Source organism: Primulina eburnea, chromosome 3 (genome assembly GCF_022965805.1).
Source record: "Primulina eburnea isolate SZY01 chromosome 3, ASM2296580v1, whole genome shotgun sequence".
In the NCBI taxonomy this organism is placed as follows: Eukaryota; Viridiplantae; Streptophyta; class Magnoliopsida; order Lamiales; family Gesneriaceae; genus Primulina; species Primulina eburnea.
Genome location: NC_133103.1, coordinates 16,262,817 through 16,404,913, shown reverse-complemented (window position 1 = coordinate 16,404,913; position 142,097 = coordinate 16,262,817). Strand labels below are relative to the sequence as shown.

The 142,097-nt window shown below is 36.0% G+C and overlaps 3 protein-coding genes and 2 long non-coding RNA genes across 5 annotated transcripts; 3 read left to right on the top strand and 2 right to left on the bottom strand.

Moving 5' to 3' along the window:
* Positions 1–27,456: 27,456 nt before the first annotated feature.
* Positions 27,457–30,516, bottom strand: LOC140827006 (purple acid phosphatase 2-like). Its single transcript, XM_073189573.1, has 8 exons — positions 30,205–30,516; positions 29,922–30,125; positions 29,691–29,802; positions 29,060–29,289; positions 28,850–28,988; positions 28,479–28,699; positions 28,254–28,375; positions 27,457–28,150 (listed from the first exon to the last, which is right to left on the bottom strand). The coding sequence occupies exons 1-8, from the start codon at positions 30,385–30,387 to the stop codon at positions 27,937–27,939; spliced, it is 1,425 nt and encodes a 474-aa protein (XP_073045674.1). The 5' UTR covers positions 30,388–30,516; the 3' UTR covers positions 27,457–27,936.
* A 31,362-nt stretch (positions 30,517–61,878) lies between these two features.
* LOC140828337 (uncharacterized) lies at positions 61,879–63,295 on the top strand. Its single transcript, XR_012117158.1, has 3 exons — positions 61,879–62,004; positions 62,230–62,416; positions 62,569–63,295. It is a non-coding gene; the product is annotated as an uncharacterized lncRNA (long non-coding RNA).
* Positions 63,296–63,754: 459 nt separating this feature from the next.
* LOC140827004 (protein RER1A-like) lies at positions 63,755–66,459 on the bottom strand. The gene is made up of 4 exons (XM_073189572.1): positions 66,272–66,459; positions 65,169–65,541; positions 64,232–64,412; positions 63,755–64,059 (listed from the first exon to the last, which is right to left on the bottom strand). The coding sequence occupies exons 2-4, from the start codon at positions 65,519–65,521 to the stop codon at positions 64,006–64,008; spliced, it is 588 nt and encodes a 195-aa protein (XP_073045673.1). The 5' UTR covers positions 65,522–65,541; positions 66,272–66,459; the 3' UTR covers positions 63,755–64,005.
* A 962-nt stretch (positions 66,460–67,421) lies between these two features.
* LOC140826889 (uncharacterized) lies at positions 67,422–135,783 on the top strand. Its single transcript, XM_073189423.1, has 7 exons — positions 67,422–67,850; positions 67,968–68,048; positions 93,451–93,546; positions 111,208–111,267; positions 121,340–121,477; positions 124,496–124,681; positions 135,422–135,783. Exons 1-7 carry the CDS (start codon positions 67,772–67,774, stop codon positions 135,781–135,783), a joined length of 1,002 nt encoding a protein of 333 aa, XP_073045524.1. The 5' UTR covers positions 67,422–67,771.
* LOC140827003 (uncharacterized) lies at positions 79,413–79,952 on the top strand. Its single transcript, XR_012116903.1, has 2 exons — positions 79,413–79,783; positions 79,823–79,952. It is a non-coding gene; the product is annotated as an uncharacterized lncRNA (long non-coding RNA).
* Positions 135,784–142,097: the final 6,314 nt, after the last annotated feature.

Below are 142,097 nucleotides of genomic sequence, written 5' to 3'. Positions count from 1 at the left end.
CATGTAGAAGGAAATCTAGAGGTTGACTAGAAAAATTGATGGTCGACCCCCATTATTGGACAAGGAGAGACCACTATCCCGAGAAATACTAAATGAAAACTTCCAACTCAATTTTCTTTAGCCGACCTCTAAGGATTACAACGGTAGTACGATTTAGAGGAACATTTGGGAGGTTCAACAATTTTTCCTTGATGAAAAGATACTCAGATAGGGTGAAGTGCCGAGTATTCGTCACCACCCTGGTGGGTCTGGCCCATAGTTGGTTCGATCTATTGCCACCCCACTCTAATAAAAACTTTTGGAATTCAACGCCGTCTTTATGAACTAATATGCCACGAGTAAAAGAAATTTTAAGACCTCTCTAGGCTTGTTCAATGTGAAGCATAGTAAGGCAGTCATTAAGGGATTTCATCAGATGATTTAACGGAACGGCCTTGGAGGTGCAGGCTGTCGCTATCAAGACGCTAGTAAATGATTTCATGCATGGCCTCTAAGGAGGTCAGTTTTTCAATTCTTTGGTACAAAAAAACCCTTCACACTTGTGATGAGCTCCTGAGCTGAACTGAGAAAAACGTGAACCTTGAAGATGCACAGAAACAGAGGAAGACAAATGTAAGGTCAAGAGCTAAGGATAAGAGGATAAAGAAAGTAGAGCTAAGTAGGAAGATGACAATAGAGAGAGTTGAGGAACGTTATGACAATCTGTGAGGAAAGAAGGAAGTTGAAGCATCCAAGACCAGTCGAGAGAGGTCTGCGTTTACCCACCTAAGATAAATTCTACGAATTTCATCAAGAATATGGTCACATCACTAATGATTGCCAAAGACTCGAAGAAGAAGTGCAAAGAATCATGCATAGATGTCAGCATATAAAGGACCTCCTGACACGAGCTGAGGGACAATATGAAGCTAACAAGAGAGGTTGGGACATCCGTCGACAAATCAGAGGGAACCACCTTGGAAAAACCGACCTGATCAGGGGGGTTAGGCTGATCATCCAAATCATAAGGTAATAAAGGACCTCGGGTCGAAAAATTAGACAATGATCCAACTCAAGGTATAACACATATGATATATGGAAGGGCAACCGATGGAGATTCGGGCAGAGCTAGGGAGGCTCATGGGAGGAGAGTGAAATTTTTTGGATGAGATCTTGTTCCTAAGTCTGATCCAACTATTAGCTTCAAACCAGAAGACATAAAAGATGTTGTGGCACCCCACAACAATGCTTTGTGAATAACCCTCACTATCGTCAATTATGATGTGGCGAGAATTTTTATTGATATGAGAAGTTCAATTACTGTTTTCTTCAAGAAGACCCTTGATCATATTAAGGTAGAAGACTTTGGGTTTGACCTCATCTCTACGGCCTTATCCGGGTTCACGGGACATGTTGTACAACCGTTAGGATAGATAATGTTCCCCTTATCTTTGGGGACGGGGGCATGTCATTTTACCAAAATGACATGTTTTACGTTGGTAGATGCACCTTCTTCATACAACAGAATATTGGTCAGACGTGCCCTAGCTGAGTTCTGAGCTGTGCGATCCACATATCATCAGAAGTTGAAGTTTCCTGTAGGAAATGAGATGGGAGTCATCTGTGGAGACCAGAAGTCAGCCCTACGCTATTATGTTGATGAGGTGAAAGTGGAAGTGAAGAGGCCCCGTATGGAAGAATTGATGGTGGGAACGGGTCAGTGGAGGATGTTTCCCAAAGAGGAGGTTCAGCTCGGCACCGAAGAAGAACCGGAGACAGTTGAGATAGCCATCCAACAGAACATTAAGGTTGCGGCCGACCTGAATCTCCAACTATTCGGCCTTACCCTAATTAGCTTCATTATTTTCATCAACTTACTGATAAAAAACGCAGGAACTCAACTCTAATTGCACCCATCGGATCATGGTGGAGTGTCTAGTAGAATCGCCTCAGGATTCCATAGGTAACACTGATAGTGCCTGCAAGAATCTTAAGTCATGATTAGCTTACAGTACGGTCTCTGCAACTCATATATCCCGATCGAATCTGCAACCATTGGTATGTCGAGAATTGCAAATTAATTTGATAAAGACGTGATATATTTTTGAGTAATAACAGTGAAATGGTATGTGAAACTAAGGAAACACCTTAAAAAAATGCACATGTCTTACTAAGGAGAGATTCCTTGCATTATTAACTTATCAGATCACACATGATATTCACATCTGTAAATGAACGGTGAATCCCCGACTACAATGCATTGGCTCCAACGTATTAAAAAAATACACCCAATCTCGCCACCAGGTTACAAGATTTGGTAAACGGATCAAAATGCATGCTAGTACGTATAGCCTCCAGGTTGCAATGGGTTAAAATACTAATGATGTACACGTATAATAGTTGATTATTCCACTTGATAAGTGATAATCACTTGAAAAGTGCGATGGAGGATTCAGTACATCATCAATGATTGCTCATCTGTATGAATGAGCATCCACATGTCCTTATCAATGAAACATGGTCTTTACATCACATATGCTAGTCTCAAGCTAAAGCAAACGTTATCCTTATTTTAGGCAGCTGAATCGACTAAGAACCTGTTTAGAATATACGATATACTTTTTAATGAGTTTCATGATCTTACGTTGCGAGACAGACCTCATGGTACCTTTTGTATCCAAAAGTACAAAACACGAAGGTCTTCTCTTAGTTTCCCACTTTTTATTCTGTTCGGTCTGGAGGATCTTATTGCATAAGTATTGATATATATATATATATATATATATATATATATATATATATATATATATATATATATATATATATATATATATATAGTTTTGATATCCTGCACACCTACCGTGCACACCTTGGTGAGCACCAATGAGGTGTCACTCACCTATTGGATGTGATGAAATATAGAAAAATTGTGCATCCAATGGGTGAGTGACACCTCATCGGTGCTCACCAAGGTGTGCACGGTAGGTGTGCATGATATCAAAACTATATATATATATAATATCTACAATTTCCTTCTTTTATCTCATATACCATCTTCTTGGCATATTCAATCTGGGAAAATAACTCTTGCCCAATGGCCTCTGAGCCAAGGGGTCGGCCCAAGGATCTGGCCATCTTGGCCAACTGATCATCTCTCCCATTGTTCCCGAGCTAGATTGAAAGTTTCAGCATACTTGATCATCTTGCCATTCTTTATTTCAAATTTCTCGTAGCTTTGCTGAGTCACAAGCTGTGAGTCCGAGTAGATGACAGCTCGAGTGTCTCTCATGTTTCGGGCGACTTTGATCCCCAACATGAGGGATTCATACTCTGCTTCATTATTAGATGCTCGGAAGTCCAATTTCATAGCCAGACTGGTTTCTTTTCCCCAGGGGGAGATCATGATGATACCGACCCCACTTCCAGCTTTGCAAGAAAGCCCGTACACGATACTTTCCATTGCACTTCCTCACAATCTGAACTGTTTCATCCAGAAAATATGCTAGTGCCTGAGTCTTTATAGTGGTGGGACTCAAATCGAACGTCCTATTGACTGAGCTTTGTTACCCATTTAACAAGTCTTCTGGAGGCGTTTGTGCGAGAGACAATTCTTTTAAGGTACTGTTGATTAACACGACAATGAGGTGTGATAAGAAAAATGACCTCAACTTCTGAGATGTGATTATCAAAGCTAGAGCTAACTTTTCTTTTGTGGTAAGTAGATTGGTTGGTGAACTAAGCCTTTTCTGGACTAGTACCTAGCTTGGTAGACTGGTTTGTTTAGGATGGGTATATGGTTTAGGTAAGATTTCAGCTCCTGAAAAACTTTTTCACTTTCTAGTCCATTCAAAATTCGATGACTTGCAGAGTTTTGAAGAAAGGGAGGGACTGGTCCACAGCTCGTGCGATCAATCGAGCCAGAGCTGCAATTTTCCCAATTAGTTTTTGTACCACGTGAATATTTCTTGGCGACCCTATAGTAGCTAGAACCTGTTTTTTTTCGGGGTTTCTTCAATACCCATATGAATTATCTCGAATCCCAAAAGCTTGCCAGTTTTTACCCCAAAAGTGCACTTACTCGGATTTAGCTTCAATCTGTAATGACGAAGAGTGGAGAAGGCTTCCTCTATATCATTGATAAGTTGCATCCGCCACTTTTTTTTTTTTGCCCAAAATATCATTGATAATATTTTTATTGGCACTTTCAAAGTGAAAGTCAATGTGTAGGAGAGAAACCACATGACAAGTTTCAATGATATAAATTATATATTATCGAATACGATAATTGTCAATGTTGGATAAAACAATCTTATGTGGTTATGAGCCGCTTTGCAATTTAAAAGATTTGAATAGTCAAAATGTCCCGATGGACCGGCTTATGTGCTATATAAACTATATGGTATATCTCAACTCTTAATTAGTTATGACTAGGGTAATTTATTTTAATTTTTTTCTCAGGAGAAGGTATTGAACTTACTAATGATGAAATATGAATTTATTCCACATTGTCTTCGACTTATTTCTCAGGCCAAGGCTATTGGAACATCTGGCTATGTTGGTAACTTCTCTAGGTATGATGTGTATGTTCCCATGGACAAGGCCGTTCATGTCGGATGGGAAAAGCAAATACCCCCTTCAAAGCCTCATGTTCTGAAAAGGTTGAGCGAGGTTGAAGAGAAATTAATACTCTTCGAGCTAAGCCGTCTCAGACATCCTACGAGAAAGAGCTGCTAAATGCTGCTGTTTGTCGAGTGGACGCCCTTGAAGCAGAGTTGATTGCTACCAAAGAGGATTTTTTTTAAAAAAAAAACCATTAATTCATTTCAACTACTATGAAAGTTGTGTAAATGTGAGAATACTTTGATTTTACTTTATTCAGTTTCTGAAATAGATTCCTCGTTATAACTTGGAGGATAAACTTGGGGTAAGGTTGGTTTTGTTCGGGAATATCTTCAGAAAATAAAAAGGGAAATGCGATTTTTTTTTTGTTTTATCGAGGACGCCTTTTTTTATTATGGATGTCTCGATATGTAGACTATATTGAGTTATCTAGTTTATGGTTAATTCTCCGAAATTGAAAGTAAGATGAAAATGATTTTTAAATTTTTTTTTATATTGGAAAATCAAATGTTTGAAAAACTATAAACAATAATTGCTCTATAATTTTTATATATTTGGGATTGTAAGAAATTAAATGAGAATCACTTTTTCTTTGGAGTGGAGACCGTCTCACGGATCCTAATATGTGAGACTGTCTCACGAATCCGGCCAACCCTAAAAAAGTAATACTCTTAGCATAAAAAGTTGATCTAAATAAGAGATCAGTCTCACAAATACGACCTATGAGACTTTTTCACACAAGTTTTTGTCATTTATTTGAACAGGCTCTGCACGAAGCTTTGATGAGGCAAGAGGAACTAGTTGCTTATATAGACCATCAAAGAGAAGCTCGTTTCCGGTTCGACCTGAACCACTAAGAGAGACAATCACTCTGCATATCTTTTTCATTCATAAGATTGAAATTCGAGATCTTGCTCGAGGAGAAACTGAAATTTTTACCATTTGAGTCAACAGCTATGGGTTGTTTTTAGAAAGCAAGTGATTTTAATATAAAAATAATAATTTTAAAAATCATCATACAAGTATATAGTTTTTTTTTTTTTTACAATTTTAAATAGAAATTGAAGTAGAAATAGTAAATCTTGTATTTGGTTTCATTCTTTTCAAGTACTAATAAAAGTTGAAAAAGGTCACGATTGTTAAATCTAAGAGTGTAATTATTTTGTGGAAAAAAAAATGATTTCTGTTAGTTATCTCACATTGGTTGGATAAATAATCTCAGAGTTGAATATATGGACTTGAACAATCTTCTCCGTTGAGCTAATTTTTGGAGTTGAGTTAGGTCCACAATCTCAACAATTTCCTCGTTACAAAATCTTGAAGACTTCGCAGATTATCCCAAATACTGTTGACAAAGTCAAAAGTGGCAGGCATTAAATGAGTTAACACGTTTCTTGCAGGTTTTGAAAGTTGGCAAAATAATATTCGTGGCCGAAACAAATTTTGAAACGGAAATTTTTTGTTCAAACGAGGAATTGCATCTATAAATAGATGCATTCCTTCATCAGTTGGAGCATCCCATTCTCAAGCAAAATCTTGAGTTGTCTTTCTTCTCTCCTATTAGTTCTATAATATTTGTGAAGTGTTTGTTCTCCTGTATTAAGAGAGTGTGTGTTCTCTTTGGAAACACAATGAGTGAGTTGTACACAACAAAATATTATAGTTGAAATTCTTTTCATCTTTCCCGTGGTTTTTACCCTAATAATTTTTAGGGGTTTTCCACGTAAATCTCGGTGTCCAGTTTATTCTTTATTTTTGGCTTTTATTATCTCAAATTCCGCACGTGGGACCAACAAGTGGTATCAGAGCCTAGGTTCAAAATTTCTTAAAATTCTGAGTATGCTCTGTGTTGCAGCCTAGACTGATCTTCCACATCAGAAAAGATTTTTTGAGATTTTTTATTTAAGGCGGGATTATTTTTTCCAGTCTACTAAAATTGTTGTAGACATAATGGCGGGAAGGTACAAGATAGCAAAATTCAATGGAAGCAATTTTATGCTGTGGAAAATAAAGATACAAGCAGTTTTAAGATAGGAGAATTGCTTGGCGGCTATTGGAGATAGACCAGTGGAGATTACGGAGATGGAAAGTGGAATGAGATGAATGATAATGATGTTGCCAATTTGCACTTGGCTATAGCTGATGAAGTTTTGTCAAGTATCTCTGAGATAAAAATAACCAAAGTTATCTGGGATACTCTGACAAAGATGTACGAGGTCAAGTCATTACACAACATGATTTTCCTAAAGAGAAGGCTTTATACTCTTCGGATGGCGGAATCCTCATCGATGACCGACCATATCAATACACTAAATACTCTATTTGCCCAACTCACTTCCATGGGCCATAAAATAGAGGAAAATGAACGTGCGGAGCTTCTACTTCAAAGTTTACCAGATTTATATGATCAACTTATCATCAACATTACCAACAATATTCTTATGGGCTTTCTAAGATTCGACGATGTCTTAACTGCGGTTCTCGGAGAAGAAAGTCGGCGCAAGAATAAAGAAGATAGGTTGGTATCCTCGAAGCAGGCAGAGGCATTACCGATGATAAGAGGAAGATTTATGGACCGTGACTCCAGTGGGATCCAAAGGCGAGGTAGATCAAAGTCGAGAAGTAAGAAGAAAAATATTTACTGCTTTAAATGTGGCGGTAAAGGGAACTTCAAGAAAGAGTGTACGAGTATCGGGAAGAGTTCTCAAGGAAAAGTGGTCAGTACTTCAGGCAGTGGTGAAATATTATTCAGCGAAGCGGCAAGAGTTGCAGAAGGCAGACACAAATTTTGTGACACATGGATAATGGATTCAGGAGCGACGTGGCACATGACGTCTCGAAGAGAATGGTTTGATCATTATGAACCAGTCTCAAGAGGATCTGTATTCATGGGAAATGATCATGTCTTGGAAATCGCTGGGGTCGGTACTATCAAAATAAAAATGTTTGATGGAACCATTGCACCATACAGGAGGTACGACATGTGAAAGGACTGACGAAAAATCTTTTGTCCTTGGGGCAATTGGATGACATCGGGTTCAAAACTCGGATCGAGAACGGGATCATGAAAATTGTGAGAGGCGCACTTGTGGTTATGAAGGCGGTAAAGGTTGCTGCAAATCTGTATGTACTTTTGGGAGAAACACACAAGGAGGCGGAACTAGCTGTCGCATCAATTGGTTCAGGAGAAGAATTAACAGTGTTATGGCATAGAAAGCTCGGGCATATGTCAGAACGAGGGTTGAAAATTTTCTCAGAACGGAAGCTGCTGCCGGGACTTACAAAAGTGTCACTACCCTTTTGTGAGCATTGTGTTACCAGTAAACAACACAGATTAAAGTTTGACACTTCTACTGCCAGGAGCAAAAGCATATTGGAGCTGATTCATTCGGATGTTTGGCAAGCACCGGTTGTGTCCCTAGGAGGACCGAGATACTTTGTCTCGTTCATTGATGATTTCTCTAGGAGATGTTGGGTGTATCCAATCAAGAAGAAATCAGATGTTTTTCAAGTCTTCAAAGATTTCAAAGCGCGGGTTGAACTTGATTCAGAAAAGAAAATCAAGTGTCTGATGACTGACAATGGATGAGAATATACCAGTGATGAATTTGATGCATATTGTCAACATGAAGGCATCAAAAGACAATTCACGACGGCTTACACACCTCAACAGAATGGAGTGGCGGAGCGGATGAACAGGACCTTGTTGGACAGAACAAGAGCTATGTTGAGGACTGCGGGTCTAGAAAAGTCATTTTAGGCGGAAACAGTCAAAACCGCTTGTTATATTATCAATCGTTCTCCTTCAGTGGCGATTGATCTGAAGACTCCGATGGAGATGTGGACTGGGAAGCCGACAGATTATTCTCATTTAAATACATTTGGAAGTCCGGTGTATGTTCTGTACAATGAGCAAGAAATATCAAAGTTGGATTCGAAATCCAGAAAATGTATCTTCTTGGGTTATGCTGATGGAGTAAAGGGGTTTCGCTTGTGGGATCCTACTGTTCACAAGCTTGTCATCAGCAGGGATGTTATCTTTGAGGAATATAAAGTAAAGAGAGACAAAGGCACACCGAATTCAGAAACTACTATTTTTCATGTGGAAAATAAGACGGACGAAGGTCGAGTTTCTTATGAAGAAGTACCAGAGCACGAAGAACAAGAACATGTTGAGTCTGAGGTTTCCAATGTGAGGCACTCAGCTCGAGACAGAAGATCACCAAGTTGGCTTTCAGATTATGTCACTGAAAGCAACGTTGCATATTGTCTATTATCAGAGGATGGTGAGCCATCGAGTTTCCACGAGGCTACTCAAAGCTCGGATGTATCCTTGTGGATGATAGCAATGCAAGAAGAGTTGGAGGCATTAGATAGAAATAAAACTTGGGATCTTGTTACACTACCACGAGGGAGGAAAGCCATTGGAAACAGATGGGTCTATAAGATCGAGCGTGATGGCAATAACCAAGTGGAGCGGTATCGTGCTAGATTGGTGGTAAAAGGGTATGCTCAGAAAGAAGGCATTGACTTCAATGAGATATTTTCTCCTGTGGTTCGGCTTACAACAGTCAGAGTGGTGCTAGCATTGTGTGCGGTGTTTGACCTACATCTAGAACAGCTAGATTTGAAAACAGCATTTCTTCATGGAGATCTTGAAGAAGAAATCTATATGCTCCAGCCAGAAGGTTTTGCGGAAAAAGGCAAAGAGAACTTGGTTTGCAGGGTTTGCAGGTTGAACAAATCTTTGTATGGTCTCAAACAGGCGCCGAGGTGTTGGTACAAGAGATTTGATTCCTATATCACGAGCCTTGGATACAACAGACTGAGTGCAGACCCTTGTACGTATTTCAAGAGGTCTGGTGATGATTATATCATTTTGCTGTTGTATGTGGACGATATGTTGGTAGCAGGCCCCAACAAAGATCAGGTCCAAGGATTGAAGGCACAGTTGGCTAGGGAATTTGATATGAAGGACTTAGGACCAGCAAACAAGATTCTAGGGATGCAAGTTCACCGAGACAGAAGTAACAGAAAGATTTGGCTTTCCCAGAAAAATTATTTGAAGAAAATCTTGCAACGCTTCAACATGCAAGAAAGTAAGCCAATTTCGACCTCTCTTCCTGTTAACTTCAAGTTATCCTCCGAGATGTGTCCTAGCATTGAAGCAGAGAGGATGGAGATGTCTCAAGTACCATATGCATCAACAGTGGGAAGTTTGATGTTCGCCATGATATGTACAAGACCGGACATTGCTCAAGCAGTGGGAGCAGTTAGTCGGTATATGGCGAATCCTGGAAGAGAGCATTGGAGCACTGTTAAGAGGATCCTTAGATACATTAAGGGTACCTCGAATGTTGCATTATGTTATGGAGGATCAGATTTTACACTTAGGGGCTATGTCGATTCAGATTATGCAGGTGATCCTGATAAGAGAAAATCTACTACTGGTTATGTGTTTACACTTGCGAGGGGAGCAGTAAGCTGGGTTCCAAAACTGCAGACAGTTGTGGAGTTATCTACAACATAGACATAATACATGGCAGCTACTCAAGGTTGCAAAGAGGCAATATGGATTAAATGGTTATTGGAGGAGATCGGACACAAACAAGATAATGTTCCTTTGTTTTGTGACAGTCAGAGTGCCTTGCACATCGCAAGGAATCTAGCCTTTCATTCCAGGACGAAACACATTGGAGTAAAATTTCACTTTGTGCGGGAAGTAGTAGAAGAAGTAAGTGTGGATATGCAGAAGATCCATACAAAGGATAACATAGCTGATTTTTTGACCAAACCAGTGAACACTGATAAGTTTAAGTGGTGTAGATCCTCAAGTGGCCTAGAGGAAACGTAAGCAGCAGAAAATGGCAAGATTGAAAGGATGTATGGAGATGTGTTTGATTATCAATCAAATCTCCAAGTGGGAGAAATGTTGACAAAGTCAAAAGTGGCAGGAATTAAATGAGTTAACACGTTTCTTGCGGGTTTTGAAAGTTGGCAAAATAATTGTCATGGCCGAAACAAATTTTGAAATGAAATTTTTTGTTCAGACGAGGAATTGCATCTATAAATAGATGCATTCTTTCATCAGTTGGAGCATCTCATTCTCAAGAAAAATCTTGAGTTGTCTCTCTTCTCTCCTATTAGTTCTATAATATTTGTGAGGTGTTTGTTCTCTTGTATTAAGAGAGTGTGTGTTCTATTTGGAAACACAGTGAGTGAGTTGTACACCACAAAATATTATAGTGGAAATTCTTTTCATCTTGCCCGTGGTTTTTAACCTAATAATTTTTAGGGGTTTTTCACGTAAATCTCGGTGTCCAGTTTATTTTTTATTTTCGGCTTTTATTATCTCAAATTCCGCACGTGGGACCAACAAATATTAGGTGGCTTGGACTTTTATCAACATTAAAAATTTTCCACCAAATATTTTTTATGCCCGCAAAGAATTCTCCATAAACTATGACCCTTGTGGACCTTGAAGTTCGATTCACAGAACATGCATACAGATTTCTAGGTGGTGGCGGCTCACTTTAAGCTTATTTTTCATCCTTTGTGAGAATACAGAAATGAGGAACGTATACAGGCTAACAACAAAGATGTTGTAGACCGCTCTTTTCTCGAGTGAGAGCGTGCTTTGATCTAATTCTAATTGAAGATTTTATGAGTTTGTGTACGTCGTGGTCATGTTTTCGCGACCTAAGAAAAAACTGCAGTTAATGAACTGTTGAAGCAAAATAACGTATGGAACCTCTAAAAAAATTGGATTATGTATTTTTCCTTCACAAAAACACTACCTTAGTTCTGTTTGGTTTTACTGAATGAATTCCTCAAAGCATCAAATCCGAAATAAAGGTATAGAATGCATATAAAGTTGTTGCTTCTCTGAGGATGGATTTACTCGTTAATGCCACTTTAAAATCATATGTCATTTGTCCTTCTGAACCTTAACCTCGTCCTTTTTCTTGGATTTTAGCATGATCATTGCACCAGAAGATTGAACAACCGAATCAGAATATTTTATGTATTCAAGTCCTCCTTTTTCCCCTCCAACTATTCCCATTAACTTCTTCAAAGCCCTCATAGCCTCATATATTTTCAGCACTCGTTCCCTTGCGTCTCGTGGAGATGCCTTTTCATCTGTAGCTCACTCACATCTTCCTTCTCCTTCACTTTTTTAACTTCTTTGTTAGGCAAGTCAAGTTTAATCTTCATAACTTCTAATTGAGGTGCTTCAAATATTTCCTTTTCAAGTCTTTCTTTTTCACTCAATTTCTTGTTCTCTAGGAACAAGTTCAGGCCTTGAAGGGTATGCTAAGGATTGTCGTTCTTCAACAGTTGCTCGAGCAACTTCAGCAGAAGTTACATTAGTTTCCTCTATCATTTCTTCCGCCTTCAATGCTACGGGATGATTCTCAATCCTAAGATGGTTTGAATATGTACAACAAAAAGATGAGTTTTTCCAAATAATCTGGAAGAAGAATTGCCAAAGATTGCTGAAAGAGAGTTTTCCAGAAGAATCTTAATCTTATGTAAGGGGATTAAGATGACAGAGATCGTAATTGGCGGTGCTGGACAAACACTTTGGTACAAGGTAAAAACACCACCAATTTATTTTCATGATACATGAGCTGACATTTTGTAAGGAAATAATTTCCTACAAATGTTCAAGTCCTATACTCAAGAAAATGAGACTAGACGGTTAGTGTTCACAACACCCTGTCATCACAAAATCATAGGCCAGAGACTAAGAGAGAAATTTTACAGAAAATTGTCAATCCAGTTTGGCAGCAAGCGTAGTGATGAAGGAAAACTTCTAAAACCAAAAATGAAAGATTCTAGACATTTTGGAGAAACAATGCTCCAGTTAAGAGCAGATAAAGAACTCCAACCTGAAGAAACAGAATGCCTTAAGATAGCTTTATATAAGAATGATGTAGAGTTTGAATCTAAGGTATCCTTAGAAGATGTCAAGAAAAGGATCAAAGAAAATTGTAATGAAGATCTCTTGGCATGGTGGGACAGAAATCAACTCAAAGCTTGTCTTAAAATTAAGGAGGGCAAAGAGTATGAATTGTTCGTTGCAAACCTATCCCAATGAACATAATTGATTAAAAGGATATGCAGATTATAATCAAGGAACATTTGGACCTTGGTTTGATCAAAGCAAGAATTTCACCATATAGCAGTCCAGGTTTTCTGGTAAGAAATCATGGTGAGATAAAACGAGGAAAACTCAGATTGGTTATTAATTATCAAGAAATTAATAACATTCTGGAGTTTGATGGGTATTTTATACCTAGTAGAGAACACTTGATTAGTTGCACACGCAACGCCAAGTTATTCTCTAAGTTTGACTCTAAGTCCGGATTTTATCAAATCGGATGTAGGAAGAAATCAAGAAATTCACAGCTCTCTCCACACTCTAAGGACATTATATTTGGGAGGTATTACCGATGAGATTGGCTAATTCACCTCAAATATTTCAAAGAAAAATGGATAATCTTTTTAAAGATTATTTCAAATTTATGTTTGTTTATATTGACGATGTTTTAATATCATCTAAGAATATTGATGAACATGTAAAACACTTGGAGATTTTCTCCAATGTTTTAAAAAAAGAAGGACTGGTTTTATCTAAAAAGAAAACAGTCATTGCAACAAGAAAGATTTAATTCCTCGGAATTGAAATCGGTGAGTCAAAAATAATTTTGCAAGAACACATAGTCGAAAAGGTGCAGAATTTTCCAGAAAGTCTCAAAGACAATAATCAACTTCAAAGTTTCTTAGGAGTTGTTACTTTTGCTGGGATGTTTATTAAAAACCTAGCAAAACATAGAAAGGTGTTTAGTCCATTATTGAAAAATGATACTAGATTTATATGGACAGAAGAATACACAAAGGGACTGAGCCAATTAAAAGAGATTTGTAAGAATCTTCCAAAAATAGCTATTCCCCAAGATGAAGATGATCTGGTATTATATACTGATGCCATTGATCATTGGTGGGCAGCAGTTCTTACTAAGATCACAACCGACGGAGAACAACCATGCAGGTATTGTAGTGCTTTATTCTCAGATGCAGAAGCCATAAGATATCATATCAACGAGAAGAAATTTTATGCAGTAAAAAGGGCTTTTGAAAAATGTCCATTATTTTTACCTGCAAAGAAATTTATTTTGAAAGTTGATAATACATATGTGAAAGCTTTTATTAGAAACAAGATTGAATCCAAACCAGAAAAAGCTAGACTTTTGAGTTGACAAACTTTATGTCAAAATTATATTTTTGATATAATTATCATTAAATCTCACGAAAATATTCTTGCAGATTTTTTAACAAGAGATGAACAATATTGATATTGATGTTATCATCAAAATGAAGAGACATTTGAGGGAACACCTAGAAATGCTTCAAACTGAGTTTAACAAGTTAGCACTAAACGCAGAAATTGCGGGAAGGCTTCAACAAGCGGTTAAGAGAATTGTATCTGATCGAATCACATGATGTTTACAGGCATACACTCAGTTATGGTCTGTAACGCAAAGACCTATCCTCCAAGGCATCGAGAAGCCATTGGTTTTCCGAATGGAGAGTATTCGAGTACATGACTCTATACCTGGAGCAAGAGATTCAAGTACCGCTTGCACAAGTGTTATCCAGGATCATCTTCCGATGAGTCGGCCAAAACAAGAATTGAAACTCCAGATTCTAATCTTGAGTCTTCAAGTCAACCTTTCACCTCAGGGATTGAAGTGGGAGAGGTCAACCTTAGACCTAATACTGACAAAGGCAAATCTAAGGTTGGTACTAATGAAGCTGCAATTTCTCCATTTCAGGTTTACCAACAGACTTGGGAGAAATTAAATACAAGAATTGGAATCAACCCATCTATGGTTCGGGTTGATGTTGCAAGAAAATATCCTAGGGTATGGATGAAACAAAATTCATATCCGAAAGAGTTGGTATGAAATTGGGGCTCTTGTCTTAGTTTATACTACTTAACCTAACTTCTTTGAGATTTCAGCATTACCAAAGTGGATACTGGAAGCGGTGCATGAAACTTGGACAAACAATCATTTCTCCAGAGGAGATATTCTGGAGTTGTATTTTTTCAGTGCAGCACAAGAACTAGCAGGGAGAGGCTCACGCGAAGCCTTTCATTTCATCAAGCTAAGGAGGCCAGATATGAACGCCCAAAAATTCATCAAGGATCCTCCTACAAATGAAACACCCCCGGTTTCTTCATTCAATGAAGATGACATCTCTATCAGAAGAGCATGGAGAGTTTGGGTCTGTCTAACAGAGATGGACAAAGTCGAGTATCCATTTAAATTTTATCAAAATTCTGTAAATGGATCTTTCCTGTTGAATATAATGACAGGAAAAACAATGAGTTTTGCAAAAGATCAATTCAAAAAGAAAAGAAATCTTTTGTGGAACAGCAAGCTGCCGACATGTAAAGAGACTCGTCGAAAATTCTGTAATATGGCACATGTGGGAAGATGGTCGGAGAACATCTGCCCAGAATGCCAGAACTAGAAAGAACTGGAGTTTGGTAAATTATTCAATTCGAGATCTGATCGGAAACACTTTACCGACACCAGTACAAGTGGTGAAGGACCACAATCACGAATTCCTCGGGGATACAGAAAGCCAAAGATTCTCCGAGAAAGTTAAAGTGGACATGTGATCAGCCCACTAACAAAAAGAAAGACCACCATGTGAGTGGAATGCAAGGACCACAAATAATCGGTGGTAAAGGATAAAGGATCATTGGATTCCTTATCTTTAAAGATAACGGAAATCCAATAAAAAGACAAGGAACTTTAACTCGAAAATCGTCTATAAAGAGAAGTTAAAACGGGGTAAAAGAAACACACAAAAAACAATACGAAAACTTGAAAAATGGCAATATTCTTTGAATATCTTAAGGTAGTCACGAGACGTATTAAAATAAAAAGAGAAGAGCTGATATTTTTCCGAGCCTATCATAAAAGATTAAAAGATGAAGGCAAAGAAATTTGTGCAGACATAGTTCAAATCAACATCGACCGGGCATGCCGGAAGATAAGACGAGAAGAGAAAGCTCTATCTAGATTCATACTCTAGACAAAACCAGGGACCACCACGATGGTAAAGAAAAGGGACCACTCAACCACTACAGAAAGTGGTCCACATGAAAGCTGTAAAGGTTCATCAAGATTTGAAATCCGAATTTCAAATCCGAGAGCGAGCCTTCTAGAAATAAGGCAGTAAGAAGAAAGTTGAGATCATCGAATATTTCCTCAATTTCATTAAAAAATAAGTTGTAATATTTTCTTTCAAGTTTATGTATTTTGTAAGTTCAGCTACTATCAGTAGCTAAACAAGTTTCTCCTCCTCTACAGGAGATTACTATGTAATAATAGTTTGTATGTTTGAATAAAAGAACCAAGGCTTTTGCCCCTCTCATGTATGGTTTCAAATTGACTTTTTACTATACAACCTGAGGTAGGAAGCGAAACAGGGTTGTGCCAAATATTGTTGAAGGAATCTGCGTCAGGAACCATCTGTTGCAACTGCGTGGTTAGGCTGTGAGGAGCAGTCTGTAAAACCCGGTGGATATAACCCGACGATACTCCGGTCAAAGAGGTAAACAGTTCAATTCATTATATAGAAGCATGATGGGCCGGGCTTTTTATTAAAAAAAATCGATCATTTGAGAATGATATATTGGCTGAAAACCTTGCGTAGTCGAATGTCTTGAGGCTATATGCCTTCAAGAACATGTTCGATAGGTAAATCAATGCCACGTGCCAAATCAAAGGAAGAAAGGATGTTTTTGAAATTTTTTTAGAAATTGGGGAGTTAAAACAAATATTTACAGGGGTAAGAAGTAAAGAGAAAGTTGAGTTTGGAAAAATGGAGTAATTTCAAATTTCCCCATTAATTAATACAAAGGATAAAAACATAGAGATGTACTAATTTCTTAAGAGGAAATTTGATTTTACTCTCCATTTCCATTCTCAACTTTCTCCTTACTCCCTACCCCTTTATTTCTTTGTTTTAACTCCCCATTTTTCTAAAATTTTCAAAAACATCATTTTTTTTTATAATTTTGGTAGGTGACATTGTTACACTTATCGAGCATGTTTTCTTAAAAGCATATAGCTTTAATACATACAATTACACAAGGTTTCTAGCCTATATACCATTTTCAAATAATCGATTTTTTTTTATTAAAGGTCAATCATGCTTCCGTATAATAAATTAAATCTTTTACCTCTTTGATCGGAGTACCACCGGGTTGTATCCCCCATATTTTACAGACTGATCCTCACAATCCAACCACGCAGTCGCAACAGATGATTACTGTTGCGTATTTTCACTACCGCAAGTATACGGTGTCAAGTTTAGTAGTACTGTATGAGTACAGATATCGATCCCATGAGGAGTAATTAATTAAACTTTATATTAAATACCGTAATTGACATAGGTAAACTTTATTTAGAACAATCAATAAGATGGTTTATACTTAATTCAAATAAAATAACAAATTATAGAAATCTTATCAAGCGGTTGAAATTCGGTGAGTAAAGCAATCTAGAGATATGATTTCGTCGAGTCTCCCCTATGCTAAATTAAAAGTGACTAACATATTACTAATTTGCATCACGCTTATTAACCAAGAACTCGCAGATGTTCTACCTCCTTTTTCAAGTGAGAAATAAAACTGTATTACCTATCACTAATTTTAATATTTCTATTCAAAATCACGTAACACATAATAAAAGCAAACAAGGTTCTTTTCAAAGATTCGCAAGGGTTATACGTCTTTTGCACGTTATAAACAACTAGCGATGTAATTTCCCTTTTCCTAATTTCGATCACCTCTCTCGAGTGTTAGATCTCAATTATTTTATCAGTCGAATTATGGCCAATAATCCAAAAGCATTAAATATAGGAAATCACAAATAAACGCGATGAAACAATTCAATGCAATATCAAAACGTCAATAACATAGGTTCGACATCGACTACGTCAATCTCTAGAAAATGGAATTAGTTCATCACGAAAGCCAAGGGAAAACAAGACATGTTCGTAGAACTAAACATCGTTACACACGCAAACAAAGAAACAAGAGAAAGAATAACAAATCCGAAGTGTCGTCTCTGTGTCCAGATGCGTCGTCTTCGTATTTGCAATCGTTCTTCGTATTTGAGTAATCGTCTCGTGCAGGCGCTCCGTTCTCGCTTCTTTTTCTCTCCAAGATGGTATAATTTCGTGTGTTGTAACTCCCCGACGGCTGAATCCCCCTGTTATGACCTAACTCGCGCAATTTATAGTGTGGCGCGCGCGGGGGCGCGCGACTTGGCGCTGGGGCACGCGACTTGGCGCTGGGGCGCGCTGTGTTCTGCCGGGTGAGAAGGTGAGTGCGCGCGCGGAGGCGCGAGGTGTCGCGCTGGGGCGCGATGGTCTCGGGTCAATGTTGTGTAGCTGAGCGCGCGGTGGCGCGATAGTTCGCGCGACGGCGCGCGACCCTCTGTCGATTCTTTCCCTTCCAGCGTGCGCGATGGCGCGAGATTACGCGCGAGGACGCGTGCCTCTCGGGGTGCACACTTGCATGGATGAGCACGCGGTTGCGCGTAATGTCGCGCTGGGGCGCGAGAGCTACTGTCCGAGGTTATGGCAATTCATTGTTTTCTTGGTTCAATTGGCTTCGTGATCGCTATTTTCTCCATTCCTGAAATGACAACATAAACACACCAAAAACGCGTAATCCTGTTCGAAACACACATAATTCATAATGGATTCTAATGTAAATTAAGTGCAAAAATTGCACTTATCAAACCTCCCAAACTTGAATTTTTGCTAGTCCCGAGCAAAATAAAATAAAACTAATAAACAATAAGGAAATGCAACTACTACAGTCATGGATATGCGAAAAGTGATATTGGCCTCCGACTTATCTGATAAAATGTAGTTCATGATTTCCCAAGAGTCACGTGTGTGTGTGATATGTCAATGTTCGTTTACCCCATCGAATACTCAAATAGAGTTGTTATACCCATCCGCCTTACAGACTCAAGAGATCATCAACTCAGTGCAACTCACAATTCATTAAAATACAATTTCACATTCATAGATCACAAAGGACTTTATCGGTGATTAATTTGCTCAAAAGATATTCAACAAACATGTAAACCAAAGAGGAAATCACACATTGAGATGCCCGCATGCAAGTGACTAAAATTTAACTTGATGACAATGTTTTTCAGGTATCCATAAGCTTGACTTGAGCAGCTTTTCTCCACTAGTATATTGGGTAAATGTGACAAGGTTAATAGGTCTTGTAAGCTTGTAATGTTAGGCTACGGCTCATGGCTACAATAAAGGAATGTAATTCAAAATTTGAGAGAAGTAATCATTTTCATATCATTTCATTCACTATCTCTTTATTGTTTTCCTCTCAATCATATCACTCATGTTCTACATTTTTTTCTTTTTCTTTTTCACCACTTGATTGATTCTTTTCATTGTTTTTCATTCTCTTTTCTTCGCCAACTCCTTTTTGCACACTTCAACTTTTCTTTTTCTTTTCAAGGAGTATTCGAATCATTACAACACCGATGAATTTATTTCTCTCAAAATCAGGTAGGAAAATAAGTGTATAAGCTTCATTTGGTAGTTGTTGTGGGATTGTAGAATAGATACAAGTAGGGGCTATTGTGTGTCATTGACACACACCACTTGATTTTTAGCAAGCTCAAAATGGGTCACTAGTGATATTTCATGTTCATTTGGTAGGCTCGAAGGCTCAACGGTTCCAAAGATCGCCTAAATCATTCCTATGTCACATAATATCCGTATTTCGCCTCGAAAAGTGCTCAACCAAGTTCTAGATTACCGTCAATCCATTAATCATCTCATATAAACTAATCACATGCATTTGTTCAAAAATGATATACGAGGTAAGTACAAAAGGAATTTTAAACATCTCAATTTCTTCGAAGCTCAACGGGCTACAATTGACAGTAACAAAGAACACAGGCCCAAAGATGTTGTGAAGAAATGCCTAGATCGTTTCTATGTCTGCAAAAGTGTCAATCAATGTCATGCAAGATTACCACGATTCAGATCTCCATCGTCTATTTGGCATCAAAGACATACAACTTGTCTCTAAGCAACAATAGTATCAACAAACACGACAGTGCAAAAGAAAAAAAAATTTGTGACTCTCAAGGCATTATGAACACATATATATTTAAGGACCGCAATTCAATTTTCATCATCGGCCACACATTTTACTTATCCATGACTTTTCCTAACAAAACTAGCATGCAGAATTGAACTTAAAGCTAAAGAAACAAATCAAAACTTAACTACTGAGCAAAAATAAAACAAAAACTAACAAGCAGAAAATTCACCCCTCCCAAACTTAAGATATGCATTGTCCTCAATGTATAGAAATAAAGAATATGACAACACATACCTCGCGCCCGAGTGTCAGAACTTGAGGCTCGAATCATCATTCCTCGTCCATGGGCTGCGGCGGTGATAGATCTGGTGGTGGGTAAAATTAACAACTAAGGACGTAAGATAGAATAAAATAATAAAAACAAAATGAATGCTAAAGAAATTAAATTGTGGGTTGCCTCCCACACAGCGCTTGGTTTAACGTCATCAGCCCGACTATACCCATCTTGTTCATGGTGGATCGTATGATATCTTGGAAGGCTTGAGTTCTATGTTTTGACCATCAACCTCCATGGTCAGTTTTCCTTGTCTCAAATCAATGACGGCTCCAGCAGTAGCCAAGAATGGTCGTCCAAAAATGGTACGAACATTCTGACTGTCTCTCATGTCAAGTACAAAAAAATCGACTGGAAGCTTCAATTTATCAATTTTGAGCTCAACATCTTCTACAATGCCCAACGGTGTCCTGATCGATTTGTCTGCCATTTGTAAACTTAATCCCGTGGGCTTCATGTTGCTCAATCCAAGTTTATCGTAGAGAGAACTTGGCATTATATTCACACTTGCTCCTGAATCACATATAGCTTTTTCCACTAACTGACCCCCTATTTCACATGGTACGACGAATTCCCCGGGATCTTGCAGCTTCCGAGGAAGATTTCTTCGTGTTCCTTCAGTAACTTCACCTTCCACCTGATCTACAAACTCATTATTAGTGTGTAGGTTCTTGAGATCTTCAAGACCTTTTTTCTTTCGAAATTCAGCTTGTAATTGAAAAAATCGCTGGGGGTAGGGAAGTAAAGAAATATCAATGCATTTATTTAAATCATACCTCTCAGATTTCTTACCTCGGGCTCCTTTGGTTGGACTTAGTTTTTCATCCTGAACAGGTGTGAGTTCAACCCTCTTCTCTTCTCTGCCTACCACGCAAGTCTCTTCATGATGTATAAAAATGGCATTCACCTCTCTCAGATTTGGGTCGACAGTCTTCTGAACTGCGCCTGACGGTTGAGACGTGAGTTGCTTCGTTATCTGCCCCACTTGCGATTCAAGGATTTTCAAAGTAGCACCAATACTCGCCATATGTGTTTCAAGGTTGTCAAGTCTAGACTCAGTTCTAGACATCCTCTTACCAGATTCAACAACAAATGTCCCCACTAGATCCTCAAATGATGGCTTCCCTTCCCCATTTGATGTATTGAACCCCGGTGGAGGGTTCAACACATTCTTATTGTTTGCATAAGAAAAATTTTCATGGTTTCTCAACCCAGGATGATAAGTATTAGGGGGAGGGTTACCTCGATATCCGCCAAAACCTCCAAAGTTCTTGTTGTTGATGTATTGGACTTCTTCAGGAAAATGTGATTCTTCAACAACAACCGGTGGTCCTTCAGTGTTTGATGTACCCACCTTATTCATAGTCGCTATCTGTGTAGTCAATGCTGATACTTGTGCAGTGAGTGATGTGATAGGATCCACATCATAAACCCCAGCAGTCCTTTGTACTCCTGACCTTTCAGACGGCCATTGGTAGCTATTAATAGTCATCTGCTCAAGCAAGTCATAGGCTTGAGCAGGTGACTTGGCAAAGATCGTGCCACCTGCCGCTGCGTCCACTGTAGTCCGTGTCTGACCATTCAACCCATTATAAAACAACTCAATCTGCACCCAGTCTTCAAAACCATGATTAGGGCACTTCCGCAACAACTCCTTGTACCTCTCCCATGCTTCATAAAGCTGCTCAAAGTCAGTTTGCCTGAAGGTACTGATCTCAATCTTCAATTGCGCAGACTTCGCTGGGGGAAAGTATTTAGAAAGAAATTTCATCGCCAGCTCTTGCCACGTAGTGACACTCCCCAGCGGCAATGATTGGAGACATCCTCTTGCTTGGTCCTTGAGAGAAAATGGAAACAAACGCAGTCTAATAATATCATCAGAAACATTATTAATTTTTACTGTGTCAGTGATCTCCAGGAAGGTCCTTAAATGAACGTGAGGATCAGTAGTGGCAGTTCCTGCAAATTGGTTCTGTTGAACCATATTTATCAGAGCAGGCTTCAACTCGAAATTGTTGGCGTTTATGGTCCCTCGAGCAATGCCAGAATAATGTGCGTTGATTACTGGTCTGAAGTGGTCTCTAATAGGTATGGCGTCTGGCGGGTTATATCTCGCATCCTCTCTGTTTTCAGCCATTGTTTGGATTTCTTCCCTTCTCGCTTTTCTTAGTCTCCTCGCAGTTCTTTCGATCTCCGGATCAAAGATAAGCAAATCAGGGTTGTGCGATCTTAGCATGCACTGCAAAACAGAAAAAAAATTATAACGTAACAAAATAAATAAATTAAATAGAATCTAAATTAAAGTCAAGACTACTCAGTAACGATATTAATATGCAATTAAATAGTTTACTCCCCGGCAACGGCGCCAAAAACTTGGGCGTATTTTCACTACCGCAAGTATACGGTGTCAAGTTTAGTAGTACTGTATGAGTACAGATATCGATCCCACGAGGAGTAATTAATTAAACTTTATATTAAATACCGTAATTGACATAGATAAACTTTATTTAGAACAATCAATAAGATGGTTTATACTTAATTCAAATAAAATAACAAATTATAGAAATCTTATCAAGCGGTTGAAATTCGGTGAGTAAAGCAATCTAGAGATATGATTTCGTCGAGTCTCCCCTATGCTAAATTAAAAGTGACTAACATATTACTAATTTGCATCACGCTTATTAACCAAGAACTCGCAGATGTTCTACCTCCTTTTTCAAGTGAGAAATAAAACTGTATTACCTATCACTGATTTTAATATTTCTATTCAAAATCACGTAACACATAATAAAAGCAAACAAGGTTCTTTTCAAAGATTCGCAAGGGTTATACGTCTTTTGCACGTTATAAACAACTAGCGATGTAATTTCCCTTTTCCTAATTTCGATCACCTCTCTCGAGTGTTAGATCTCAATTATTTTATCAGTCGAATTATGGCCAATAATCCAAAAGCATTAAATACAGGAAATCACAAATAAACGCGATGAAACAATTCAATGCAATATCAAAACGTCAATAACATAGGTTCGACATCGACTACGTCAATCTCTAGAAAATGGAATTAGTTCATCACGAAAGCCAAGGGAAAACAAGACATGTTCGTAGAACTAAACATCGTTACACACGCAAACAAAGAAACAAGAGAAAGAATAACAAATCCGAAGTGTCGTCTCTGTGTCCAGATGCGTCGTCTTCGTATTTGCAATCGTTCTTCGTATTTGAGTAATCGTCTCGTGCAGGCGCTCCGTTCTCGCTTCTTTTTCTCTCCAAGATGGTATAATTTCGTGTGTTGTAACTCCCCGACGGCTGAATCCCCCTGTTATGACCTAACTCGCGCAATTTATAGTGCGGCGCGCGTGGGGGCGCGCGACTTGGCGCCGGGTGAGAAGGTGAGTGCGCGCGCGGAGGCGCGAGGTGTCGCGCTGGGGCGCGATGGTCTCGGGTCAATGTTGTGTAGCTGAGCGCGCGGTGGCACGATAGTTCGCGCGATGGCGCGCGACCTTCTGTTGATTCTTTCCCTTCCAGCGTGCGCGATGGCGCGAGATTACGCGCGAGGGCGCGTGCCTCTCGGGGTGCACACTTGCATGGATGAGCGCGCGGTTGCGCGTAATGTCGCGCTGGGGCGCGAGAGCTACTGTCCGAGGTTATGGCAATTCATTGTTTTCTTGGTTCACTTGGCTTCGTGATCGCTATTTTCTCCATTCCTGAAATGACAACATAAACATACCAAAAACGCGTAATCCTGTTCGAAACACGCATAATTCATAATGGATTCTAATGTAAATTAAGTGCAAAAATTGCACTTATCAATTACTGATGCAGATTCCTTCAGCAGCACTTGGCACAACCTTAATTCGTTTCCTATCTTAATGTGTACAATAAAAGATAAAATTTTGAAAATAATACATGAGAGAGGCTTATAACAAAGGATTCATTTATTCAAACAAAAACATTTATTATTACATTGTAACCTCCTGTAGAAGAGAAACTTGTTTAGCTACTGATAGTAGCTCAACTTACAAAAGACATAAAATTGAAAATATTACAACTTATTGTTGAAAGAAATTGAGGAAATGTTTCGATAATCTCAACTGCCTTCTTCCTGCCTTATTTATAGAAGGCTCGCTCTCGCATTTGAAATTCGAATTTCAAATCTTGATGAACCTTTACAGCTTGCATATGGACCGCTTTCTGTAGTGGTTTGAGTTGTCCCTTTTCTTTACCATCGTGGTGCTCCCTGGTTTTGTCTAGAGTATGAATCTAGACAAAACTTTCCCTTCTCGTCTTATCTTCCAGCATACTCGGTCGATGTTGATTTTAACTATGTCTGCACAAATTTCTTTGCCTTCATCTTTTAATCTTTTATGGTAGGCTCAGAAAAATATCAGCTCTTCTCTTTTTCTTTTAATACGTCTCTTTACTGCCTTAAGATATCTGAAGAATATTGGCATTTTCCAAGTTTTCGTATTGTTTCTTGTGTGTTTCTTTTACCCCGTTTTAACTTCTTTTTATAAATGATTTTGGGGTTAAAGCTCCTTGTCTTTTTATTGGATTTTCTTTATCTTTAAAGATAAGAAATACAATGATCCTTTGTCATTTACCACCGATTATTGATGGTCCTTGCATTCCACTCATATGGTGGTCCTTCTTTTTGTTAAAGGGCTGATCACATGTCCACTTTAACTTTGTCGGAGAATCTTTGGCATTCTGTGTCCTCGAGGAAATCGTGATTGTGGTCCTTCACCACTTGTACTGGTGACGGTAAAGTATTTCCGATCAGATCTCGACTTGAATCATTTACCAAAGAAGATGTTCTCCAACCATCTTCCCCCATGTGCCATATTACGGAATTTTCGACGAGTCTCTTTACTTGCCGGAAGCTTGCTGTTCCACAGAAGATTTCTTTTCTTTTAGAATTGATCTTCTGCAAAACTCGTTGTTTTTCCTGTTATTGTATTCAACATGAAAGATCCATTTACAGATTTTTTATAAAATTTGAACGGATACTTTACTTTGTCCATCTCTGTTAGATAGACCCAAACTCTCCATGCTCTTCTGGTAGAGATGTCATCTTCATTGAATGAAGAAACCAGGGGTATTTCATTTGTAGGAGGATCCTTGATAAATTTCCGGGCATTCATATCTGGCTTCCTTAGTTTGATGAAATGAAAGGTTTCGTCTGAGTCTTTCCCTGCTGGTTCTTGTGTTGCACTGAAAAAATACAACTCCATAATATCTCCTCTGGAGAAATGATTGTTTGTCCAAGTTTCATGCACCGCTTCCTGTATCCACTTTGGTACTGCTGAAATCTCAGGGAAGCTGGGTGAAGTAGTATAAACTGAGGCAAGAGCCCCAAATTCATACCAAACTTTGACCTCCTTCGGATATGAATTTTGTTTCATCCATACCCTAGAATATTTTCTTGCAACATCAACCCGAACCATAGATGGGTTGATGCCAATTTTTGTATTTAATTTCTCCCAAGTCTGTTGTTAAACCTGGAATGGACAAATTGCAGCTTCATTAGTATCAACCTTAGATTTGCTCTTGTCAGTATTAGGTCTAATGTTGATCTCTCCCTCTTCATTCTCCGAGGTGAAGGGTTGACTTGAAGACTCGAGATTAGAATCTGGAGTTTCAATTTTTGTTTTGAATTATGTGTATCAAGTTACATTTGTATTTCAATTATCTTTTTCAATTTATTTATGAATTGTATTATTATATTAATTTTTTGTATTTATATTAAATTATATTAATTATAAATCATTAAATCAAATTAGTCTTTAATTATTAATAATTAACATAAATAAATAAATATTTTGAAAATCAACCATTATTATTTTTTAATTTTTATGATTAAATATCTAATTATTAAATTAATAAAATAAATATTATACTATTATTTAAATAATTTTTATAATTTTTAATACAAATATTTATAATAAATACAAATTAAAAAAATTTAAAACTTGAAAACAAAAATGGGAGCTCTACGCCAAATTTGATGCAGATGGGATTGCGCTATTTTGCTTGGAGGAAGATTCGCTGCATAAATGGCCAACTTTCGTGTCTTTTTTTACCGAGTAGACGGCCAAATGAGGTGGTCCCTTCCCTAGCTTGTACATTACAGAGTAAATGTCCAACTTTCAGCTGATTTTTACAGAGCAGTAAATTCACACGAGAATTCTTATTTGACGGTCTTACGGATCAATTTTGTGTGTCAAATCTCTTATTTGAGTCTTCCATGAAAAAATATTATTTTTTATTGTGAATATCGGTAGGGTTGACCCGTCTCACAGATAAAAATTTATGAGACCGTCTCACAAGAGATTTACTCCAAAAAAAATATGTAATTTTTGTATGATTTTTTTTAATGGATGCATATTTTATTTGATTTTTAGTTCGTATTAAAATATCAAAAGAGTTTTCTAACAACCTAATTACATTGAGATTTTATTTATTACAGATTTTAGACCAAATAAACTACAACCCCTAAAGTTTAAATTTTTTATAAGTTAAAAAATTATGTAATCTACGTAAGTATTTAATATACTTTTTATTTCAAATCATTCTAGTTCATTATCAAATAAATAATTTATTCAATTTGTATAAAATTTCAATTTTTACTTTTCCAAATTACAATACTTATGCACTGATTTACTATAAACTTAAAATTGTTATCCAAATTAGACCAAATCAAAATTTATAGTTTTGGTTGATTGGTTTGGTCACAAAAAATTAATAGTTACTTTGAAATCTTATAAAACTGATAAAATATGATTTGATTCGAATTTTTTTATATCTAAAATTGAATTCATACCAACTTCACTTGATGGCGGGTTCATTTTAACCATACAACTTCATATTCCAAATTTCTATTTCCATAATTTTTTGGAATTAATTGACTAAGATGTTGAACAACTTGCAGAACCCTTGTCTCTATGATTGTGATGTCACACGCAGAAAAAAAAAAAGCAAGTTATTCAACATCTTTTATCTAATTGTAATTAGACCCAAATAAAAATGTAACATGGTTTTTGATCAATTTTTTTAATTATAAAATTATCTTTATTTTAATATAAATAAAATTGAACTCTAACAAAATTTAAAAAAAAAATAAAAACATGCGTCCAGATACTTGTATGTATGACAAGTCATTGTTTAGTATAAAACACGAGATCTTAGTTGATTACACATTTATTTCATCTAATGTTTAAATCAAGTTTTACGAAAAATTATAATTATAAATTATTATGTTCTCTATACGTTGATTTTATCATTTCTGTATCATACAACATCTATCATAACTCTAACGAATGAAACGGTATCTAAAAATATATAATGATGGTTAGAATGGACATATGTTTTATTTAATAATAATGCTGAATTATTTGTAATATTTACTTTATTAAAAACAAACTCACTCTGAACATAAAGATACAGATAAAAGGAGGTTATTAAATAGTAACTTAATTCAACACACACACACATATAAAGGGTGAAGCCCACCCTCGAGGGTTCTACACAGAGCCGCCCCAAGCTCCGGCATGAAGAGAAGTAAATCAGGGTTATGCATCGACAGCAGGTACTCAGAGGAGAGGTTGGCTGGAGCAATTCACTATAAAGGGAGAGCCGAGACTCGAACTCTTACCAACATGGATTAACAGTCCTTCTCTCCAGACTCTTACCACACGTCCTATGCCCTAGGGGCACACACAAACACATACACACACATTTATATATACATTTATATATATATATATATATATATATATATATATATATATATAGAGGAGAGAGAGTACTGAATTGGAGAAAAGAGTTAAATTCCGGTGAATCGAGATTCTGAGCTGGTAGAGTCGTCGACAGGATGCCAGTATCTATTGTAAAACCACATGGAATCAGATTGTACGGCATATCCGTCCTGATTCCGGTGCCAACTGTAGTAAGCATGGGTTCTGTTCTTGATATCGAAAGCGGCGTGGCCAAAGCTCGCCTCCCTAAAAGCTGAGTACTCAGGCTGTGGTTCTGTCATGCTGCAATATAAACATCAAGAATATGTTAGCCTTTTCATTTCATCTGGTCTTGAACGTGAATTAAAGCATGCAGGATTGAATCTTGGTAAACTGGTAGTCATACTTTACGGCCAAGCCTTCAATATTCCCTCCATCTCCAATGGTTATGTACACAGGGGCGGACAAATCGTGCACGGGCGTGCACAACCCATTGACAACGTTGTATGCAATATTAGAAATACGTTCCTGCAAATACACGATAAGAACTTGTTTATTATAAGCACCGGCGATGTTGAAAATGAGAGAAAAAATCCATGAAAGATAATAATGAAAAGGAAAATGTGCATACCGATCTTTCGTACGCATGAACGTGACCGGCAAAAACCACGTCGACTTTGTACTTAACAAACCATGCCTCAAACATGACTCTCATGGATTCCCCTTCCAAGAAATGGTAGATATAGCTGTTGTACCATGGAGAGTGTGTCATAACAATCAGCCATGGTGTTTCACTTCTGTTAACTTTTGGTAGCTCGGCTTTAAGCCATTGGTACTGAGGAGTATATTTTCCTTAAAGAGGGCAAAAACCAACGACATATGATGCATTAGATCACATGTCAAATAAAATTTGAGCTAGGATAATTCTTTTTGCCAGTTCAATATTCATATCACCTCATTTTCTGCACCGAATGATTACTAGCTCATATCCTACATGCTTACCGTATGCAGAATACGAGGACAAAACGATAATGTATGCCGAAGCCCTCTTGATAGAATACCACAAGGGAGCTGAACTATCAGATGCTTCGTAAGGGACATGGTACCGACGAGTAAAAGGCTTGAAGGGCTTCGTCTCGCCCTGCAAAAGCATATCAAATTCCAATGAATTTGAATATTTTCAAGTGTTATAAACTGATGAAGCAAACTTACAATGTCTGGAGCGAAATCAATCTCGTGATTTCCGGCGGTCCAAATCCAAGGTTGATAAGCAACACTTCTCTCAACAAATCGTGCCCACGTATCCCATCTCACATTATCATGAAAAGGGTAGTGGTCAGCGTAAGACAAATCCCCGACAAACAATACAGTCTGTCCCTTCTGCGGATTATTCTCATAATGTGTAAGTGTAATGTTGGAGTCATATGTCTGGCCAAGATCACCTGCAATAAAAAAAACCAAGTAGTTGAATCTGGAAAACTTGCAAAAACAGAACACAAAAAATATTCAATGAGACCCTCTTGTCCAAGTCAAGAGGGGCAAAAAAAACAAAAACAAAACTTATTCACAACTATAAAATCTCATAATGCCAGGATAGACTCGTGACCTTCAAGTTCTGTTGGCAGGGAGTTGTATTTCATTCGCGAGATTACAAATTATAAAAAATTTAGCCTTTTCGAAATTCACAAGTGGTGTGGATTTATCAAAGTATACTACATGAATATCTCAAATCACATTTTCCCCCAGCTCTGATCGTAGAGCAATCATTTCGACCTTTCTGATAAAGAACTATTGATCTATACAACCAACTATTTATACGTACAACTTAGAAAGAATGTCATACCAATGAGTCCAAAAGTGTATGGCACATCGGGGCCAACTTCAGGCGGCGTAACAAACCAAAACCTCCTTGTAACCGGATCAACTCCAAGCTCATAGTAATATTTGGTGTCATACTGCCCCACAAAAAAGTGAATACATCATTTTTACTATATATATATATATATATATATTCCTCTAGAGCTAGATATAGTACTACTGACAACTCAAAGAAACAATAAATCAGTTAATTCACCTCTAGTTTCTGGATAACGCAATGATGAATATAACCAGAGGTATAATTGTAATATCTGTATTTGGTCACATTTCCTTCAGCTTTGTTCTTGAGCTGCTTATTGTTTTCGGTCCAATACCAAACTGTACTCGAACCAGCCTCATCCATTGTAACCCACGATATAATCACTCCTTTTCCCTCATGATCACCTTGTGTTATATGTACCTTCAAACACAATAATCAATATCGGATGTATATTGAAAAAAAGCTTGGAGGGAAGGCAAAAATGGTGGGATAAGTAAACCTGTTGGGGCGCATTGTAGCCCGGCGGCACACGGAAGACATCACTATCAAGAGGCATATCAATTGTTTTCTCCACTTTCCGCACGAACCCGCTGGTTGATCCTCCATTGCACAGAACCGCAGCATTCATAACAACACCCAGAAAAGCCAGCACAAACGTGGTCGTTCCCGGCGCACCACCCATTTCGTTATCTTGTGCACCAAGAACAAGAGCCTGTGCACCTCTAGCTTCCTCTCCCTCTGTCTTTACCCTCCTCAACAAAAGCTGCAAACGTTTTTCTAAGGTTCAAGCATACAATTGGCGAGGAGCTGTGCGCGCTATATGTACAATTGTGGGAAAGGAATGTGGGCTAAATGAATTAAATGCATGTCGGGAATTGAATTGAATGATTGGTGGCAAGTAAAACGTGAGTTTTGTTGAAAATAAGAATATACCTGATGATGCCCCGATATATCCCGGGCCATTGATGGATACCGGGTGTTCTCGGGTCATGGGTCAGGCCCATGAGCGATGCCCTGATCAGGACAGCTCATCCCCCGGGTTGTCAATTCAAGACATAGCACCCGAGTTCTGGCGCAATTATCTCCTCTGACACCTCGATGCGAGGGAAGCATTTAATGACGTTGACTTAATAGAATGCACGCTGCCGATCTGTTTTTCTTTGGTTAACATTAATGGGTGACTAGACAGATGTGATATGACTAGTGTACGATTTGACATGTCAGAATAAATAGGGTATAATCAGCCGCCCTAGTATATTTAATGCTCACATCCCAAAAAACGAGGTCATCATTATTGCTTCTACTATAAATACCAGGTTTTGCATTTTATTCATTCATTCAGATATTAATGAACATTTAATACTCTCATTTATTACACACCAATATCACAGCCATCACTTGGCTACATTGGTTTTCTTGCTTGAGTAATCCACTGACTTAAGCATCGGAGTGGCCACGCCGGAGACCCCTCCGGCGCCCATTCACGTAGTTGTTTTTCTTATCCGCAGATCTTTCAAGACAGATGAAGAATCTTCCTCCCGATCCAACGTTTGGCTCATATTTCCTTCCATATTCTTGATAGTTTACCCGGTAGAGTTCTCGACCCGACTCCACCGTTCGACCCGGGTTGCATCATTGGCGCCGTCTGTGGGAAATCTGAGTCCTAAGACGTTGATATGGCTCCTACTAGGAGAGCAAACCAGGACGTCTCTCGAGCCCCAGAGGAAAACAATACACGTCTCTCTGGCGCAGGTGGTCCCCCCCTAATGGCCCTCAGCCCACCATTCATTTGACTCCCGAAGAATTGCAGAAAATCATAACCGATGCTGTCAACATGGCTAACGCAAAAAAGGCTGCTTCTCACCAGGCTAGTCAGCACGAACAGCAGCGTAAGCAAGCACAAGAAGAAGAAAGAAGGGAAGAAGAGAGGGAAAGCGCAGGTTCTAAATCTCCCACTGTTGCTGGAGAATTGGAAGAATTAAGAAAAAAAGTGAAAGCATTGGAAGGGCAGGCTGGCTCTAAGGGCAGTATTTCTGTGATCAAAGGCTGCCCATTCTCTGACATCATCATCCGGGAACCACTTCCCGGGCATTTCAAGTCGGCAAAAATCAAAGATTACGATGGGAGCTCTGATCCTGAGGAACACCTCGCGCGTTTCGAAAATATGGCCATGTTGCACTGTTATGAAGACCCAATCAAATGCAAAGTATTTCTCACTACTCTGGTCGATTCCGCACAAAGATGGTTTGAAGGGTTGGCACCACAAAGCATCTGTTGCTTTGATGACTTTCAAAAAGTGTTCTTGCATCAATTTAGCAGCAGTAAGAAGTACAAGAAGACCGCTTTCAGTTTATTCGAAGTGAAGCAAAGGCAAGATGAAACCCTGATGTAAGGCTCGAGAATTATCGGTTGTTATTGATGCTAGACTTGAAGTCGTAAGAATGCATGACATTTAAATGAGAATTTTGAAGGAATGGTCGAAGCTACACTGCACCTGCGGTGTTAGAGATACAGCACCCGCGGTGCATTGAGAAGAAATTGGTGAGTTTGTGCGAAGCCACACCGCACCCGCGGTGCTAACAGGACCGCACCCGCGGTGATGAGACCGCACCCGCGGTCATGCAGGGACCGCACCCGCGGTCATGGAATTTCAGAAAATGCAAGGGCTGCCGTGAACACAGCGCACCCGCGCTCTTGAGCTGCCGCACCCGCGGTGCTGCGTGTCATGCAAAGACGTTCCCATATGTTGAGTTTCATGCAATATACTTAGGTGTCTTTCTTTCCTTCATTTCATTCAGCTGATAACCGAAGCACCTCCAAGAGAATTCAACAAATTCCTTCAAGCTTTCTTTGCTAGTTTTACAAGATTCGATTACCCAAATTTAGTTCCGAGTTAAGATTTGGGCTCCTTGCATCGACGGCTATAAGGTGATGTAAGTTTTATAGAATTCCAGCATGTTTCGAAATATATATGTTGGGGAAATTCAGATTTGAGTTAGAATATGTGTTCTTGATATCTTGAGCTTGGTATATTCGTTACCGGATTGATTTTCGGAAACCGTATGCTATTATTCGAACTTTCAGCATGTATTATTGAAGAGTATATCGATTTTCAGAGTTTGAGAAGATTATGTCATTGATATGATGATGTTGATGAGATTATGGTATTGTTATGTGAGTTGTGAATTGACCGGTATCAAAGAAATACGCCGTTATGCCGTCGATTGTTACCGAGACGGAGTATGATTAAGTATTGACTTGTGCAAGATTTTGATATGAGTTATGTCTTGATAGAGTGCATTGTTACATTGCCATTTCAGATTTGAAGTGACAGGTTTGACATTTGATTCGAGATCTCGACAGACAGTGCGACACGAAAGGTATAATTCATGTGGTCTTGGGATTGCACAACTCGATTCAGATTTGATACGAGTTTCCCTAAATCACATACTAGATTGTTATTACATTTGATTATGTAATGTTTTGTTTATTGATTTATATTCGAGTCCTGAGATAGGAGATATTGGCAGATTGGCCAACACTAGACGATTCGGTGTATTGACGCATAGGAGTAGATTTACTCTATGTGCAGACCCTCGATACAGAGTTGACCGAAGTCTAGGAATAAGACGTACCGTTGCCCCGAGTGGTTGGGTAGGTGACAGACCGTCTTATTCACACCGGAATCCCTAGATTAGAAATGAGTCGAGTCAAGATTTAAATGTTGAATACAGATTTGTATTCTTCTACTTGTTTAGATTTGCATTCATGTTAATTGATTTATGCTATGCTCTTGTACATGATTATTACATTGCATGCATCCATGTTTTATACTGGGATATGTTCTCACCGGAGTTATCCGGCTGTTGTCGTGTCTGTATGTGTGCATGGCAACAGGTGGGGCAGGATCTGGGTCACGAGCTAGATGAGAGGTTGATGATAGCGTGGAGATCTCGGGCATGGAAGATTTCTAGTGTTTTCTATTTAGACTTGTATCACCTATGTTTGTAGTTGGTATGTAAACACTAGTGTATGGTTGTACTCGACAGACATGTATGTACATTATGTTGGTTATTTCTTATAAAGATAATGTTATGTTTTAATTATACATTTGAATTAATGTTAAAAGCAAATTTTTGACCCACATTTCCGAACAAAGATCCAATTAAATCCCAAAAGAATTGAGTTAGAGCCCGGGTCCCCACAACAGGTGGTATCAGAGCTGTAGGTTTTGTAGACTGAGATAGAATAGAATGAGCGGGGTAGATCGAGTCATCTTACTTGCTTTTGAGATGCTAGCATGATTATTGCTTTCCCTATTATATGTTGTTGTATTATCTGAATTGATTTACAGCATTGCAAGCCTGAATCAGAACCGATTCTCGATCAGAGTTTATGATCAGAGGAGGGCTGAGACAGATGATATTGATTGTGTACTAATCAGTTTGGTAATCAGATTTATGCCGCCTAGACGTATACCACAGCCAGAGCAGGGTAGCACATCAGGTGCACAGATGGATGTCACCGCTACTCCGATGGAGACCTTATTGAAGAGATTTCAGTCTTTCCATCCGCCTACCCTGAAGGGCACAGAGAGTGCAGTAGAGTGCGAGAGCTGGCTGGATGATATCGAGATGTTGTTTGAGTCTTTGGCATATACTGATGAGCGACGTGTGAAGCTGATAGGGCATCAGATGCAAGAGGTTGCAAAGAGCTGGTGGTTGACTACGAAGAGAGCCTTGGAGCACCGAGGCATTGATATCACGTGGAAAGTCTTCAAAGATGAGTTCTATCAGCGATTCTTCCCCGTTTCTTACCGAAAAGATAAAGGAGCTGAATTTGCGAATCTGAAGCAGGGACAGTGGAACATCGAGGAGTATGTTGCTAAATTTTCTGCATTGCTACGATTTGCACCGCATGTGGCAGGGAACGAAGAGGCAGTGGCCGATCAGTTCATCAACGGGCTGAACCCCGATGTCTTTACCTTGGTGAACACGGGCCGGCCTAGTACTTTTTCAGAGGCACTGAACCGAGCGAAGGGAGCAGAGGCTGGCTTGATCAGGCAGCGAGGGGCTTCCTACGGTGTTCAGGGGCAGAGACCGCCACAGCCTACTATCGTACAGTTTCCACCACCTCCTCCTCGTTTCGATAGTGGATCTAGTGGTAGTGGCAAGAAGGAATTTCTGAAGGCTAAGGGCAAGCAGTTTAAGAAATCCGGAAGCAGTTCATCGAGTTCGAGTAGATCTCGACAGAGAGGTCAGGGGTCAGATTACAGTGGCGCATACTGTAGTTCGTGCGGAGGACGACATGCCACGGAGCAGTGTCAAGGAGTTATGGAACGCTGTAACATCTGTAGGCAACAGGGACATTTCGCTAGAGTTTGTCCCCAGAGAGGTGCACCACGATTCCAGAGTGCAGGGTCATCAGCACCAGTGCCACAGATGGAGAGACAGGCATCCTCTGTACACTCCTTTCAGCCACCCTCTACACAGACCCAGCAGAGACCAGGAGGTAGTCAGACTGTGAGTCAGCCTCCCAGACAGCAGGCACATGTTTTTGCCCTGACAGAGGAGCAGGCGCAGGAGGCGCCAGATGACGTCATTGCAGGTAACTGTTTTCTTTGCGGTTATCCTGCATATGTGTTGATAGACACAGGGGCATCTCATACATTCATATCTGAACATTTTGCATTGAGACATTCATTGCCTGTTGAGTCGATGTCTACAGTAGTGTCTATAGCTTCTCCGTTGGGAAGTGGTTTGATATCTGTGACTACTGTTAGACACTGTATACTTCAGTTTGAGGGGCATGAGATTGATCTTGATTGTGTAGTACTTGGTTTAGCTGATTTTGATTGTATAGTTGGTATAGACATGTTGACCAAGTACAGGGCCACTGTAGATTGTTTCCACAAAATTGTCAGATTCAGACCCGATATGACAGATGAGTGGAAATTCTACGGCAAGGGTTCCAGATCTCGGATTCCCTTAGTATCTGCTCTGACTATGAGTAGATTGCTTCAGAGAGGAGCAGAGGGCTTTCTTGTATATTCAGTAGATCTACTGAAGTCGAGCCCAGCATTGACAGATCTGCCAGTGGTTTGCGAGTTTGCAGATGTATTCCCAGACGAGATTCCAGGGTTGCCTCCAGTTCGAGAGGTTGATTTCAGCATTGATCTTGTGCCAGGCAGTGTTCCTATCTCGAGAGCTCCATATAGGATGGCACCGATAGAGCTGAAAGAGTTGAAAGCACAGTTGGAGGATCTTCTATCCAAGGGATATATCAGACCTAGTGTATCTCCTTGGGGTGCACCGGTGCTATTTGTTCGAAAGAAAGATGGTTCGATGCGATTGTGTATTGATTATAGGCAACTGAACAAGGCGACAGTGAAGAACAAGTATCCTTTGCCGCGCATCGACGACTTGTTTGATCAGTTACAGGGATCTTCTGTATACTCGAAGATTGATTTGAGATCGGGGTATCATCAGCTCCGAGTTAGAGACATTGATATTCCGAAGACTGCATTCCAAACCAGGTATGGACATTACGAGTTTGTTGTTATGCCTTTTGGTTTGACGAATGCACCAGCGGTATTTATGAGTTTGATGAACCGCATTTTTCAGAGATATTTAGATGATTTTGTGATTGTATTCATTGATGATATTTTGGTATATTCGAAGAGTTTGACTGAGCATGCAGATCACCTGAGGATTGTATTGAAGACTTTGAGAAATGAGCAGTTGTATGCTAAACTGTCCAAGTGCGAATTCTGGCTGAGACAGGTTGTCTTCTTGGGGCACATTATATCTGGAGATGGTATTGCTGTAGATCCGAGTAAAGTTGAGGCTGTTATCAGTTGGCAGAGACCGACTTCTGTGCCTGAGATACGCAGTTTCATGGGTCTAGCCGGGTATTATCGTCGTTTTATTCGAGATTTCTCCAGTATAGCGAAGCCTATCACCCAGTTGACACAGAAGAACATGCCATTTGTGTGGTCAGAAGAGTGTGAGAGCAGTTTTGTAGAGCTGAAGAAGAGGCTGACTAGTACACCTGTCTTGACTATTCCCTCAGGTACAGGTGAGTTCGTGGTATATTGTGACGCATCTCATAGAGGGCTAGGATGTGTTCTTATGCAGCGAGGGCACGTGATAGCATACGCCTCTAGACAGCTGAAGCCGCACGAGACCCGTTATCCGATTCATGATCTTGAATTGGCGGCGATTGTTTTTGCACTCAAGATCTGGCGTCATTATCTGTATGGCGAGAAATTTGAGATCTATTCCGATCATAAGAGCCTGAAGTATCTCTTTTCTCAGTCAGAGTTGAACATGAGGCAGCGACGATGGCTTGATCTGCTGAAAGATTTTGATTGCGAGATCAAATACCATCCAGGAAAGTCGAATGCAGCGGCAGACGCCTTGAGTCGAAAGGTATGTGCTCTTTCCTTATCGACAATAGGTGTATCGAATTTAGTAGAGGAGTGTTGTTTGTCTGGATTGACATTTGATACAGAGAGTAGACCGTTGCGACTTGCTGCGATTCAGATTGAGCCAGATCTGATTTTGAGGGTCAAAGAAGCGCAGAGAACTGATCCGAGCGTTCAGAGATCGATTGATATGGTCAGAGCTGGTCATATCTCAGAATATCAGGTTAGAGATTCTATTCTGTATGTGAATAACCGTCTAGTAGTGCCAGAAGTTTCAGATTTGAGACGACAGATCATGTCAGAGGCACACCGTAGTCGGTTCAGCATTCATCCTGGAGGCAGGAAGATGTACAATGATTTGAAGACGCAATTCTGGTGGAAGCAGATGAAGACAGATATCGCAGAATTTGTGTCTAAGTGCCTGAATTGCCAACAGGTGAAGGCGGAAAGAAAGAAGCCCGGAGGTTTACTTCAGAGTTTGTCTGTTCCTGAATGGAAATGGGACCACATTTCCATGGACTTCGTGACGAAGTTACCTCGATCTTCGCGGGGCTGTGACGCGATTTGGGTGGTGATAGACAGACTGACCAAATCAACGTGCTTTATTCCGTACAGAATGACCTACCGACACGATCAGATGGCAGAGTTGTATGTCAGAGAGGTCGTCCGGTTACACGGTGTGCCGAAGTCGATCGTATCAGATCGGGATCCACGATTCACTTCTCACTTTTGGCACAGCCTGCAGCAGGCTTTGGGTACGACTTTACACCTGAGCACTGCTTATCATCCTCAGACAGACGGACAGTCAGAGCGGACTATCCAGACTTTAGAGGACATGCTGAGAGCTGTAGTACTAGATTTTGGTACTAGCTGGCAAGATTCATTGCCGTTGTGTGAGTTTTCATACAACAACAGCTATCAGACTAGCATTGAGATGGCACCGTTCGAAGCTTTATACGGAAAGAAGTGCAGATCTCCGTTGTACTGGGATGATATCTCTGAGGTACCAGAGTTGGGGCCTGATATGATTCGTGAGTTGACTGCTCAGAAGCGAATGAAGACAGCGCAGGATAGACAAGCGAAGTACGCCAATGTCAGACGCAGACCGTTGGTATTCGAGCAGGGAGATAGAGTATTTTTGAAGATTTCACCTTTCAGAGGCGTTGTCAGATTTGGCAAGCGAGGAAAGTTGTCTCCTAGATACGTCGGTCCGTATGAGATTCTTGAGAAGATTGGCGATCGAGCTTACAGACTTGCTCTTCCTCCTTCACTATCCGGTATACATGACGTTTTTCATGTATCGATGTTGCGCAGATACATGCCAGATGATTCCCATGTCATTCAACCTGACGAGGCCGAGCTAGATCAGACTCTGAGCTATGTTGAAACACCTATACAGATTCTTGATTGGAAGGAGAAACAGCTTAGAACCAAGACCATTCCGCTTGTGAAAGTTCAATGGAGTCGTCATGGCATCGAGGAAGCAACATGGGAAACAGAGTCTGAGATGAGACAGAGGCATCCCGAACTATTCAGTTGATGTAAGTATTTTAATAGTTTGATTTTACTGCTTTTGTATATACTTGCATGATTACTGATTTACAAGTTCGAGGACGAACTCCGATCTAAGAGGGGGAGAAATGTAAGGCTCGAGAATTATCGGTTGTTATTGATGCTAGACTTGAAGCCGTAAGAATGCATGACATTTAAATGAGAATTTTGAAGGAATGGTCGAAGCTACACTGCACCTGCGGTGTTAGAGATACAGCACCCGCGGTGCATTGAGAAGAAATTGGTGAATTTGTGCGAAGCCACACCGCATCCGCGGTGCTAACAGGACCGTACCCGCGGTGATGAGACCGCACCCGCGAACATGCAGGGACCGCACCCGCGGTCATGGAATTTCAGAAAATGCAAGGGCTGCCGTGAACACAGCGCACCCGCGCTCTTGAGCTGCCGCACCCGCGGTGCTGCGTGTCATGCAAAGACGTTCCCATATGTTGAGTTTCATGCAATATACTTAGGTGTCTTTCTTTCCTTCATTTCATTCAGCTGATAACCGAAGCACCTCCAAGAGAATTCAACAAATTCCTTCAAGCTTTCTTTGCTAGTTTTACAAGATTCGATTACCCAAATTTAGTTCCGAGTTAAGATTTGGGCTCCTTGCATCGACGGCTATAAGGTGATGTAAGTTTTATAGAATTCCAGCATGTTTCGAAATATATATGTTGGGGAAATTCAGATTTGAGTTAGAATATGTGTTCTTGATATCTTGAGCTTGGTATATTCGTTACCGGATTGATTTTCGGAAACCGTATGCTATTATTCGAACTTTCAGCATGTATTATTGAAGAGTATATCGATTTTCAGAGTTTGAGAAGATTATGTCATTGATATGATGATGTTGATGAGATTATGGTATTGTTATGTGAGTTGTGAATTGACCGGTATCAAAGAAATACGCCGTTATGCCGTCGATTGTTACCGAGACGGAGTATGATTAAGTATTGACTTGTGCAAGATTTTGATATGAGTTATGTCTTGATAGAGTGCATTGTTACATTGCCATTTCAGATTTGAAGTGACAGGTTTGACATTTGATTCGAGATCTCGACAGACAGTGCGACATGAAAGGTATAATTCATGTGGTCTTGGGATTGCACAACTCGATTCAGATTTGATACGAGTTTCCCTAAATCACATACTAGATTGTTATTACATTTGATTATGTAATGTTTTGTTTATTGATTTATATTCGAGTCCTGAGATAGGAGATATTGGCAGATTGGCCAACACTAGACGATTCGGTGTATCGACGCATAGGAGTAGATTTACTCTATGTGCAGACCCTCGATACAGAGTTGACCGAAGTCTAGGAATAAGACGTACCGTTGCCCCGAGTGGTTGGGTAGGTGACAGACCGTCCTATTCACACCGGGATCCCTAGACTAGAAATGAGTCGAGTCAAGATTTAAATGTTAAATACAGATTTGTATTCTTCTACTTGTTTAGATTTGCATTCATGTTAATTGATTTATGCTATGCTCTTGTACATGATTATTACATTGCATGCATCCATGTTTTATAATGGGATATGTTCTCACCGGAGTTATCCGGCTGTTGTCGTGTCTGTATGTGTGCATGGCAACAGGTGGGGCAGGATCTGGGTCACGAGCTAGATGAGAGGTTGATGATAGCGTGGAGATCTCGGGCATGGAAGATTTCTAGTGTTTTAATAATTTAGACTTGTATCACCTATGTTTGTAGTTGGTATGTAAACACTAGTGTATGGTTGTACTCGACAGACATGTATGTACATTATGTTGGTTATTTCTTATAAAGATAATGTTATGTTTTAATTATACATTTGAATTAATGTTAAAAGCAAATTTTTGACCCACATTTCCGAACAAAGATCCAATTAAATCCCAAAAGAATTGAGTTAGAGCCCGGGTCCCCACACCTGAGGGCCTATCTCAAAAGATTCAATCGGGTGGCCCTTGATGTGCCGACTTGTGCACCCGAGACAAAAACCACCGCATTTATGCAAGGGTTATGGGAAGGGGATTTCTTCCGGTCCTTAACCAAAAAACTGCCTGAGAATTTTGAGGATCTCCTGTCACGAGCGGAGAAATATATCAATATGGAAGAAGCGCAAAACCAAAAAAGAGAGGCCTTGAAAAGAGCAAGAGGAGATCGGACTTACAAAACCGAAGATAGAGCTCCTAAGAAAAGTGGTGGGGGTCATTTTCCCCATGTGCCTTTAAAGATAGCTCGGGACAGAGAGATTCAAGAGTGCAGGTCGAATGAAGCCCTTCCTCCCCGTTCCGAAGCCAGAATCGCCAAGCCAGAACAAAAGGGGTACTGTACCCTTCATAAAAATTGTGCTCACGATACTAATCAGTGCCGAGTCCTGGGAAGAAATGTCAATAGACGTCCCATGTCCGCGCCTCACCCGCCACGAGAGCGATCTAGACAACCACCCTGGTTGTCCAGACGTTCATCGCTGAATATTCCCCAAAGAACGATGAGCACTCCCAGTGGAGGACAAGGGGGAGAAACGAGTACCCGGGAGGAGAGAATCAAGCCAACGGGAGGAAAGGATCCTTCTCCGAGTCGAGGAGTAATCAAAATGATTTCGGGAGGATCTACTGATGGCGACTCTAATCGGGCCAGGAAGGCGAGGGGTAGGAGGGAGTGTCTAGAAGTTGATGGTAAAAGAAGAGACGAGCCGATTATAAGTTTTGGACCAGAAGATCTCCAAGGAGTGAGTTTACCTCACAATGATGCTCTGGTCATTCAGGCCCGCATCGCCAACTATGATGTATTAAGAGTTTTCGTGGATAATGGGAGCTCTGTCAACGTTATTTTCAAAGATGCCCTCATTCAAATGGACCTGCATGAATACCATCTGGAAACCGTGGAAACCGCCCTGTTCGGGTTTGCTGGCCACGTCGTGTATCCAGAAGGGGAAATTGCTCTACCCCTGACCCTGGGCACCGGAGACTTGAGAAAAACTGTAATAACTACTTTCACGGTAGTGGACGCCTCATCCTCATATAATGTCATCATAGGGAGACCAGCCATGAATGAAATGAGAGCAGTGGCCTCGACGTATCACCAAAAGATCAAATTCCCAGTGAGAGGACAGGTCGGAGAAGTTAAGGGCGATCAGCCCTCTTCTCGAAGATGTTATGGAGAAACAGTCCGGATTGATCAGAAGAAGGCAAGAAGGGAAGGGAAGGGAAAAGAGCATCAGGAGGAGGCCCGGGAAAGGGAAGTGCACTTTGTGGCGGAAGAAGAGCAGGAAGCGGTGGAGATTGAGTCGGGAAAGAACATTCGGATAGCCCGGGACATCTGCGCGACTACCCGGGTAAAACTCTTGCAATGTTTGAAAACTAATGCCGATATCTTTGCTTGGTCTCAACAGGAACTGTCCGGGATCTCGCCCCAAGTGGCCGAGCATAAATTAAATATCCTCCCGGGGTTCCGGCCAGTTAAGCAGAAAAAACGACATTTCGGCCCGGAGAAAGATAAAATAATTGAAAAACAGGTGGAGGAATTGCTGAGGGCTGGGCACATTAGGGAAGTCCATTTCCCTTCTTGGCTATCGAACGTAGTTCTCGTCCCAAAGTCTACTGGGAAATGGAGAATGTGCGTAGATTTCAGAGATTTGAATAAAGCTTGCCTGAAGGATTGTTACCCGCTCCCTCGGATCGATCAGCTAGTCGATTCCACCTCTGGGTGTGAACTCTTAAGCTTTCTGGATGCATATCAGGGATATCATCAGATCCCTTTAGCTGCAGAAGATCAAGACAAAGCTAGTTTCATTACTTCCGGAGGAACTTTTTGTTATGTCGTGATGCCTTTTGGATTAAAGAATGCAGGAGCCACGTACCAACGGTTGATGAATCTGGTTTTTCACAAACAGATAGGTCGCAACATCGAGGTGTATGTGGATGACATTCTCATCAAAACTCGAGAAGTTGCTCATTTTATTGATGACTTGTCAGAAACTTTCGCCACTCTGAAACAGTACCAAATAAAACTTAACCCGGCCAAATGTGTGTTTGGGGTTAAGAGCGGGAAATTCTTGGGGTTCATGGTCACGGATCGAGGAATAGAGGTTAACCCAGAAAAAATCCAGGCTATCGTGGACATGCCCTCTCCTCAGTCCGTTCGAGACGTGCAAAAACTGACAGGAAGAATTGCGGCCTTATCACGCTTCATTTCCCGATCTGCACACCGTAGCTACCCTTTCTTTCAAGTTCTGAGGAAAGCATAGAAATTCGGCTGGGATGACAACTGCGAGCAGGCCTTTCAAAATTTGAAAAAACACCTGGCTGAACTGCCCGTCTTGGCAAAACCCAAGCCCGGAGAAAAATTGTGGGTCTATCTCTCAGCCACCGAAATTGCTGTTAGCTCCGTACTCATCAAGGAAGAAGGGACCGATCAGAAGCCTGTCTACTATGTCAGTCACGCCCTTCGAGGAGCTGAGTTGAGATACAGTGAATTAGAAAAGATTGCTTTGGCTTTGGTGATGACTGCTCGAAAGTTAAGACCATAATTCCTCTCACATCCCATTGTGGTCCTCACTAATTCTCCTCTCGGAAGAATTATGACTCATACAGAGGTCTCGGGGAGGATGATCAAATGGACTGTAGAACTCGGGGAGTATGATATTGAATACAAACCACGGGCTGCGATAAAAGCACAAGCGTTATCAGATTTCTTAACAGAAATGATTCAGCCTGAAGAAGAAGGAGTGTGGAGGGTATTTGTTGATGGCGCCTCAAACATAACAGGGTGCGGAGTGGGGGTTGTCTTGGTCTCCCCACTGGAAGAGAAAGTTAAATTGGCTCTGAAGATTGACTTTAGGGTCACGAATAATGAAGCGGAATACGAAGCTGTTTTGGCAGGGTTGCGTGCTGCCCAAGAGATTGGGGCCTCCCGAATCATCATTTATTCCGACTCCCAGCTGGTTACCCAACAAATTAAAGGAGCTTACGAAGTTAAGAATGAAAAGATGCTCAAGTACTTGAATCTTATCACTTCTCAAGCTTCATCCTTCACAGACTGGAGTATCGAACAAATTCCTCGGGAAGAAAACACCGAAGCCGACATGTTAGCCAAATTGGCGGCTTCCTTTACAGAAGTAAGTACCTGGGAGATTCGTTGTTGTTCACAGCTAGTATCATCACTTGAAGAAGAAGCACCCCCAATGAAAGAGGACTCTTGGATGACTCCTGTCATAGAGTATATGAAGGAAGGGAAACTTCCAGAGAACCGGGCCCAAGCTATAAAGATCAGGAAACTGGTACCCAGGTTTGCCCTTTTGAATGATGTTTTGTATAGGCGATCCTTTCAGGGCCCCTTACTCAAGTGCCTATCGGGGGAAGAAACAGAGTATGTTCTTCGGGAAGTACATGAGGGATGCTGTGGGGAACATCTCGGAGGAACAGCTCTATCGCGGAAGGTTATTTTAGCAGGATTTTGGTGGCCTCAAGTAAACCAAGATGCTGCCCGGCTCGTCCAGAAATGTCAAGGTTGTCGACATCACTCTAATTTCCATCATCGCCCGACTGCCAACATGCAACCAATCTCCGCATCATGCCCTTTCGACCAATGGGGATTAGACATCGTGGGTCCCTTTCCGCCAGCGCCCGCCCAGAAGAAGTTCCTCCTAGTAGCTGTGGATTATTTTTCTAAATAGGTAGAAGCCGAGCCGTTGGCAAGAATTACTGAGGATGAAATCATGAAATTCTTATGGAGAAACATTGTTTGCCGATATGGCATCCCAAGAAAATTAATTTCAGACAATGGCAGACAATTCCAAGGAAAAAAGATCACTTCTTGGTGTCAGGAAATGAAGATTGTGCAATCTTTTACCTCAGTAGCCTACCCTCAGGCCAATGGCCAGACGGAGGTAACCAACAGGATCATTGTGCAAGCTTTGAAAGCACGGCTTCAGGGGAAAGGAAAAGATTGGGTAGAAGAATTACCCAGCGTCTTATGGGCTTATCGGACTACACCTCGATCATCCACTCGGGAGACCCCATATGGTCTGGTTTATGGATCTGAAGCAGTCTTGCCAGTAGAAATCGGGCAATCTTCCACTCGAGTGGAATCTTACTCAAGCAACAATGACTTGTCTCGGGCCCTGGAGCTTGACCTGGTGGAAGAAAAAAGAGATCGAGCAGTCATCCAGATGGAAGCTTATCGCAGCAGGGTCATGAAATCCTATAACAAGCACGTTCGAAAAAGGGACTTTCAGATAGGAGATTTGGTTATGAAAAAAGTCAAACCAGTGGGTGATGTGGGGAAGCTAGAGCCCAAATGTGAAGGGCCTCTCAAAGTAATCAGAAAAGTCAGCTCTGGTACAGCCTATTACCTCGAAGATCCTCAAGGACATGTTCTTAAGAGGCCATGGAACGCTTTCATTTAAAGAAATATTACGTTTAAGAAACATTTGTATCTGTTATTTCTACATTGAATGAAGGAAGTTACTTGAAAGATTATCTTTTAAGTCCAGGGACCCGTACCCTGGCCCGGTGGACCCGTACCCCGGATTATCTTTTAAGTCCAGGGACCCGTACCCTGGCCCGGTGGACCCGTACCCCGGATTATCTTTTAAGTCCAGGGACCCGTACCCTGGCCCGGTGGACCCGTACCCCGGCCCGGTGGACCCGTACCCCGGATTATATTTTAAGTCCAGGGACCCGTACCCTGGCCCGGTGGACCCGTACCCCGGATTATTTTTTAAATCCAGGGTCCCGTACCCTGGCACGAAGGACCTGCACCCCGACCCGGAGAAACCATATCCCATTTAGCAATCGAAATTACGAAATTTTACTTTAACATGAAAGGAAGCAAAATTGGAGGAAATAAGCATGCATAGCTCAAAGAAAAATAAGGTTACAAGAAAGTAAAAGGGTTTCTTTATTCTGCGGGGGGGTCCTGCCTATCTGTATCTTCCTTATCATCATCTGGGAGGGATGCAGCAGCCTTCTCCAAATCCGGGAATTCTTCCATATCTGCTGGGACCAGGCCGGCTTCCTCGAATTGCTCCAAACACTTGTTGAAACCTTGTTCGAAGTACGGGAAGGCTTTTCTGGCCAGCATTTGCTTAAAATCAGAAGACTTCAGGAAGTGTGACATTTGTTCTGCTTGGGTTTTCTTCAAAAGAGTCACAGCTGTCTGAAAGTCCTCGGCCCGGACCCGGTGGTACTCTGCATCTTCTATGGCCGCCAGCACCCCTTCCCTAGCCTCAGCGGCTAGCGCCTCGAAATCCCCAGCACGAGCCCGGGAGGATTCTGCCTCTGCTCTGGCCTTCTGCGCCTCTGCGCGGGCCTCGGATAACTCAGCCCGGAGCAGATCCATCTGTTGCTGCCATACGGCCTTCTCCCGGGCAAGAACATTCTCGTGGATTTCCCTTATTCGGCCAATCTCCTCTTGGAGTTTGCCATGTATCTCCTGAGCAGCCTTGGTCTGGGCATGAGCTCCTTTGGCTATCTTCGCCACCCGTTCATGCCCATGCAGTAACATTTGTAAGCCCTGGGAATAAAAGAGGTCAAGAGTTTATACTAAGGAAAGAATCTAAAATGATGTACTTACCGAGAAAGTCCGGACTGCTCCTTCGCTCAGAAGCATATTAGGGTGCATCCCCTGAAGATGTGCCACCTCATCAGGACGAAGGAAACTCCCAATCACCCTCAACAAGTCTGAACTGATGGTATCCCCAAAAATATTGGGGAGAACCAGAGGCCTCTCCACTGGAGTACCTACAGAGGAACCCGCCAAAGAAGGAGAACGAGTCATCTCCCCGGGCTCATCTTCCACTACTATCGTTTCCACCCTTGGCTCCCTCATGGCTTTCCTCTTGCCACGATTCAGAGGAGCCGGATCTTCCTCTTGACCCAAGGAGATAGGCTCTTCCCGGGGAGGGACGGCCTCCGCTTGGTTGATAGTCTCTGTTTCCCGGGCCAAATCTGCCTCCCTGGCTCGACCTTCTTCCGATTTTTGAGCCTCAGCTGCCTCCTTGGCTGGACGTGCTTCTGCTTCACCGGCTTCGGCCGCTTCCTTGGCCCGGCGCTCCTCCTGTTCTTGGGCCTCCCTGGCCCTTTTCTCTGCTCTGATTTTCTTTTGCTCCGCTTTCCTTTTAGCGGCAGCCTCTTGGAAGCTTGCTCTGATCATATCTTCTTCGGCTACATCAAAAACATGATGGGTCAGGGAAGTAAAGGCACGAAGAAATAAGAAAGCTGAGAAAAGCAATTTACCCGCCTGTAACCCGGGTTGATCAAACTCATCGATAATCTGATCTACGGGGTCTTCGGGCCGGGACCCGATCCCGTAAAAAATCAGATTTTTCGTCCCGATCAGTACCGAGGATAAGAAGGACTGATTCCCTAAGGTATCCTAGGCATGTGTAAAAGGGGGGAGAAGTTTGAAATCTCGGGGAAGTTCAGGTTGTTTGGGCAAGGAAGACAGAAAACCCAAAGTGCAGGACGGGGGAGTCGGGAATTGAAGGAAGAAAAATTTTGTTTTCCATCCCTTTAAAGAGGAAGGGATATCGGTTAAAAACCGATAATGCATCCGAGCCATAAAAGAGAAAACCCCATCGTTAAACCGACAAGAGTAGAAGTAATGGAAGATGGAGGAATCAATTGGAATAAGCTTCATACGAAACAAAACAAAAGTAGCTGCCATAATACGAAAGGCATTGGGATGGAGATGATTAAGAGGAAGATTAAAAAACCGAGCAATTTCTTCAAAGAAATGGTGAACGGGGAAACGAAGACCACTCCTAAGCTGTTCAAGGAAGAAAGCATGGTATCCGGGGGGAGGGGTGTCAGGATGGTCGTTTGGTCCAGGAATTCTAATGTTATAAGCAGAGGGAATAGCTCCCAGAGATCGGATGTCCCCTAAACTGCCCGGACAGAGTGGAAGTCACAGTGGAAAACCAAAAGGGCCATGTTATTTTATCTTTCCCTTTACTTGGGGAACCCAGGAGTCGGGAAGAAGACGCTTTGGCAGTCTTCTTGGATAAGGCTCTAACGGGAACAGTAGGGATGTCCCTTGGAATCTGAACAGATTGTTCAGAAGAGGTGGGGGAGTTGTCCTCCGATCGACCCCTAGCATTTTTGCCAGAAGTAGAAGAAGTGGAATTGGACATGGTGGAAAAGAAGTAAATGAAACGCGGAAAAGAAAGACTTACTGAAAGGAGGTGAAAATGATGGTTGGTAGCCGGAGAAATCGCCGGAGAAATCTACAGAGAGACCAAAAAAGGGAACAGACAGGGCTTCGCCGGAGAATAAATTTGCAAAGTAGTTTTTGACAAATCAATGTACTACTATATATAGGGGAGAAATGGAATCTGTGCCATTGATCTAGCATAGATTGGACGGACTAGATTAGCCTTGGAAATTGAGCGGCATCATTCGGCGGGAAAATTGAAAAGACATGTGCTAAAATCGAGGCGCCATGATAGCTAAGAATATGTACAGAATCTGACAACACGTCAGCAGAATTTTATCATTATGACGACACGATGATTGACTGGAAAAGCGAAGGGGAGGATTGAGATAATACAATATCTCGGTCTCGGTCTTGACCCGGGGGAAATGGAGTCGAAAGAGCGGACGTCCACCACACTTAGAGACCGGGACTTTCAGATTTATCGAAGGACTATTCTTCTATATCCATGCGTGGAAAAATAAAGAGATAATATGCGCCAATGGAATATTCTTATCGGGATCGCAAATGAAAGCAGCGTACAGTTATCCATTATTAAAAATACAAGGTCCCGGCCTCATAAGAGATGACTCGGGAATAAGGGACCCGACATTTGTTGATGTTTTAAGCCGACCTTTTTGATGTTCTGGGTGATAATTAGTTTATGATAAGACATTTGTAGAAAATTAGAAGAAGATGCAAGGAATAATCATTAAAATTTTCATTAAGGGAATGGTCGGCGTCGTATTACAGAAATTTCCGAGGCTACCCAACCTTTCCACTCATCCATCCAGTCAGCAACTTCTTGGATGCCAAGATTGGCAAAGGAGTTAGTGCTCGAAACCTTATTTAGGTGACGCCACTCTTTCCACAACATGGCATGCAGCAGGTTCTGGTCAGTCAACAACTCTTCAATGCGGTATATCCCTAGCTTCTGCCTGTATTTCCTTATCACCATCCTTTGAGAACGAGTGAGGACCGTGCCATTCAAATATAGAAGGCCGATGAATTGAAGCTTGTGCCAAGTACATATGACCTTGGCCAGAATGTACTCGTCAACATTCTTTTTGAAAAGCTTTACGTGTGGACGTAATTCCGTCGGGATTTGACTTTGCATACCATCGGAGGAGATGACACTGCTGTAGATACTTGAATCGCTGGAGCTTGACATTGTTCCGCTAATGATAATGCCTCTTGTCCTCCGGTTTATTTATAGAAGAAGGGGGAGGGGCAAAGACGTTTGAAATAAAGGAATGCGAAGGGCCCAAGGCTAATTAAAGCACACTGTCATTCATTGGGAAAGAGAATGTATCAAAGCCATTAAAACCCGCGCACGTGGACGATCGATAAAGGCCTCAAAAATCACGTGGATAGGCCAAAGGGCGTGCGTGATTATCGAAGTGACTCAGAATATGAAAGGTTTCCTGAGAGTGTTTAATGACAATCCATGCATCATTATGATTACCAGGATATAACCAAGTCCTGAGGCTTCGTCCCCCTCTCAGGAGAGGGCAAAGGCCCGGTACAATGTTTTAAACCCCGTATATTAAAGCCGATAATTAATCATTCCGATTATTAATAGGATATCTTTAAGTGATTTGCTAGCAAGCATTCAGTAACAAAGAGCAAGACAAGATTCTAAAGGTAAAGAGCAAGAGTGAAATGAAGGGATAATTTCATTCATTTAAGGGCATTCCAACTAATTACAACCGAACATTCTTCTTCTACAAAGAGTACCCACATGGTCTTCCATCTTCTTAGTTCATTTGTGGAAGACTTCAGGAAGCTATCGGTGCTCGTAATGCCTGACAGGATTTTCACCTCTTTATGCAACATCAGTTGATATATGTAGTCGCCCTCAAAGATGTTTACCCCCTCGGTAACGTTCAGACGCTCCCGATATTTCTCCATCTTTACCACCAGTCTAGAAGCATTAGCTTCCCCGGCCTCGTAAAGAAATTGCAATATCTGGAGTTTCTCCCAATAATGAATAATCTTATTGAATACTTCATCCTCTATCTCGATTTTCCTCTTCTCAGCTAACCGCCGTGAGATTTCCTCCATATCTGAATTCGCCATCTGACTCTTATAGCAAACTAGTTAATGGCGATGTGGAAGAAAAATGTTGCTATATTTATAATAGCGAGGGGCTAATCACAATCGTCGAATCTTTGGGTACGCAGACGATTCAGATGGACATTGGAAATTGCATCAGAAAGTTGAAAAGACGTACACGCATATCGAAATATTGCGATAAATCATCCTCAAAGATATAAAAACGTGGGGGGTATGATTGATGTGTATCACGAGTCTTCGCCACGTGCTAACATCTGTGTAACTGTGATCAGTCCAGAAAGTGTACCGAAGTGGCTTTCCTGATCGGGCATGAGGGACCAATCGGGACAGCGAGTAGACTCTAGCCCGACTATTTAAGGAGGGAGTGATGATGCCCCGATATATCCCGGGCCATTGATGGATCCCGGGTGTTCTCGGGTCATGGGTCAGGCCCATGAGCGATGTCCGGATCAGGACAGCTCATCCCTCGGGTTGTCAATTCAAGACATAGCACCCGAGTTCTGGCGCAATTATCTCCTCTGACACCTCGATGCGAGGGAAGCATTTAATGACGTTGACTTAATAGAATGCACGCTGCCGACCTGTTTTTCTTTGGTTAACATTAATGGGTGACTAGACAGATGGGATATGACTAGTGTATGATTTGACATGTCAGAATAAATAGGGTATAATCAGCCGTCCTAGTATATTTAATGCTCACATCCCAAAAAACGAGGTCATCATTATTGCTTCTACTATAAATACCAGGTTTTGCATTTTATTCATTCATTCAGATATTAATGAACATTTAATACTCTCATTTATTACACACCAATATCACAGCCATCACTTGGCTACATTGGTTTTCTTGCTTGAGTAATCCACTGACTTAAGCATCGGAGTGGCCACGCCGGGGACCCCTCCGGCCCCATTCACGTAGTTGTTTTTCTTATCCGCAGATCTTTCAAGACAGATGAAGAATCTTCCTCCCGATCCAACGTTTGGCTCATATTTCCTTCCATATTCTCGATAGTTTACCCGGTAGAGTTCTCGACCCGACTCCACCGTTCGACCCGGGTTGCATCAATACCTTTTTAACACATCTTCACACGCACAAGAGCTCCCTCTTTCTGAAATCATCAATTCTTCCAATTTTCTATTGTCTTATAGTGTTCCACGTAAATCTCGGTGTCCATTTTATTCTTTATTTTCATATTTATTATCTCAAATTACCGCACGTGGGACCAACAAGTGGTATCAGAGCCTTGATTAAAATTTCTTAAAATCTTGAGTATGATTTGTGGTTGTAGCCTAGACTGATCTTCCACATCAGAAAAGTTTTTTAATTTTTTTTTATTAAGACGAGATTGTTTTGTCTAGTCTATTAAATTGTTGTAGACATAATGAGATAATCTGACAAAGATGTACGAGGTCAAGTCACTACACAACATGATTTTTTTAAAGAGAAGATTTTAGACTTTTCGGATGACGGAATACTCATCGATGACCGACCATATCAACACACTAAATACTCTATTTGCTCAACTCACTTCCATGGAGCATAAAATAGGGGAAAATGAACGTTCAGAGCTTTTACTTAAAAGTATACTAGATTCATATGATCAACTTATTATCAACATAACCAACAATATTCTTATGAGCTTTCTAAAGTTCAACGATTTCTTAACTACGATTATTTTATGTGCTAATATGATATTTTCAATGATTATGGATGTTTATGAATTTTTAGAATGTTAATATGTTTATTATTAATGTTTATGGATTTTTAATATATTAAAATGTTTGTTCTAAATGTTTATGGAATTTTATATGTTTAGGGATTTTCATGTCAAAATGTTATTTTAAATGTTTATGATGTTAAAATGTTATTTTAAATATTTATGGATTTTTAATATGTTAAAGTCTTATTTTAAACGATTTGGATTTTTATGATAAAACGATAACGTTAAGACATTGTTGGACAGAACAAGAGCTATGTTGAAGACTGTGGGTCTAGACAAGTCATTTTGGGTGAAAGCAGTCAAAACCGCTTGTTGTATTATCAATTGTTCTCCTTCAGTGACGATTGATATGAAGACTCCGATGGAGATGTGGACCGGAAAGGCGACAGATTATTGTCATTTGCATACATTTGGAAGTCATGTGTATGTTCTGTACAATGAGCAAGAAAGATCGAAGTTGGATTTGAAATCCAGAAAATATATCTTCTTGGGTTATGCTGATGGAGTTAAGGGGTTTCCTTGTGGGATCCTAGTGTCCCACAAGCTTTTCATCAGAAAAGATGTTATCTTCGAGGAAGATAAAGTAAAGGGAGACAAAGACACACTGAATTCAGAAACTATTATATTTTAGGTTGAAAATATGACGGACGAAAGTCTAAATTCTTGTGAAGCAGTACGAGAGCACGAAGAACAAGACAACATTGAGTCTGAGGTTTCTAATGTGAGGCAATAAACTTGAGATAGAAGACCAACAAGTTGGATTTCATATTATGTCACTGAAAGCAATATTGCATATTATCTATTGTCAGAGGATGATGAGCCATCGAGTTTCCATGAGGCTACTCAAAGCTCGGATATATCCTTGTGAATGATAATAATACAAGAAGAGTTGGAGGCATTAGACAAAATAAAACTTGTGATCTTGTTATACTACCACAAGGGAGGAAAGCCATTGGAAACAGATGAGTCTATAAGATCAAGCGTGATCTTATAACAAAGTGGAGCAGTATCGTGCTAGATTGGTGGTAAAATGACAGGCTCAGAAAGAAGACATTGACTTCGATGAGATATTTTCTCATGTGGTTTGGCTTACAACAGTCAGATTAGTTCTGACATTATGTGCGGTGTTTGACCTACATCTAGTTGAGCTAGATATGAAAACAAAAGTTCTTCATGGAGATCTTGAAGAAGAAATCTATATACTCCAGCCAGAAGGTTTTGCGGAAAAAGACAAAGAGAACTTGGTTTGCAATTCTCAAACAGGCGTCGAGATATTGGTACAAGAGATTTGATTCCTATATCACGAACCTTGTACATATTTCAAGAGGTTTGATGGTGATTATATCATTTTGCTGTTGTATGTAGACGACATGTCGATAGTAGGCCTCAACAATGACCAGGTCCAAGGATTTAAGGTACAGTTGGCTATGGAATTTGATATGAAGGACTTGAGACCAGCAAACAAGATTCTACAGATGCAAGTTCACCGAGATAGAAGTAACAGAAAGATTTGACTTTCCCAGAAAAATTATTTGAGTAAGTCTAGCAATGTTTCAACATGCAAGATAGCAAGCCAACATCGATCTCTCTTCATGTTAACTTCAAGTTATCCTCCGAGATGTGTTCTAGCAGTGAAGCAGAGATGGTGTAGATGTCTCGAGTACCATATGCATCAGCAGTGGGAAGTTTGACGTTCGCTATGATCTGTACAAGACCAGAATTGCTCAAGCAGTGGGAGCAGTTAGTCTGTATATGACGAATCCTGGACGAGAGCATTGAATTACATTTAAGAAGATCCTTAGATACATTAAGGGTACTTCAAATGCTGTATTATGTTATGTATGATTAGATTTTACACTCAGGGACTATGTCGATTCAGATTATACAGGTGATCCTGATGAGAGGAAACATACTACTGGTTATGGGTTTACACTTGCGAGGGAAGCAGTAAGCTGGGTTCCAAAACTGCAAACAGTCGTGACATTATCTACGACAAAAGCAGAATATATGGCAGCTACTCAAGATTGCAAGGAGGCAATATGGATTAAAAGATTATTGGAGGAGATCATACACAAACAAAAATAATGTTCCTTTGTTTTGGGACAGTCAGAGTACCTTGCACATCGCAAGGAGTCTAGCCTTTCATTCCATGACGAAACACATTGGAGTCCAATTTCAATTTGTATGGGAAGTATTAGAAGAAAGAAGCATGGATTTGCAGAAGATCTATAGAAAAGATAAAATACCTAATTTTTTGACCAAGCCAGTGAACATTGATAAATTTGAGTGGTGTAGATTCTCAAGTGGCCTAGCGGAAAAAACTAAGCAGCAGAGAATGACAAGATTGAAAGGATGTGTGGAGATATGTTTGATTCTCAATCAAATCTCCAAGTGGGAGAAATGTCGGAAAAATAAATTAAATGCATGTCGGGAAATTGAATTGAATGAATTATTGGTGGCAGGGACAACACGCTGAGTTTTGTTGAAAATAAGTTTACGCGTTTTTAACACGTCTTCACTTGGACAAGGGGCTCTATAAATAGAGCTCTCTCCCCTCATTCTGATATCATCCATTCTTCGAGTTTTCTATCATCTTATAGCATTTGACTGCTTAGTTCTATAGTATTTGTGAGGTGTTTTGTTCTCCTGTATTAAGAGAGTGTGTGTTCTATTTGAAAACACAACGAATGGTTGTACACCGTAAAATATTATAGTAGAATTCTTTTTATCTTGCCCGTGGTTTTGACCCTAATAATTTTTAGAGTTTTCTACGTAAATCTCGGTGTCCAGTTTATTCTTTACTTTCATATTTATTATATCAAATTACCGCACGTGGGACCAACAATGGATTGACCGGAAATTTATGGGGTCAGAGTGAATGGCAATCTGAATTAACGGGGAATATTCACGAGTTTTATACGAATTTTGGTAACTACGATTTTATTATTCGCGGGAGACGGGCATTTTTTAAACACGACCACTCTTTGATTATATATTTTGATCATCAATAGTTAATATTTTTTTAATATTTTATCTGTGGTATAATTTTATCTTTAATTATGATAAATAAAATGGAGAAATTTCGGGAAGCATTTTTCTAAAAACTATTATTTTGAATTCAATTGGGCTGATTCATAGATTAATCTCGATTTAGTGTACATAAAATACGATGAATCTAGATAAAAATATTATCAGGTTGGCCAAACAAATTAAAGGATTGAGAATATGCTGTTGGTCGCAAACGAGAAAAAAAAAAAAAAAATTTGAAGACGTCTTGCTGCTTTAAAATATCATAAAAACTTCTGTGTACAGTCTCACGAGTCAATTTTGTGAGACAGATATCTTGTTTGGATCATGACCTTTAAAAAATATTATCTTTTATGTCAAAAATATTATTTATTATTGTAAATATATATGAACAGGGTTGAACGTTTCACGGATACATATATGTAAGATAATAGCACAAGAGATCTCCTATAAAAATATATAGTTCAAAATTAATTCTTTTTATTGATTTAATTACTTGATCATCGAATAAATTATGTAATACCTTAGCAGGCAACGCTAAATTTGCTGCAGTTGTCTTGTTACTCATAAAATATGATCATCGTTGCAAATTAAATCACTAGACGTGCTCGTTCAATCGGCTCGATTCGCGTCCGCAAGGTTCAGAGTAATTTGTTTTTAAAATTTTATGATATAATTTTAAAATTAATATATGTAGAATTATTTAAATTTAATAAATTACATAACAATTTTTTTACGTAGACCTCATAAAGAATAATTGACGAGTAAAATATTGATTTACAGGATTAAGATAATTCGATGATATATCAAATAAATATATTTCAAATACAGACCAAAGGGTATTATTATCATACACTGTATGTATTTCTCTCCTCTATGATGTAGTGAAATTTTAGTGTTTGAATCATCAAACATGATGTCAACTTCTACTAATATGTGAGATACTCAGACAACCTAATAGCGTTGGGATTAGAGGTGAAAAAAATACCGAATTTTCGGTATATCGATAACCGTATCAAAAAAATGTCGAATTTACCGAATTTTAGGTATACCGAAGATTTCGGTACGGTAACAATACCGAATTTTTTAGTATGATAATGGTGTGCAATTTGAAACTTTCGGTATATACCGGAATACCAAAATAACGGAAAAATATACAAAATTTAAAAATATATAATATTTTAAAACAATAAATTTATAAAATTTTTAAAATGTAAGATTTTTTCTGGTATAAAACTGTATATTCTGATACCATACCGAAATTTTGGTATATCGTATAATTTTGGTATAATCGGTATGTTAGATATATGTATCAAAAATTTCGGTACGATATCGATATGAATTTTTCTTATATCGTAATTTTCGGTATGGTAAACAATATAGTATTTTCGGTACTATGCGTACGGTATACCACCCCTAGTTGAGATATAAAGATAATTTTCTACATGGATTATATATTAACTCGTATTAGTTTTTTTCTTTCCATTTATACGCATAAAAGATTCTTTTAGTGAGATGCATTCAGTTTAGATTTAATGATTGTTTTAAATGTTAGACTTCGAATTGATTTACTGAATTTTTTACAATTCGTATTTGTCGATGTTAATTATTGTGAATTAGTTTGTCGGTAAAATATATGGCACGTTTTTCACAACTTACAAGTGGAGCAAGAAGACAAGAATGAAGACAATGATAGTATGGAAATCAGGATGGATAAGAAGAAATCTACATTATATCTTTTTGCTTTCAACATTTTATACGATAATTTTATGTTTAAAAGTTTATACGTTTAATGTACTTGTAGATTATGTCTTAAACGAGATTTTTTTTTTATACATAATTGCGTAATAAATGAGAAAAAATAAATGAAAAAAATAAAATACACAACAAACATATAGTTGTCTACTACACTTTTGTGTATAAATTGTCTAAAATGTTTGTCTAATATACTTTTATGATCATTAAAACGTTTTTATAAAATTGTTGTCCAAATACTCTTTTAATTATTAAAACATTTTTATAAAATAGTTATAAAAAAAACTTTTATAAAACTAGTTTTAAAGTTGTTGTCACAGAGCCCATTTATTTATTTACTTTTGTATAATAATTATAAGGTCTAGAAAATTCGAACTACGTAACTTACATGTAATCTAGGAATTTACTAAAATATGTGTTTTTAATTATTTTAAAGCTTTAAATACATGATTATTACATGGATATCGTTTTATTTCACTGTTTACTAAGATTTCATGTATTAGGGTTTTAATAGTATTTCGCGCTTGAACGGAGACCGGAGACAGTTAAGCAAAAATGTTTTTATTAAATAATATTTTTAATTATTTTATATGTGATGTAATTTAATGAGATTTTCGAAAATGAGTCTTAGTGGGGTGTTTTTACTTGCCGAGTCATATTCTAAATCGATACGCAAAATTTAGCGAGTCAGTGGACTTTTTGAGGGTTCGGGCAATATTTTCAAAAACATGCCTAAACGATATATTATTCAGGAGTGTTTTTGGACTTAAGGGGATTATTTTATTGCTTAATTGGCCTAAATTTTTTTTAATCTCTTTATTTTTAATTAAGGACCCATTAACAGTAATTATTTTATTAAAACCCTACACTCAAACCCTAATTACATCACCCTCGTTTGGCCGCGCCCTCCATATTATTCAGCAGCAACCTCCTCAAAATTTCCAGCAGCAAGTCATCGGTTTTCCCTAGCTTTTCAAAGAACTTCTTCCCCGGCTCTCTGGTGCACGTTCTACGCGAATATCTCTAAGGTTTCGAGCGTATAAATGCAAAGACACGCCCGATACCTCCATTTTCTCGTCTTTCACATCATAATATGAGTTTTTGATTGATTGTGCATGTTTTATTGTCGTTCTAATGTTTTAAGTGAGTTTCGAATGCATGTTCATAGAGGAAACCAATTTTTATGAATTGATTCTCACATTTTTGTCTCTTGGTTGAAGGGGCTGCCTGGATGAGGAGGTAGGGACTCAAACACGTCTGAATTATGGTGTTTAGATGTTAATCAGATCCTGAGTCGGTTTATAGATGGTGCGATTGGGTTCTTCGATTTAGGGCTTGGGACGGCTAGGTTGTGCGAAGGGTTGAGGGCAACGTGCATGGGGCTAGGGACAACAACTAGGTCGATCCAGGAGGGTCTTAAGGTGGGCTAGGAAGGGTTGGTTCGAGCCTGGTCTGGGCTAGTTGAATGTGGGGAAGAGGTTGGCTTCAAATGTTGTTTGGGATTTTTGACCAGCAGGACTAGCGCCGCAGCACCCGATCTTCGGGGCTGCTACGCTGCAGCGTTGTTCCGGGCGCCTAGGCGCTAACCAAGCGCCACAGTGCCAGTGCCTAGTCGCCAGTCAGTATGGATGGGGTATTGATTTTAGCGCATATGTCTCGTTTTGGTTGTTGATATGTTGATATGACTGAAGTTATTGACAGTTAAATTAGGTCATACGATGTTTGATTAAGAGTCTTCGAACTATGGTTTAAGTTTGATTGAGTTCGGGTTAAAACCGGATTTTCAGTCCAAGTTTTAAAACGAATTATAGAAATTAATGCATGGACTCGAGCTTGCGTCTAGGAAATGGTTATAGATGTGTTTTTGAGGTGTTTTAATAAGTTTGGTTGGTTCGGGCCGAAATTTCGAGGTCCAAGGGTAAAACAGTCAATTAGGGTTTCCAGGGATAAAATGGATATTTGGCACATTTTGCACTCAGGTCAAGTTAGCAGTCCTGGAAACGCTCTGAACACTAAAGTTACATGTTTAAAAATGTATATGTTATTACGAACATGAATTTTTATGAAAATACGTCGCATGCTAGATTTTAAGGAAATTTACGTATATGCATGATTTTGGAAGTGATGAATACAATGACATGTTTTGAAGGATGAAAGTTGGTTGTGACTAACACGAACAAGAACATATAAGGCCAAAGCTCAGTGGATTGGTGATACTGTCACTATATCTCCGCCGTTGGGTACCACGGTTATACGTAGATGGATCCATCGACTAAAGTTGATACGAAAATCACAACTAACGATCTGAACTCAAATGAGGAAAATGAAAACGTTTATGATTACGTGATGAGATATGTTTGGAATACGTTTACGTTTCAATATGCTTTCGTTAATGATTTCAAGATCATGAAATGTATTTTATTTACAATAATTTTCAACGTTGAATGTTATGTATATATACTTGCTATCATGGTTCAGGTGTGTTGAGTCTTTAGACTCACTATGTGTGAGAGATGCAAGTGAACATGATGATGTGGAGACTGGAGGCGCCGAAGACTGAGTAGACGGAGTTGGGAGTGTGCACGCTAACCTGAGGACTTTACGTTTTTCCGCACTTCATGTAATTAAGTCAGGGATGTTACATTATGTTTTTGCATTTCGCATCTTTTTACATATTGAGGATTTGACACGATTCCGTTTATTGCATGAAAGTTACTTTAAATCAGTAGTCTAGGGATTTCGATGATATTTAGATTTTTTTTATTAACTGCAGTATTTAATTCAGTGATCGATTAACCTTTAATACGCATGGTGGTTTGTCTTCATTCGTATGCATGTATATGAGCATTTATGAAATTAGCTATAAAAAAAAATTCTAGTAGTATTTGAGTAGTAAACGTTTCAATAACTGTTGACATTATAATACAAATGTATAAGATAGTGCATGATATTAGTTTAATCACCCTTGAAATTTCGAGTCATAATTTCTTCATCCCAAAACCCACCTCCAGAATATCAGAACCACTGAACCAGCAGCCTAGCCCAAATCACATATCCATGCCATCCGCAGAGCCATTTACGATGTCAAACCTTGCGCATTTCATCGAACAACTAAAGCTCATATTACCTAGGCACTTCACCCAAGTCAAATAAATAGAGTACAATCCCGGTCCTCATTTTTATGCATTTTATTTTTTTGAAGGTTTGTTGTGCATACTAATAAACTATTAGCATGGAATAAAGTAGAGACTTAATTGAGACCATCAGATTTTTTTGTTTATATTTGTGTAAACTCACATTGATATAATTATTACGTTTCATAACCATGGTGACTGGTGATTTTGTTTATACTATTTTAGATGAGCAACAATCGTAATTAAAATAATATAACCTTAAAAAGAAATAATAGATAATTAAATAAATGAATCACGAAAATGGAACATATGTGTTCATAGAAAAAAAGTATTTTAGGATTTTTTTTAATTAAATAAGACATAATGCAAAATGTGTAATAAAGAAGGTCATTTCTAAAATTATGACTTTGAAATAGTCTATAATCATCAATTTCTCTATAATAACATATGATTTTCCAATGAGTTAAGATTATATTAAGGCTAGAATTTTACATAAATATTCATCTTATGACAAACATCACATAACATAATAATAAATAAAATATATGACTCTCCAACTACGACAATTTTAAATGCGGAACATATGAATACTCAACCAATGGCAAACCGCAAACATCACATTACCTAGTAATTAACAGAATATATATATATTCTACCTCACTCTTATGTCCGACAAAGAAAAAATGACAAGAATAAAAGAGGAACACGTTAAGGTACATACCATCAGGGGCGGAGCCAGGATTCAAAATTATATGGGGCTGGCTCCATCTCATACTATATTTAAATCTTCAACTTGAAAATTTATTGCAGCTGTAAATACATTAAATCGATAGTGGTGCTCAACTATAATGGAATTATTTTTTGTTAAGAACGACCTGTACCATATTTTAAAAACTAAAACCAAAATTCCAATTAAACAAATTGATTTTTTAAATTAATTCAGCTCGATAAGTTATATTGGTTGAAATCGATATTTTGTTCACCCATAGACTGAATTGATATATGGCCTTATCTTAATTCCAAAAAAGATTTTTAAAATTTTTTACTCTTAAGAATCATTGCGGTCAAAAGCCAAAGTCAGTTCACATCATTTAAAACCAACAGTAAAAAAATAATAATGAATATTGACAAACATCAAAGAATAATATGGACATTAATAGAAAACTAAAAACTTGATACATCATTTAAGTCATTATGCACAAAATTCAAATCACTGCTAAATCATATAATATCACATACTATGATTCACATGAAAATTTTGCGTAATTTCTCAAAGTCATTAGTTTATTTTTCTCAAAATCAATTCTGATAAACATACACTAGTTCATACTAAAAAAATTAAAATTCTATAAAACTTTTAGTATTAATAGAAATTAAATAAAGATATAATAAAATATGTAATAACTGCATAATTGTATTATCATATTAGCTAAAATTAATATATTTGTGTGCTATTGTAAATATAGTCTAAAAATATATTTGGGACTTAAAGCTAATTTTAACAAATCAACTTACATTAAGTTCTTAAACCTTTTGAGTAAAATGCGAGTAAAAGTCAAATTTGGTTATAGGTATTTACAGAAGATCATTTTAAAAAATTACGCATGGTTAACAAAAATTCTTCAAATTTACATCAATAATGTAAAGGTAATAAAACATAAAAATAAAGCAAAAAAAAAAAAATACAAAAAAAACTAAAAAAAAAAATTGTAAATTTAGGTGGGGCTGGAGCCCACCCAGTAAAAGGGGAGTGAGGAGGGGTAGTAATCTACCTCACTCTTATGTTCGCAAGGAAGCTTTTCTTCAGGTACATACCACACTACGGGGAGCGAGGAGGAGAGCAATCTTCCTCACTCTTGGGTTCGTGAGGAAGCTTTTCGTCATGCTCAGCTGGTGTCACGCCCGGGGAATGGGTTGGTTGACACGGGCTTGCTATCAAATTTATATTCGAAAACGACAAGTCTTGGAAGTATAAGATTTAGAAATCAGATTTTTTATTCATAAATACTGAATATTTTAATGTCTGATACAAACTCACAACACTGTCTTAACAGATGCAGCATAATATAAAAACATAAATCAGAACTTAGAAATAACAGTGTTCTTCCCCAGCTCACAAGTTGTTAGTGCAATTTTCATATTTAATCTTCAACAGAACTTGGGAATCAGATTATTGAGTGATTATAGGTTAGATGAGTCTTATTATGATATGCTAAATGGGCACAATCTCTTTCGATTTATGGATGCATGTTTTCTGAACAATTATTAATTGGCTGATGCTTCAATTACTTGGAAAAATGTAGAAATAAATCAAAACAATTGCTTCTTATTGGATTTTGGACCGAAAAATTGAGCTGATTTTGTGGGATTCTTCTGGTCATGATCTCAAGTGGTGCTATTTCTTTCATTCGCAATGCATATGTAATGATGTAAGTGTGTATTACTTCAAATTTTAAAAATGTACTTTCATTCTAAATTTACAAAGATAACTCAAAATGTTTGTGTTTACCTTTGGCGAGTGAAATTCTACTTGGTAATTATTTAATTTAGATGGGATTAGAGTTATTGAAACATGACTCACCATAGATAAATGTAAATTTCAGAACGTACTAGCTATCATTTTTCGGTTGTTTTGATACTTTGATGTGATTTAGGGAGATTTGTATGATCATGAGAGCTTGGTTGTGGCAATAAGGAAAGTGGATATCAACCGTCGGATATGCTCAGTTACCCGATCAAGAAAAGATTGTTGCCGTGATTAAGGAGGCTGGCAGTGTTAAGGTTTACTTTTAATCAACTTCCTGCAAAAAACAGGGTTAAACTGTGTGTGTGTGTGTGTGTGTGGTGGAGGCAATCCACGGAGACAGACCCATGCACATAAGTGGGTGATTTCCCTTTCAAATTCTAAAAATTTAAGTTTTCCGTCAAGCTTGTATCTATGTTCTTTGGCTGGTTACCAAATCTTAGTAAATTATTTTCCATTTTAAGTGGAGAGGTGGTTTGAAAATATTTGATACCTCCAGCGATTCTTTCCTTTGGAATTTTAGAACAGATGTGGATCGTGTCCATGCCATTGAGCCAGCAAGATCAATGTTTGAACAAAAGGCTCGGTTTCGTGCAGTTTTGTTGGGGTGGAAGGAATCCCTTTTACCTAAGTCTCAAGCAATTTCTTTGCTGGTATATTTCTTAGAACACTGGCTGAGATAGACACCACAAATGCACCAAGGGACAAAAAACGTGAGAAATACTTGAAGGGTTGTTAGTAGCAATTCTGATGGATTTTTCTAGCAATTTGTTTTTGCAAATCAAAGATGGACTTGAATTTCTTATGCCCTTGGTATATAAACTAAGTTCATCTAATATTAGATACGGCTCGAACATGTGTCAGAATACATCAAGCAAGTGTTTTGAAACTGAAAGGAAGAAAAACTGTACAATCTACATTTTGATAATGATTCCACGATATTGTGTAAAGTTGAATGGACAAAACTATTTAGATTTTTGTGTTCTTTTTATGTAGCTGTAAATAATAAAGAAGATATAGCCACTTATACCATCACAACTGTGGATGATCCAAGAACTTTGAACAAGACCCTCTACATTAGACCTCCTTCCAATGCAATTTCTCTCAATGATATAGTCTCTTTATGGGAGAGAGAGATTGGCAAAAACATTGAAAGAACATACATTCCGGAGGAACAAGTTCTGGAAAATATTCGAGGTGAGATACGAACTCTTTTACATATAAATAGATGTAAATAACACAAAATGAAATATGAATATCAACTTTATGTTATTCTCCAATTTTTATTCATATGATTAACGAAATAATAGCCAGAGAAACACGCAGAGAAAAAGGTGGTTTTTTTTTTTTCTTTCCAAATAATGGCTTTTGGGCTCCCATTTAAATATTTTAGAGTACATAGTGGTCTAAACATAAATGTGCCAAATATATGGTTTGAGCTGTAAAAGGAATTTTTTTTTTCCTCTAAAGCTCGAGTCTCCTGCTAAGATAAATTACTTTTAATGGGTCCAACCCACCCAATTCAACTCCGAATCAGAAACAGAGGGTTTACACCATAATTAGAAAATTCAAGACGTGATTTACACTATAGGCATCCATGTATCATACGAGAAAACGCTAATCTTAGCCCTACTGATGAAATCTTCTATGCAGTGTGACCGAAAAAGTATCAAATTTCACTTCTTTTTCCAGCACCATTATCAATTAGCTGCAGCAATCAAACATAACGGCAGATAGCTAAACTGCTGATGATTCCACATTCATGTGTTTAGTGTAATTACAAATCCATCAACTACAGATACACGAAACCAACCCATTGTGTCTTTTCTTGTTTTCGTTTCCATTTTCATTCACTTCTCCGCTCCATTTTCTTCTTAATTTCATCAAACCATAAAACTGAAGAGCTTCAGTCTGCTCGGGAGCTGCTGGGGCCAGTAGCATGTTTTTTCCCACCGTATGTCTGTTTAAAAACAAGAAAAACACAGTGAAACAGTACCACTAATGAAAACCCCGACCAACTCGTCAAGATGACAGTCAAAAATACAATCAAACTATAAATAAGACATACGGTGTTATATTTTTGTTATAACAAAGGTAGTGAAAAGACGCAGCAATTATTTTCTTCAGCTCACCTGCTTTCCAATGTTAAATGGCATGTACTTGTACTTGATCATATGCAAGATTTGACGCTTCATTGTTAGAACAAAAAGAACAAGCCAGTAGCACAACAATATTGGCCAAAATACTGGAACATCAAACATGGAAAAGAAGGTCATGACGAAGGCTATACAGAAGGCTTTGGTAATGGCATACCTGGAAACACAGGAAAAAATCATGATCAACATAAAAAAATCCTAATATAGATTTGAATGGCATTCCCCATTTTAATCAATACACACAACGTCGTAGTAAATTAAAATATCATTACATGAAACAGGAATTTGCCATCTTGCAAGTAAAAAGTAAAAACTGTAAATCAATCCCTCTTTTGCGGTGCAACAAATAGATGTACAAGAAAAGATTGACCGGTAGTAATTTGTACATAGAAAATGTGATGAAAACAGTATTTATCAATAAAGCTCCGATCAAATATTGAACATCCTCCAACAGAGAAGCACGCTGCGAAAATGTCAGAACCAGCAACTTTAAAACCAAAAAATAAAATTCAAAATCCGGCATTGTGTTGTTTAAAATCTCAAAATGTTGCTCAATTACAATAAGCTTACTGCTCTTAAATCCTCCCAAGGAATTTTATCCTAGTACTAAAAATGTCAAGTGCACGAACTATCACCAACAAGTAACACGCGAAAAATTTCAATAAAAGTTCTGTATCCCATTCCCTTCACAGATAGCCTATACCTAGGTGAGTCAATACCAAACAACTAGATAAAAGATCATGGGGAGCACTACAATCAGTAAGAGCAACAAAGTTGAAAAATGCTCGAATACAATGATTTTTGTTTTTTTTTTTTTGAGAGATTCAATAAATTGATTTAGGACAGCTAAAAGGTTGCACACACCTCTGGAAATATGTTAATGAACAACACTGTCACAAAACTAAATAATTACCAAAATTTGAACTCTGGGAGACGCCGAATGAAAGGCTTAAATTCGTCTGAACCCTTTGTTGGCAGCACAGGTCCATCTGATGATTCCAGCTCTGGGTCAACAAGAGGTGACAGAAACCCGATGACCAAATTCAGAATGTAGATCCCCAGGCCATACGTAACAATGTAGAACCCTTGAACATAGTAAACTCGCAGAGCATAAATCAACACTAAAACAAAGGTTCCCATCCACCGATAAGAAGTATGTGGAGTAGATTTATCCAAGAAGTATTGAAAAAGCTTTGAAAGTTCAAGCCTCCGTTGGTTCAGTGCTGCTGCTGCTGTTGAGGGACCATCACCTCCAACCCCCTCCATGGATTATCAATGTAAAAACCCTATGAAGAACAACACAATAATCCAACCAGGAACATTAAGTGTAGTTTCAAAGGTACCACCACAAATTTAGAAACCTCTGACATAGATTATCCATATGCCCAATCTGGTGACAGGATGAAACCAAGATGGGAAAATTCATAATAAAGAAATCTTATTAATATTTTGCCATTTCAAGAAGAATAATATAATACTAATCTCCGATAAATACAATAGCACACAATACTAATGCAAAAGTTCCTTTGCGTCAAAACTCTACTGCTAAGATAAATGTTTGCACGGGATTACTCTGCTCAGGTACTAACAACAAAACCCTTCTAATAGAAATCTTAAACTTAAATGCAAATCTTCTATTATCTTCATCTTTAAGCATCCAACCAAATACCCAAAACAACACCACAGCTCAAATTAACTATTATTCCATCATCTTTTAACATTTTTCCACTGATAACAAGCATATATAAAGCTAAATCCAAACTAAATCCAAAACGAACTCATTTCATCCGAAACTAACAAACACAAAGAAGTCAAACTTCTGATCAAATACCAAATAAACATGACGATTGAAAAATCAGATCTAGAATTTCCAGATCCCCAATTATTGTTCGGAAACACCCGTCAAAGGATATATCTAAAACATACAAAGGATTATAAAAAAAACAACAGATTACGCAATGCATATAAACCAATTTCGAAGAATAAAGCCAAAAACATCCGGGGATTCAAACATACCTTCGGAAATTTGCAGCGAGTGGAGGGAACAAAGTTTCCGAGGGCTCGGAGGCGAAAATTTGAATATGGATCTGATTTGTGAAGGGATTTGGTTAGCCTCGAACGGGTTTGAATCCTATGCCGAATATCCGAATATGAATATAGATAGCAAAACAAATGGCAAGGCTTTTCTGGGAAATAAGGTGTTATGCATGTACATCTTCGTCATTTCACATATACCGGGTCAGCCAAGGTCCAAGAGTCGTTGTGGGGTACAAACTAATTGGGTCTGTGAAAAGATTGGGCTAAAAACGTTTTAGTCCGGCCCATTTTGGGTCCAAAGTAATTGTCCGGTAAAAAATCAATTTCGATACCTAGGCAGGTGACCTAATTTTGTATCTTTTATTTTTAAAAGTTAAAGAAAATGAAAGATTATGTCAAGATCAAACTTAATTTAAATTCAAGTGATGTGTAATATTTAGCTTGTCTTGTGTCATTTCATATTGTTGATAAAACGCGATGATACGTACATTAACATATATGTATGCAACGATAAGGATTTTCGGAAAGTTCAGAATATGTACGTCCATGCATAATTGTTAAGAATATAATTTTCACTAAAACAAAACAAAAAAATTGGTTGCACCTTACATTTGATATCATTGATAGAAGATTAGTCCTCCATAATTTGTCTTAGTATTTTAACAAAAAAAAAATAATATCTATATATTTTTATGAGAACTAAAAATTTAATATATTTTTTAAATAAGTAAAAATTGCATTTTTAGTCTAATTATGTTTGTGTTTTTACAACACATTATTAAATATATTTTGACAGTTCATCTCACTAGCTTAGTAGAGATGCACAAAAGTTGAAATTTTGTTAAAGTTCAATACTATATTTTCTTGCTCAAAAGAAATACTATATATATTTCCGAACCGAAAGCAACAATTTAAATTTTTTGAGATTTATTTTGCATTGTTTGATGAAATTACAAGTATTCTAATAGAGTTATAGTGCAAAATAGATAGTTGTATTATATATTTTAATGGTGATTTAGATGGAATTATGATATCAAGAGTTAATGAAATGAGATACATTCCACAGCAATGCATGCAATATCACGGCATAAACATAAATAGAAAATAATAAATCAATATATATGCATAAAATAAGCTGTAATCATTAATTAATTCCCATGATCTTAGTTTTATTTAATTATTTGTAAAATACATACATGTGATATCAAGCCTAGATCAGTATGTAAATTTGAAATATACAAATCATGGCTTGTAAAATATGAAGCTTCTTCAAGATGGATGATGTTTGAATATTTATTTATCGGGTTTCTTTGGATAATCCAGGACATGGGAAGTCTTATTGCTTAGCGTTTTGCAAGTATCATGTGGATTAGAACTTGAAGATGATCCGAGGAGGTTTAACGACGTGGAGGTGGTGGTGGTGATCGGCAGAATATTGGAGGCAGAGGAAATGTTATAGGTATATTTGGAGGGAAAACTATGCAAAATCGAGGTGGTGGAGGTGGCGGTGATGGTGGAGGTGGGGGAGATGGTGGTGGAGGTGGCGGTGAAGGTGGAGGTGGAGGAGATGGTGGGGGTGGAGATGGTGGTGGCGGGGACGGCGGAGGTGGAGGAGATGGTGGGGGTGGAGATGGTGGTGGCGGGGACGGCGGTGGAGGTGGTGGGGACGGCGGAGGTGGAGGAGATGGTGGGGGTGGAGATGGTGGTGGCGGGGACGGCGGTGGAGGTGGTGGGGACGGCGGAGGTGGGGGAGAAGGTGGTGGAGGCGGTGGTGACGAGCGCGGCGGGGGCGGCGGAGGTGAGCAAAATCTTGTAAAAATAGGAATATTTGGTATACAGACAGTTGCACTAGAAGTACCTAATGTGGTTAAGAGCAATGTTAGAACCCAAAACTTGAGTTCCGTGATGCTCGTCATGGCTGATGAATGGAACTCACGAATGTCCGGCGGTATTTATAGACTTTCTTTGTCCCATTTTTTAATTAAAATAAATAAATAAATAAATAGCATAATTTTCTCAAAAATTAAGAATTCATTATTTATCATAAATAAAACCTGATGCATGTCAACTCTTCACTTCAAATAATTTTCATGTTCTACGAATTTAGATCTTTAAATGCCTTGGTTTACTTCATCGATCCATCTCAGGTCAATAATTTGTCTAGAAAATGTAACATTAGACAACACACACACGTACATGTGTTTTTGGAGTATCAAGTATTAGTTTTGATGCTTTGATTGATTAACTTGTACCAATTTTTTTTGTAAATCTATATAATTTGAGCTAAATAATTTAGCAAAACATTAGAATCAATAACGTCTTTCATGTGTCTCAATTCATAGATAATTTCAAGAAAATTTTAGTAATAATTCTTGAGTTCGGATATCCAAATTCGAGTTTGTAAACAACGTACATAATATTACAATTATTTATGTAAAACAAATAACTGGCTGGAATAAATATGTTTTTTAAAATATATTGTTAAAATAAAGATTAAGTTATTTACACTCCACTTTTTTTTAATCGTACTTCAAATCTTTCTCTTATATTAAAACATGGCAATAATGTTAGGATTTGTGAACGTATTTAAAGAAGAGATGGACAAACACTTTACAAATTTTTCTTTAATAGACTTTGAGAATCTCAACTTTTGTTAGCATTTAAGATTAAAATCGAACTTTTGAGTGAAGCACACAACTTTATCAGATAAATGTGCAGAATCAGTCCAATTGAACTCAGTTAACCAAAGGGTTATCAAAATCGGAAGATCAGAATCAGTAGAGAGATACAGTAAATGAAGTGCTGAAAAGAAATAACAAAGAGAATTGTTTGTGGAAGTTCTAATGTTTCTTCGTGAACCAAATGCTTATCTTTGAATATTTTTTGTAATTTTTAACATTATCTTCGCAATATTAGTATGCACATAAAATCTTGAATCTACTATACGCAAAATTCATAATTTTTTATATTGAACAAATATTTAATAAACGAATAATTTCGTATGTAAAATAACTTATTTAAAATGACATTTTGTGAAATAATTTTGAAGGCAAAATTTTCTTAATCGAAGTTTAATTTTTTAATTTTAATTTTAATTTTATATGCTTATTTTAATTTATTTTGTGTTTTTTTAAAAAATACATATGATCTAATACGAAAATCATGGCATTACCTTTAAAAAAAATCGATTTCACTTGGATAAATTCATACTTTTTCAATCTAATTCTATTTTAGAATGAATTCATATAAATCATAATAGAATAAATTCACGGATAAGAGAATATGTAAACAATAATATATTTATAGATAATGATATATCAACTTAAAAAAAGTTTTACAACAATATATTCATTCAGAATAAAAAGAATATAGTAATTAATTTTAGGAAAAAATATTAATGTATATTTGTGTTTCAACATTTGAGAGACTATGAGAAATGTATTAAATATGTCTTTTTAAGCAAATACGCGACAATGATACATATTGAATATATATGTTAAGAGAATGTTGTTTAGTGTAGTAATGAAATAGGTAAAAATAACATTTTTCGTTCAAATATTCTCAAGTGTATTTTGTTAGTTATAGAGTAGCAAAACAATAAATTTCAAGTTCACTCTTACATGTTTGTAGAGTATTCCATGTAAATCAGGATTTATTTTAAGTTTGAAGCCATTTGAAATTCATTTTACTTTGTGTAAATAAGGTATTTGTTTAAGATTTCATCTATTTTTTTATTATTAAAAAAATATAATCAAAATCTATGTATTTTAAATCAATTCTACCATATACACCCTTTTAATTTTTTATTTTTATTTTTTTGAGTTCGGAAAATTAATTGTTAAAATTGGGTTTCTACCTAAAATTTGAGTTCCATGGTGGTCGCCTGGCTGATGACATGGTGAATTCGAGTTGATATTAATAGAATTTTTCTTATCCCATTTTAAAATTAATTTTTTATTAGTTTTTTCCCATTTATCGTAAATAAAAGCTTGATGTATGTCAACTCTTCCCTCTTAATAATTTTCATGTACTGTGTTCTATGAATTTAGATCTTTAAATGCTTTAGTTTACTTCATTCCCCTCTCAAATCAATAATGTTTCTAGAAAACATTATATACACACCAACACAACTATGTGCGTGCTTATTACATGTATGTATGCATATATTTTGGATATCTGACACAAATGATTTAAAATCCACAAGTGGTTACGTATTTATCATTGGTGGTGGAGCTATATCATGGAAGTATTCTAAGCAAACTTGCGTTGCTCGATCCACAATTGAATCGGAATTTATAACTTCAGACAATGCTGAAGAAGAAGCCGAGTGACTTCGAAATTTCTTAGAAGAAATGCTTTGTTGTAATAAGCCAGTGTCCTCAATAATAATTCATTGTGATAGTCAATCAGAAATTGGAAGGGCACAAAACACTATATATAATGGTAAGTCTCGACACATCTGTCGTAGACATAATACCATATGACAATTGATCACTAATGACATTATCTCCATTGATTATGTAAAATCAAAGGAGAATCTAGCGGATCCACTTACAAAAGGTATACCGAGGGATCAAATGAATTGTCTATCAAGAGGAATAAATTAAAACTTCAAAATTAAATCTTGTAGTAGATACCCAACCTAGTTGACTGGAGATCCCAAGATCTAGGTTCAAAAAGGACAACTAAATTACAAGATTAGTAGAAACACCTTGGAGAAATCTCCTACATATTCATATGATAAGTGGTGTTGCCCGCGAGGGGTATGAGGCTAGGTTTTACCTTTAATGATTTCTAAGATATACTAATACGTATTGTTGAGTATAGTGGGATACTCTCCTAGGAGATCACCGGCGTAAGTGTGAAGTGTGGCCGCTTCAATTATGAAAAGCACTCGCGAAACCAAGCAATGTTCATGGCCGAAATGGACCCAACAGTACTGAGAACCTAATGAAATGTTATAAATGTTATTGTGTGAATATATTTGCCTTGGTTTACACAAAACGTCGAATAGTTCAAGGCATCACGTCCACTAATTGCCAAGTAAATCCAATTATATCTTACTAAGGAAGGTTCAAAACCAAAAGCTACCTATCCTGATACAATAATATTTTGCTAGAACGCTATTTGTCGAGTCAGCATAGTCACATGCATTAATTTTCATTCATGTGGGGGATTGTTAGAAAAATGAGTTTTGTACTCATTTAGAATCGATACCATAATTTGAACGAGTTGCGTAGCGAACGAAATTATTTCTCGATTACCAATTAGGTGAATGATAAATTAATTGAAATTCAAATTTATATATATATATAATTTGAAATCACACGGCCATTTGATGTGGTGTCTCTTGAAAGAGGCGCCTCTTTGGACTTGGCCAATTTTCATTCAATTATGAAGTGGGTGTCATGAAATGGTGCATCACTTCACGAAGCCTTTTCATCTATTATAAATAGGACATCCCTCATTTGCATTCATTGCACCAAATTTTCTCCTCTTCTCCTTTCTATTAAGTTTAGTTCTATATGCGAATTTTTAAGCACTAGCGCTTAAAGTTCAAATTTTCAAGATATAAAATCTCGAGTTTGAATTTTCTAAGCTTATACGCTTAAATTCGAACTTTGAAATGAAATTCGAGAGTTGTCTTCTAAATTTGAATTTTTTAAGCATTTACGCTAAAATCCAAGTTTTGCAAGACTTAAACTCTTGGAATTGGATTTTTAACTTTAACGCTTAGAATTTGAAATTAAAAAGTTTGCATACCATATTGATAGCGTTCTAAACATTTCAAGTTCGTGTGACTTTAAAATTTATAGTGCTACTATTTTAAAGTCGTAGTTGTTGTATTTTGGGAAACGAATTGCCAAGACAAAAGAATACTATACTGTTTAAAGAGAAAAAAAGTCAAACTCTTACCTCGACTATTTTTTCCTAACCATTTGATTCACCCATTTATATCCCTTGATTTCCCAAGACAAAAGAATATTATACCAACACTGTAGCCTAAACCCTACCATTTTCATTATATTGTATTGATCCAGTGCACCCATAGGACACCCATTATGCACCATCCCTGCAATAAGTGTGTTACAAGCAACGACTTTGTGAATTAGCATTGAGCGAATCACATTTTCACCTTCTCTCAAACTTCCACACCCCATACAGGGACGGATCCAGGAATAAGAGTTGGGGTGGGCTTGAACTCAATATGATAAGTTATATATTATTAAAAAAAAAGTACATTATATCGTTCAACGAAGTTGTGCCTTACGGGATTTTAAAACATAAAATTCATCAATAATAGAATTTACATCAATATGTTTAGCTAAATCTCGTTCAATATAGAGTGTCAAACAATCGGCATGAAAGCCATCCTTCATTTTATTACGAAGTGCCGTCTTCACATGCTTCATTGCTGAAAAAGCCCGTTCAATAGTGGCAGTAGACACAGATAATGTCAAAACAAGATGAATCAATCTAGTCAACATAACATAAACACTTGACCGTCCACTCTCGGTCAATTGCTGACACAACTCAACAAGTGTAGAAACCTTTAAATTCTGCATCACATCGAGTTTATAAATGTATCAATTCATACTTCAAAACAACAATTTCTTGATCTGTGAAATCTCCAGGATAAAACTTCTTCGCAAGCTTGCAAATATCATCACTGTTAAATGAGTCAAATGAATTTTTAGGATCTAAAGCTATACTAAGAGAAAGAAGTTTCACCGATAACTCATTGAACCGAGTAGTTAACTCCATCAAAATGAAATCTATTGCTGCATTAAAAACATCAAAGTGGTAATGATGTTCTATTGAATAAACCGTCGCTAATTAAAACCGCCGATCCACTTTTTTTTTTATTTTTTAATAATTTAGCGACGGTTTTAGCAATAACCGTCGCTAATATTTGCGACGGGTTTTGATAAAACTGTCGCCGATCCCCATCGGCGACAGGTTTACTAAAACCGTCGCAAAAGTAGCGACGGTTTTCAAAAAACCGTCGCTAAAACCGTCGCTAAATAAAAAAAATGGGCTGAGCTACAGCCCAGTATAGCCCTAGCGTAGATCCGTCTCTGACCCCATATACATATGCGCCAATGAACTGCCAACAATCAAATCAAACTCCAGCCCTGATCTTATAGCATAACCATCTGTCTGCTTTCCTCTATTCAGATCCTTCAGTCCAGCGCATCCTCTCAAAATGCTCCTAAGTGTGTACGCGTCATGGAATTTAAATTGATACGTGCGCAGTGGTCGCAGAAATAAAGAATGGATGAGAGTCGGGAGTATATATGGCATTGATGCTAACCATTACCGTATTTTTTTAAAAACAATGTATTTATCTGCTTACAGTTTATATTTTTCTGGTGTACATAACAAACCTCTCCTTCACAGGAAAAAATATGTTATTTATACTTACAGGTAAGGTTCACATTGTTTTTTTCAATGAATTCTATGTGTGGATAAATAAGTTCTTCCTTAAACCATGAAGCCGCACAATGAAGAGCGTGCGTGGATAAATAAGTTCTTCCTTAAACCATGAAGCCGCGCAATAATGAAGAGCGTGCGTCATCGCCTGCTTTCATCCTCGTCCTCCGATGGGAGAGCATGTTGCATGGGGAGGTTGTTAGCGTAGATGTTCAGCGAATTAATTTGTGCCTTGAGTTTTTATGGATTCTTATGTAAAAAAAATATTTATTTTATGGTTTTATCCATTTATAATATTTATTTTATCTGTATACTCATGAAAACTGCATAGATAAGATATTTCAATATGTGTAATGTGTATTCTAAACTGGTTCTAAGTCGATTCAGCCGCCTAAATAAGGATAAAGGTCGCTCGAGCTTGAAACTAACATATGTGATCTAAACGTCATGTTTCATTGATAAGGGCAGTGAAAATGTTCATTCATACAGATTAGTGATCATTTGATGATGTACTGAACAACCCTCCTTCGGACTTTCCAAGTGGTTATTATTTATTGAGTTAAATAGTCTACTGTTATGGTTGTATACCATTAGTCATTCGACCGAAGATAACGTTTGAGGCTCTTATTTACTTAGCATCCACTTTGAACATATTATTATATATAAAAATATGGAAAATCAATATTAAGGATTTAAAAATCATTATGTATAATAACAATAATAAATACCGTAAAAGAGATCACCGAATCATTTGACTTGAGAGCCTGTTTGGTATAAGAAGCTACAATAAAAAAAGTGTTTTTTTTTTTTAAAAAGTGCTTTTTTAATTTTTAACTTGTTTGGGTGGACTTCTAGTGCTAAAAAAAGCACTTATTTAAGTTGAAATTAGAGCTTTTTTAAAAGCTCTATTTTAGAGCTTTTTTAATAACCTTAAAAAAAAACATCCACCAGTAGCCTCCTCTCAATCTTTTCTCCATTCTTCTACAAGGTACAATTTTTTTTTTCCGTCGAGGTTTTTGTTCGTTCATTTTTTTCTGCTTTCTTTTTGCTGCAGAATCTACACTCCCTATTCATTTACGTCTGTATTACGTATTGTGAATTAGATAATTATGTTACAATTCGGTCAATGATCCGATAAATCCAGGAAGTCAGGAAGGAGAAAGTATTTTCTTATTCCATTTCTTTTGCAACTACGTATATAATATTCATCAATTCTCGTGTATTTCGTATATAATATTATATTAATTAAAATATGTTATATACCATAATATTACTGTAATATTATTTAATCCTTGTTTGTATTAATTTTTCATTTATGATATTGTGAATTAGATAATCTATTGTTTTTTTATGTTTTATTTTTTGAATATAGAATGTATTCGAAGTTAGCTCCTAAACGAGGATTATCAAATCCAAGTCAATTACCTAGATATACGATTGAGACTGTTGAACCTGGATTTGTTGCTGATGGGAGTAATAAGGCGGATTGGACTGATCAGAATACCGAAATATTTTTAAAAATTTGTGACGAAGAAATTGAATCTGGCAATAAGCCTACCAAACATTTAAACAAAACGGGGTAAACAAATTTAGTTTCAAAATTTCATGAGAGAACGGGACTTTCTTTGAATAAAAAAAATTCAAAAATAAATGGGATTCTATGAGAAAATATTTTGCACTGTGGGAACAACTTATTGGAAATAATGAGACTGGCCTTGGTTGGGATCATAACAAGATGACCGTGCAAGCTGATAATAGTTGGTGGGAGGATAAGATTAAGATACATAATTTATATACTACATTTTAAATTTTTAATCAATTATTTTTATATATTTTTTGTTACGTTTCAAATTACAGGAAAATCCCGAGTATGCAAATTTTAGATTGAGGGGACCCAAGAATTTAGATTTATTGGAAAATATATTTAAAGGTTCCATAGCAACTAGCTATGCTGCAATAGCACCATCAGAGGATCAACCAATTCATAATAATTTCAACGATGATACAAATGATTGGGATGTTCAGTTAGATGGAGAGTTTCAAAGTGATGTTATTTTAATGTTGAAAGCCAAGAATTTATGGAAAACTCAACAATGGGAGATTACAACTCTATGCAGCAAAGGAAGAGAAAAAGAAGGGAGAGAGAGGAAAAAATAGGTCCCATTGCCACTAGGTTAGCTGATCAACTTGATCGTGTCCTTCAAAAATTTGAGACTCAAAAGTCTATACACGAAACACCAAAAGATGATCCATGTAGCATTGAAAATTGTCTGGAGGTTCTTCGTAGTTTGCCTGGTATGGTGGTTGGCAGTGAGCAATTCTTCATAGTTACTAGAGTTTTGGGTAAAATGCATAATAGGCAAACATTTATCGGATTGAAGGACTCGGAACTGCAGCTTGGTTGGGCAAAGACATTCACTAAAGATGATTTGAAGCGTTATTAACATGAGTTATGTTTTTAGGAAAAATACTTGAATAATGCACTTGTTTTTTTCTTTTATTGATTGATGAGTCAACTTTACTAAGTAGTGTGTTTAAATTTTTAATGCAATAATCTAAAAATTTCAATGTTTATTGTTTTTTTATATATTTATCTTTATTCATATATTTTCACAGGATGTCTGCGAGTTCAGGCTCCACTATATCAGATAACTCTGATGCATCAAGTGATTCCGACATTTCCGTTGATTCAATTAGAAATACACATGTCTCTAAGAAAAGAATGGTTTTTTTATCCTTGTGTGGTGTTACGAATTATGTTTTGAAATATATTGTTAAAGAAAAATGTAGGACATCGTGGTTATCAGGGTCTCAATGGGTGGCAGAGATATTGAATGGTAATGAGACACGATGCTTTGAAATGTTTAGAATGAGGAAACATGTTTTTTATAAACTATGTGACGATTTACTCCAAAAATATAGCTTACAGCCAACAAAAGGGTTTGATATCTATGAAAAGGTGGGATTATTTTTGTACATGATGGGTCAACCTGCTTCAGTTAGAAATGTTCAAGAGTGTTTTCAACACTCGGGGGAAACTGTTTCAACACAGTTTCACAGCGTTTTAGAGTCCATATGGAAGTTGTCGAGAGATATCATCAAACCTATCGATCTTAATTTTACAGATGTCCCTGAATATATTAAGAATGACAAAAGATATTGGCCTTATTTTAAAGATTGTATAGGGGCTATTGATGGCACACATATATGCATTCGTGTTCCGCCTAGCAAGCAAATAGATTTAATTGGAAGAAAAGGGTATACTTCAACAAATGTTATGGCTGTATGCGACTTCGACATGTGCTTTACTTTTGTATGGGCTGGTTGGGAAGGTTCTGCTCATGATTCTAAAATTTTTAAAGAGGCTATGCGCAGAGAGATTGCATTTTCCATTCACACCTAAATGTTTGATATTAATATATCTTATATGTTTTTTTAAATAATTGTTAGATAAATATTTACACTTTAACTCTTATTTTTTGTAGGTAAATATTATTTAGTTGATGCAGGTTATTCTACTTTCAAAGGCTTTATGGGACCGTATAAAGATACTAGATATCATTTACCTCAATTTCGATTGGCTCCAAAGTTCATATCAAAAAATGAAGTACTTAATTATAATCATTCCAGTTTAAAGACGGTTATTGAAAGAACATTCGAAGTGTGCAAAGCACGATGGAAGGTATTACAAAATATGCCCACATTTTGTCTAGATACTCAATTGAAAATTATAGTGGCATGTTTTGCTTTACACAATTTTATAATGCGATACGATGCGGCTGGAGATATTCTTGAACAACTCGAAAATATTGATGATTTACAAGAAATCGAGCAAGATGGTGAAAATGTTTATGTCCATGACAGAGGTACGAGATGTCAAGAGCCAACACAAGAAAATATTACGGAAATGAAAGAATTGAGAGATGGCATAAGAAATTCACTGTCAATACAATGTCGACATTGAACTATTAGTTTTTATTTAAATAAATTAAAATAGGATGTAAACATTGACCATTGTTATTAACAATTGTTTGTATGGTTTTTAAGATTTCAATACTTTATTGTTTTGGTATGAATTTAATTATTTATATTTATACATCACACTTGTTTAGAAATCCGTTATAAAATATATATATATATATATATATATATAAATTAATGAGTTAAAAAAGCACTTTAATGATATGTATCCAAACACATTCATTAATTTAAAAAGTGTTTTTTATCTATTCATCCAAACACAATATAAACACAACTTTTACTTAAAAAATCACTTTTAAAAGCCAACTTAAAAAAACACTTTTTTAATCAAAAAACTTTTGATACCAAACGGGCTCTTAATATCATGTTTAAAAGTAAATTTTTTATGTGTATAATACTAAATTTATATTATTGTCACCAAAGTTTTCTTTATATTTTTTCTCAAACTATTATAGTTATTTTAGAAGTAAAAAATCATAGTTAAATTAAATATTTGAGAAAATTATTTTTTGTATAAAAATCAGAACAATACTAATTATTTCGAAAATAAAAATATATTACACTTATAATAATTAAAAATAAATTTCATCTATTTCACTGTGCGCAAAAACTCTTGTGAGGGTGTTTCAAGAGTCAATTTTGTGAGACGAAACTCATATTAGACCCGACCCATGAAAAAATACTATTTTTATGTCAAAAATATTATTTTTCACTTCAGGTATTGATCGGATCGATTCGTTTCACGAATATAGATTTGTTAAACCATCGCCCAAGAAGCCTATTCTTCACTGTGAGTACTTTTATTTTATTTTCTTTTTATGGAAAACTAAAATGTCAAAATAATAATTTGACATATGGTATATTCGATTTTATCACTATTTGCTGCATGCACAATGAATCTGGGAGGGGTTTTCCAGAGACCCACTAAAAATTACATTATCTATGTCAAATATTTAGACCTACTATGAATGATAAATGATGTGATAATAAATTGAATGATAGAAAGAATAAAACTTATTTTAAATTCGAGATCCCCAATTATTGTTCCGAGACACTTGTCATAAATGATTGAAAGAATAAAAGCATGCAGGTATTAATATGTAACATTTGTGATAAATATAAAACAAACAAAGAATTATAAAAACAACAGATATTGAATTATTCAGTATTATGAATAAAAGACTGGTTTTTGAATTTTGTACTTCTGAGGCTCATTGTTTTCGAATGTAAATTTGAGAACAACGCCGCTGTCGACCAACCCCGTCCCTGGGACGTGACAATAAATCTAAAACAAACTAAAGATTATAAAAAACAACAGATTACGCAATGCGTATAAACCAATTACAAGTATTCTAATAGAGTTATAGTGCAAAAACAACAGATTACGCTATGATTATAAATCCCCAATTTATTTTGCATTGTTTGATGAATTTACAAGTATTCTAATAGAGTTATAGTGCAAAATAGATAGTTGTATTATTTTAATGGTGATTTAGATGGAGAGATGAAAATTTTAAGTGTCATTTAAATTATTTAATTAAGTTATTTTAATAAGTAAAGCTCACATGTGATATACTAGCTATTTTACTAGTTATAGTATATATAATATAAAGATTTAATGAAATGAGATACATTCCACAGCAATGCATGCAATATCACGGCATAAACATAAATAGAAAATAATAAATCAATATATATGCATAAAATAAGCTGTAATCATTAATTAATTCCCATGATCTTAGTTTTATTTAATTATTTGTAAAATACATACATGTGATATCAAGCCTAGATCAGTATGTAAATTTGAAATATACAAATCATGGCTTGTAAAATATGAAGCTTCTTCAAACTAGATGATGTTTGAATATTTATTTATCCGGTTTCTTTGGATAATCCAGGACATGGGAAGTCTTATTGCTTAGAGTTTTGCAAGTATCATGTGGATTAGAACTTGAAGATGATCCGAAGAGGTTTAACGACGTCGAGGAGGCGGTGGTGATCGGCAGAATATTGGATTTGAAAAAAGTCCTGGAGGAAAATTTGGAGGGAATGGTATGCAAAAAATGAATGGTGGAGGTGGGGGAGATGGAGGTGGAGGTGGTGGTGATGGTGGAGGTGGGGGAGATGGTGGTGGAGGTGGCGGTGACGGTGGAGGGGGAGGAGACGGTGGTGGAGGCGGTGGTGACGAGCGTGGCGGCGGTGGAGGTGAGCAAAATCTTGTAAAAAAAGGAAAATTTGGTATACAGACAGTTGCACTAGAAGTGCCTAATGTAGTTAAGAGTAATGTTAGAACCCAAAATTTGAGTTCCGTAATGCTCGCCATGACTGATGAATGGAACTCATGAATGTCCGACTGTATTTATAGACTTTCTTAGTCTCATTTTTAATTAAAATAAATAGCTTAATTTTCTCGTAAATTAAGAATCCATTATTTATCATAAATAAAACCTGATTCATGTCAACTCTTCACTTCAAATACTTTTCTTGTTCTATGAATTTAGATCTTTAAATGCCTTGGTTTACTTCATCGATCCATCTCATGTCAATAATTTGTCTGGAAAATGTAACATTAGACACACACACGTACATGTGTTTTTGGAGTATCAAGTATTAGTTTCGATGCTTTGATTGATTAACTTGTACCGATTATTTTTGCAACTCTATATAATTTGTGCTAATAATTTAGCAAAACATTAGAATCAATAACATCTTTCATGTGTCTCAATTCATAGATAATTTAAAGAAAAATTTTAGTCATAATTCTTGAATTCGGATATCCAAACTCGAGCTTGTAAACAGCACATAATATTATAATTATTTATGTCAAACAAATAACTGGCTAGAATAAATACGTTTTTAAAAATATATTGTTAAAATAAAGTTATTTACAATCTACTTTTGTTAAACGTACTTCAAATCTTTCTCTCATATTAAAACTTGGCAATAATGTTAGGATTTGTAAACATATTTAAAGAGGAGATGAACAAATACTTTACAAATTTTTCTTCTAATTCACTTTGAAAATCTCAACTTTTGTTAGCATTCAAGATTAAAATCGAACTTTTGAGTGCGGCACACAACTTTATCAGATAAATTTGCAGAAGCAATCCAATTTAACTCAGTTAAGGCTTATCAAAATCGGAATATCGGAATCAGTAGATAGATATAGTAAATTAAGTGCTGAAAAGAAATAACAAATAGAATTGTTTATGGAAGTTCGAATGTTTGTGAACCAAATGCTTGACTTTGAATGTTTTTTTCGTAATTTTTTACATTATCTTCGCAATATTAGTATGCACATAAAATGTTGAATCTACTATATGCAAAATTCATATTTTTTTATATTTAACAAATGTTTAATAAAAGAATAAATTCAATTCGTGTGTAAAATAACTTATTTAAAATGACATTTTTTGAAAATAATTTTGGAGGCAACATTTTCTTAATCGAAGTATAATTTTTTAATTTTAATTTTAATTTTAATTTTATATGCTTCTTTTAATTTATTTTGTGTATTTTTAAAAAATAAATATGATCTAATACGAAAATCAATTGCATTATCTTTAAAAAAAAATCGATTACACTAGGATAAATTCATACTTTTTCAATCTAATTCTATTTTAGAATGAATTCATATAAATCATAATAGAATAAATTCACGGATAAGACAATATGTAGACAATAATATATTTATAGATAATGATATATCAACTTAAAAAAAAGTTTTACAACAATATATTCATTCAAAATAAAAAGAATATAGTAATTAATTTTAGGAAAAAATATTAATGTATATTTGTGTTTCCACATTTGAGAGACTATGAGAAATGTATTAAATATGTGTTTTTAAGCATATACTTCACAATGTTACATATTGCATATATATGTTAAGAGAATATTGTTTAGTGTAGTCATGAAATAGGTAAAAATTACATTTTCCGTTGTATTTGGATTAATGAATTTCAAATATTCTCTAGTGTATTTTTGTAGTTATAGAGTAGCAAAACAATAAATTTCAAATTTACTCTTACATTTTTGTAGAGTATTCCACGTAAATCAGGATTTATTTTAAGTTTGAAGTCATTTAAAATTCATTCTACTTTGTGTAAGTAAGATATTTGTTTAAGATTTCATCTATTTTTTTATTATTAAAAAAAATATAATCAAAATCTATGTATTTCAAATCAATTCTACCAGATTCACTCTTTTAGCTTCTTTTTTTTTATTTATTTGAGTTCGGAAAATAAATTATTAAAATTGGGTTTCTACCTAAAATTTGAGTTCCATGGTGGTCGCCTTGGCCGATGACATGGTGAATTCGAGTTGATATTAATAGAATTTTTCTTATCCCATTTTAAAATTAATTTTTTATTAGTTTTTCCCATTTATGGTAAATAAAAGCTTGATGTATGTCAACTCTTCCCTCTAAATAATTTTCATGTACTGTGTTCTATGAATTTAGATCTTTAAATGCTTTAGTTTACTTCATTCCCCTCTCAAATCAATAATGTTTCTAGAAAACATTATATACACACCAACACAAATATGTGCGTGCTTATTACATGTATGCATATAGTTTGGATAATATGACGCAGTAATACAAATTTGGAATATCAAGTATTAATTTTAATTATTTTTTAATTAACTTGTTATTTTTGAAACTCTGTAGTTATAGCAAAATAATTTAGCGAAACGCTAGAATTAATAACATCTTTAATTTTATGTGACCAAATTCATATGAAATAAGTGTTTCACTTGGAAGACAAATTTTAGTCATAATTCTTGAGTTCAGACATTCCTTCTCTTGCTTGTGATATGTACACATCATAGAATATTAGAACTATTTAAGATTAATGTTAGATTGAAATCCCTAAGTTTTGAGGATAACAAACAACATCGAGGTATTTTTGAATACAGCCTTCGTTTAATGTATTTACAGGTTTCAAGCTGGATCTCTTAAACTCAAGCCGAATCGCCTAAAGTCTCTAGTTGGACTTCATATTAATCTTCCAGCTATATATTATACCGTTAGGTTGCGTAACTTTATGTGTAAGCTCAAGCTTCGTCAAGACTCAACCTGGAGCTGGTCTCTAGCAAGTATGCATGTGCATCAAGTAATTTTTCCTACAAATAGCTAGAGTAATCAGAAAATCATTTGAAAAATCAATGCACATTAGCTATATCTCAAGTTGTTCAAGAATGTCTTCTAAAAAAAGACGTGTGTTTTTTCTCTCATAAACAACTTTTTAGAGACGATTTATATCCTATATTTGAATATATGCTAATAAGCATCAATTGTAAAATACCATGAAGGGATATTAGACAAAAGTCGGAATTTTTTTTGTCGGCTACTTGTACAAGTTTAACGTTGAAGAAAAAGTTAACATTGGTAGAGTTCAACTATTTAAAGCTTGACTCAATACCTGTGGGGACTCGGACGCTAATCCATGTTTTAATCATCATTACTGTCAAATATAACAATTAAGAAAAGTGGGACTAATTTTTTTTCCTTTTTAAATATGAATGCGGAAACGTAATAGTAATCTATCTGATATAAATGTGAATATAAAAGTACAAGTCATGTACTACATGTTTCTATCGCAACTAGGTTCAACATCAATACATCCAGTGCTGAATCCTATCCTGCTCCTGGGCTCGGATCTCCACGCTATCTATACTCTCTCATCCTTTTCCTGATCCTGATCCTGTCTCATCTGTTGTCAAGCACACATACAAACAAGACAACAGCCGGATAACTCCGGTGAGAATTATATTTCCAGTTTAAATCATGTATACATGCATTTCAAATAAACAGATATAAACGCATGAAATAGATATTCATAACATGTATCAAATCGGAAACGTAAATCAATATAAACTCTGAATATAACATGTATCAAATCCGACACATGAATCAACACAAACTCTGAATCATACTCATGGACTCTGACTCGACTCGTCCTAATCTAGGGATCCCGATCGGAATAAGAACATACACCCACCTACACTCCCGATCGGGGTGGTGGTATGTTCTTATTTACGAACTTTGGCCCTTTCCATATCGAACATCAGTAATAGAAGAAACTCCAATTCTATCCACTTCGATATGACCAAACATCCGGTGTCTTGACCTATCCGTCACAGACTTTGGCATTTTCACCAATATCCTATCCTGTGACAATGTGCAATGTGTCAGTGACGATTCCATCACTATCCGGCACTATTGTCACAAGATCACTCATTTACGACTAGGCGTATCCGCTTATGACTCAATACATAAATCAATAGATCAAATATATCAATCTCATTCAATTGCAAATAACAATGCAATAAAATAAAGTATGTGATTTTGGGAAACTCAAGTCAATCAGACTCGAGTTGTGCAATCCCGCATCAACATCAATTTATACCTTTGTCTTCGCAGTCTGACGAAGTCGAAGTCTCGAATTCCAATCTGTCCATTTCCAATCTGAAATGACAATATCGAATAGACTGTGTCAATATACAGCTCAATTCAAGGTCTGTTCTGATCAATACGCAAATCAAGACATAATCCGATCAATGTCAACGATACAATGATACAATTTTAATCAAATGGATCTGATTAATATCAATCTACTGATGTTTCGACAGCGTCACAATACAATTTCAATAACCCCGTCAATCTCAACCTCACGGATATAATATCACAACTCATAATCGATATTACTACCAATCATAATCTTTAATAGCAACAGATTATAATCTCAATTCTATACAATCTCGCAATACAGGCAATACAATATCAGTATATACGAATAAACAACTCTTCTGACCAAAGTCTGAATACTATCGATATACCAAACAATACAATATCAGTCAGATATCAATCCCAACACTTCATAATCAATAACAAAACAAATCTGATATCAATTCAATCTAATCACAATCAAATCAACGTTGGAAATTCATAATAATTACATAACCCGTCTGTTCTTCAATCTGATTTCGATTATACAATGTCTGATATCGCAAGAACAACATATATGAATTCTATCCGATTCTGCACGTATCGCCGTGGGTGCGGCCACTTTGCACTGCAGTTGCACTGAGCATACTGGATCACTTCCATAATTCCAGAAGGCACGACCGCGGGTGCGGTCACTTTTATGGCGCGAGTGCACTGACTCTACTGTACCACCTCCAAAATTTCAGAAAAACCACCGCGGGTTCGCTAACTCTATTACCGCAGGTGCGCTGGTCTTTCTACTCCAACACTATACTTTGCAACTAAACTCAAATTGCAACGTCGCTTCTCCGTGTCTGTTCTTCCATTCCCTTATTCATAATACATGATAACTCAAAAGTATTAAGCTAAAATCTCGGGCATTACAATACCAAATAGACAATTGAAGTTTTTCATAATCTGCCTCATCAAGATCTCGAGTAGTTTGAACTTAGAGTTCTAATAGCAGCTCGATATCTTTTGTTGTTGAGAAATGTACAAGGAATTTTAGTGTAAGCATTGGATTAGTCCTAACTAAAGTGAGTTTTTGTAAGCTATTGTAACAACCAAAGTGTGACGCCCAAAGAAAAAGATTATAGGACGGTATATGGTCCACGATCTAGGTGGTTAATACCTGAAATAACAAAACCCCACCAATTACTTGGAGACATGAAAATGAATAAACCGATCTATATCAGAATAAGAGGCAAAAAATTGAGGGTTACACAAGTATTGATTTATGTTCCCATCGAGATAATCAATTCAATGTGTTGAATTGAGTTAAACATTTGGTTTGTAAAACAGTTATAAGGGGATTTCATATTTGATTTTTTTAAGGAACATAATTGAAAGTTTTGAGATTTAGTATGACTGCTAAAATTGTGCGAAGAGTGCAACTGGCCGAGTTTTGTGAAGATGTTCCAAAATTGCTCAGCTTGTGTAGCTGATGGAGCAAATGAAAGAAAGATCGCCTGAATATGAGGACATAAGCATGCTGGAAAGACACGTCTTGGTACAGGGGGGACAGCCATCAAATCTGGGACGTCGTCGAAATATAGGGTATTACAGTTGGTATCGGAGCTGGCCTCTCTTAGTACGGTATGTGGTTCGAGGACGAACTAAGTGGAAGCAGGTGGGTATGTGACGCCCGAGTACGAATAGGCCAAGGATTGATCGCCGGTGCAATGAGGTTGCACAGACAATGAGCGGTTCTTGGCAGGCTTCTAGGTGAAAAGAACATTAATGAACCGATCCAACATCGGAACGAGAGAGATTCCAAAACTGTTCAGGTATGAAATTGTGGAGTTGAGGAGTACTTAAAAGATTTGATTTGATAGGCACTATTCATATCAAGAAGGTGCATCTTATTTTCGGGAGTTTATCACATAAGAACTCCAAAGTTAATCGTGCTTAAGTTGAGACAATTCTGGGTTAGGTGACCTCCTGGGAAGTTTTTTAGGGTGCGTGTGAGCGATAATATAATCACATTGGAAAGACTCGTCTTAGTACGGTGGAGATATTCGTCGAATCTAGAGCGTTACAATGTCGATGATATCTGATCGTTGATCGAGATTGTGATAAAATCATGATCATGAATTATTTGATTTATTCGCTTGGAGCATCCTATTGAAATAATAATTTACAGGAGTCCTAGTTATGCAAAAACCCAGTAGGAGTTTTGACTCATTGTGTTAGAATTACTTTAATTGTGGTGATGAGAGTCAAAACCAGTAGGTGGTGATAGTAAAAACAAAAAAAAAATATAAATAGCAGAAGCACTCGTATCGCTAAAGCAAAAGCAGTACTTATCGAGTATTTATTAGCTAAACTTAACGCTTAGCCAAAGCAAAAGCAGAACGTAGCCAAAGCATAAGCAGAACTTAACGTCTTTCGTTTGATTGTTACAAGTCTTAATGTTACTGTTACCTTACATATTACTAGTATTAATTGCACCATTTAATGCTGTACGAAGACATTTAACACGCCTTATTAGTTTTGGTTTAAAACAAAGACTGATTATTCTGAAGCTTTCTGCAGGAACCTTTTTCGGTGATAAAGCTGATTCACTCAGAGTCAAAGAAGCCGTTTTGTTTATAGCCGTTAGATTCAAGGTTTCTATATATTAAAGGATCAAGCTAATACAGAAAACAACGATTATTATTAACAAGGAACACATTCTTTGTCCATCATTCCAACTTTGTTGTGAGCAATCAAGAACTACTTTTTATCTTCAAGCTTAATAAACAAAAAAGCAGCACACTCTTTATAGAAGATATCTGATCTTCTGAGATCGTCTTGTGCTGCTGTTTTTTTATCTCTTCACAAGCTATTCACCTTATTACATCTTAATGAGAAGAGTTTGTAATCTGAAAAGAGTCTTTTCATAACCTTGTTGTATTCATTATATTGTGTTGTAAAACTAAGAGTTCCAGTAGGCGAATGATAAGTCCTACTGAAGTGGGTGTGTACAAACGTTGTACCGTAAAAACCAAAGTATTTTAGTGATACCTTCCGGAAACAGAAGAAGAGGAGACGTAGAAAATTTAATCTTCGAACTTCCAGAAACAACTAATCTAACAAGATTCTAGCACCTTTGCAAAAACATCTAAGAAAGGAACAATTTTATTCACCCCCCTCTAAACTCTAAATCGATCCCCAACTAGTGATATCAGAGCAGATTATTCTTGTCCTGAAAATCTACAACAGAAATGGCACATTTCAGCAAAGTCCACAATTTCTCAAAGGAGGATTTCTATGATTGGAAGATTAGGATGCAAGCCCATCTCGCAGCCCAAGACGATGATCTGTGGTTTGTCATCACAAATGGTCCCTTGAAAATTCTAAAGCCTAATACAGCTATTGTTGTTACTGAAGATGCACCACAAATGGTTGAAAAGCAAAGAACTGAATGGAAAAGCGAGGACAAGAAGAAAGCAAAGCTAGAAAATGTTGCTAAGGATATTCTTTACAAATCACTTGACAAGAAGACCTTCAGCAAAATCAAAATGTGTCCTACAGCAAAAGAGATCTGGGAGAAACTCATCCAAATTTGTGAAGGAAATGAACAGACAAAGGAAAACAAGTTGTCTGTGGCAATGCAAAAGTTTGAAAATATTAATATGAAAGCTGGAGAAACTCTAAGAGAATTTGATTAGCGATTCAACAGCTTAATAAATGGACTAGAAGCTCTGGGAAAGGAACTTGGCAATATAGAAGTGGCACTCAAGGTGATGAGAGCTGTACCCAAGGAATGAGATATTAAGACAATGACTATGAGAGTCTCAAAAGATCTGAACAATTTGGAGCTACATGACTTGTTTGCAGATTTGAAAGCTTATGAGTTTGAATTGGAAGTAAGAAGTGGAGAAGAGCCCTTGTCGAATCCACCTACCAAGGTTCTTGCAGCTACTGCTACTGCTGCTACTGCAGTTTTTCAAGTGTATCACCTGCTGCTGCTATTGAAAGTACATCTGACAGGACTGCTGAACAAATCAGCAATGATGCAATGTCCCTATTCATGAAGAAGTTTTCCATATTCATGAAGAAGAATCACCGAGCATACCAAAGTCCAAACCGAAACTTCAAAAAGGAATCACCACCTGGAAACCGGGATCCCTAGGCTAGGATTGAGTGTAGTCTAAAACGTGGAGTCACGAGTCTGAGTGACATTTATATTGATTTATAGTTATTGATGTTGATTATGTTCCTGATATTGGTACATGTTTAGAATATGAGTTATTCTTGATATTGATTATGTTCCTGATTAGGGTACATGTTTAGAACATGATTGAGTATGGTATTGATTCATGTTCTGATGTTGATACACGTTGGATTTGTTGGTTATATGCTTTTATATTGTTTATATGATTGCATGTATACATGATTTATACTGGGATATTTATATCTCACCGGAGTTATCCGGCTGTTGTCTTGTTTGTATGTGTGCATGGCAACAGGTGGGATAAAAGCGGGGTCAGGACGAGAACGAGGCTGGACTAGATAGCGTGGAGATCCGGGCTTCAGAGGCAACTTAGGATTCAGCACTGACGAGGCAACTTAGGATTCAGCACTGACATGTAGTTGAACCTAGTTGGACTATTGTAGATAATACAATAATTGTAGGTTATGTGTAATATGTAATTTGAATTTAATTACATTACGTTTCCGCTTTGTATTTTAAAAAAAAAATCTAGACCCTGTTCATTATACTTGATTATTTATTCCTAAAAACGATTAAAGAATGAATTAACGTCCGGGTCCCCACAAGAAGAGTACTCAAGACTTTCTCAGTCATTCGAGGAAGTTAAAATTGAAAATCAAAACTTGAAAGATCAAATCAATAAGTTCACTTGCTTGCAAGAAAACAACTGCAGTGATCTAGAAGTTGATATACGTAATTTTAGAACTGAGAATGACAGAGTAAATGCAGATTACCAGACGATGATGCCTGAAAATCAGAATCTATCGGTACTGGTTAATGCATGGAATAAGTCTTCTATTTCATTAGAAAAGATGCAAGAATTACAGAAGCAATTTGGAGACAAGAGTGGTCTCGGATTCAGTAATTATGAAAGCACTTCTGAAACAAGTACAAAGCCAAAACTGGATATGTGCAAACGGAAATACAATCACTTTGTTAAATCCAGTATGGTACATAAACCAGAAATATCAACTGTTCAAATTTGAAAGGTTTTTAGACCAGACGAACAGAAGTAAACATTAGAGTCTGGGTTACGTTGAATCTAAAAGTAGAGTCCATCAGAGTACTGAACCCAGTAGAGGATTCAACTCAGGAGGACAACTCTCTGTGAAGGTTCGAAACTACCAATACTATAATTGTAGACCAGTTCAGAAGAGATACAGACCAGACGATAAAAACAGAAGGGAAGAACAACATCCTAAAATGCATTTTTTAGAAATAACATTAATAGACCTTCTGTTGCACGCATCTCTGGGGATACCCGAAGTACAAGATCACCTAAAATTGTAAAAATGTGGTTCCCTAAAAGACTGATAAGGCTTGGACCCAAATAGATTGTGTACCGGTTACTAAAACTTGTGTTTGCAGGAATAAGAGAGGAAAACCAAGATAAGTAGCTCTACATGGTATCTGGACAGTGAATTTTCCAGACATATGACTAGGCAAAAGAGTATACTTTCAAAAATAATGAGTTGTAATGGACCAAAGATAACTTTGTGGATAACTCAAAAGGTAAAACCGTGAGTAAGAGTAAGATTATCCATGATAATATCACTATAAATGATGTGCTCTTGGTTGAAAATCTCCGTTACAATTTATTAGTATTAGTCAACTATGCGATAATGGATACTCAGTAGCTTTTCAGAAGCACACCTGCACAGTTAAAGATGCTAATGAGTCTATAGTCTTAACCTGAAAAAGAGATGACAACACTTACAAAGTATCATGGAACAAAGATCATGTTAATGTTCCTACATGTTTAGTTGCCTCCCTAAGTGATAAATATTGGTTATGGCACAAGAGATTGAATCATCTTAACTTCAAGTCAATCAATAATAAGAAGCAGCGTGCGTCATCGCCTACTTTCATCCTCGTCCTCCAATGGAGAGCATGTTGCATGGTGAGGTTGTCAGCGTAGATGTCCTGCGAGTTAATTTGTGGCTTGAGTTTTTATTGATTCTTATGTAAAAAAAATATTTATTTTATCGTTTTATCCATTTATAATATTTATTTTATCTGTATACTCATTCAAACTGCATAGATAAGATATTTCAATATGCGTAATGTGTATTCTACACTGGTTCTAAGTCGATTAAGCCACCTAAATAAGGATAAAGGTCGCTCGAGATTGAAACTAACATATGTGATTTAACGTCATGTTTCATTTATAAGGGCAATGAAAATGTTCATTCATACAGGCTAGTGATCATTTGATGATGTACTGAACAAACCTCCTTCGGAATTTCCAAGTGGTTATTACTTATTGAGTTAAATATTCTACTATTATGGTTGTATACCATTAGTCTTTCGACCCAAGACAACGTTGAGGCTCTTACGTACTAGCATCCACTTTGAACATATTATTATATATAGAAATATGGAAAATCAATATTAAGGATTTAAAAATCATTATGTATTGATGCGATCCGGGTGAAATGGAGAGCAAGGTTCGGTGCTCCACCGGATCAAATCAAGAATTTATAATGTTGTTTAGGAAAATGAACAAGGTAGATGGCTTCCACTGTGACCTGCAAACAATGAAAGGAACTCGTGAATGGGCGCCGGAGAGGTGTCCGGCGTGACCACTCCGATGCTTAAGTCAGCAGGGTTATCAAGGAAGAGAACTTGAATGATATGTATGAATGCTTGAGAATGAAGAGATTCTAGCCCCCCCTAAATGACAACCATACCTGCTATTTGTAGGAGGGAAGGCTAGGGTTACCTTGATACGCGTGCTCACCTACTAATTGTACCCTCGAACGTTGACTGCCTGTCTGGTCCCTTTCTTCCCGATAGCTTCGTGGGTACTCCAAGAATAAGGGACGTTGACTGCATGTCTGGTCCCTTTCTTCCCGATAGCTTCGTGGGTACTCCAAGAATAAGGGACGTTGACTGCATGTCTGGTCCCTTTCTTCCCGATAGCTTCGTGGGTACTCCAAGAATAAGGGACGTTGACTGCATGTCCAGTCCCTTTCTTCTCAATATTTTCGGGGATACGTTCAGACTAAAGGACGTTGACTTCCCGCCCAGTCCCTTTCTTCCCTATAATCTATAAGATCCTCTAAGGAAGTTACTCGGGTATTGAGCCTTCGGCTTTGACATGAGAACCCGGGTCCTAGTTAATCATCTCGGGTCATGTAGGAAATATCCGGCCCCTTGGTTCTCACACGGGCCATGCAATGAGACTTCCCGGGTCATTCATGACCCGGGCCTTTCAAGGGTATCATGTATGATAACAATAATAAATACCGTAAAAGAGATCACCGAATCATTTGACTTGATTTAATATCATGTTAAAAAGTAAATTTTTTAATTCCAAATCAACATGATTTTACATCTATACTATATATGTATTGAAAATAAAAACTTGGCTTATTACCGATGACATGATTTTACATCTATACTATATATGATAGTTGAGCTTATTAGAGACACAAATTTTTTCCCCAAATTGCCCTTCTATTATATTAGATTTCATGTGTAATAGTAAATTTATATTATTGTCACGAAAGTTTTGCTTATTTTTTTCTCAAACTATTATAGTTATTTTAGATGTAAAAAATAATAGTTAAATTAAATATTTGAGAAAATTATTTTTTATATAAAAATCATAACAATACTAATTATTTCAAAAATAAAAATATATTATACTTATAATAATTAAAAATAAATGTCATCCATTACACTGTGCACAAAAACTTTTGTGAGGGTGTTTTACGAGTCAATTTTGTGAGACGAAACTCATATTAGACCCGACCCATGGAAAAATACTATTTTTACGTCAAAATATTATTTTTCATTTCAGGTATTGATCGGATCGATTCGTTTCACGAATATAGATTTGTTAAACCATCGCCCAAGAAGCCTATTCTTCACTGTGAGTACTTTTATTTTATTTTCATTCTATGGAAAACTGAAATGTCAACATAATAATTTGACATGGTATATTCGATTTGATCACTATTTGCTGCATGCGCAATGAATGTGGGAGGGGTTTTCAGAGACCCAGTAAAAATTACATTATCTATGTCAAATATTTAGACCTACTATGAAATGATAAATGATGTGATAATAAATTTAACGACAGAAAGAATAAAACTTATTTTAAATTCGAGATCCCTAATTATTGTTCCGAGACACTTGTCATAAATGATAGAAAGAATAAAAGCATGCAGGTATTAATATGTAACATTGTGATAAAGCTAAAACAAATAAAGGATTATAAAAAACAACAGATATTGAATTATTAATTATTATGAATAAAAGACTGGTTTTTGAATTTTGTACTTATGAGGCTCGTTGTTTTCGAATGTAAATTTGAGAGCAACGCCGCTATCGACCAACCTCGTCCCTGGGGCGTGACAATAAATCTAAAACAAACAAAGGATTATAAAAAACAACAGATTACGCAATACGTATAAACCAGTTACAAGTATTCTAATAGAGTTATAGTGCAAAATAGATAGTTGTATTATTTTAATGGTGATTTAGATGGAGAGATGAAAATTTTAAGTGTCATTTAAATTATTTAATTAAGTTATTTTAATAAGTAAAGCTCACATGTGATATACTAGCTATTTTACTAGTTATAGTATATATAATATAAAGATTTAATGAAATGAGATACATTCCACAGCAATGCATGCAATATCACGGCATAAACATAAATAGAAAATAATAAATCAATATGCATAAAATAAGCTGTAATCATTAATTAATTCCCATGATCTTAGTTTTATTTAATTATTTGTAAAATACATACATGTGATATCAAGCCTAGATCAGTATGTAAATTTGAAATATACAAATCATGGCTTGTAAAATATGAAGCTTCTTCAAACTAGATGATGTTTGAATATTTATTTATCCGGTTTCTTTGGATAATCAAGGACATGGGAAGTCTTATTGCTTAGCGTTTTGCAAGTATCATGTGGATTAGAACTTGAAGATGATCCGAGGAGGTTTAACGACGTGGAGGTGGTGGTGGTGATCGGCAGAATATTGGAGGCAGAGGAAATGTTATAGGTATATTTGGAGGGAAAACTATGCAAAATCGAGGTGGTGGAGGTGGCGGTGATGGTGGAGGTGGGGGAGATGGTGGTGGAGGTGGCGGTGAAGGTGGAGGTGGAGGAGATGGTGGGGGTGGAGATGGTGGTGGCGGGGACGGCGGAGGTGGAGGAGATGGTGGGGGTGGAGATGGTGGTGGCGGGGACGGCGGTGGAGGTGGCGGGGACGGCGGAGGTGGAGGAGATGGTGGGGGTGGAGATGGTGGTGGCGGGGACGGCGGTGGAGGTGGCGGGGACGGCGGAGGTGGGGGAGAAGGTGGTGGAGGCGGCGGTGACGAGCGCGGCGGTGGTGGAGGTGAGCAAAATCTTGTAAAAATAGGAATATTTGGTATACAGATAGTTGCACTAGAAGTGCCTAATGTGCTTAAAAGCAATGTTAGAACCCAAAATTTGAGTTCTATGATGCTCGCCATGGCTGATGAATGGAACTCACGAATGTCCGACGGTATTTATAGACTTTCTTTGTCCCATTTTTAATTATAATAAATAAATAAATAGCTTAATTTTCTCATAAATTAAGAATTCATTATTTATCATAAATAAAACCTGATGCATGTCAACTCTTCACTTCAAATAATTTTCTTGTTCTATGAATTTAGATCTTTAAATGCCTTGGTTTACTTCATCGATCCATCTCAGGTCAATAATTTGTCTGGAAAATGTAACATTAGACACACACACACATACATGTGTTTTTGGAGTATCAAGTATTAGTTTTGATGCTTTGATTGATTAACTTGTACCGATTATTTTTGCAACTCTATATAATTTGTGCTAAATAATTTAGCAAAACATTAGAATCAATAACGTCTTTCATGTGTATCAATTCATAGATAATTTAAAGAAAAGTTTTAGTCATAATTCTTAAGTTCGGATATCCAAACTCGAGCTTGTAAACAACACATAATATTATAATTATTTATGTAAAACAAATAACTGGCTGTAATAAATATGTTTTTAAAAATATATTATTGTTAAAATAAAGATTAAGTTATTTACACTCTACTTTTTGTTAATCGTACTTCAAATCTTTCTCTTATATTAAAACGTGGCAATAATGTTAGGATTTGTGAACGTATTTAGATATGGGATGAACAAACACTTTACAAATTTTTCTTTAATAGACTTTGAGAATCTCAACTTTTGTTAGCATTTAAGATTAAAATCGAACTTTTGAGTGAAGCACACAACTTTATCAGGTAAATGTGCAGAAGCAGTCCAATTGAACTCAGTTAACCAAATGCTTATCAAAATCGGAAGATCAGAATCAGTAGATAGATACAATAAATGAAGTGCTGAAAAGAAATAACAAAGAGAATTGTTTATGGAAGTTCGAATGTTTCTTCGTGAACCAAATGCTCATCTTTGAATGTTTCTTCGTAATTTTTAATATTATTTTCGCTGTATAAGTATGCGCATAAAATGTTGAATCTACTATACGCAAAATTCATAATTTTTTATATTGAACAAATATTTAATAAAAGAATAATTTCGTATGTAAAATAATTTATTTAAAAGGACATTTTGTGGGCATTAATATTTTTTCAATAAAATATTTTTATAGGTTGTCTTTCTTATTATAATAAATACAAATATATACTTAGAAATATGATGCGAAATGAAATTTCATTTAGATAAAAATACTTTTGGATGCAAAATTTTCTCAATCGAAGTTTAATTTTTTAATTTTAATTTTAAATTAATTTTAATTTTAATTTTATATGCTTCTTTTAATTTATTTTGTGTTTTGTAAAAAAAAAAATACATATGAATCTAATACGCAAAATCAATTGCATTATCTTTAAAAAAAATCGATTACACTAGGATAAATTCATACTTTTTCAATCTAATTCTATTTTAGAATGCATTCATATAAATGATAATAGAATAAATTCACGGTTAAGAAAATATATAAACAATAATATATTTATAGATAATGATATATCAACTTAAAAAAAGATTTACAACATTAATATATTCATTTAAAATAAAAAATATAGTAATTAATTTTAGGAAAAAATATTAATGTATATTTGTGTTTCAACATTTGAGAAACTATGAGAAATGTATTAAATATGTGTTTTTAATCAAGTACGTGACAATGATACATATTGCATATATATGTTAAGAATGTTTTTTAGTGTAGTAATGAAATAGGTAAAAATTACATTTTCGTTGTATTTGGATTCATGAATTTCAAATATTTTCAAGTGTATTTTTGTAGTTATAGAGTAGCGAAACAATAAATTAGGCTGTTTGTAGAGTGTTCTATGCTAATTAGGATGTATTTTAAGTTTGGAGACATTTAAAATTCATTACACTTTGTATAAGTGTGGTATATATTTAAGATTTCATTTATTTTTTATTATTATCAACAATAAAAATATAATCGAAATCTATGTATTTCAAATTTATCCTACCAGATGGACTCTTTTATTTTTTATTTTTATTTTTGAGTTCGGAAAATAAATTGTTACAATTGTGTTTCGAACCTAAAATTTGAGTTCCATGGTGGTCGTCTTGGCAGATGACATTGTGAATGTAGTCGATATTTATAGACCTTTTCTTATCCCGTTTTACAATGCTTGATGTATGTCAACTCTTCCCTTTAAATAATTTTTATGTATTGTGTTCTATAAATTTAGCTCTTTAAATGCTTTAGTTTACTTCATTCCCCTCTCAAATTAGTAAGGTGTCTAGAAAACATTATACACACACCAACACAAGTATGTGTGTGCTTATTACATGTATGTATGCATACATGGGTCGTGTTTGTTTATATAATATATAGTTTGGATAATATGATGCAATAAAACAAATTTGGAATATCAGGTATTAATTTTAATGATTTTTTAATTAACTTATACTTGTTATTTTTAAAACTTTGTAGTTTGAGCTAAATAATTTAGCGAAACGCTAAAATTAATATCATCTTTAATATCATGTGACCCAATTCATGGGGACAAATTTTAGTCATAATTCTTCAGTTGAGATATTCCTGCAAGAAATATGACACATATTAAAAGAAGTGGCGTGTAGGAATTGACGAAGACCAAGAAGCCTACCATTTTTGACGAACAGTACGTGCAGTCTCAAATTTTTCACAATTGAGACGACAAGTGAAACGTCTGCCCTTTTTATTGCTTTAAAAGTACTAGAATTTTTTTTTTAAAGCCTCCATAACATCGGCCGAACCACCAAAAAATTACATAAAATATTTTGGACATCATTTTAAAATAAAACAACCAATTTTATAATTGAGAAATACAACACATACTATAATCTCTCAAAAACATCTCAAAACATGAATAAAAAGTCGTAATATATTTTTAACATAACTTGAAATCATAAATCATAACTAGTGCGGAAAACTAACGTCGGTCCTCGGGTTATGTACACCTTCAGTCCAGTCAGATCAACAATCAAGACCTCCATAAATATAATCATCATAATCACCTGCATCAATCACACCTAGTGAGTCTAAAGACTCAACACGTCATATCCTGGATAACAAGTAATACGTAATACAATCAACATATAACAGTGAAAAATACTTGTACTTAAAATATCGTTTTCATGAAGATGCATAAACTTCAAACATGAACATTTTCGTAAACCTTTTTATGATGCATGAACTTTAAATAGAAGTATTTTCATAATAATGCATCAACTTTAAGCATAAACATTTTCATGACATGCATAACATAAACTTTAACCTTTCTTTTTTCCTCAACATGACATAACATAAAACATTTTTCATGATCATAAACATTTTTCCTTTTCCTTTTCCTTTTCTTTTGTTGAATTCAGATCGTTAATTGTGACTTTCCTCAACATGACTTAAACCTCAAAAATCGATGGATCCATCTACATGAAACCACAGTACTGGGCGGCGGAGGACACCAGCAACACTCTCACCGGTCAAATGGGCCATGGCCTATCCTCTTTCGAATAGAATACGATCGTCGGGGCTCCCTCTGCGGTCCTCCCTATGGGGCCTTTTCCCCTCATGATATTCTATTCTTATCGTTACCACATACCGTTACCACATATCGTTACCTCATACCGTTACCTCATATTCGTAATAATGGAAATACAATCGTCGGGCTCCCACTGCGACCGTCACCCTCACGATATCTCCAACATTATCGAATTAATCACAATTACTTCACTTCCTTCAACGTTTAACATTCTCATCACTTTAAAAACCATGCATAACTTATAATTTTGTTTTGAAACCAAGCATGCATTATGTATTTTAAATGTCAACCTAAAATCATAAAAATCCATGGACTTTTAAAAATCATAATTTAATCATAAACATTTAAAAATAACCCTAATATCATAAAAATAGCATTTAGAGCACTGCCATGATATTTACTAATTTTAGGAGTAAAAAGATCGTTTTACCCCAGGACGCAAAATTTCTCGTTTTTGACATTTTCTTGAATTCATTGACTCTAACATGTCCCAAATAATTATTTAAGCCTACATGAATTTTCTCATATTTTTATTTAGCATAAATCGAGGACTTTTAAATTAATCTTTAAATAAGACGTATTACTGCATTTTAATCCCGAATTAAACCAAACCTTAATATAAAATTCTCAAATAAAAACTTAGAATTTTAATAATTATTTAAGCTTAAATATAATTTTTTATAATTTTATTAAGCATAAAACTAGGCATTTCAATTAACTCGTTAATTAGCGTTTCGTGCGGCGATTAACTCATTATTTTGATCCCAAATTTTAAAAATAGCATTTTTAGATTTATTCTACCCTTTCAAATCATGATATCCACCCGTGGACCCATGGATTCATTTTTAGCCTTTTAATTTTCGAAATAGACACCTTATCGAACACACCGAGCCATCTCATAATTTACTTGGCAACGTCCGAGCCACCTTGAGCCGAAACCTAGCCAACCCACCTAAGGACCCTCCTGACCAAGCCCATCCCAAATAACATGACCCTAACCCGCTCATAAAGCCTACTGAACTTGACCCAATTCTACACTATCCTAGAACTCACGCCTATAGATTCATAGTGACACTAGGACACTTCCAGCCGAGCCACCACCGAGCCCAGCACACCCTGACCTTCCCTAGACCAAGAACAAACCAAACCCAGACCAGCCCAAGCCCCTGGACCCCGCGCACAAGCCACCTGAACAGCACAGCAGCCTCGCGCGTTTGTGATGCTTCCCTCACGATTTCCACTTCCAGCTGAGCCAGTATCAAACCCAACCGCACCAAGCCCTGGCTCGACCCCTGCCCATCTCCCTTGGACCCTGACAGACCACTCTGGCTCGCCCCCAGGCCAGCCGCGTGCCCCCTAGCCGTGACTCTCCTGCTCGCGCATGGGGAAGAGTCCCAACTCTCATGGACTCTTCCCTAGCGTTTTCCCTCGACTCTAGCTACCCTAGGACCCTGCCTAGCCTTCGAACCTGACCCCGGCCGAGCCCCCAACAAGCCCTGGCCAGCAGGGGCGGAGACAGAAATATGGCTCCGCCCGGGCTAGAATTTTAATCTCTAAAATTTTTTAATATTTTAAATTGATATACCCGGGCTACTATCATATTATTCTAAAATTATACAAAATTTACTTATAAATTTTTTCAAAAAAAATTGGGCTACCCGAGCTTTAGCCCGGGTACAAGCACATGTCCCTCCGCCCCTGCTGGCCAGCCCCTAGACCCCATGCATAGAAACCGAGTATCATGAATTTTTTTGCACAAATCTTACACTCACGGATTCCTCTTGAGTTTCATCCTACGTTTCCAGCTCTTATTCTATTTCGTTTGTAGTGATTTTGTGCATCCTAGGACCCCTTTAAAATCATAAAAACATGTCCCCTAACAAGTCCTAATCATGGCAGCCCCTTCTAGCACATAAAAATCATGTTTTTGGAACAAAGATCAAGCTTTAAAAATCACATTTGATGCACAAACGAAAATATATCAAGGTGCTCTTGTTTTTCATGTAATTTCATACATAAATACATAATATGGTGTGATGATGAGTAAAGGAAAAATATGGTGTGCCTTGGCGTTTTTAATGCACGAAAATACGTTGACGATTCGCGAAGAATGGGGCAAGACCTTGGCTAGACTTTTCCTTGCAAAAATTCTCGATTTCTCTCCTTGCCTTTGGCGTGTGTTGTCGTGTGTTTGTGTGGTGGAGAGAGTTTTAATTTGATTGAAAGTGTGGCCGTGTGTTATGTGGGTGGGGGAAAGGGTTTTAGTATTTTAAATACTAAATTAATCCCTTAAACAAGCTTAGGCCCATTAAGAATACAATTAGACCCATTAGTACTTGATTATGATTTAATTAAAAGATTAAAATAGTTTTTTGTTTAAATAAGTTTGTGAATTTATTAGTCGGGTTACCAAAACATTTGTATTTTTGTTAAAAAACTAACACCGATAAAATTTACGTCCCGGCGTATAAATTCACCTCCAAACCCCTTATTTTCAAAAATAATAAAAATCATCACCCCTATTTAAATAATTAAAAAAATTAACCAATAAAAACATTTTCTATTTTTCAGCCCTCGGTCTCCGTTCCTCGATCGCAACTCGATATCCTTTGAAAAATACATTTTAATGCAACCATGTAGAAAAATATATTTTAAACATGTCAATATGCACAACATAATTAATTAATGCAATTAAAACATTTAATAAAAATACAGGAGAATTTAATAATTGCATGCATGTGTTCGCGTGGACCTTTAAATTTTTCGGGGCGTTACAGCATGCGTCTCTTCTTTTGACATTCAAACTCCCGATTTTTTTCGTTGATGGTATGAGAAATGCTTATAAATAGAGGCGGCTGAGGTCCTTAAGTACACACCTCATAAGAAAAATATAAATCATCTATAGAGAGCGTGAAGTACTTAGAAGGCATCAATCGGAGGAAACGCAGAGAACTTACAAATTTTCAATGGCCGGAGGTAATACTCGATTTATTTCCGCATATAGTTTATCATGTTTATATATACGTAGAAACATGATTTTTTAGAAAAAATTCTGACATTTGGTATCAGAGCCGTGATACCTCGGTCTTGAAAATATTGTTTTCATTTTATGAAAATTGGATATCGGGAAATTTTAGCGTAAAAACTTGAAGTTGAAAATCGGATAAAATGATATTAAGAAACTTACCTGAGAATTTTTGTTCTCGGTTGCACCTTAAACATCTTCCTTGAAATCTTAAAAATTGGAGATTTTGTTTTCTGAAATTTTAGGAGGAGATGAACATATAATTTTGAGACGATGAAGAAGAAGCTTCAAATAATGCATTCTATATCGAATTGTGTAGTCATTTAATCGTTATTCTGATAAGCTACATGAAATTAATAGAGATGACCCACTTGAAAGAAAACAATAGAAAGTGGTCTGCTTAAGTTTCTCAATTATTATTTTTTTTATTTTTAATAATAATAATTAATGTTGTGAGACCCACACCAATTTGATAATTGGTGTACATTGTTGGTAAGAATTTATTATTTTTTATTATTATTATTTTTAAAATAATAATAAATAAATAAATAATGATTAATATGTTATTAAGTTATATGTATAATTCGATATACATATAACATTTGGTTAATAATATGAACACATTAAAATAATTCTAAGTTCGACATAATTTCTAATACATGTTTAGAAATTACTTTTGCATGTTAGATATAATGTCAAATATTATGGATAAGTATTAGATGTGTACATGCAAATTTATTATAATGTTTGCATTTATTCTTGAAATTTAAAATGCAAATAAATATTGAAAGAAAATTGGTACATCAATATTCGCATTATGTTCATATTAAATTATATTAAGTTGTTTATAATTTAAATTAATACATTAAGTAAGATGTGAATATAATATTATAAAATAAAATATTTCAGATGTTCAAAAATGAACAAATAATCCACACTTTATCACTACTCTGATAAAAGACAAAAACTGATTAATAGTTGTAATGCCCAAGATTTTATATCGTGTTAAATTACAATTATTGATTTTTAATCGAGACGATTATGAAAGAGCTAATCGGGACACGGTTTGAATTCAACATGAAAAGATGTATGTGCGAAGAAATGAGCTCGCGCATATGTGCGGCGTGTATCGGCGCATATGCGCGAGGGTACCCGACAGTTGTGAAGAATTCCTCGCGCATATGCGCGGAAGAGGTGCGCGCATATGCGCAAGCTGCCGTGTTGCTACGCGCCGAGACATATGGTCTTGCGCATATGCGCCGAGATAAGTCGCGCATATGCGCGAGACGTGTGCTACAAAGATTGAGCCACTCGTCCTTTTGCATGTACGTGTATATATATATATACCTTGCAATTCTTCAGAAATCAAAACAAATCGAAGCTCCGAGGAAGAAATTGTCTTTGGATTTCAGAATTTGTTTTACGTACGATCCGACTGTCCAAACGTAAATCCGAGTACGACACCGTGTTCCTAACAACGACAGCTACTACAGGACGTAAGTTTTGTTACGTTTGGTTAAGATTTGAAATTATGCTATGTCCAGAATTAGATACGATTCATATATGACATTCTTGACGTAGTAGACATCATAGAATCGAAGTCAGATTAAGAAACAGATTGGTTATAGAGTTGTTATGAATTTCAGAGTTAAATTGACTGAGATGTGATGTCAGATTTGTACGGTGGTTGATTATAAGTTATTGGAATTAGTATATACTGGTGTGGTATCACTGGTATCGCAGAATTATACGGTTGTACCGTCAGAATTTAATGGAACAAAGATATCTTGATTTGAATAGAATATTGATACAGTATATTGATATTTTCATTGCCAGATTGAACATCGACAGACTTTGAGTCGAGACTTCAATTGTATCAAAGCGACAAAACGAAAGGTATAAATTAATGTTGAGTTGGGAGTGCACAACTCGAGTGAGGTTTGGCTCGAGTTTCCCTAAATCACATACTTTATTTCATTGCATTGATATTTGCAAATTATCAGATTAATATGTTTAGTCTATTGAATTATAGCAGAGCAAGAGTTTGAGTCTAGGGCAGATCAGCCTAGCTAGGGCAGAACCGCCGAGTCTTTGACAGAACCGCTAAGACTCTAGACTTACGGTGTATCGATGAGCTTAGATGTAGATCGAATTCCATTGTAGACATTCAATACAGCATGTCAAAGTCTAAATTAGACCGGGATCCCTAGATTAGAAATGAGTTGAGATAAGATAACAAGTCATTGACTTAAATACAGAGTCGTATTGATTCATGTAGTCAGATTGGATACATGTTTTAATGATTGTTTATGCTTTTATATATGTTTTATATGATTGCATTGATACATTGTTTATAGTAGGATATTTATATCTCACCGGAGTTATCCGGCTATTGTCTTGTCTGTATGTGTGCATGGCATCAGGTGGGACAGGTTCAGGGTCACAGAGGTGAAGAAATATCGAGATTAGAGTGGTGATTCCGGACTTGGATATAGATAGGTTTTATTACTTGATTGTAGTGGTTGAACCTTAGTTTTGAACTAGATGCATGTTATACAGGATTTGTATTATTATACTGGTTTGTATAATAGAATGATTCCATTACCTTCCGTATTTAAAAAAAAAAAAATTAGACCCTGTTTATTCTAAATGATTAAATTAGTCCCAACGACGATTAAGAAGATGATTAGCTTCCGGGTCCCCACAACAGGTGGTATCAGAGCGATAGATCCAGAGACTAGTGAGCGGGGTAGATTGAGGTTTTCTTTCCTGCTTTTGAATGCTAGCATGTCTTACTGCTTTAATACATGTTACTTCTTTATCTGATTTGATATAGTAATATGTTTTATTGAGATTGGATCATCATTCTGGATCAGCAGTAAGATGATCAGAGGAGATTTGAAACAGAATTGTGGTATTTGTTACTAATCTATTTGATTATCAGATATGCCTCCGAGACGAGTACCAGAACAGGGTAGTACATCAAATCCTCCAATGGATGTAACACCGACTCCAATGGAAATGTTACTGAAAAGATTTCAGTCATTTCACCCGCCAACTTTGAAAGGAACAGAGAACGCTGTGGAGTGCGAGAGTTGGCTTGATGATATTGAAATGCTGTTTGAATCATTGGAGTATACAGATGAGCGGCGAATTCGATTGATTGAACACCAGTTACACGATGTTGCAAAGAACTGGTGGATTACGATAAAGAGGGCTTTGGAGCATAGAGGTACGACTATCACCTGGAATGTATTTAGAACTGAATTTTATCAACGATTCTTTCCAGTGTCATACCGAAAGGGCAAAGGGAGGAGTTTGCCAATCTAATGCAGGGACAGATGAACATAGAAGAGTACGTGTCCAAGTTCTCCACCTTGCTGAAATTTGCTCCACATGTGGCTGACAGCGAGGAAGCTATTGCTGACCAATTCATCAATGGCTTGAACCCCGATATTTTCACATTGGTGAACACAGGGCGACCGAATAATTTTACTGACGCCCTGAACAGAGCTAAGGGAGCAGAAGCCGGTTTGATGAGACAGAAAAGGGCTTCATTTGTGCCTCCAGCACCGAGACCACAGCAACCACCTCCCAGATTTGAGGGTGGCAGCAGCAGTGGAGGGAAGAAGGAATTTTGGAAAGCCATAGGAAAGCAATTTAAGAAATCGGGCAGCAGTTCTTCTAGCTCCAGTGGTTCCAGACAAAGCCAGAGTTACACTGGAGTTTATTGTAGAACTTGCGGAGGGATACATGCAACTGAGCAATGCCAGGAAGTGACTGGTAGTTGCAACATTTGTAAACAGCCGGGACACTTTGTTAAAGTGTGTCCACAGAGAGGTTCCCAAAGATCCCAGGGAGCCGAGTCATCGGGATCAGCAGCACAGACTGAGAAACAGGCCAGAGTATTCGCGTTGACATAGGAGCAGGCCCAGGAAGCACCAGAAGACGTTGTGGCAGGTAACTGTTCTTTATGTGGTTACTCTGCTTATGTCTTGATTGATACCGGTGCTTCACATACATTTATTTCTGAACGATTTGCATTAACTCATGCATTGCCTGTAGAGTATTTAGCTACTGTAGTGTATGTCTCTTCGCCTTTGGGGACATGTTTGATATCAGTAAATTCTGTTAAACATTGTATACTACAGTATGACGGGCATGAGATTGAATTAGATTGCATCGTACTTGGGTTGTCCGATTTTGATTGTATTATCGGTATTGATATGCTGACCAAGTACAGAGCTACAGTTGATTGTTTCCACAATATAGTGAGATTCAGACCAGATATGGCTGAAGAGTGGAAATTCTACGGTAAGGGTTCTAGATCGAAATTCCTTTAGTATCCATAGTATCTATGACTCGATTGTTACAGAAAGGAGCAGAGGGATTCCTTGTATATTCAGTAGATTTACTGAAGTCGAGTCCATCATTGGCTGATTTGCCAGTGGTACGTGAGTTTGTTGACGTCTTCCCAGATGAGATCCCGGGATTACCTCCAGTCCGAAAAATAGACTTCAGCATTGAATTGATGTCAGGTACAGTGCCGATTTCTAGAGCTCCGTACAGAATGGCACCAATTGAATTGAAAGAATTGAAGGATCAGCTGGAAGACTTACTGGCCAAAGGGTACATCAGACCGAGTGTTTCTCCTTGGGGTGCTCCAGTACTGTTTGTAAGAATGAAAGACGGTTCGATGAGACTCTGCATCGACTATCGGCAACTAAACAAGGCAGCGATAAAGAATAAATATCCTTTGCCTCGTATTGATGATTTGTTTGACCAGTTGCAGGGTTCTTCCGTATATTCCAAAATTGATTTAATATCAAGATATCATCAGCTGAGAGTCAGAGATTCTGATATCAAAAAGACAACATTCAGAACCAGGTATGGACACTATGAATTTATTGTCATGCCATTTGGTTTGACGAATGCTTCAGCTGTGTTTATGGGATTGATGAACCGTATATTCCAGAAATATCTCGATGATTTTGTGATTATTTTCATCGATGATATTTTGATTTATTCTAAGAATATGAGTGAGCATGCTGAGCATTTAAGAACTGTGTTGCGAATTTTAAGGGCTAAGATATTATATGCTAAACTGTCGAAATGTGAGTTTTGGTTAAGACAGGTAATATTTCTGGGTCATATTATATCCAGAGACGGGATATCAGTGGATCCCAGTAAAGTGGAAGCCGTGATTTCTTGGCCAAGACCGACGTCCGTGCCCGAAATTCGCAGTTTCATGGGTTTAGCAGGATATTACCGTCGTTTCATAAAGATTTCTCGAGTATAGCTAAACCAATTACTCAGCTGACTCAGAAGAATGCTCCATTTGTTTGGTCTGAAGAATGTGAGACCAGTTTTCTGGATTTGAAGAAGAGGCTGACCAGTGCCCCGGTGTTGACTATCCCATCTGGTACTGGTGATTTTGTGGTTTACTGCGACGCTTCTCACAGAGGGTTGGGATGTGTGCTGATGCAACGAGGGCATGTTATTTCTTATGTCTCGAGACAGCTTAAACCACATGAGACCCGTTATCCAATTCATGACCTTGAATTGGCAGCCATTATCTTTGCATTAAAGATATGGCGACACTACCTTTACGGTGAAAAGTTTGAGATATATTCTGATAATAAGAGTTTAAAATATCTGTTTTCACAATCTGAATTGAATTTGAGGCAACGAAGATGGTTTGATTTGCTTAAAGACTTTGATTGTGAAATCAAATACTATCCAGGAAAGTCTAATGCAGCAGCTGATGCACTATGTCGAAAGGTATGTTCTTTATCCTTATCGACGATCGTTGTTTCAAATTTGATAGAAGAATGCTGTTTGTCTGGATTAGCATTTCAAACAGATTATAGACCGTTGAGACTCTATACGGTGCAAGTAGAACCTGAACTAATTATGAAGATTAAGGCAGCTCAGAAAGTTGATCAGAATGCACAGAAATCAGTATCGATAGTCAGAACAGGGCATCGATCAGAATATCAGGTACGTGATAACGTCTTGTATGTGAATAATCGTCTGGTTGTGCCAAATGTTTCAGATTTGAAACGACAAATATTGTCAGAAGCACACAACAGTTGATTCAGTATTCATCCTGGTGGCAGAAAGATGTATAATGATTTGAAAAGAAAGTTCTGGTGGAAACAAATGAAGACTGACATTGCCAAATTTGTTTCCAAATGTCTGAATTGCCAGCAGGTGAAAGAAGAAAGAAAGAAACAGGAAGATTATTACAGAGTTTGTCCATTCCTGAATGGAAATGGGATCACATTTCCATGGATTTTGTGACACAATTGCCGCGTTCCTCTCGAGGTTGTGATGCGATTTGATTCGTAATTAACAGATTGACCAAATCTGCATGTTTTATTCCATACAAGATGACGTACAAATTTGACCAGATCGCAGAAATCTATGTCAAAGAAGTGGTCAGCTTGCACGGGGTGCCGAAGTCAATTGTATCAGACCGTGATCCTTGATTAACTTCGCACTTCTGGCAGAGTTTACAGCAGGCTCTCGGTACGAAGTTACATCTGAGTACCGCATATGACCGACGGACAGTCAGAGCGGACTATCCAGACACTGGAGGATATGCTGAGAGCAGTAGTGCTTGATTTTATCACTAATTGGCAAGATGCATTGCCGCTTTGTCAATTTTCGTACAACAACAGCTATCAGAAAAGTATTGAGATGGCACCATTCGAAGCGTTGTACGGAAAAAAGTGTCGATCCCCTCTCTATTGGGATGATATCTCTGAAGTGCCTGAGATTGGACCTGACATGATCAGAGATATGACATAAAAAGTGAAGCTAATTCAAAAGAAAATGAAGGCATCGCAAGACAGACATGCCAAATATGCCAATGTTCGACGTAGATCGTTGGTACTTTAGTCAGGAGACCGAGTATTCTTGAAGATTTCACCTTTCAGAGGAGTTGTCAGATTTGTCAAGAAAGGTAAATTGTCTCCACGATACATTGGGCCTTATAAGATTCTAAAAAAAGATAGGAGATCGTGCCTATCGACTTGCTTTACCGCCTTCATTATCTGGAATACATGTTGTCTTTCATGTATCGTTATTAAGGAAATACCTTCCTGATGCTTCACATGCTATTCAACTAGACGAGGCTGAACTAGATGAGACGTTGAGCTATGTTGAAAAATCGATTCAGATTATTGATTGTAAAGAAAAACAGCTCAGAACAAAGATCATTCCGCTTGTGAAAGTTTAATGGACTCGTCATGGCACTGAAGAAGCAACCTGGGAAACTGAATCAGTTATGAGACAAGAGTTTCCAGAGGTATTTCGATATTGTAAGTTTCATATACAGTTTTGTATATATACTCCTTATTGATATGATTGATTGCATGTGATTTCGGTGACGAAATCGTATCTTAGGGGGGGAGAAATGTAATGCCCAAGATTTTATATTGTGTTAAATTACGATTATTGATTTTTAATCGAGACGATTATGAAAGGGCTAATCGGGACACGGTTTGAATTCAACATGAACAGATGTATGTGCGAGGAAATGAGCCTCGCGCATATGCGCGACTTGATGCGGCGCATATGCGCGGAATAGGTAGAACCCCTCGCGCATATGTGCGGCGTGTATCGGCGCATATGCGCGAGGGTACCCGAGAGTTGTGAAGAATTCCTCGCGCATATGCGTGGAAGAGGTGTGCGCATATGCACGAGCTGCCGTGTTGCTACGCGCCGAGACATATGGTCTCGCGCATATGGGCCGAGATAAGTCGCGCATATGCGTGAGACGTGTGCTACAAAGATTGAGCCACTCGTCATTTTGCATGTACGTGTATATATATATATATATATATATATATATATATATATATATATAATATATATATATATATATATATATATACCTTGCAATTCTTCAGAAATCAAAACAAATCGAAGCTCCGAGGAAGAAATTGTCTTTGGATTTCAAAATTTGTTTTACGTACGATCCGACTGTCCAAACGTAAATCCGAGTACGACACCGTGTTCCTAACAACGACAGCTACTGCAGGACGTAAGTTTTGTTAAGATTTGAAATTATGCTATGTCCAGAATTAGATACGATTCATATATGGCATCCTTGACGTAGTAGACATCATAGAATCGAAGTCAGATTAAGTAACATATTGGTTATGGAATTGTTATGAATTTCAGAGTTAAATTGACTGAGATGTAATGTCAGATTTGTACGGTGGTTGATTATAAGTTATTGGAATTAGAATATACTGGTGTGGTATCACTGGTATCGCAGAATTATACGGTTGTACCGTCAGAATTTAATGAGACAGAGATGTCTTGATTTGAATAGAATATTGATACAGTATATTGATATTTTCATTGCCAGATTGAACATTGACAGAATTTGAGTCCAGACTTCAATTGTATCAGAGCGACAGAACGAAAGGTATAAATTAATGTTGAGTTGGGAGTGCACAACTCGAGTGAGGTTTGGCTCGAATTTCCCTAAATCACATACTTTATTTCATTGCATTGATATTTGCAAATTATCAGATTAATATGTTTTGTCTATTGAATTATAGCAGAGCAAGAGTTTGAGTCTATGGCAGATCAGCTTAGCTAGGGTAGAACCGCCGAGTCTTTGACAGAACCGCTAAGACTCTAGGCTTACGGTGTATCGATGAGCTTAGATGTAGATCGACTTCTATTGTAGACATTCGATACAGCATGCCAAAGTCTAAATTAGACCGGGATCCCTAGATTAGAAATGAGTTGAGATAAGATAACAAGTCATTGACTTAAATACAGAGTCGTATTGATTCATGTAGTCAGATTGGATACATGTTTTAATGATATTTATGCTTTTATATATGTTTTATATGATTGCATTGATACATTGTTTATAGTGGGATATTTATATCTCACCGGAGTTATCCGGCTGTTGTCTTGTCTGTATGTGTGCATGGCAACAGGTGGGACAGGTTCATGGTCACAGAGGTGAAGAAAGATCGAGATTAGAGTGGTGATTCCGGACTTGGATATAGATAGGTTTTATTACTTGATTGTAGTAATTGAACATTAGTTTTGAACTAGATGCATGTTATACAGGATTTGTATTATTATACTGGTTTGTATAATAGAATGATTCCATTACCTTCCGCATTTTAAAAAAAAAAATTAGACCCTGTTTATTCTAAATGATTAAATTAGTCCCAACGACGATTAAGAAGATGATTAGCGTCCGGGTCCCCACAATAGCCAACATAATTAAATGTTTTCCCTTTGTTTTTTGAGTACGAAAATAAAGGAGTACAAAGGATACTAGGCGATACAAAGGATTTAAGGTAAAATACTTGAATTCTTCAAGATAGATGATGTTTGAATATTTATTTATCCGGTTTCTTTGGATAATCCAGGACATGGGAAGTCTTATTGCTTAGCGTTTTATAAATAACATGTGGTTTAGAACTTGAAGATGATCCGATGAGGTTCAACGACGTTGTGGTGGTGGTGGTGGTGATGGGCAGAATATTATAAGCAGAGGAAATATTGGAGGGAATGGTATGCAAAGAGGGAATGGTCGAGGTGGGGGTGGGGGTGGAGGTGGCGGCGATGGTGGAAGCGGCAGTTATTAACAACAAAACCCCTCTAATAGAATTCTTAACCTTAAATGCAAATCTTCTATTATCTTCATCTTTTAGCATCCAACAAAATATCCAAAACAACAGCACAGCTCAAATTAACTCTTATTCCATCCCCTCTTTTAACATTTTTTGCCACTGATAACAAGCATCAATAAAGCTAAATCCAAACTAAGCCTAAAACGAACTCATTTCATCCAAAACTAACAAACACAAAGAAGTCAAACTTCTGATCAAACACCAAATAAACATGACGATTAAAAAATCAGATCTAGAATTTCGAGATCCCCAATTATTGTTCCGAAACACCAGTCAAAGGATAAATCTAAAACAAACAAAGGATTATATAAAAAAAAAAAAACAGATTACGCAAACCAATTACAAGTATTCTAATAGAGTTATAGTGCAAAAACAACAGATTACGTAATGATTATAAATCCCCAATTTATTTTGCATTGTTTGATGAAATTACAAGTATTCTAATAGAGTTATAGTGCCAAATAGATAGTTGTATTATTTTAATGGTGATTTAGATGGAGAGATGAAAATTTTAAGTGTCATTTAAATTATTTAATTAAGTTATTTTAATAAGTAAAGCTCACATGTGATATACTAGCTATTTTACTAGTTATAGTATATATGATATCAAGAGTTAATGAAATGAGATACATTCCACAGCAATGCATGCAATATCACGACATAAACATAAATAGAAAATAATAAATCAATATGCATAAAATAAGCTGTAATCATTAATTAATTCCCATGATCTTAGTTTTATTTAATTATTTGTAAAATACATACATGTGATATCAAGCCTAGATCAGTATGTAAATTTGAAATATACAAATCATGGCTTGTAAAATATGAAGCTTCTTCAAACTAGATGATGTTTGAATATTTATTTATCCGGTTTCTTTGGATAATCAAGGACATGGGAAGTCTTATTGCTTAGCGTTTTGCAAGTATCATGTGGATTAGAACTTGAAGATGATCCGAAGAGGTTTAAAGACGTCGAGGAGGTGGTGGTGATCGGCAGAATATTGGATTTGAAAAAAGTCCTGGAGGAAAATTTGGAGGGAATGGTATGCAAAAAATGAATGGTGGAGGTGGGGGAGATGGAGGTGGAGGTGGCGGTGATGGTGGAGGTGGGGGAGATGGTGGTGGAGGTGGCGGTGACGGTGGAGGGGGAGGAGACGGTGGTGGAGGCGGTGGTGACGAGCGTGGCGGCGGTGGAGGTGAGCAAAATCTTGTAAAAAAAGGAAAATTTGGTATACAGACAGTTGCACTAGAAGTGCCTAATGTAGTTAAGAGTAATGTTAGAACCCAAAATTTGAGTTCCGTAATGCTCGCCATGACTGATGAATGGAACTCACGAATGTCCGACTGTATTTATAGACTTTCTTAGTCTCATTTTTAATTAAAATAAATAGCTTAATTTTCCCATAAATTAAGAATCCATTATTTATCATAAATAAAACCTGATTCATGTCAACTCTTCACTTCAAATACTTTTCTTGTTCTATGAATTTAGATCTTTAAATGCCTTGGTTTACTTCATCTACGTGTTTTTGGAGAATCAAGTATTAGTTTCGATGTTTTGATTGATTAACTTGTACCGATTATTTTTGCAACTCTATATAATTTGTGCTAATAATTTAGCAAAACATTAGAATCAATAACATCTTTCATGTGTCTCAATTCATAGATAATTTAAAGAAAAATTTTAGTCATAATTCTTGAATTCGGATATCCAAACTCGAGCTTGTAAACAGCACATAATATTATAATTATTTATGTCAAACAAATAACTGGCTAGAATAAATATGTTTTTAAAAATATATTGTTAAAATAAAGTTATTTACAACGGAAGTTCGAATGTTTGTGAACCAAATGCTTATCTTTGAATGTTTTTTCGTAATTTTTAATATTATCTTCGCAATATTAGTATGCACATAAAATGTTGAATCTATTATACGCAAAATTTATATTTTTTTATATTGAACAAATATTTAATAAAAGAATAATTTCGTGTGTAAAATAACTTATTTAAAATCACATTTTGTGAAAATAGTTTTGGAGGCAAAATTTTCTTAATCAAAGTTTAATTTTTAAATTTTAATTTTATATGCTTCTTTTAATTTATTTTGTGTATTTTTAAAAAATACATATGATCTAATACGAAAATGAATTGCATTATCGTTAAAAATAAATAGATTACACTAGGATAAATCATACTTTTTCCATCTAATTCTATTTTAGAATGAATTCATATAAATCATAATAGAATAAATTCACGGATAAGAGAATATTTAAACAATAATATATTTATAGATAATGATATATCAACTTAAAAAAAGTTTTACAACAATAAATTCATTCAAAATAAAAAGAATATAGTAATTAATTTTAGGAAAAAATATTAATGTATATTTGTGTTTCAACATTTGAGAGACTATGATAAATGTATTAAATATGTGTTTTTAAGCATTTAGTTCACAATGATACATATTGCATATATATGTTAAAAATGTTGTTTAGTGTAGTCATGAAATTACATTTTCCGTTGTATTTGGATTCATGAATTTCAAATATTCTCAAGTGTATTTTTATAGTTATAGAGTAGCAAAACAATAAACTTCAAATTCACTCTTACATGTTTGTAGTGTATTCCATGTAAATCTAGATTTATTTTCAGTTTGAAGCCATTTGAAATTCATTCTATTTTGTGTAACTAATGTATTTGTTTAAGATTTCATCTATTTTTTTATTATTAACAAAAAAATATAATCAAAATCTATGTATTTCAAATCAATTCTACTAGATGCACCCTTTTAGTTTTTTATTTATTTATTTGAGTTAGGAAAATAAATGTTAAAATTGGGTTTCTACCTAAAATTTGAGTTCCATGGTGGTCGCCTCGGCTGATGACATGGTGAATTCGAGTTGATATTAATAGGATTTTTCTTATCCCATTTTAAAATTAATTTTTTATTAGTTTTTTCCCATTTATCGTAAATAAAAGCTTGATGTATGTCAACTCTTCCCTCTAAATAATTTTCATGTACTGTGTTCTATGAATTTAGATCTTTAAATGCTTTAGTTTACTTCATTCCCCTCTCAAATCAATAATGTGTCTAGAAAACATGATATACACACCAACACAAGTATGTGTGTGCTTATTACATGTATGCATATAGTTTGGATAATACGCAGTAATACAAATTTGGAATATCAAATATTAATTTTAATGATTTTTTAATTAACTTGTTATTTTTGAAACTCTGTAGTTATAGCAAAATAATTTATCGAAACGCTAGAATTAATAACATCTTTAATTTCATGTGACCAAATTCATATGAAATAAGTGTTTCACTTGGAAGACAAATTTTAGTCATAATTCTTGAGTTCAGACATTCCTTGTCTTGCTTGTGATATGTACACATCATAGAATATTAGAACTATTTAAGATTAATGTTAGATTGAAATCCCTAAGTTTTGATGATAACAAACAACATCGAGGTATTTTTGAATACAGCCGTTGTTTAATGTATTTACAGGTGTCAAGCTGGATCTCTTAAACTCAAGCCGAATCGCCTAAAGTCTAGTTGGACTTCATATTAATCTTCCAGCTATATATTCTACCGTTAGGTTGCGTAACTTTATGTAAGCTCAAGCTTCGTCGAGACTCAAGCTAGAGTTATCAATGAATATCAAACTACATACTGGTCTCTAGCAAGTATGCATGTGCATCAAGTAATTTTTCCTACAAATATCTATACTAATCAATGCACATTAGCTATATCTCAAGTTGTTCAAGAATGTCTTTTAAAAAAAGACGTGTGTTTTTTCTCTCATGAATCAACTTTTTAGAGACGATTTATATCCTATATTTCAATACATGCTAATAAGCATCAATTGTAAAATACCATGAAGGGATATTAGACAAAAGTTGGAATTTTTTTTGTCGGCTACTTGTACAAGTTGAACGTTGAAGAAAAAGTTAACATTGGTAGAGTTAAACTATTTAAAGCTAGACTCGATACCAAAGAGACAACTGAAGTTTTCATAATCTGCCTCATCAAGATCTCGAGTAATTTGGACTTAGAGTTCTAATAGCAGCTCGATCTCTTTTGTTGTTGAGAAATGTACAAGGAGTTTTAGTGTAGGCATTGGATTATTTCTAACTAAAGTGAGTTTTTGTAAGCTATTGTAACAACCAAAGTGTGACGCCCAGAGCAAAAAATTATAGGACGGTATATGGTCCACGATCTAGGTGGTTAGTACCTTAAATAACAAAACCCCACCAATTACTTGGAGACATGAAAATGAATAAACCAATCTATATCAGAATGAGAGGCAAAAAGTTGAGGGTTACACAAGTATTGATTTATGTATTCCCATCAAGAAAATTAATTTCAATGTGTTGAATTGAGTTAAACATTTGGTTTGTAAAACAGTTATAAGGGGATTTCATATTTGATTTTTTTTAAGGAACATAATTGAAAGTTTTGAGATTTCGTATGATTGCTAAAATTGTGCGAATAGTGCAACTGGCCGAGTTTTGTGAAGATGTTCAAAATTGCTCATCTTACTCAGCTGATGGAGCAAATGCAAGAAAGAACTCCTGAATATGAGGACATAAGCATGCTGGAAACTCGTCTTTGTACAGGGGAGACAGTCATCAAATCTGGGACGTTGTCGAAATATGGGGTATTACAGTTGGTATCGGAGCTGGCCTATCTTAGCACGGTATGTGGTTCGGGAACGGACTAAGTGGACGCAGGTGGGTATGTGACGCCCGAGTACGAATAGGCCAGTGATTGATCGCCGGTGCCATGAGGTTGCACAAACAATGAGCGGTTATTGTCAGGATTCTAGGCGAAAGGAACATTAATGAACCGATCCCACATCGGAACGAGAGAGATTTCAAAACTATTCAGGTATGAAATTGTGGAGTTGAGTAGTACTTAAAAGATTTGATTTGATGGACACTACTCATATCAAGAAGGTGCATCTTCTTTTCGGGAGTTTATCACATAATAACTCCAAAGCTAATCGTGCTTAAGTTGAGACAATTCTGGGATAGGTGACCTCCTGGGAAGTTTTTTAGGGTGCGTGTGAGAGATAATATAATCACATGGGAAAGACTCGTCTTAGTACAATGGAGATAGTCGTCGAATCTAGAGCATTACAATGTCGATGATATCTGATCGTTGATCGAGATTGTGATAAAATCATGATCATGAATTATTTGATTTATTCTCTTGGAGTATCCTATTGAAATAATAATATACAGGAGTCCTAGTTATGCAAAAACCCAGTAGGAGTTTTGACTCATTGTGTTAGACTTACTTTAATTGTGGTGATGAGAGTCAAAACCAGTAGGTGGTGATAGTAAAAACATAAAAAAAATATAAATAGCAAAAGCACTCGTATCCCTAAAACAGAAGCAGTACTTATCGAGTATTTCTTAGCTAAACTTAACGCTTAGCCATAGCAAAAGCAGAACGTAGCCAAAGCAGAAGCAGAACTTTACATCTTTCGTTTGATTGTTACCAGTCTTGATGTTACCGTTACCTTACATATTACTAGTATTAATTGCACCATTTAATGTTGTACGAAGACATTTAACACGCCTTATTAGTTTTGGTTTAAAACAAAGACTGATTATTCTGAAGCTTTCTGCAGGACCTTTTTTTGGTGATAAAGCCGATTCACTCAGAGTCAAAGAAGTCGTTTTGTTTATAGACGTTAGATTCAAGGTTTCTATATATTTAAGGATCAAGCTAATACAGAAAACAACGATTATTATTAACGAGGAACACATTCTTTGTCTATCATTCCAACTTTGTTTTGAGCAATCAAGAACTACTTTTTCTCTTCAAGCTTAATAAACAAAAAAGCAGCACATTCTTTATAGTAGATATCTGATATCTGTGATCGTCTTGTGATGTTGTTTCTTTATCTCTTCACAAGCTATTCACCTTATTACATCTTATTGAGAAGAGTTTGTAATCTGAAAAGAGTCTTTTTAGAACCTTGTTGTATTCATCATATTGTGTTGTGAAAACTAAGAGTTTCAGTAGGCGAAGGGTAAGTCCTACTGAAGTAGGTGTGTACAAGAGTTGTATTATAAAAACCAAATCTTTTAATGATACCTTCTGCAAACAGAAGAAGGGGAGACGTAGAAGATTTCATCTTCGAACTTCCAGAAACAACTATTGTCCACTGCCTACTATTTTATTATTTTCACCTCAAACCATCATATCGTTTCCGTACAAGTTATTGTGATCTGCTGGAAATACATTCGAACAAGATAAGCTATAATCTCTAACAGGATTCTAGCACCTTTGCAAAAACGTCTAAGAAAGGAACAATTTTATTCACCCCTCTTCTAAACTCTAAATCGATCCCCAACTAGTGGTATCATAGCAGATTATTCTTGTTCTAAAAATCTACAACAGAAATGGCACATTTCAGCAAAGTTCATATGTTCTCAAAGGAGGATTTCGATGATTGGAAGACTAGGATGCAAGCCCATCTTGCAGCCCAAGACGATGATATGTGGGTTATTATCACAAATGGTCCCTTGAAAATTCTAAAACCTAATACAGCTATTGTTGTTACTGAATATGCACCACAAATCGTTGAAAAGCAAAGAACTGAATGGAAAAGCGAGGACAAGAAGAAAGCAAATCTAGACAATGTTGCTAAGGATATTCTTTACAAAACACTTGACAAGAATACCTTCAGAAAAATCAAAATGTACCCAGGGATTGAGATATTAAGAAAATGGCTATGAGAGTCTCAAAAGATCTGAACAAGTTGGAGCTACATGACTTGTTTGCAGATTTGAAAGCTTATGAGTTTATATTGGAAGTAAGAAGTGGAGAAGAGCCCTTGTCGAATCCACCTCCCAAGATTCTTGCAGCTACTGCTACTGCTAATACTGTAGTTTTTTCAAGTGTATCACCTGTTGCTGCTATTGAAAGTACATTTGACAGGACTGCTGAACAAATCAGCAATGATTCAATGTCCCTATTCATGAAGAAATTTTCCAGATTCGTGAAGAAGAATCACCTAGCATACCAAAGTCCAAACCGAAACTTCAAAAAGGAATCACCACCTGGTGTTATGGCATGCTTCAACTGTTGAAAAACTATACATTTTACTGCTGACTGACTAAACCTAAGAAGGATGACCAAAAGAAGAAGGGGTACAAGCGAAATGATAAGAATTTATAAGAGACCGCAAAGCAATGATTGCTGAAAAAGTAAATCCAAATGGTCAGATTCTAGCTCTGAGTCTCCTGACTCAGATGGCCATTCCAGCGATAGTGATGAAGAAGTAATCAACTGTCTCATGGCAAACATTGAATCAGCCTCGACATCTGGAAAGATATGTGATTTTGATTCTGATGAATTTACACGAAATGATTTAGTTATAACATTGCATAATATGGTAGAAGATTACTCAAGACTTTCTCAGTCATTCGAGGAAGTTAAAATTGAAAATCAAAAGTTGAAATATCAAATCAGTAAGTTCACTTGCTTGCAAGAAAAAAACTGCAGTGATCTAGAAGTTGATATACGTAATTTTAGAACTGAGAATGACAGAGTAATTGTAGATTACCAGACGTTGATGTCTGAAAATCAGAAACTATCGGTACTGGTGAATGCATGAATTAAGTCTTCTGTTTCATTAGAAAATATACAAGAATTACATAAGCAATTTGGAGACAGGAGTGGTCTCGGATTCAGTAATGATGAAAGCACTTCTGAAACAAGTACAAATCCAGAACTGGATATGTGCAAATGAAAATACAATCACTTTGTTAAATCCAATATGGTACATAAACCAAAAGTACCAACTGTTCAAATTGAAAGGTTTTTAGACCAGACGAACAGAAGTAAACATTAGAGTCTGGGTTACGTTGAATCAAAAAGTAGAGTCCATCAGAGTACTGAACCCTGTAGAGGATTCAACTCAGGAGGACAACCCTCTGTGAAGGTTCGAAACTACCAATACTATAATTGTAGACCAGTTCAGAAGAGATACAGACCAGACGATAAAAACAGAAGGGAAGAACAACATCCTAAAATGCATTTTGTTAGAAATAACATTAATAGACCTTCTGTTACACGCACCTCTGGGGATACCCGAAGTACAAGATCACCTAAAATTGTACAAATATGGGTCCCTAAAGGATTGATAAGGCTTGGACCCAAATAGATTGGGTACCGGTTACTAAAACTTGTGTTTGCATGAATATGAGAGGAAAACCAAGATAAGAAGCTCTACATGGTATCTGGACAGTGGATGTTCCAGACATATGACTAGGCAAAAGAGTCTACTTTCAAAAATAATGAGTTGTAATGGACCAAAGATAACTTTGTTGATAACTCAAAAGGTAAAACCGTGGGTAAGAGTAAGATTATCCATGGTAATATCACTATAAATGATGTGCTCTTAGTTGAAAATCTCCGTTACAATTTATTAGTATTAGTCAACTATGCGATAATGGATACTCAGTAGCTTTTCAGAAGCACATCTGCACAGTTAAAGATGATAATGAGTCTATAGTCTTAACCGGAAAAAAGAGAAGACAATACTTACAAAATATCATGGAACAAAGATCATGTTAATTTTCCTACATGTTTAGTTGCCTCCCTAAGTGATAAATATTGGTTATGGCACAAGAGATTGAATCATCTTAACTTCAAATCAATCAATAATAAGAAGCAACGTGTGTCGTCGCCTGCTTTCATCCTCGTCCTCCAATGGGAGAGAATGTTGCATGGTGAGGTTGTTAGCGTAGATGTCCAGCGAGTTAATTTGTGGCTTGAGTTTTTAGTGATTCTTATGTGAAAAAAATATTTATTTTATGGTTTTATCCATTTATAATATTTATTTTATCTGTATACTCATGCAAACTGCATAGATAAGATATTCCAATATGCGTAATGTGTACTCTACACTGGTCTAAGTCGATTCAGCCACCTAAATAAGGATAAAGGTCGCTCGAGCTTGAAACTAACATATGTGATTTAACGTCATGTTTCATTGATAACGGCAGTGAAAATGTTCATTCATACAGACTAGTGATCATTTGATGATGTACTAAACAACCCTCCTTCGGACTTTCCAAGTGGTTATTACTTATTGAGTTAAATAGTCTACTGTTATAGTTGTATACCTTTAGTCTATCGACCCAAGACAACGTTGAGACTCTTACGTGCTAGCATCCACTTTGAACATATTATTACATATAAAAATATGGAAAATCAATATTAAGGATTTAAAAATAATTATGTATAATAACAATAATAAATACCGTAAAAGAGATCAACGAATCATTTGACTTTATTTAATATCATGTTAAAAAGTAAATTTTTTTAATTCCAAATCAACAAATCAATATATATATATATATATATATGATAAAAACTTGGCTATACTATATATGATAGTTGAGCTTATTAGAGACACAAATTTTTTCCCCAAAATTGCCCTTCTATTATATTTGATTTCATGTGTATAATAGTAAATTTATATTATTGTCACCAAAGTTTTCCTTATTTTTTTCCCAAACTATTATAGTTTTTTAGATGTAAAAAATCGTAGTTAAATTAAATATTTGAGAAAATTATGTTTTATATAAAAATCATAACAATACTAATTATTTCAAAAATAAAAATATATTATATTTATAATAATTAAAAATAAATGTCATCCATTACACTGTGCACAAAAAGTCTTGTGTGGGTGTTTCACGAGTCAATTTTGTGAGACGAAACTCATATTAGACCCAACCCATTGGAAAATACTATTTTTATGTCAAAAATATCATTTTTCACTTCAGTTATTTATCGGATCGATTCGTTTCAAGAATATAGATTTGTTAAACCATCGCCCAAGAAGCCTATTCTTCACTGTGAGTACTTTTATTTTATTTTCATTTTATGGAAAACTGAAATGTCAAAATAATAATTTGACATGGTATATTCGATTTGATCACTATTTGCTGCATGCACAATGAATGTGGGAGGGGGTTTTTAAGAGACCCACTAAAAATTACATTATCTATGTCAAAAATTTAGACCTACTATGAAATAATAAATGATGTGATAATAAATTGAATGAAAGAAAGAATGAAACTTATTTTAAATTCGAGATCCCTAATTATTGTTCCGAGACACTAGTCATAAATGATAGAAAGAATAAAAGCATGCAGTTATTAATATGTAACATTTGTGATAAATCTAAAACAAAAAAAGAATTATAAAAAAAAAACAGATATTGAATTATTAAGTATTATGAATAAAAGACTGGTTTTTGAATTTTGTACTTCTGAGGCTCGTTGTTTTCGAATGTAAATTTGTCAGCAACGCCGCTGTCGAATAACCCCGTCTCTGGGGTGTGACAATAAATCTAAAACAAAGGATTATAAAAAACAACATATTACGCAATGCGTATAAACCAATTACAAGTATTCTAATAGAGTTATAGTGCAAAAACAACAGATTACGCAATGATTATAAATCCCCAATTTATTTTGCATTGTTTGATGAAATTAGAAGTATTCTAATAGAGTTATAGTGCAAAATAGATAGTTGTATTATTTTAATGGTGATTTAGATGGAGAGATGAAAATTTTAAGTGTCATTTAAATTATTTAATTAAGTTATTTTAATAAGTAAAGCTCACATGTGATATACTAGCTATTTTACTAGTTATAGTATATATGATATCAAGAGTTAATGAAATGAGATACATTCCACAGCAATGCATGCAATATCACGGCATAACATAAATAGAAAATAATAAATCAACATATATGCATAACATAAGCTGTAATCATTAATTAATTCCCATGATCTTAGTTTTATTTAATTATTTGTAAAATACATACATGTGATATCAAGCCTAGATCAGTATGTAAATTTGAAATATACAAATCATGGCTTGTAAAATATGAAGCTTCTTCACACTAGATGGTGTTTGAATATTTATTTATCCAGTTTCTTTGGATAATCCAGGACATGGGAAGTCTTATTGCTTAGCGTTTTGCAAGTATCATGTGGGTTAGAACTTGAAGATGATCCGAGGAAGCTTAACGACGTCGAGGTGGTGGTGGTGATCGGCAGAATATTGGATTCGAAAAAAGTCCTGGAGGAAAATTTGGAGGGAATGGTATGCAAAAAATGAATGGTGGAGGTGGGGGAGATGGTGGTGGAGGTGGCGGTGATGGTGGAGGTGGGGGAGATGGTGGTGGAGGTGGCGGTGACGGTGGAGGTGGAGGAGATGGTGGGGGTGGAGACGGTGGTGGCGGGGACGGCGGTGGAGGTGGTGGGGACGGCGGAGGTGGGGGAGAAGGTGGAGGAGGCGGTGGTGACGAGCGCGGCGGCGGCGGAGGTGAGCAAAATCTTGTAAAAATAGGAATATTTGGTATACAAACAGTTGCACTAGAAGTGCCTAATGTGGTTAAGAGCAATGTTAGAACCCAAAATTTGAGTTCTGTGATGCTCGTCATGGCTGATGAGTGGAAATCACAAATGTCCGACGGTATTTATAGACTTTCTTTGTCCCATTTTTTATTAAAATAAATAAATAAATAGCTTAATTTTCTCATAAATTAAGAATCCATTATTTATCATAAATAAAACCTGATGCATGTCAACTCTTCACTTCAAATATTTTTCTTGATCTATGAATTTAGATCTTTAAATGCCTTGGTTTACTTTATCGATCCATCTTAGGTCAATAATTTGTCTGGAAAATGTAACATTTGACACACACACACGTACATGTGTTTTTGGAGTATCAAGTGCTAGTTTTGATGCTTTGATTGATTAACTTGTACCAATTATTTTTGCAACTCTATATAATTTGAGCTAAATAATTTAGCAAAACATTAGAATCAATAACGTCTTTCATGTGTCTCAATTCATAGATAATTTCAAGAAAAAATTTAGTCATAATCCTTGAGTTCAGGGGCGGATTTAGTGTAGGGCAAACAGGGGCCACGGCCCCCCCAAAAAATTTAAAAAAAAAAATTTAGTATATAGCGACGGGTTTCACCAAACCGTCGCCGATCTAGATCGGCGACGGTTATTGTCAAAACCGTCGCTATATTGCGACGGTTATTGTTAAAACCGTACGTTGTTAAGAAACGTACGGTTGATGTTTTGTTCAATGTAACCCGTAGAATTTTTGTCTTTTCCCTTTTAAATTTTTGTTTGTCTTTTGTAAGCGGCCCCCCAGTGTCGAAATCCTAGATCCGCCCCTGCTTGAGTTCGGATATCCAAACTCGAGCTTGTAAACATCACATAATATTATAATTATTTATGTCAAACAAATAACTGGCTGGAAAAAATACATTTTTAAGAATATATTGTTAAAATAAAGTTATTTTACAATCTACTTTTTGTTAAACGTACCTCAAATCTTTCTCTTATATTAAAACTTGGCAATAATGTTAGGATTTGTAAACGTATTTAAAGAGGAGATGAACAAATACTTTACAAATTTTTCTTATATACACTTTGTAAATCTCAACTTTTGTTAGCATTCAAGATTAAAATCGAATTTTTGAGTGCGGCACACAACTTTATCAGATAAATGTGCAGAAGCAATCCAATTGAACTCAGTTAACCAAAGGCTTATAAAAATCGAAAGATCAGAATTAGTAGATAGATATAGTAAATGAAGTGCTGAAAAGAAATAACAAATAGAATTGTTTATGGAAGTTCGAATGTTTGTGAACCAAATGCTCATCTTTGAATGTTTTTTTGTAATTTTTAATATTATCTTCGCATTATTAGTATGCACATAAAATTTTGAATCTACAATACGCAAAATTCATATTTTTTTATATTGAATAAATATTTAATAAAAGAATAATTTCGTGTGTAAAATAACTTATTTAAAATGACATTTTGTGAAAATAATTTTGGAGGCAAAATTTTCTTAATCGAAATTTTAATTTTAATTTTAATTTTATATGCCTCTTTTAATTTATTTTGTATATTTTTTAAAAAAATACATATGATCTAATACGAAAATCAATTGCATTATCTTTAAAATAGATTTCATCTATTTTTTTATTATTAACAAAAAAATATAATCAAAATCTATGTATTGCGACGGTTATTGTCAAAACCGTCGCTATTCAAAACCGTACGTTGTTAAGAAACGTACGGTTGATGTTTTGTTCAATGTAACCCGTAGAATTTTTGTCTTTTCCCTTTTAAATTTTTGTTTGTCTTTTGTAAGCGGCCTCCCCAGTGTCGAAATCCTAGATCCGCCCCTGGACCCACTAAAAATTACATTATCTATGTCAAATATTTAGACTACTATGAAATAATAAATGTGATAATAAATTGAATGAAAAAAAGAATAAAACTTATTTTAAATTCGAGATCCCTAATTATTGTTCCGAGACACTAGTCATAAATGATAGAAAGAATAAAAGCATGCAGTTATTAATATGTAACATTTGTGATAAATCTAAAACAAAAAAAAAGAATTATAAAAAACAACAGATATTGAATTATTAAGTATTATGAATAAAAGACTGGTTTTTGAATTTTGTACTTCTAAGGCTCGTTGTTTTCGAATGTAAATTTGACAGCAATGCCGTTGTCGACTAACCCCGTCTCTGGGGCGTGACAATAAGTCTAAAACAAAGGATTATAAAAAACAACATATTACGCAATGCGTATAAACCAATTACAAGTATTCTAATAGAGTTATAGTGCAAAAACAACAGATTACGCAATGATTATAAATCCCCAATTTATTTTGCATTGTTTGATGAAATTACAAGTATTCTAATAGAGTTATAGTGCAAAATAGATAGTTGTATTATTTTAATTAATGGTGATTTAGATGGAGAGATGAAAATTTTAAGTGTCATTTAAATTATTTAATTAAGTTATTTTAATTAATGGTCATTTACATTCCACAGCAATGCATGCAATATCACGGCATAAACATAAATAGAAAATAATAAATCAACATATATGCATAACATAAGCTGTAATCATTAATTAATTCCCATGATCTTTGTTTTATTTAATTATTTGTAAAATACATACATGTGATATCAAGCCTAGATCAGTATGTAAATTTGAAATATACAAATCATGGCTTGTAAAATATGAAGCTTCTTCAAACTAGATGGTGTTTGAATATTTATTTATCCAGTTTCTTTGGATAATCCAGGACATGGGAAGTCTTATTGCTTAGTGTTTTGCAAGTATCATGTGGTTAGAACTTGAAGATGATCCGAAGAGGTTTAACGACGTCGAGGTGGTGGTGGTGATCGGCAGAATATTGGAGGCAGAGGAAATGTTATAGGTATATTTGGAGGGAAAACTATGCAAAAACGAGGTGGTGGAGGTGGCGGTGATGGTGGAGGTGGGGGAGATGGTGGTGGAGGTGGCGGTGATGGTGGAGGTGGGGGAGATGGTGGTGGAGGTGGCGGTGACGGTGGAGGTGGAGGAGATGGTGGGGGTGGAGACGGTGGTGGCGGGGACGGCGGTGGAGGTGGTGGGGAAGGCGGAGGTGGGGGAGAAGGTGGAGGAGGCGGTGGTGACGAGCGCGGCGGGGGCGGCGGAGGTGAGCAAAATCTTGTAAAAATAGGAATATTTGGTATACAAACAGTTGCACTAGAAGTGCCTAATGTGGTTAAGAGCAATGTTAGAACCCAAAATTTGAGTTCTGTGATGCTCGTCATGGCTGATGAATGGAAATGATCACAAATGTCCGACGGTATTTATAGACTTTCTTTGTCCCATTTTTTATTAAAATAAATAAATAAATAGCTTAATTTTCTCATAAATTAAGAATCCATTATTTATCATAAATAAAACCTGATGCATGTCAACTCTTCACTTCAAATAATTTTCTTGATCTATGAATTTAGATCTTTAAATGCCTTGGTTTACTTTATCGATCCATCTTAGGTCAATAATTTGTCTGGAAAATGTAACATTTGACACACACACACGTACATGTGTTTTTGGAGTATCAAGTGCTAGTTTTGATGCTTTGATTGATTAACTTGTACCAATTATTTTTGCAACTCTATATAATTTGAGCTAAATAATTTAGCAAAACATTAGAATCAATAACGTCTTTCATTTGTCTCAATTCATAGATTATTTCAAGAAAGAATTTAGTCATAATCCTTGAGTTCGGATATCCAAACTCGAGCTTGTAAACATCACATAATATTATAATTATTTATGTCAAACAAATAACTGGCTGGAAAAAATACGTTTTTAAGAATATATTGTTAAAATAAAGTTATTTACAATCTACTTTTTGTTAAACGTACCTCAAATTTTTCTCTTATATTAAAACTTGGCAATAATGTTAGGATTTGTAAACGTATTTAAAGAGGAGAAGAACGAACACTTTACAAATTTTTCTTCTACACACTTTGAAAATCTCAACTTTTGTTAGCATTCAAGATTAAAATCGAACTTTTGAGTGCGGCACACAACTTTATCAGATAAATGTGCAGAAGCAATCCAATTGAACTCAGTTAACCAAAGGCTTATCAAAATCGAAAGATCGGAATCGGTAGATAGATATAGTAAATGAAGTGCTGAAAAGAAATAACAAATAGAATTGTTTATGGAAGTTCGAATGTTTGTGAACCAAATGCTTATCTTTGAATGTTTTTTCGTAATTTTTAATATTATCTTCGCATTATTAGTATGCACATAAAATTTTGAATCTACTATACACAAAATTCATATTTTTTTATATTGAAAAACTATTTAATAAAAGAATAATTTCGTGTGTAAAATAACTTATTTAAAATGACATTTTGTGAAAATAATTTTGGAGGCAAAATTTTCTTCATCGAAATTTAATTTTTAACTTTAATTTTATATGCTTCTTTTAATTTATTTTGTATATTTTTAAAAAAAATACATATGATCTAATACGAAAATCAATTGCATTATCTTTAAAAAAAATCGATTACACTAGGATAAATTCATACTTTTTCAATCTAATTCTATTTTAGAATGAATTCATATAAATCATAATACAATAAATTCACGGATAAGAGAATATGTAAACAATAATATATTTATAGATAATGATATCAAATTAAAAAAAGTTTTACAACAAAATATTCATTCAAAATAAAAAGAATATAGTAATTAATTTTAGGAAAAAGTATTAATGTATATTTGTGTTTCAACATTTGAGAGACTATGAGAAATGTATTAAATATGTGTTTTTGAGCATTTACTTCACAATGATACATATTGCATATATATGTTAAGAATGTTGTTTAGTGCAGTCATGAAATAGGTAAAAATTACATTTTCCGTTGTATTTGGATTCATGAATTTCAAATATTCTCAAGTGTATTTCTGTAGTTATAGAGTAGCAAAACAATAAATTTCAAATTCACTCTAACATGTTTGTAGAGTATTCCATATAAATCAGGATTTATTTTAAGTTTGAAGCCATTTGAAATTCATTCTACTTTGTGTAACTATAAGATTTCATCTATTTTTTTATTATTAACAAAAAAATATAATCAAAATCTATGTATTTCAAATCAATTCTACCAGATGCACCCTTTTAGTTTTTTATTTATTTATTTGAGTTCGGAAAATAAATTGTTAAAATTGGTTTCTACCTAAAATTTGAGTTCCATGGTGATCGCCTCAGCAGATGACATGGTGAATTGGAGTTGATATTAATAGAATTTTTCTTATCCCATTTTAAAATTAATTTTTTATTAGTTTTTCCCATTTATGGTAAATAAAAGCTTGATGTATGTCAACTCTTCCCTCCAAATAATTTTCATGTACTGTGTTCTATGAATTTAGATCTTTAAATGCTTTAGTTTACTTCATTCCCCTCTCAAATCAATAATGTGTCTAGAAAACATTATATACACACCAACACAAATATGTGCGTGCTTATTACATATATGCATATAGTTTGGATGATATGACGCAGTAATACAAATTTGGAATATCAAGTATTAATTTTAATTATTTTTTAATTAACTTGTTATTTTTGAAACTCTGTAGTTATAGCAAAATAATTTATCGAAACGCTAGAATTAATAACATCTTTAATTTCATGTGACCAAATTCATATGAAATAAGTGTTTCACTTGGAAGACAAATTTTAGTCATAATTCTTGAGTTCAGACATTCCTTGTCTTGCTTGTGATATGTACACATCATAGAATATTAGAACTATTTAAGATTAATGTTAGATTGAAATCCCTAAGTTTTGATGATAACAAACAACATCGAGTTATTTTTTAATACAGCCGTTGTTTAATGTATTTACAGGTGTCAAGCTGGATCTCTTAAACTCGAGCCGAATCGCCTAAAGTCTCTAGTTGGACTTCATATTAATCTTCCAGCTATATATTCTTCCGTTAGGTTGCGTAACTTTATGTAAGCTCGAGCTTCGTCAAGACTCAAGCTGGAGTTATCAATGAAGATCAAACTACATACTGGTCTCTAGCAAGTATGCATGTGCATCAAGTAATTTTTCCTACAAATATCTATACTAATCAATGCACATTAGCTATATCTCAAGTTGTTCAAGAATGTCTTCTAAAAAAATACGTGTGTTTTTTCTCTCATGAATCAACTTTTTAGAGACGATTTATATCCTATATTTCAATACAGCTAATAAGCATCAATTGTAAAATACCATGAAGGGATATTAGACAAAAGTCGGAATTTTTTTTGTCGGCTACTTGTACAAGTTGAACGTTGAAGAAAAAGTTAACATTGGTAGAGTTCAACTATTTAAAGCTAGACTCGATACCAAAGAGACAACTGAAGTTTTTCATAATCTGCCTCATCAAGATCTCGAGTAATTTGGACTTAGAGTTCTAAAAGCAGCTCGATCTCTTTTGTTGTTGAGAAATGTACAAGGAGTTTTAGTGTAGGCATTGGATTAGTCCTAACTAAAGTGAGTTTTTGTAAGCTATTGTAACAACCAAAGTGTGACGCCCAGAGCAAAAGATTATAGGACGGTATATGGTCCACGATCTAGGTGGTTAATACCTGAAATAACAAAACCCCACCAATTACTTGGAGACATGAAAATGAATAAATCGATCTATATCAGAATGAGAGGCAAAAAGTTGAGGGTTACACAAATATTGATTTATGTATTAACATCGAGATAATCAATTTCAATGTGTTGAATTGAGTTAAACATTTGGTTTGTGAAACAGTTATAAGGGGATTTCATATTTGATTTTTTTTTAAGGAACATAATCGAAAGTTTTGAGATTTCGTATGATTGCTAAAATTGTGCGAATAGTGCAACTGGCCGAGTTTTGTGAAGATGTTCAAAATTGCTCATCTTACGCAGCTGATGGAGCAAATGCAAGAAAGAAAGCCTGAATATGAGGACATAAGCATGCTGGAAAGACTCGTCTTTGTACAGGGGAGACAGTCATCAAATCTGGGACGTTGTCGAAATATGGGGTATTACATTTGGTATCGGAGCTGGCCTATCTTAGCACGGTATGTAGTTCGGGGACGAACTAAGTGGACGCAGGTGGGTATGTGACGCCCGAGTACGAATAGGCCAGGGATTGATCGCCGGTGCCATGAGGTTGCACAGACAATGAGCGGTTATTGTCAGGATTCTAGGCGAAAGGAACATTAATGAACCGATCCCACATCGGAATGAGAGAGATTCCAAAACTGTTCAGGTATGAAATTGTGGAGTTTAGGAGTACTTAAAAGATTTGATTTGATGGACACTACTCATATCAAGAAAGTGCATATTCTTTTCGGGAGTTTATCACATAATAACTCCAAAGCTAATCGTGCTTAAGTTGAGACAATTCTGGGATAGGTGACCTTCTGGAAAGTTTTTTAGGGTGCGTGTGAGCGATAATATAATCACATGGGAAAGACTTGTCTTAGTACAGTGGAGATAGTCGTCGAATCTACAGCATTACAATGTCGATGATATCTGATCGTTGATCGAGATTGTGATAAAATCATGATCATGAATTATTTGATTTATTCTCTTGGAGTATCCTATTGAAATAATAATTTACAGGAGTCCTATTTATGCAAAAACCCAGTGGGAGTTTTGACTCATTGTGTTAGAATTACTTTAATTGTGGTGATGAGAGTCAAAACCAGTAGGTGGTGATAGTAAAAAAAGAAAAAAAAATATAAATAGCAGAAGCACTAGTATCCCTAAAACCGAAGCAGTATTTATCGAGTATTTCTTAGCTAAACTTAACGCTTAGCCAAAGCAAAAGCAGAACGTAGCCAAAGCAGAAGCAGAACTTTACATCTTTGGTTTGATTGTTACGAGTCTTGATGTTACTGTTATCTTACATATTACTAGTATTAATTGCACCATTTAATGTTGTACGATGACATTTAACACGCCTTATTAGTTTTGGTTTAAAACAAAGACTGATTATTCTGAAGCTTTCTGCAGGACCCTTTTTTGGTGATAAAGCCGATTCACTCAGAGTCAAAGAAGCCGTTTTGTTTATAGACGTTAGATTCAAGGTTTCTATATATTTAAGGATCAAGCTAATACAGAAAACAACGATTATTATTGACAAGGAACACATTCTTTGTCTATCATTCCAACTTTGTTTTGAGCAATCAAGAACTACTTTTTATCTTCAAGCTTAATAAACAAAAAAGCAGCACATTCTTTATAGTAGATATCTGATCTTCTGAGATCATCTTGTGCTGCTGTTTCTTTATCTCTTCACAAGCTATTCACCTTATTACATCTTATTGAGAAGAGTTTGTAATCTGAAAAGAGTCTTTTTAGAACCTTGTTGTATTCATCATATTGTGTTGTGAAAACTAAGAGTTTCAGTAAGCGAAGGGTAAGTCCTACTGAAGTAGGTGTGTACAAGAGTTGTATTATAAAAACCAAATCTTTTCATGATACCTTCTGCAAACAGAAGAAGGGGAAACTTAGAAGATTTCATCTTCGAACTTCCAGAAACAACTATTGTCCACTGCCTACTATTTATTGTTTTCACCTCAAACCATCATATCGTTTCCGTACAACTTATTGTGATCTGCTGGAAATACATTCGAACAAGATAAGCTATAATCTCTAACAGGATTCTAGCACCTTTACAAAAACGTCTAAGAAAGGAACAATTTTATTCACCCCCCTTCTAAACTCTAAATCGATCCCCAACTAGTGGTATCAGAGCAGATTATTCTTGTTCTGAAAATCTACAATAGAAATGGTACATTTCAGCAAAGTTCATATGTTCTCAAAGGAGGATTTCGATGATTGGAAGATTAGGATGCAAGCCCATCTTGCAACCCAAGACGATGATATGTGGTTTATTATCACAAATGGTCCCTTGAAAATTCTAACACCTAACACAGCTATTGCTATTACTGAATATGCACCACAAATCGTTGAAAAGCAAAGAACTGAATGGAAAAGCGAGGACAAGAAGAAAGCAAATCTAGACAATGTTGCTAAGGATATTCTTTACAAAACACTTGACAAGAATACCTTCAGAAAAATCAAAATGTACCCAGGGATTGAGATATTAAGAAAATGGCTATGAGAGTCTCAAAAGATCTGAACAAGTTGGAGCTACATGACTTGTTTGCAGATTTGAAAGCTTATGAGTTTATATTGGAAGTAAGAAGTGGAGAAGAGCCCTTGTCGAATCCACCTCCCAAGATTCTTGCAGCTACTGCTACTGCTAATACTGTAGTTTTTTCAAGTGTATCACCTGTTGCTGCTATTGAAAGTACATTTGACAGGACTGCTGAACAAATCAGCAATGATTCAATGTCCCTATTCATGAAGAAATTTTCCAGATTCGTGAAGAAGAATCACCTAGCATACCAAAGTCCAAACCGAAACTTCAAAAAGGAATCACCACCTGGTGTTATGGCATGCTTCAACTGTTGAAAAATTAGACATTTTATTGCTGACTGACTAAACCTAAGAAGGATGACCAAAAGAAGAAGGGGTAAAAGCGAAATGATAAGAATTTATAAGAGACCGCAAAGCAATGATTGCTGAAAAAGTAAATCCAAATGGTCAGATTCTAGCTCTGACTCTCCTGACTCAGATGGCCATTCCAGCGATAGTGATGAAGAAGTAATCAAGTGTCTCATGGCAAACACTGAATCAGCCTCGACATCTGATGAATTTGCAAGAAATGATTTAGTTATAACATTGCATAATATGGTAGAAGATTACTCAAGACTTTCTCAGTCATTCGAGGAAGTTAAAATTGAAAATCAAAAGTTGAAATATCAAATCAGTAAGTTCACTTGCTTGCAAGAAAACAACTGCAGTGATCTAGAAGTTGATATACGTAATTTTAGAACTGAGAATGACAGAGTAAATGTAGATTACCAGACGATGATGTCTGAAAATCAGAAGCTATCGGTACTGGTGAATGCATGGATTAAGTCTTCTGTTTCATTAGAAAAGATACAAGAATTACATAAGCAATTTGGAGACAGGAGTGGTCTCGGATTCAGTAATGATGAAAGCACTTCTGAAACAAGTACAAATCCAAAACTGGATATGTGCAAATGGAAATACAATCACTTTGTTAAATCCAATATGGTACATAAACCAGAAGTACCAACTGTTCAAATTGAAAGGTTTTTAGACCAGACGAACAGAAGTAAACATTAGAGTCTGGGTTACGTTGAATCTAAAAGTAGAGTCCATCAGAGTACTGAACCCTGTAGAGGATTCAACTCAGGACGACAACCCTCTATGAAGGTTCGAAACTACCAATACTATAATTGTAGACCAGTTCAGAAGAGATACAGACCAGACGATAAAAACAGAAGGGAAGAACAACATCCTAAAATGCATTTTGTTAGAAATAACATTAATAGACCTTCTGTTGCACGCACCTCTGGGATACCCGAAGTACAAGATCACCTAAAATTGTACAAATATGGGTCCCTAAAGGATTGATAAGGTTTGGACCCAAATAGATTGGGTACCGGTTACTAAAACTTGTGTTTGTAGGAATAGGAGAGGAAAACCAAGATAAGAAGCTCTACATGGTATCTGGACAGTGGATGTTCCAGACATATGACTAGGCAAAATGATGTACAAATATGGGTCCCTAAAGGATTGATAAGATTATCCATTGTAATATCACTATAAATGATGTGCTCTTAGTTGAAAATCTCCGTTACAATTTATTAGTATTAGTCAACTATGCGATAATGGATACTCAGTAGCTTTTCAGAAGCACACCTGCACAGTTAAAGATGCTAATGAGTCTATAGTCTTAACCGGAAAAAAGAGAAGACAACACTTACAAAATATCATGGAACAAAGATCATGTTAATTTTCCTACATGTTTAGTTGCCTCCCTAAGTGATAAATATTGGTTATGGCACAAGAGATTGAATCATCTTAACTTCAAATCAATCAATAATAAGAAGCAACGTGTGTCGTCGCCTGCTTTCATCCTCGTCCTCCAATGGGAGAGAATGTTGCATGGTGAGGTTGTTAGCGTAGATGTCCAGCGAGTTAATTTGTGGCTTGAGTTTTTAGTGATTCTTATGTGAAAAAAATATTTATTTTATGGTTTTATCCATTTATAATATTTATTTTATCTGTATACTCATTCAAACTGCATAGATAAGATATTTCAATATGCGTAATGTGTACTCTACACTGGTCTAAGTCGATTCAGCCACCTAAATAAGGATAGAGGTCGCTCGAGCTTGAAACTAACATATGTGATTTAACGTCATGTTTATGATAACGGCAGTGAAAATGTTCATTCATACAGACTAGTGATCATTTGATGATGTACTAAACAACCCTCTTTCGGACTTTCCAATTGGTTATTACTTATTGAGTTAAATAGTCTACTGTTATGGTTGTATACCTTTACTCTATCGACCAAGACAACGTTGAGACTCTTACGTACTAGCATCCACTTTGAACATATTATTATTTATAAAAATATGGAAAATCAATATTAAGGATTTAAAAATAATTATGTATAATAACAATAATAAATACCGTAAAAGAGATCAACGAATCATTTGACTTTATTTAATATCATGTTAAAAAGTAAATTTTTTAATTCCAAATCAACTAATTAAGATATATATATATATATATATATATATATATATATATATATATATATATATATATATATATCTGTGTGTGTGTATACACATATATATGTATATATATATACATATATATGTGTATACACACACACACACACACACACACATATATATATATATATATAAGATAAAAACTTGGCTTATTACCGATAACATGATTTTACATCTATACTATATATGATAGTTGAGCTTATTAGAGACACAATTTTTTTCCCCAAAATTGCCCTTCTATTATATTTGATTTCATGTGTATAATAGTAAATTTATATTATTGTCACGAATGTTTTCCTTATTTTTTTTCTCAAACTATTATAGTTATTTTAGATGTAAAAAATCGTAGTGAAATTAAATATTTGAGAAAATTATGTTTTATATAAAAATCATAACAATACTAATTATTTAAAAAATAAAAATATATTATACTTATAATAATTAAAAATAAATGTCATCCATTACACTGTGCACAAAAACTCTTGTGTGGGTGTTTCACGAGTCAATTTTATGAGACGAAACTCATATTAGACCCGACCCATGGAAAAATACTATTTTTACGTCAAAATATTATTTTTCATTTCAGGTATTGATCGGATCGATTCGTTTCACGAATATAGATTTGTTAAACCATCGCCCAAGAAGCCTATTCTTCACTGTGAGTACTTTTATTTTATTTTCATTTTATGGAAAACTGAAATGTCAAAATAATAATTTGACATATGGTATATTCGATTTGATCACTATTTGCTGCATGCACAATGACTGTGGGAGGGGGTTTTCAAGAGACCCACTCAGGGGCGGATTTAGTGTAGGGCGAACAGGGGCCACGGCCTCCCCAAAAAATTTAAAAAAAAAATTTAGTATATAGCGACGGGTTTAACCGGCGACAGTTATTGTCAAAACCGTCGCTATATTGCGACGGTTATTGTCAAAACCGTCGCTATTCAAAACCGTACGTTGTTAAGAAACGTACGGTTGATGTTTTGTTCAATGTAACCCGTAGAATTTTTGTCTTTTCCCTTTTAAATTTTTGTTTGTCTTTTGTAAGCGGCCTCCCCAGTGTCGAAATCCTAGATCCGCCCCTGGACCCACTAAAAATTACATTATCTATGTCAAATATTTAGACTACTATGAAATAATAAATGTGATAATAAATTGAATGAAAAAAAGAATAAAACTTATTTTAAATTCGAGATCCCTAATTATTGTTCCGAGACACTAGTCATAAATGATAGAAAGAATAAAAGCATGCAGTTATTAATATGTAACATTTGTGATAAATCTAAAACAAAAAAAAAGAATTATAAAAAACAACAGATATTGAATTATTAAGTATTATGAATAAAAGACTGGTTTTTGAATTTTGTACTTCTAAGGCTCGTTGTTTTCGAATGTAAATTTGACAGCAATGCCGTTGTCGACTAACCCCGTCTCTGGGGCGTGACAATAAGTCTAAAACAAAGGATTATAAAAAACAACATATTACGCAATGCGTATAAACCAATTACAAGTATTCTAATAGAGTTATAGTGCAAAAACAACAGATTACGCAATGATTATAAATCCCCAATTTATTTTGCATTGTTTGATGAAATTACAAGTATTCTAATAGAGTTATAGTGCAAAATAGATAGTTGTATTATTTTAATTAATGGTGATTTAGATGGAGAGATGAAAATTTTAAGTGTCATTTAAATTATTTAATTAAGTTATTTTAATTAATGGTCATTTACATTCCACAGCAATGCATGCAATATCACGGCATAAACATAAATAGAAAATAATAAATCAACATATATGCATAACATAAGCTGTAATCATTAATTAATTCCCATGATCTTTGTTTTATTTAATTATTTGTAAAATACATACATGTGATATCAAGCCTAGATCAGTATGTAAATTTGAAATATACAAATCATGGCTTGTAAAATATGAAGCTTCTTCAAACTAGATGGTGTTTGAATATTTATTTATCCAGTTTCTTTGGATAATCCAGGACATGGGAAGTCTTATTGCTTAGTGTTTTGCAAGTATCATGTGGTTAGAACTTGAAGATGATCCGAAGAGGTTTAACGACGTCGAGGTGGTGGTGGTGATCGGCAGAATATTGGAGGCAGAGGAAATGTTATAGGTATATTTGGAGGGAAAACTATGCAAAAACGAGGTGGTGGAGGTGGCGGTGATGGTGGAGGTGGGGGAGATGGTGGTGGAGGTGGCGGTGATGGTGGAGGTGGGGGAGATGGTGGTGGAGGTGGCGGTGACGGTGGAGGTGGAGGAGATGGTGGGGGTGGAGACGGTGGTGGCGGGGACGGCGGTGGAGGTGGTGGGGAAGGCGGAGGTGGGGGAGAAGGTGGAGGAGGCGGTGGTGACGAGCGCGGCGGCGGCGGAGGTGAGCAAAATCTTGTAAAAATAGGAATATTTGGTATACAAACAGTTGCACTAGAAGTGCCTAATGTGGTTAAGAGCAATGTTAGAACCCAAAATTTGAGTTCTGTGATGCTCGTCATGGCTGATGAATGGAAATGATCACAAATGTCCGACGGTATTTATAGACTTTCTTTGTCCCATTTTTTATTAAAATAAATAAATAAATAGCTTAATTTTCTCATAAATTAAGAATCCATTATTTATCATAAATAAAACCTGATGCATGTCAACTCTTCACTTCAAATAATTTTCTTGATCTATGAATTTAGATCTTTAAATGCCTTGGTTTACTTTATCGATCCATCTTAGGTCAATAATTTGTCTGGAAAATGTAACATTTGACACACACACACGTACATGTGTTTTTGGAGTATCAAGTGCTAGTTTTGATGCTTTGATTGATTAACTTGTACCAATTATTTTTGCAACTCTATATAATTTGAGCTAAATAATTTAGCAAAACATTAGAATCAATAACGTCTTTCATTTGTCTCAATTCATAGATTATTTCAAGAAAGAATTTAGTCATAATCCTTGAGTTCGGATATCCAAACTCGAGCTTGTAAACATCACATAATATTATAATTATTTATGTCAAACAAATAACTGGCTGGAAAAAATACGTTTTTAAGAATATATTGTTAAAATAAAGTTATTTACAATCTACTTTTTGTTAAACGTACCTCAAATTTTTCTCTTATATTAAAACTTGGCAATAATGTTAGGATTTGTAAACGTATTTAAAGAGGAGAAGAACGAACACTTTACAAATTTTTCTTCTACACACTTTGAAAATCTCAACTTTTGTTAGCATTCAAGATTAAAATCGAACTTTTGAGTGCGGCACACAACTTTATCAGATAAATGTGCAGAAGCAATCCAATTGAACTCAGTTAACCAAAGGCTTATCAAAATCGAAAGATCGGAATCGGTAGATAGATATAGTAAATGAAGTGCTGAAAAGAAATAACAAATAGAATTGTTTATGGAAGTTCGAATGTTTGTGAACCAAATGCTTATCTTTGAATGTTTTTTCGTAATTTTTAATATTATCTTCGCATTATTAGTATGCACATAAAATTTTGAATCTACTATACACAAAATTCATATTTTTTTATATTGAAAAACTATTTAATAAAAGAATAATTTCGTGTGTAAAATAACTTATTTAAAATGACATTTTGTGAAAATAATTTTGGAGGCAAAATTTTCTTCATCGAAATTTAATTTTTAACTTTAATTTTATATGCTTCTTTTAATTTATTTTGTATATTTTTAAAAAAAATACATATGATCTAATACGAAAATCAATTGCATTATCTTTAAAAAAAATCGATTACACTAGGATAAATTCATACTTTTTCAATCTAATTCTATTTTAGAATGAATTCATATAAATCATAATACAATAAATTCACGGATAAGAGAATATGTAAACAATAATATATTTATAGATAATGATATCAAATTAAAAAAAGTTTTACAACAAAATATTCATTCAAAATAAAAAGAATATAGTAATTAATTTTAGGAAAAAGTATTAATGTATATTTGTGTTTCAACATTTGAGAGACTATGAGAAATGTATTAAATATGTGTTTTTGAGCATTTACTTCACAATGATACATATTGCATATATATGTTAAGAATGTTGTTTAGTGCAGTCATGAAATAGGTAAAAATTACATTTTCCGTTGTATTTGGATTCATGAATTTCAAATATTCTCAAGTGTATTTCTGTAGTTATAGAGTAGCAAAACAATAAATTTCAAATTCACTCTAACATGTTTGTAGAGTATTCCATATAAATCAGGATTTATTTTAAGTTTGAAGCCATTTGAAATTCATTCTACTTTGTGTAACTATAAGATTTCATCTATTTTTTTATTATTAACAAAAAAATATAATCAAAATCTATGTATTTCAAATCAATTCTACCAGATGCACCCTTTTAGTTTTTTATTTATTTATTTGAGTTCGGAAAATAAATTGTTAAAATTGGTTTCTACCTAAAATTTGAGTTCCATGGTGATCGCCTCAGCAGATGACATGGTGAATTGGAGTTGATATTAATAGAATTTTTCTTATCCCATTTTAAAATTAATTTTTTATTAGTTTTTCCCATTTATGGTAAATAAAAGCTTGATGTATGTCAACTCTTCCCTCCAAATAATTTTCATGTACTGTGTTCTATGAATTTAGATCTTTAAATGCTTTAGTTTACTTCATTCCCCTCTCAAATCAATAATGTGTCTAGAAAACATTATATACACACCAACACAAATATGTGCGTGCTTATTACATATATGCATATAGTTTGGATGATATGACGCAGTAATACAAATTTGGAATATCAAGTATTAATTTTAATTATTTTTTAATTAACTTGTTATTTTTGAAACTCTGTAGTTATAGCAAAATAATTTATCGAAACGCTAGAATTAATAACATCTTTAATTTCATGTGACCAAATTCATATGAAATAAGTGTTTCACTTGGAAGACAAATTTTAGTCATAATTCTTGAGTTCAGACATTCCTTGTCTTGCTTGTGATATGTACACATCATAGAATATTAGAACTATTTAAGATTAATGTTAGATTGAAATCCCTAAGTTTTGATGATAACAAACAACATCGAGTTATTTTTTAATACAGCCGTTGTTTAATTGAAGATTTAGTATGCCTGCTAAAATTGTGCGAAGAGTGCAACTGGCCGAGTTTTTTTGAAGATGTTCCAAAATTGCTCAGCTTACGCAGCTGATGGAGCAAATGCAAGAAAGATCGCCTGAGTATGAGGACATAAGCATGCTGGAAAGACTCGTCTTGGTACAGTGGGGACAGTCATTAAATATGGGACGTCGTCGAAATATGGGTACAAAAAGAAGTTTACGTTGAACAACCCCCATGTTTTTTTGATCATTTCTTACAGCATCATGGCTTTAAATTACACAAAGCCTTGCATGGTTTGAAACAGGCGCCTAGGGCTTGGTATGACACTCTTTCACAATTTTTCGTCAATAATGATTTTACCATTGACACCGTTACAAGACTTTATTCACATTAGTTAAAAATAAGCACATTCTGTTAGTACAGATTTATGTTGATGATATTATCTTTGGGACAACTAACTCCAAATTGTGTGAAAGGTTTGATAAGATAATGCAGGAACAATTCGAAATGAGCATGATGGGATTATTGACATTCTTCCTAGGACTGTAGATTAAGCAACTCGATACAGGAATTTTCATAAATCGGGCTAAGTACACAAAAGAACTACTGAAAAAGTTTGACATGGAAACATGCTCTGCTGCTTCCACTCCAATGAGTTCATCTAATAAACTTGATAAAGATCAAAGTGGAATTTCATTAGAGGTATCTCAGTATCGTGGTCTTATTGACTCATTGTTATATCTTATTGCCAGTAGACCTGATATTATGTTTACTGTTTGTATTTGTGCGAGATTTCAGTCCACCCTAAGCAATTCAATATTATTGCTGCTAAACGAATTTTGAAATATTTAAAGGGTACTCAAAATGTCGGCCTATGGTATCCCAAGGATTCCTCCTTCAATCTTATTGGATATTCAGATGCTGACTATGCAGGTTGCAAACTGGATAGAAAAAGCACCAGTGGTTTTTGTCAATTTCTTGGTGATAGGTTGATCTCCTGGTTTAGTAAACACCAGACTTTCATAGCCACGTCTACTGCAGAAGCAGAATATCTTGATGTTGGAAGTTGCTGCTCTCAATTACTTTGGATGCAACAACATCTTAAGGACTATGAAGCTCAAGCCTCTAAATCACCTATATTATGTGACAATACAAGTACTATAGCAATTACACACAATCTAGTACTTCATTCCAGAACGAAGCACATTGACATCAGACACCATTTTATTAAAGATTATATGCAGAAGAAGGACATTCTGGAATATGTTCCTACTGATCAACAAGCAGCAGATATCTTTACAAAACCTCTTCTTGAGACTAAGTTTTCTTATATTCGAAATGTTCTTGGTTTAATTGATTTGTCGTAACTACTAATTACTATCTTCTGATTTTTATGCATTAAGCAGAAACAATAGATAACGTAAGTAAAAGTAGTACAAGGAGTATAACAAAATGAACTGTTTCATTCATAAAATCAGATGTGTTACACTAGATAAGCAATTACAATTGTTGATATCATCAATATTGAGATTTACAGTAGAAATCATAACTAGAACCTACTGGAATCATCCCCTTCTCTTCGCATGATCATGGTTTGTGAAAGGGATATTCCGCAGCTTAAATATAATAATATAGAATAATCTAACTGGTTATTCAGACTACAGATCCAGAAGTTTGTTCCAATTCTTCATCCTATTAAGAACGATATCTTCAAACATCTTCTTACGGGACACCGCGAGTTGTCTTTGGAACTCCATTGCTTTATCCGACTCCGGAGATTCTGATGAACTGCTTGCATTATCCAATTGTTAAATGTTTAAAATGACTTAGTTTGTGTCTTTGCAGGTATTTATAAATATCATCGGGCTAGTTGAAGAGTCACTTGACTATTCACCTCATGTGTGTTCCTATTGGAAGAATATCAAGAATCGTCTTTTATTTCCTCCGATCTTCAAACTTCGCATGTGATATTTGTTTATTTGCATTAATTTAGGGGGAACATTTTTTAATTGTGACTGATATTTCCGTTTCAAGTCATAAACAAAAGGAGATTTGTCTTTTCAATAAGACAATGTGTTTATTGGACTTTGTCAAAGTGACATTTTGCTCGGTCAAGCTGAGATAACCAAAACTGTCTCCGATCATGATTCCTCTATTCTCTCATTATCCAACAACGTTGCAGCTATGGATTCGAAGCTCGAACTTATTGATGCCAAGATTGAGTCCCAACCTCAATCTCTTCATGCTCTTACTGAACTAGTTTCCAACCAAGCACCGTATCTGGAGATGCAAAATGATGGAATTCATAACCTTACCAGCCGGGTGGATGATTTGCTCACTCGAATTCAGGCTAGTGATGCCAAAAAGGGGAATCGGAAAGCAAAACAGGGGGCAGAACTGGACATTGCAGACCTCATGCAGAGACATCTTTCAGAGATCAAGATCCTCAGAACGAGGAAACTATTTTCAGAGACATTGGCACGATTAAGCTCTTTTAGATCGAATTATTTTTTTTATTATTGTTTATTTTCTTATCGATTATCTTGTTATAAACTCTATCTGCTTTTCGTTATCACTGTTGATCTTTATCTTTACTAACATCTAGGTTTTCGCATCACCACAAAAAGGAAAATTGTTAGACTTGCTTTAATTGTGATGATAAGAGTCAAAACTAGTAGATGGTGATAGTAAAAACAGAGGAAAATATAAATAGCGGAAGCACATGTATCGTTAAAACAGAAGAAGTACTTATCGAGTATTTCTTAGCTAAACTTAACGGTTAGCAAAAGCAGAAGCAGAATGAAGCCAAAGCAGAAGCAGAACTTAATGTCTTTCGTTTGATTGTTACAAGTCTTAAGGTTACCGTTACCTTACATAGTACTAGTATTAATTGGACCATTTAATGTTGTACGAAGACATTTAACATGCATACTAGTTTTGGTATAAAACAAGACTGATTATTCTGAAGCTTTCTACATGACCCTTTTTTGGTGATAAAGCTGATTCACTCAGAGTCAAAGAAGTCGTTTTATTTATAGACGTTGGATTCAAGGTTTCTATATATTAAAGGATCAATCTAATATATAAAACAACGATTATTAGTAACAAGGAACACATTCTATGTCTATCATTCCAACGTTGTTTTGAGCAATCAAGAACTATTTTTTATCTTCATGCTCAATATACAGAAAAGGAGCACACTCTTCATAACAGATATCTGAACTTCTGAGATCGTCTTGTGTTGATTCACCTTATTACATCTTATTGAGAAGAGTTTGTAATCTGAAAAGAGTCTTTTCCAGAATCTTGTTGTATTCATTATATTGTGTTGTGAAACTAAGAGTTTCGGTAGGCGAAGGGTAAGTCTTACTGAAGTGGGTGTGTACAAGAGTTGTACTGCAAAAACCAAAGTCTTTTAGTGATACATTCTAGAAACAGAAGAATGGGAGACGTAGAAGATTAGAAGATTTCATTTTCGAACTTCCAGAAACAACTATTGTCCAATGTCTACTGTTTTATTGTTTTCACCTCAAACCATCAGATCGTTTCCACACAAGTTATTGTGATCTGCTCGAAATACATTTGAACAAGTTAAGATATAATCTCTCACATGATTCTAGCACCTTTGCAAAAACGTCTAAGAAAGGAACAAGTTACCTAAATAAAATCTTAGACATGATTTTGGAGATCCATGTAGATGTATTTTTTATTAAATATAAATTTTGGACATAATATTATAAA

Coding starts and splice junctions, on each gene's coding strand:
- LOC140827006 (XM_073189573.1), bottom strand. CDS start 30,387: ATGGGTGGTGCGCCGGGAACGACCACGTTTGTGCTGGCTTTTCTGGGT. Junction 29,290..29,690: donor ATACACTTTTGGACTCATTG/GTATGACATTCT, acceptor TTTTTATTGCAG/GTGATCTTGGCCAGACATAT. Junction 28,700..28,849: donor GTCCTCGTATTCTGCATACG/GTAAGCATGTAG, acceptor GCCCTCTTTAAG/GAAAATATACTCCTCAGTAC.
- LOC140826889 (XM_073189423.1), top strand. CDS start 67,772: ATGCAAAATCGAGGTGGTGGAGGTGGCGGTGATGGTGGAGGTGGGGGA. Junction 67,851..67,967: donor AGGTGGCGGTGAAGGTGGAG/GTGGAGGAGATG, acceptor GGGACGGCGGAG/GTGGAGGAGATGGTGGGGGT. Junction 68,049..93,450: donor CGGCGGAGGTGGGGGAGAAG/GTGGTGGAGGCG, acceptor TGCAAAATCGAG/GTGGTGGAGGTGGCGGTGAT.
- LOC140827004 (XM_073189572.1), bottom strand. CDS start 65,521: ATGGAGGGGGTTGGAGGTGATGGTCCCTCAACAGCAGCAGCAGCACTG. Junction 64,413..65,168: donor CTCCCAGAGTTCAAATTTTG/GTAATTATTTAG, acceptor CTGTGTTTCCAG/GTATGCCATTACCAAAGCCT. Junction 64,060..64,231: donor CATTTAACATTGGAAAGCAG/GTGAGCTGAAGA, acceptor GTTTTTAAACAG/ACATACGGTGGGAAAAAACA.